The sequence below is a fragment of the Lygodium microphyllum genome, chromosome 26 (genome assembly GCF_053477565.2).
Source record: "Lygodium microphyllum isolate KBCC chromosome 26, Lygodium_microphyllum_v1.1.10, whole genome shotgun sequence".
NCBI lineage: Eukaryota > Viridiplantae > Streptophyta > Polypodiopsida > Schizaeales > Lygodiaceae > Lygodium > Lygodium microphyllum.
Window position 1 is genome coordinate 71,479,134 of NC_141160.1, and position 144,179 is coordinate 71,623,312.

General features: G+C 41.3%; 1 protein-coding gene across 5 annotated transcripts; it reads right to left on the reverse strand.

Annotated features, from left to right (window-relative positions):
* Positions 1 to 9,947: 9,947 nt before the first annotated feature.
* On the reverse strand, positions 9,948 to 106,088 carry LOC148013394 (oxysterol-binding protein-related protein 1A-like). Of its 5 annotated transcripts, none has more exons than XM_087667493.1 (10): positions 105,052 to 106,088; positions 104,595 to 104,951; positions 91,487 to 91,574; positions 62,964 to 63,415; positions 47,740 to 47,895; positions 46,292 to 46,459; positions 46,074 to 46,214; positions 45,759 to 45,989; positions 45,541 to 45,654; positions 9,948 to 10,455 (listed from the first exon to the last, which is right to left on the reverse strand). In XM_087667493.1, exons 1-10 carry the CDS (start codon positions 105,559 to 105,561, stop codon positions 10,291 to 10,293), a joined length of 2,382 nt encoding a protein of 793 aa, XP_087523619.1. In that variant the 5' UTR covers positions 105,562 to 106,088; the 3' UTR covers positions 9,948 to 10,290. The 5 variants fall into 5 exon arrangements, with proteins under 5 accessions (XP_087523619.1, XP_087523622.1, XP_087523620.1 ...); XM_087667496.1 differs by lacking the exon at positions 9,948 to 10,455 and adding an exon at positions 10,479 to 11,421; XM_087667494.1 differs by lacking the exon at positions 9,948 to 10,455 and adding an exon at positions 29,369 to 30,269.
* Between the last annotated feature and the right edge of the window lie 38,091 nt (positions 106,089 to 144,179).

A 144,179-nucleotide genomic window follows, 5' to 3' on the forward strand; every position in this document is an offset into this window, starting at 1 on the left:
TGTGAGAAGATGGAGGAGCAGGGAGAAGAGCTAAACTGAGATCACCATGGCTCTGATATTGAGAAACATGGAACTTGAACACAGTTTAGCTATGGAGGCTTGAACTCATAAGTAAGAAACATGAAGACTGATGACTAGACACAAACTTTCACTCAAGTGAATTAGGTTCCAAGATAGATTAGCTTGGACTCATAAACACAATCTTGAGTGGATAGGAACATAGACTCTAAGTACAAAGTACAATAGCATTTTCATTGAAAAGTGAACCAAGTACATGTCTTTATAGCTTTCTAGCTTCTCCACTCTCCACACTGTGCTTATGGGATACAAGTCTCCTCATCTTGCATCATACATCATTTGATCTATTTTCTAACAAACAACATATGAAAGCATCTTTGTTGTGTGGAAGACCAACATGCCCTTCCTCGAAATGAGTTTGAAAATATTGGCTTGTAGTGAAAAAAATTGAGAGCATTAGATTATTAGGTATGTGTATGTAGGAGATACAAAAAGGAGACTAGAAACCGTAATTTGAGAAGTTGGATCCCAAATTCCATTTGAGAAGAGGACTAGATCTCGGATCTCAGAGAGACCAAGATTTCTACAACTTCAACCGCTTTCTACTGCAATGCTTCCCTCTTTTCTTTTTTGGAAAGGTAGTTTAGCAATGGCTTGATTGCTTGTGAGGTGTCTTTGGGTGATGATCTTGTCCTTAAGTGAGTTAATATGCAAAATGAAAATATTCCTCAACATCATGTGTGCTTCAATAGGTTTATTGCTAAAAATAACAATGTTCATGGTGGATAACCAAACATACCACTAATAAGCACTACTTATTACTATCTACAAGATCAGTTGGAATCTACTTGGTTCACTGATAGTAGTTCTTTCCAATTGTAGGGTTGCAGATGAAAAGGAAACATAGTCATATACAATTCCTTTAGGGGCACTTGATTATCTAGACAAGTAATAAAAGGGTGGACGAGGGATTCGGTGTATCTTTTGCATATTTGGTAGGGACCATTACCTTTGCTAATTTTATATGCCTTTTCATTCATCCATACTACTTTATGTAGGATTCGCCAAAGCAAACAAGAATATTTGGGGGTTAGGGAGCTTGACTAATTTTTTTCAAAATGGTAGAACCGTTGATAATTGTTCTAATTGAGGCCCCATCAATCGTTGGCTAAGTTTCTTGAAAGGCTCCATGTCGCTCCTTTGCAAATTAGGAAGAGGTTGTCGGGTATGGCAGCCAGCCCATCTGAAGTCTTCTAGTCTTACCTGCGAATCAAAGAGTCTAAGATTCAAATCTTTTTGAGATCAGGGTCCAGTCCTAGTTGTTGACCTCGCATTGTGTGGTTACTGTCTCTCTATATTTCTCAATTCTTTTTTTGAAAGTCCCAAAGTTTTTTCGAGTAGTTTGTGCCTCATTTGTGTAGTCTCATTGCTATCTTTAGGTTCTTCTCTGCCGCTGATATAACCACGATTAAACTAGATAAGAGTCCAATGGTGCCCATAACCATTTGCCCTTGTCATTATTGTCTATTTGGAATGTCTCCTTGTAATTGTGTTAAGAGTCCCAGATAGATTTGCAAGTGGATAGTTGCAGCCACATGGAGGCCCTCTAAATGGCTACAGAGGGGTTTCTCATCAACCTATTCGATGATATGTAGCTAGCTGCTATTCATGCAAAATGTGTCACATCCACATATAAAGATATGAACTTTATTATTCGGCTTTGATACGGCAAGGGGACTCCTCCATATGTTATGAGATTAATGACACAAAGTTTTGCCATGAGTACTACAACAACATAATATCTTAGAAAGCCAAAATATTTTGTATACCATGTAACATTGGAATATATATATATATCTCATGTGATGTGTACTCAATTCCATTAAGTAAAGTTGTTTTATTTTGTTTATTGAAACACACGACTCTTATTTTTTATTTAATGCATGCATACAACAAAAGTAATAATAGGTAAATATACAAATTATGTTATTGCCAATGCCTAATCATTAGTATATGTACTACGTGTTGACATAATTAAATCAGATTACATTAACGAATATGAATGTGCCATATTGTGAAGATCGGATCCTTTTTCTGCACACTACTCAAAATCTCTGGAACCTCATGTGAAGTTTCTCTTGCTTATTATTTGTGGATAGCATTAATCTTTATTCGACGTACAATTTTAATAGCAGACTCATGATAACATATCATAATAGTAGTTAAAAAAAATGCAATGCCATTTTTGATAGGTTACATTTTATTAGATGTCCTCATAGTGCTCCATATTGGCAAAAGCTTGAATTGACTAGTCCATTCTTAGGAATTGAACTTGGCTTCCCATAGAAAAGACAACAATAATTACACATTGAGGTTGAAAGAGAAGGGGCCTTTCTCTACCAAGACTCAAAAAAGAGGCAAGACAGAGCAAGAGAGTTGTTGGAGAGGAAGGAATAAATAAAAGAGGGGTTTTAATGTCACCCCCATCGTCTTCACGCAAGTCATCCAGGATGGAAGTAGTATCAAAAGTAAGATGAAATTGCAAATACCAATAGACTTAGAGAGGGATAAAGCAACTACTAAAGTGGTATGAAATAAACAGATAAAGACAAAGCAACTATACCAATTGAAGTCCTATTGGAGACCTTGACTTTGGTCCCCTATAGCAAATGAGAATGTAGAAAGGGCAAACATGCTAATAATCATGCTGATTTGTTCAATGATTTGGTCCATTCCTTAATGCTTCTAACCCTATGATAACACCCTAAAAAATGAGGGTGTTTGTGGGGGCTTACTAGGTTGGGGAGAGCCCACTCCCCTAGGACTTCTTGGCCCTTTGGTGGGTCCAAAAGAATCATCGCCTCATATGTGATCTCCATGCTTCGTGGTGAACCTTAACTATAAGGGGCCTCTCCTTAGTTAGTGTTTATGTAAGAGAGGTAACAAATAACAACTCTTTGACTCAGCTTGGGGGGGGGGGGTTGGGGGGGGAGGGTTTAGTATATACAAATGCCTACCATCACGGGTTTTCAAATCTCAATTGTTTAGAAATTCCTTATCTATGAAATTTTCATGAACAAAACATGTTCTTTTTTAATTCATTCACGAATACCGCTATTAAATGATATCCTCCTATATAAAAAGTATCTTAAAAAACACAAAAAATGTATTCCACATCCTTCTTACTATGAAAGTTCCTCCTTGACTTGTCTCTATCATGAGAGTTTCCCCTAGCATTTGATATTCCTCTCACAATGAGTGCATGAGAGTTCTTTAGACCTACATTATTCCTTCTAATCAACTCCTTAGTGAGAAAAATACTCTAACCATTAGCAATTATAAGACCAACTCTCAGATAACGTGACCAACAATAGACTAGTGAAAGCATCTCAACTCTCAGATAAGGTGACCAATAAGAGACTAGGGATGCCTTCCTAGATTCTTTTCCTCTTGTTGGTTTCTTACTTTGTTTCATCACATCCTCAAGTTTAAGAACTCTCAATAGTGATGATGGTTGTAGTGGTGGTGTTAGTGTTTATTGGTGTTGGTGTTATTGTTTTGTTTGTGTGTGTGTGTGTGTGTGTATGTGTATGTGTATGTGTATGTGTATGTGTATGTATACGTGTGAAGTTATGTTAACATCTCTAAAGAAGCCAAAGTGACCCAATGACACACACACACACACACACACACACACACACGCACGCACGCACGCACGCACGCACGCACAGCTACTCTAATGAAAAGTAATCATTGTACCTATTTTTTTCTAAATTTATCCCTTTCCTAGGAAAACTGAGAGAGAGAGAGAGAGAGAGAGAGAGAGAGAGAGAGAGAGAGAGAGAGAGAGAGAGAGAGAGAGAGAGAGAGAGAGAGAGAGAGAGAGAGAGAGAGAGAGAGAGAGAGAGAGAGAAGGCAACATCACTTAGTATCTAGGTGTGCATGTGCACATGTAACTTCCACCATTTTTTGTATGTTGAGGAAAATTATGAGCTTCCCTCTTCATTATGGCCTTCTAGGTAGGGAGGCCAACAAAGCTTTGTCCTACACAAGATATATGCAATTTACTATTCTCATGGAGTTCCTTTCTCCACACAACATTTTGGAAAGTTTTAGAAAAATTAGGAAAGGATACCTAAAAACTATTTGATTACTCACATGATTTCATTTTTGTGCACTTAGTAATTTCTAGCCCACTTTTGTGCTATGGCTTCTTGGTTAGGGAGGCCAAAAATATCCTATACAACATGTAAGCATCTTGGTCTTTTCATAGAGTTTGTTTCTCTAAATAAGTTATTCAAAAAGTTGAGTAAAATTAGCCGAGAAGTATACCTAAAGTCTATTGATTCTGCAACAACTTTCATGAATTTTCCATTTGCTATGGAAAGGAAAATTATTGGCCCACCTATTTACAAAGGTCTCTCGAGTGGGAAACCCAATAACGTTTTGTCCTATACAACATGTGCATTTTTATATTCTGGTGGAGTTAATTTCTCCACAACTTATTGAGGAAGTTGAGTAAAATTAGTTAAGTAGACCCAATAACTATTTGATAATTCCATTCTTTTTCAGGGCAATCACCCAACCCTTAACTTTTGGCTCCTAAAAATTGTGGCATCATAAACCATACAAATTTCATCCTCTATGTCAAGACTAGCTACACAATTATCATCATCAAACTAGAGTCCCCTAGTTTCCACATTCCCATAAGAGGAAACCTTTTGTATGAGAACACCCCTATATAGGTGTGGGTCAAGCATCCATAGGCATGTCAACCACACTCATCTTACCTTTTTACAATGCCAATACAAATGAAAAACTAGCTCTTCTCCAATATGAATGGGAAAATTGTGGAAACAACTACTTATTTACTTAGCATGTCCCTAATGGGAAGTTTCAACATGGTCACCTTCCAAAGCATATGATTGATAATGTTGAAGGGGTGTGTTTCCACACCTTGGATACCAACACTTGCATTTCCTATTGAAGGGATGTCTTTCCACACTTTGGGATGCCAACATAGTGCATTGATTAGTAAGATATATTGCCACCATATTTCTTCCAACATTCATTGCACTTGCAAATTTAGTTTCAATGCATGTTACATTTGGGGAGCACCTTATAATGTTGACTACTTCCATTTGACAATAATTATAGCTCAAAAAAGAAATAGAAACCTTTGGACACATGTGCACCTTGACTTCTTCCTCAACAAAGCCTTTTGGATCCACTATCCTACATCATCAATTAGCTTATACTGCCCTTGAAACTATCCATGGCCATCTAATCCACTGAAGCTACATCCTAAACATCTGTCCATTCAACAACCCCTTTCTGTTTGCAAGCTAAGAACAATTCAAGATTACCAATTAGTATAGACTTGTTAACAAACAACACAACCAAACTAAGCTAATTGATAGATTCAAGGATGTATCTCCCTTTAAAGGGTTTTTGACCACTCTACTTTGCAAAAACTTCACTTTAAACATTGACAATTAAGTCCATGGATGTTGATTATTTGATTTCAACCTTAGCCAATCATAGGATGAGTCCATCTTGCCATTCACAATTGGGCCATTTGACCCTTGCAACTAGCATTGAGTTGATCTAGTATGTGAATATGAAGCCCAAGGTTGGGTTTCTCTAAATCCTTTAATTCAAATCACATGCTTTATAAAAAAGATTTAGAGATGTCAAGGCTCAATCAACTCTTAGGAAATTTGTTACTACTTACTAAGTGACATCTTGCCTTCCTTCTATCAAATAAAATCTGTGAATAACTTCTCAACTTTAATCAAAGAAGATTTACAAAAAGCAAACATAGAAGCAACAAAGACCAACATGGACTACAAAATGTGCTTATTAATCACCTTGATTTGCTTGAGAAAGGCTAAAGGCATATCCTACCAATTTGCCACCTTGCTTTTCAATCTTCTTGAAGAGGTACATGGATATTTACTTCATGGCAACACCGAATCTATTGGGCACAGTGAAAGACATAGACAATGGGTAGAGAAAAACCCTTAATAGCCTTCAAGACAAGGAATTCAATATTCTTAAGCAAAGGATCCATTTGACCATGCACAACAAACATAGAAGGGCTCCAAAGGGCAACCTTGTCAAATTGATTGCTTTAGCATGAAGGGTCTTGCAAGCACCTATCGATGCATATTCTTGCTAAGGTTTAGTAATTAGGCATTTATCAAGCCAAACAATAAGATAAAATCCCACTTTACTCGATCAAAACCTTTGCCCAACTCTATATCCATTGTAATAAATGTATGATCTAGGAGCAATGCGTGATGTATAGAGAACACTAGATTTAAGATAACCTCAAGAATTCTCCTTAATGAACAAACCCAAATTCCTTGTTATGCATGAACTACCCTAATAGCAACTTGATATGCAATGCTAAGGCTCTAACTAAGATCTTGTAAGAAACATCAAGGAGAGTGATAGGTTTCCAATCCTGCATCTATCTCCTTGCATTCTAAAGAATCAACTTAATCTACTTGTTAAATTTTGCATAAAGCTTCGAAATATTCTTGAAAGAAACCATTGAGCAGCCATCCATGGCTTGAAATTTACTTTCTTCATTCTAGAATCTATTTGCTCTATCTCAATTTCAAAGAGAGGCAAGCTTGCCTTCTCCCTTCGGAGAAAAACAAGCTTATGCTCCAAGAAATGGCATGTCCTATCATAATAGCTATTAGACGTAGAACCTAATATATTTAAAAGAAAACCATTGAAGATATTCCTTGCAACTTTTTCTCACCTCTACGCATGATGCCTATCCACTATCTCCAAAATTTTATTTTCAGGACCACCACAAAGAAGACATTGAAGGGAAATGTTCTATTTTGGACCACTACAGATAGTGTTGTTGCTACCATGAACTCAAGAATCCTCTTGTTTTTCTGAGATCGCTTCAATTTCTTAAATGATGTTAAGCACAGGCTCATCGTTGACGTAAGACACTAAGGTTCTTTTTTCTTAACTCAAGAGAGACAAGAGGACCCAAAAGACACAAGTCTTACATCTCTAACTGGGGCTTAGTAGTGAATCGCATTTCGTACTGATTATGATTCTTCTCCTAGTGAGTTGTTGACACGATCGCAAAGGGCAGGAAGGCATGGGCATGAGAAAAAGATTTGAGTAGTGTGGACCACAGTGTTCATGGCTGCAAGATATCAAGTAAATTCTGATCATGACAGTCCTAGATTGGGCAGGGATGTGCTCTACCGATGCATGGTGTGGTAGTATTCTAGATAATGCACGGCTCAGGTTGTCCAGCTTATACCTTGTACAATCTCATATTTAATTGTTGTAACTATAGGATTTACAGGCATTTGGGTTCTCATCTCTTTCTTGAGTTGTGCAATGGGGACGTAGGAACACTGTGCAAAGCACCGATAGTAGCAACTTGATACGCATATGCATGTAGTAGCAAAATTCTTTGCCGGGCTTGATCACAGCCATATTTTTCACAGGAATGCGTAACTGCCTCAATTTTCCTAGAGCCCAATTTGGTTACCAACCTATTCTGCATTTCTCCACCCATCTGCCAACTTATCTCTTAAAGTATTATGTGCCATTAGTGCCAGATTTAGCTTAAATGGGAGCACTCCCTTACTATAGTTACCAGCAACCATGCAAGTAAAGCCTGACTAAAGTAAAATGAATAGACACACAGAAATAAAGAAGAACATCTACTTCAAAGTAGGGATTCATCACTGTCCACCATTTGAAGTGTAAAATCGATCGAACAACGCAGCTTGCCAAATTGATCAATTTGCTTGTTCCTGCATGCGAATTGTTACAAGTGGTCACCCGTCTGTATAGGACAAGTCCCTGAAAAGAAAGCAATTCTTCAGTTTCTCAAATTTGCTAGTCTTAGCCAAATATTTGTTATTGCTATTCAAGATTTTGGGGCATAGATACTATTTACATCAAATCTTTGATTTTCCTTACGATAGAAATTCCAATGAACTCTCCATGAGTTAATAACAGTTTAGGGTTAAGCCGTTGTTCACATAGAATCAAGACACCCCCACTTCCTTAATGGTCCATACATGAAGCAATTTCTTCGAGAGTTGTTGATTTCCTGTAGTCATAATACATTTGCCATGTATTGCTGAATCAGCATCTTTACAACCTTCTGGTGACTAACTGAAAAGACGCCTTTTAAATTCTGTTTCAAAGAGGGCCAACTCACCATGTATGCATCTCTTGATGGGCTAGCTCAGGACAATTAATTGCTTTTACCTAATGATGCAAAATATTGATATTTGCAGCTAACTTCTCGAAGGAGACTCTGCAAGAGCTTGCTTTTTTCTCTCCCTTGCTCTTTTTCTTTCGCTTTTGAACTAGATGAGTCCCTTCAAGCCACATTCTCCGTGCTATGCCTACTCTCCTTAGAGTCTTGTTACCACCTTTTGGATGCATGAGTTGCCTAGTCAGCTTGTCTGCTTTATCTATCCCTACCCAGGTCTTTATCGTTGTGATTGCCTTGTCAGGTTCAATAGTGACATTTGGATTCTTTTCTATTGAGGCTTAACATAAAATTTGGCCCATTCCTCCTCCTAAGTACCTTTAGTACATTCTCTTGCAAAATGACATGCTTCCCTGCACACATTACATGCATCAGGGAATGGGGGGAAGCTCAAAAAGGGCCTCTAGGTTCATCTATTTCCACCACTTGAAGTGGTTCAACACATTTGTCCCTGAGAATACATGCCCTTTTGTCCCCTCCAGGATTTGTAGGCATATAAGGAACATATAGTACTTACCTATGTTCACTAGCAATCGTCAATCGATCTAATCTTAGCTTCAAAGATTGAATGCAGACCAGGTGATGCACCCATGCTGGGAATTTTGAGTGAAGTATGTCATTTAGTGTGTTGTCCTAGTTTGTATGAACAATATTTCCTGCGAATCCAATAGAGCATGAGAGAATCCAGTCTCTCTCCATCTATAATCCAGCAACCACCAGAAGTAATCCTTTGCAGACAAATTCGCAGTGGGGCAAGGTACATTTGACTTGAAAGGTTGCAGAAAACCACTTGGAGAATTCCTCCACAGTGAGGAACCCTATGATATACATTAAAAAGCCAGCAGTAGCAAAATCGAAATACCTAGAGCACCATGCCTCCATTGGAAGGCTGTGCCACTTTGTGGAATCACTTTGGGGAGGAGACTAGAGCTCTGAAACTCTGCTAAGCATTGAGTTTTTGCACATCAGTCAATAGAACCTGTGAAACAGTTTGAGAATCAAGTTGTATGCCTTTGCCATGTGCTGCATATGCATCAAAATCCCTTACCACATCATCTGTCCGCTTCTGAACTTTGGGGAGGCTCCCGTTTTGCACCACCTTGACACTTCTTTTGCCATGTATTCAAATAGGGCACATGGCCATTGTTGCCTGATGCGACGGGCCAAAGTCAAAGTTCCCTGCTCACCTCTCTCTCTCTCTCTCTGTGCTTAGCATTGCCAGGAAATGTCAAGCAATTTCGTATGCTTACACTTCATGTAAAGAACAGTGGAAGGAGCAGAACAAATAATGCCTCACATTTGCCATTCTTTTCCCATATTTATATTGACCCCAAGAAGGTATGCTAAATTGTTCATTGCACGACTTCATAATTATCAGTTTCATGTGACTAGTAAGAAAATCCTTATGGAATGGTTTTCAAAAGCATGTCAAGCTAGCACAAAAATCGAAGATCTAGATATACATGCAGGCATCTTCCAAGCATACTCCAATTTGGACAAATATTTGCCAACATTATTTACAGTGTAATCTAGGAGAGTTTAATAATGCTTGGGTTAACCTTTAATAGATCATCATGCAATGTCTTACTTTGTGTACTTCAGCTGCTTTCAGAGTTTCACCCTTGCCTAGATGTTTATCAACTAATAAATCAATCTAGAAAGTTCAGTTCGAAATTATGAGCAGTTCATGAGCCTTCCAATGTATTTACTTCTCACTGACTTCCCACAGTTGTCCTTAATCCTTCTTCATTTTGACTAACTAAATGATATTTCAAAAGAACAGTGAATTCCAAGTTTGGGAGCCTATACAACCTTCCAAGTTCCAACTATTTAAGAGTAATGACGTCTCAAAACAACACATGATGTTTGAGACTAAAAGCTTTGCAAACAACTATATCTTATTGATGTTAAACATGTATCATCAATAGAGAGTATACATTCAGAAGCCAAGACCATTCCACAACCCTTGATTTCATTACAACTTCACTTTTACAGGGAGTCTACAGATTGAATTCTTCTGGATCAACTCCAAAAATATCCGGGCAACCTGTCCAATCTGATTTCTCTCGTGCTTCCCAATATCCACCAATATATTCATAACTTTCAGCACCATTGCTTTTGCGAAACCAATGTGGCTGCCAGCCTTTCTCTTGGAGCTTCCTGGCCTGCATTGTTTGTTGTTAGTTTAGCAGCTACTGTACTCCACAAAATAACACCCAGTAATCACATTAACTAAAGCTAAATGCCTCTATTGCATCATGAGTCCAGCAAGTTGAATGGGTTTATCCAGCACATTTGACAAATACTTCAAGCAGGCATACTTATCAATAAGAAGCTGAAGAATACAACAAATAACAGCACTAAATAAATCAAACCTAAGCTTCTAGTAATCAGATTATTCATGGTCCCAAAGGTAAGGCCTAGTGATTAAAACTCAGGTTCATAGTCTTGAGTCTGCCATTTGAAGTCCTGCTAGGTGCATCACTTGGTTGGACATCTATATTCACATTAGGGCCCTCGTGTAAAGTGCGGTGTAAAGTGTGGGCTCTTGCCAACTTGAAGACTTGATTAGGGGATCTTCCTTGGTAGAGCCACTGAAATGGAGGTTCCAGTGCAATCAAGCTTTGTTGTTTGTTCAGATTAGAGGCTGTAATGTCTGCACATATGAAAAATGCCAGTGTGGCTCTTGGAGAGGGGCAGTGCCCCCAGGGTGTTCATGTAAAGTTCAGGCTCTTGCCAACTTGAAAAATCCGTTGACGATCTTCCTTGGTAGTGTCACTGAAATGGAGATTCCCAGTGCAATCAAGCTTCATTATTCATTCAGATTAGAAGCTGTCATATCTGCACATACAAACAATGCCAGTATGGCTCTTGGAGAGGGCATAGTCCACCCTCTCAGCTACTGCTTGGAGGTGAGTTTGTCCACTCAGTTCACAACTTGTCCTATTCGCACATAGGAATGGTGCGTGTGGAGCTTGCTTGCTGCCTTGTCAAATGATTTAGGTGGAGATGGCCCCTCCCCCCTGTGCATGCCTGAAATGGGGGACGCCCACCCTGTTTTCCTTTTCTTTATTCTTGGGTTCAGGTGTGTGTTGGTGTTTGATTTGGTTCTAAGACATAGTAAATTCAACCTGCAGAGAAAAACCCAAAGAGGAAAGTGAAAAAGTAGAGAAGAATTCAAGGAGAAAAATCTGTAAAACACTTGGAGTTTGGATAGATCAGTTAATTTGTAGCACATAAATTCAGCAGTGTTAATGGCTACACTTGTTAAAGCCACTTGAGAGTCACTTGTGATTACATGTATCAATATAGGAAAATTATTGCTGTCATGGATCATCACAGATAGCAACTAAAAGGCACATTTATATGCAAAGATCACCATGGTCATCAGAGCAATAGGAGAGAGACATTGTACACACACAAAAAAAGAAGACTGCCAAGACATAGCAAGAGCTCATTCTGGCAATGCCTAGTCCACACTAGTTAGCCAGAGTCTCCAAGAAAGGTAAAGTGGGATGTCAAGCATGTTAGGTTAGGATTTAGCAGCATGACACTCTCACACACACACACACACACACACACACACACACACACACACACACTGAACAAGTGAACAGCAAGAAAGAAGAGAGTTGCTAGAAGGTCACATCCACTATGTGAGAATGATAATGCAAGTACAATCCCTAAGGTACCAAAGTACCACACCTTTACACTTGGGAAAAATCCTTCTCTAGCTAGAAGGTAAAAAGTGCCCATGCATAAGGGAGTGTTTACACTAGAACTACAAAGGAACATGGTAAGTGTAACAAATTCCCCTTGAGTGAATTATGCGAATGTATATAGGGAATCAATCAATCCCCAAATGGTATTAAGCCTAACACCTTGAGAAAGGCTTTAAACTTCTCTCTAGAGAGAGCTTTTGTAAACACATATGCCAAGTTGTTCTATGTAGGGATGTAAAGTTAACCTCCCCTACATGGAGCCTCTCTTTGACATAATGGTAATGCACCTCAATGTGCTTAGTGCAAGCTTGAAATACTCGATTCCTCGCTACTGTCATGGCATTCTAACATTCAGTACAGATAGAAGTGGATGACTGCTATCCCACACTAAGATCAATAGAAAGGGCTCTAAGCCATACACATTTCAATGTAGTTGTAAATGGTGTCTTGTATTCGGCTTCACAACTAGATGTGGCCACTATAGACTACTTCTTGCTTATCCAAGGGATACAGGAATCACCAAGCATGAAACAATTACCACTCATGGACACCCACATGTCAAAACATCTAGCCTAGTCACATCACCGTTTTTGAATGCATGCAAGCAAAGAGAAGTGCCTTTAGGATAGAAAAGGCCCAATATCTGCATGCCTTTAAGATAGAGAAAGACATGTTTGAGTGCTTGCCAATGCATAGTACCAGGGCTGTGTATAAAGCATGCTAGTTGAGAGATCCTAGATCCAGTTGTGTGTTCCACAAATACAATAGACATCCAATAGCCTACTGATAGAGAGAAGTATCAAATGGATCTTCTGCATCCTCAAGGGTAAACACGTAACCAACCTCAATTGGGGTATAGATAGGCTTGTAGTCTTGCATTTGAAAATGCTCAAGAATCTACCTAATGTACTTAGAGCGCCGCAAAACAATGCCCCTCTCAACTGCGGTTTATTGTATGCCAAGATATTGCAAGTGGCAAAGATATGTGACATCAAAAGCATGTTGCAATTCAGCCTTTAAGGCTACAATCTGTGCCTCATGAGGTCTAATCAAAAGCATATCATCCACATAAAGAATAAGAATCAAGAGATTATCCTTGGACCCCATCTTTGTAGACATAAAGTGTTATTTCAGTGTGTGAATTACTGAAGCCAAGATTAATCAAATATACATGTATCTTTTTATACCATGCCCTGGGTGTCTATTTCTTATGCAATCGGCATACTTTGCTCTCTAAGCCTTTCTGGCCAAAGCTAGGAGGTTGTGTCACTTAAATCTCCTCACGAAGATATCACCATTCAAAAAAGTAGTCTTCACATTCAACTAATATACATGCCAATCAAAATGGGAAGCCAAAGCAACAACACTACGAATGGTAGTCACGCATGAAGTGGGCACAAACATCTCATCATAGTCAATCCCATGTTGTTAAGTATACCCTTTGGTAACAAGACATGCCTTGTAGCAATCAATGCTATCATCAGATCTTCTTTTTAATTTGTAAACCCACTTTGTGCCTATTACATGCTTGCCAACAAGTAAGTCATGTAACTCCCATGTGCCATTTTTATGGATAGAGTCCATCTCTGATTGCATAATTCTCATCCAATGCTTATCCTCTAAAGCACCTTGTAAAGAAACACATTCCTTGTTGCATGTAGTAGCTAGAAGTGCCTGTGTAACCAAGTTACCCCTATCCATGGCGAGTGACTGCTCATAATATATCCAATAGCTAGCTAGGGACTGTTTTAGCTTCCCGAAGAGTAGCCCTCTCATTGGCCACTTCATCATCACCAATGCACTGATCGATGGGCTGAAAATTAGGTGGTTGTTCAGCATTGTTGAGCTAAAAATGCATTAGCTTTACTTAAACAACCCCAAAACTTGCTTAATTAAAGAAGAAATCTAGTTTATTTAAAAGAAATGCGATCCTAGAGAGTTTCTGTGTCCCATAAGCACAAACCCACTTGGGAGGGCCCAAACTTTCTATAAATACGTATGCTGCCCTCCATTCAAGATATAATCCCATTTTTGCAGATTTCATGTGTTTCAGCTTGCTGTCCACACCCCGTTCGTGGAGTGTGGACAGCAAGCTGAAACATCTATAAATATGTATGTTGCCCTCCATTCAAGATATAATCCCATTTTTGCAGATTTCAAGTGTTTCAGCTTGCTGTCCACACCCCGTTCGTGGAGGAAATCTTAGCTGAAGCTGTCCATTGCTGTCTACATCAGTTGGTGCCTGATTTCCAACCCTCTTCATGCAGTTTGGAGCTGATCCCAGCCAGAACTGCTGTTCCTGCGCAGACCTGCTGCTGTATAGCCTACCACATCATCAAAGCCCTGTGTTTGCTTCCTACAGGCTGTTGCCCAGCTGCTGCAGCTGTTGTTTGGCAATTTTCTCTCCTGCACGCTCTCCTGCCTGCGTTTTTAGTCTTTCTCTCTCCTGCAAGTTGTCCTACTTGTGTTTTTAGTTTTTCTCTCCTGCAGTCTGTGTTTTTAGTTTTTCTCTCTCCTCTGCCATTTGCATCACATCCAGCTTCTCACTGTTGGGTTTGTTGGTATTCGACATCCGAAGGCTGCCTTGCTCCGATTAGGGATCCGTTCAAGGTACGACACACTCTCCAACTCATTACCCCTGGCCTAATCCTTAAGATACAGGAGTTCGAGGTTAAGTATTTATTCACTGCATAGTGTGTTTGCTGCATGAGCATTGTATATTCAACAGTTTTATCACTTCAGTTATTTTCTGAGTTCATTGTCTCTGAGTTACCCTAACCCTAATTGTGTTCTTTTATCAGTCTACGCTTTGTCATAGGATTGTTATTTGTGTTTCTGTGTTAGAGTATTTCTTTACATGGTATTACAGCCTAAAACTCTCTGAGAAACCTAGGCCTTTGATTTGAAAGCTCTCTGCAAGAAGCAAGAACAACAGTAGGTTCAAATGACTTCAAACACATCAACACCAATTGAGTATCTAGAACAACCTATGCCAAGAATTGAGCCAGAGTGGGCAGAACATCTTGCTCCATAAAGTTCCGACATGGTGGAAGACACTTTTGACAACACGGAAGAAAGGCTATACAAGCTTTCCACCGAAGAATATAATGTGATCATGGACTTTAGACGAAAGAAAATCGAGGAGCTCGATCGAAGGATTGCCCTTCAGGAGAAGCTACTCAACGAAGGTATGCACGAATTTCTCTCTTCAGATGTTGTACATAAATCTGATGATATTGCAGGGCCATCGAGACCTCCCTCAGGGATGGATCCCCATGTTGGAGAAAGAGATCCAAAGTATGTTCCATTCTTTCATCCTCTTCCGTCCACTCCAGTGCAAGGTACTTTAGATTCGTCTTTTGTTCCTTTGTCTTTTATCTCTTCTGCTTTGCAATATACTGGTAGAAATCATGAGGAAGGAAGAGTACAATCAGTTGACTACGGAAAAGGTTCTCTTGAGGACCAATTCTTGTATATTAACACACGTCGTGGGGATTATAAAAAAAAGTCAAGTACCTCTTCTTCTTACCTTGCTTCTTTTCAGTTTACTTCTCAAAATCAGAATGAATTTGGTGTTTCTATTTCTACGTTGCATGGTGCATCATCATCATTATCATTATCATTATCATCATCATTTCATTTTCAATCATTAAATGATAAAAATGAACAAAATGCATCTGCACCTTTCACACCACAAGTTCAAAACACACCCATCCCACCACATTCTTTTGCCGCTTCTCCACTTCCTTTTACACCATTTACATTCCCCTATCAAACACCTCATGTTGCACATCTCACCGCACCGGAGGGGTTATGGAAACATAGGCACCGCCTTTAGGACCTCATCCTTTTCTCCATCGGGTGGTGTTCCACCTACTTCTCACACACTTTTGGGATCAGAGTATCCCCCCCAGTCTCTCTAGAGTATGGATCAATTAGCACCACAGCTTACCTCTATAGCATTACCTAGTGGACCTCCTGGTCATGCTGCTGTGCCCCAGCCAAGCTTTGGATAGGGCTTTCGTGTCCCAGTGCCTCCACCTCCATCAACATCTTATGGAAACATTCATGTTCCAATGCCTCTGCATCAATTGGCACTCACTGGACACTCCCAGCCTATTTCTGTCTACCCACCTTTTCCCTCTCATTCTTCCTATCAGACACAACCACCACCACCATCTTACCCTCCATCTCCATCCTATCCCACTTTCCTGACACCTCATGGTTCCACCTCATCTTCTGCCAAGCATACTTTCAAAGATAAGACTCATTTTAACGGGTCAAGTATTACCACTTGGTTGAACTTGATGAGACATGTCCTTGACTCCCAAAACAACCTCTGGGATCTGGTGCAGGGGTTGGAATCCCAACCCGATCCTGCACTTGTTCTATACGAGGTTGTCCGGTCATGGAAGGCTAGGAATGCCTCCGCTATTGTCGAGCTGATGCAAGGCTTATTGCCTGAGTTTCATTCTCAGCTTTAGCATTTAGACTTAGAGTCAGAGCAATGGGCACATTTGACTAACCGCTATGTAGCTCGGGATAGGACCTGTCATATAAATCTTGACCATGAGCTCCAACTCTTTAAAATCACTGACCAGGATGACTTGAAGTCAAGTTGGCTGTGTATCGGCGACTTCTTGCCGAATTCTCCACTACAAGGATTCCCAAGTCCTTTGACGATCAAGTCACATTGTTTCTGAACAAACTTCCGAGGAAATACTTCAATTTTGTGGAAGGTATAGTTTCAAAGTCTACCATGCCTACTTTCTATGAATTTGAGTGTCAGCTGTTGCGTTATGCACGGTTGTTTGATCAAATTTATATAAACTCTTCCTTAGAGGGGGCTCTTGTTGCTCATTCTCAGAAGGGGCAACAATGGAAGGGCAAACAAAATCAAACCTCCACTCAAAATCAAAAACAAAATCAATCTAGGAAATCACAAGGCAACTCCAAGTCACAACTCAAACAAGGGTGGCAGAATGTATCTAAAAAGAATAGGTATTGTCAACATTGTCAAAAGGCTGGTCATTTTGATGAGGAGTGTCGCTTAAAGGCCAGAGTCATAGCACCCAAATCTAAGTCTCCGACCCCCGCCCCTTAGACAAACAACCCCCAGCAGGGGAGGTAGGGTGATGACAAGGGGTAGTTTAAAGGTCAGACTCATATTGCCACCACTCAACCATCTCAATCGACAACATTCTCAACTCCAGAGAGATTGTCTGACTGGTTTGCAGAGGCCCACATTGTCTCCATAGAGACATTAGATGCGAGTCTCGTCCACATCTGTGAGTTGCCTTTCGACGAGGTTACCGCAGAGGCCCACTCATCACAGGCGGACATTTCAGCTCCTGTTTGGATTGTGGACAGTGGAGCTACACATCATATGACTCCTATAGAGGACATTTTCCGTATCCGAGCCGGGCGGGTCCGCGTACAAAACAACTCCTCGGTCAAGATTCAGGCTCAAGGTAGCATCAGTTTTGCCACTGACAAGGTTCCGGATTTGGTTTCGCTGGACAATGTATTACTATGTCCCCTAGCTTGCGGTGAACTTGTTATCTGTTCAGCAGCTTTGCCGGTTGGGACGAGTAGTTTTCTTTACAACAACTATATTCGAGATCCTTGACTCTCAGACTGCTTTAGTGATTGCTTGCGGTGAGGCATAACCTAATGGCCTTTACCACAGGGGACACTTTCTGACTGAGCCGACAGCTGAGGGCTCCGTGTTTCATAGCTTCGAGGCATTAGCCACATCTCGGGAGCCTACGAACAATGAGCGTCATTGGCACTTTCACTTAGGGTATCTTGGTTATGACTATTTATGAGTTATCTTGCCGTTAGCTGGTTGAGGGCCTTTCCCATCTAAAACTAGCTCGCGATGTCTGTAAAGCTTGTCAGCTCGGAAAGCAACACCATACCCCATTCCCTCAGTAGTCCACACATCGTGCTGAGGAGCCTCTTAGATTGATTCATGTTGATCTTTGTGGGCTGACATCCACTTTTGCCTTGAATGGCGTGTTGTACTTCTTTTTGATAGTGGATGATCATTCTAGATACACATGGGTGTACTTCCTCAAGCATAAGTCTGATGCTTTTATCTATTTTTCTACTTGGGTATTGCTAGACTAGTCGCCGTGTTGGTTGCATGAGGAGTGATAGTGGTGGTGAGTTATCTTCCACGAGTTTTCCGAGTTTCTACTGAAGCATGGCATCTCTTGCCAACTCATCTCTACACTCCCCCTCTTAGAATGGAGTTGTAGAGCATAGGAACTAGATAGCCATGGAAATGACACGCTCTATGCTGTTTGCACCAGAGCTTCCTGAGCACCTTTGGGTTGAGGCTGTTAACACTTCGGTGTACATCCTCAACCGGTGTCCGACTGTGGCTCTTCTTTAGAAGACCTTGTATGAGGCATTTTTTGGCTCTCGACTTGTCATTTTCCACTTCAGAGTCTTCGGGTGTCGTGCCTACACACATACGCCTGATGATAAGATAGGAAAGCTCACTCCCCGAGCTGATCTCCTTATTTTTGTCAAATATTCCTCTGAAGCGAAAGCCTATGGTTTATTCGATTCTCGGACAAACAAGGTGATCGTTAGGAGGGACGTCGTTTTTGACGAGATGGATATCGTGCAATCCTTTGCACAAGATTCCGATCCTATTTCTCCTTCCACATCATCGGAGATCGTACCTATTGAGCCTGATCTACTTCCCGCTCCTGACATTTCTGCAGATTCTTCATTTGCCAGGCCCTCGCTGCGAGACCTGTTACCTTGCTAGTACCAGCAGACCATGTGGGATTCGGGGATGCTACCACCGGATTCTACTCCAGAGGGACCTAGAAGATATGCCCAATTTGCTCCTCAGGCTTTATTTGCGTCGTTGTTTACAGTCGATTATATAGCGCATTCTGAGCCGGATACATGTTAGGAGGCTCTTCAGCATCCTCATGGCGAGAGGTCATGGAGAAGGAGCTAGAGAGTATTGACCGAAATGAGACTTAGACATTGGTGGATTGTCCAAGCTACAAGAAAGTCAACGAGACAAAGTGGATTTTCGACAAAAGCATGGCATTGATTATGAAGAGACCTTTGCTTCTATTGCGCGGTTGACATCTTTCCGATTACTTTTCGCGCTAGCCACTCACCATGGTTAGCCGATGTATCAGATTGGATGTTAAGAGTGCCTTCCTAAATGGTTATTTGGAGGAGGAAGCCTATATGGAGTAGCCACTGGGGTTTCCTTCGGGGAACCCGAGGGATAAGGTATTTCGCTTGAAGAAAGCTCTTTATGGGTTGAAGCAAGCACCGCAATCTTAGTTCCATAAGATGGATGAGTTCTTACAGACTCATTTATGACCTGAAATTATATGTTCGATCTATTGTAGAGGGGGTCAGCTATATCCTACTATACGTTGACGACTTACTTATCACGCGCTCAGATTCTACTGCCCTAGCAGACGTCAAGGCAAAGCTTAGTGCTACTTTTGAGATGACATACCTTGGCTTGTTGTCTTATTTTTTGGGGATGGAGGTAGTTCGTTTTGGGGGATGCATTTTTGTGTCAATGCAGAAGTACACACTTCAGCTAGTGGAACAACACACTTCAGATAATGCTACATCTATCAAATTCCCAAATTTTAAAAAAAAAAAACAGTCCATAGTTGATTCCATCCGCCTTTGTAGGGCTTGGTTCGATGCCTTGTCCTCTCTGGGGTGATTACTTGGGCTCTCTTGGTAAGATAACCATTGCCTTTGTAGTCATAGTAGGCCATTGGGCAACTGACGCGCACCCTTCGTCCGATGCTCTGGCTGCTTTGGGATGGGACGCCTTGGGGTAAAAGATCTTTCTCGTGGCACACTTGTTGGGCTTGAGAGGGGGTGTTGAGCTAAAAATGCATTAGCTTTACTTAAACAACCCCAAAACTTGCTTAATTAATGAAAAAACCTAGTTTATTTAAAAGAAACACGATCCTAGAGAGTTTATGTGTCCCATAAGCACAAACCACTTGGGAGGGCCCAAACTTTCTATAAATAAGTATGCTGCCCTCCATTCAAGATATAATCCCATTTTTGCAAATTTTAGGTGTTTCAGCTTGCTGCCCACACCCCATTTGCGGAGGTCATCTTAGCCGAAGCTGTCCATTGCTGTCTACATCAGTTGGTGCTTGATTTTCAGCCCTCTTCACCCGGTTTGGAGCTGATCCCAACCACGCAACTACTGTTCCTGCGCAGACCTGCAGCCGTACAGCCTGCCACGTCATCATAACCCTGTGTTTGCTTCTTTAGGCTGTCGCGCAACTGCTGCAGCTGTCATTTGGCAGTTTTTTCTCTCCTGCAAGCTGTCTTGCTTGCATTTTTAGTATTTCTCTCTCCTGCAGGCTGTTTTGCCTACGTTTTTAGTTTCTCTCTCTTGCAGCTTGCATTTTTAGTCTTTCTCGCTCCTACAGGTTGTCATGGCTGCATTTTTTGTTTTTCTCTCTCCTTCAGTTTGTGTTTTTAGTTTTTCTCTCTCCTCACTACCATCTGCATCAGATCCAGCTTCTCACTGCTACGTTTGCTGGTGTTCGACATCTGGAGGCTGCCTTGCTGCGATTTGAGATCCGTTCAGAGTACGACACACTCTCCAGCTCATTACCCGTGCCCTGATCCTTGAGATACAGGAGTTTGAGGTTTAGTATTCATTCACTGCATAGTGTGTTTGTTGCATGAGCATTGTATATTCAGTAGTTTTATCACTTCAGTTATTTTCTGAGTTCATTGTCTCTGAGTTACCCTAATCCTAATTGTGTTCTTTTATTAATTTGTGCTTTGTCGTACGATTGTTATTTGTGTTTCTGTGTCAGAGTATTTCTTTACAGTTTCTGTTACTATAAATCCTCAATAGGTTGCTGAAATTGATCAAAATTGAGTGTGAATGTGTGACAACACTAGCTTTCGGCCATTCCAAGCCTCATAAGGCGTACATTCAGACAATGCTTTAGTGGGACTATGATTCAATACATAAATTGTACAGATAAGAGCATCAAGCCAAAAATTTGGGAATAGCTTATATGTGAAAGCATGCAACATGCTATCTCCATCAAAGTCTAATTCTTTCTTTCAGCCACACCATTCTGTTGAGATGTGCAAAGGTGCTTCGCCCTTTTGAGTTTATTGGCTGCCATGACTTTGTTTCTATGACTGGCTAGAAAATACTTGATTTTCCATACTTATATTGGAGTGATTCACCAATGATTGCTTTTCTTGCAATAACAATGACACCAACGTATCAAATGCATAGGGATCAATATCTCCTTTTGCAAGCAAGCAAAGTATAGTGGTAAAAATCTGATAAGACTTAGATAGGCCAACCAAGTCTATAGAAACAAGAGAAGCATCATGAATAATCTCATCAATATTTGCAAGCTGCTCTATAGTATTCTTTACACATGTAATGCAGGTATCCACTGAATCGCCCTCAATCATGTGATCCATCTCAAGCTATTTGTGCAAATAGGCCACATTGCGCACCTCATACAAAGAAGCACATAACTAGTGATAATGGATCATGTGGAGTTGCCTACAGCTATTCCATCTCAAACTAGTGATAATGGATGAACTCGATAAACCTAAAACATTTTGTGCAATAGAGTTTGCAGGCCTAACATTTGAACCAGATAGATAACCCCAAAGTTGTTTGGCAACCAAAACATGCTTCATCATGTATGGCCACATCGGACAAGTAGTGCTATCCAATTTATTGGAATTCCTAAACAAATTTAACAAATCATTTTGGCTTGCCATTGCTTGCTATGGATAATTGAATTTTCACAATGGTTGACAAATGTATACGTATATGTACAATAATATGAAAAAGCAAGGAAACACTGAAAAAACTTACAAATTTATGTACAATTGATGATGTCGAAGAAAAAATTGTGGTTGAGAAGGCTCCAATGTCCCTAAATGTTGGTATAGAAGATGAAATTGGCCTCAATGTCAATGGATTTAGACAAATTTCATAAAGCCCCAAATTTATTTGATGAAATTTGGTGGAATTTAGGCTCAACTGTGAAAAGGCTCAAAATTTTTATGTGAAATTTGGGCAAGATTGCTTACTGAACACAAAACCCTCATAATTTGGTGAAATTTAGGGGTGTTGGCCAAAAGCCCCAATTTTTTTGAAGAAATTGAGTAGAAATTAATGTTTGGTGCAAAAATCCCCAAAATATATGCTTGTTGAGAGGCCGCATGTGAACAAGGGTTTGTGGGCTCAAAGGTTGATTAAGGTTACTGCAACATTAACTTTAAATAATATATTTGTAAGTGTCGGGTTGTCAAGGGCCGAAACACATTACATATACTAATTTAATGCTGTTGAGCTGTCACTGTGTTTCATGCAGGCTGCTGGTGATGTGATGCACACTGGAGGTCGACTGTCAGGGACTGTGCAAGATGGCCTGCACATGATGGGACAGGTGCAGGCAACGATTTGCAGGCCGTTGATTGGCAGGCTGCGTCAGATTGGGAACAGGTACAGGCAACAATTTGCAGCTGTTGACTGGCAGACTGTGTCTGATTGGAATAGCTGCAGGCAACTTCACTGATAAATAATGTGGCTGCAGCCAGCATTCTAAAAGGAGCAGATATTAGTCAAGTGATGAGCAAACAGAGATGGTTTGTCTGACTGGAGATTCTTCACAGCCAAGCAAGACTGAAGGTGCTGCCCAGATTGAGGGGTGGAACGAAAGCAAATGCACCACCAACAGTGGCCGAGTTCACGACTCAATGGCGGCTCTCGAGCCGAGTGGCAGCTGGAAAGAGGTATGGCAATTGTAGCAGGGGAACACCATTCCACCCTCTTGGGAACGGGGAAATGTGTTCCAACCCCTAAAATAGACTAGGGTGTTGAGCTAAAACATGCATTACTTGAAGATTAGCCTCTTAAACAGCCCCAATACACACTTAAAAAATGCTCCACCCTCTTGGGAACGGGGAAACATGTTCCAACCCCTAAAGAAGACTAGGGTGTTGAGCTAAAACATGCATTACTTGCTGATTAGCCTCTTAAACAGCCCCAAAACACACTAAAAAATGCTATTCTAGAGTAAAAACCGTAAAACGGGGAGCGGTTCAAGAGAGTTCGGTGAAAACCCTAAAACGGGGAGCGGTCCGAGAGAGTTCGGTGGAAACCCTAATTTCTGGGGCGCCCTTCCACATCTATAAATAGATAGGCTGCTCCCATTCAGCCTTATTCCTTCTGTGCAGGTTTCTCACTCCACGTGCAGATTTCAGCCATAAGCCTCCTCCCACGTGGCTATCCAGTCCTCGAGACTACTGCCACTCCATCCGTGTTTGCTCTCGCTGCTGGCGCCTTCATCCATGCTGACGTCAGCTTGCTGGCGACATCATCATCTGCTGTGATCTAATCATCCAGTCATCGCCAGTCACATTAGACACTGTTTCAGCCTGCTTATAGCAAATTGTGTGCAATTTCCAGCTTCTGATTGGCGGTACACTACTGCGTTTACTAGTTTCCAGCCTCCAAACTGCTACATTTTGGTGAGCAGCCTGCTGCCATTCACTATTCAGCACTGCTACACTCCGACTGGTGGTCATAGACTTGGGATCCGTCTCCAGTGGATGTCACACTTCGACATTGCTCTGCCCTTGAGCACACTGTACACTCTTACATTCATTTACAATATTCATTCCCTTCAGAGTTGTGTTCTCTCTCTCCCTTCTTCTGTTTGTGTTTGAGGTTTGTGTTTTGTGTTTAGGGTTTGAGTTTTGAGTTTTGTGTTTAGGGTTTGAGTTTTGCCCTCTATGTCTGTGTCTGTCTCTTTGTGTTTCTGTCATGGTCGTACACTCTGTGTGTCCTCAGTGAAAACCCTAGCACTTTTCTTCACATGGTATCAGAGCTGGTGCTACAATACGACTCGTAACCGAATCACAATGTCCCAGACACCTCCTTCTCTAGTTCTTATGATGTCTTATCAGGCTTCTCCATCATTGGAGACCTTGAGACGGCATTATGGACTTGGTGAGGAGAACGACACTCCACCTTCACCAAATTTCACTAACATGACAGAGGAGGACTTTGAGGAGTACTATTGCAACAAGTACGGTGATGTTTACACCCCTCCTACTAGTTTTGCTACCACATCCGGACCGGTTGGTGAGGCTGGCCACCTCTCCGATCATGGAGGACATATGGTATTTGAAACATCTGGCAATCCATCTTCATCATTTTAGCCAGGTCCAATGTCAGGTTTGTACAATTCTTTTGTGTTGCATAAATCAAAACCCTTGCCTCTTTCTTCTTTTGAGGTACAAGATCCAGATGGCTTTGCGTATATGAACTTCAATAGAGGGGGCTCACGAAGCAGACGGAATTCAGGTACATTTATAGCTTCTATTTCATTTGAGTATATCTCACACACTTCTCACTTCCCTCCCATCCGACCCTCTTCTATATCACACCTTGATCACCTCTCATCATCTTTACAAAACCTTGGATTACACTCCACATCTGCAGCACACCCTAGGGGTTGGATCTTCCATCTCCGCTCCTAGCACCTTTTCCTTTTCCATCCCATTCTCTATCTCTTTGCACCATGGTACTTCGTTAGGGGGAATGCCACCCTTTATCATAGTGCCTCTCAACTTTTAGCAAATGAGCACACCCATAACTCCTGGGTCGATTGTGATGGGCATCCCCCTCACTATCCCCAACTTCACATCTCCCATGACAACTCATACGGAGGGGTTTCCATTCTCAGCTTATGGTGCGTCTTCACACTCTTCTTGCCTTACATCTACGCAGGGATTCCCCTCTTCTGCTTCTCGTGTTCCCGTCCCACCTCCTTGGGTTCCTCATGTGGCTACCATGCCCATGCCTAGTCAACCCATCCCTACCTATGGATCCACCTTGCACACTACCCACATGCCTGATGGGCACTCTGGGGCCCATTTCCAAGTGTACTCCACTCCCCCATCCTACCCCCACTACACTTTTTCACACTATCCATCTCCGAGCACTACCACTCCTGTTGCAACGGTCAAGAATGCTTTCACGGATAAGACACGTTTTAACGGATCGAATTTCACCACTTGGTCTAATTTCATGCAACAAGTGCTTGAGTTTCAAGGTCTTTGGGACCTCGTCATTGGTCTAGAGCCTATGTCGGACCCTCGACTAGCTCACCCTGATTGCATCCATCAATGAAGAGCCCGCAATGCTACAACCAATGTTGAGCTGATGCAGGAATTGCTTCCTGAGTTTCACTCTTAGTTGCAGCACTTCCCGCTCGGGTCAGAGCGTTGGAGTCACCTTCTCGACTGCTATGCGGCTCGTGATCGTACTCGGAGCATCAATCTCAACTTTGAGCTTCAAGAGTTCTCTATTAAGAAAGGGGATGATTTGAAAGTCAAGCTGACTGACTATAGGCGGTTACTTGCTGAGTTCACCACTAATGGCTCTCCAAAGTTAGATGACGATCAGGTTACATTCTTCTTGAATAAGTTGCCCGAAAAGTACTTCAATTTCATTCAACACATCATCTTCCAACCTCCATTGCCCACCTTCTACGAGTTTGAGTGCCAGTTCTTGTGTTACGCAAGGTTGTATGATCAAGTCTACAAGAAATCCTCATCATAGTCTTATTCAGAGTAGAGGGGGTTGGTTGCCTCTTCTTCGGGAGGGAAAACCACCAGTGGCAAGAACTCGCAAGATGCGACGGCAACCCAATCAAAGGGTGACTCCTCTTCCTCAGATGGAATCAAAGAATCTAGATCTATCTAGCTGCAACTTTCTAAGAAAAACTAGTTTTGCACACACTGCCAGAGAGCAGGCCATGTGGACGAGGAGTGTCGCTCCAAAGCCCAAGGTCTTCCATCTAACAAGCCTCAATAGACCACTGTGATTGCACAATCCAATGGGGCTACGCCTTCCTCTCCTGCTTCGTCTGCTCCTTCAGCACCTGTTATTGCTGCTGGACATGTGGTTCAAGTACAGCCTCAGCAGCCCATCTCTTTCACTACCCCTGAGGGACTGGCTGATTGGTCTGTAGGTTCCAATCCCGTTGCACTTCATGTATCTATCTCACCTTCCTCCGCATCTCATCAGGCGTTCCCTTGGTAGATCTGTGCTACTAGACGTATGCAATGGTAGCCGCCTTCTTAGACTCGCATGTCTCTAGGTCCTTTTGGATACCCTAGGTCAGTCTAGTATTCATTTTTCACTCTTAGAGTCAGGCCCATAGGATTCATTGTCCTTCCCTTTTCCATTCTTTTGACTTCTGCTGCATTTACTCACACATATACACATTCATTGCATTTATTTTGAGTTAGATTTCCTTTCTATTATGTTTTGCTTTGGAGAATCTCAACACTAACATCTGTGTTTGCAGATTCTCATCTCTTTTGCAATGTTTTGTCTTTCAGTGTAGGGCTAACTTGCAGATTGCTTTGGTCCTACGTGGGCTAGAGACGTGGGGATGCACACCATTCCTTTCATGGTTTCCTCATCCTAGGAGTTCTTGCTCTTCTTCTAGTATGGCAGTTTTCCCTGCTAAGGTGGATCGTGCAACATCTCTCTCGATGCTATCATGGCGGTGACTTCTACCTTGCTCTTCTAGCGGGGTGCTTCATCCGCTTCATCTTCTTTCATTCCTTATGGTTCTCGACACCATATGAAGACCGACGTCAGGCTCCTCTTTCTTTTTCGGTATCTACATTCAGGTTGAGAGGGGGTTTCTACCCTTCTTAGTATTCTACCGGCTTCAACACTTCGTCTTTGATATCAGCTTTTCCCCCCTGTTGTACCTTACCCTTTGCATTGTATGATTTCATCATCTTTGTACTAGGGCGCTTGGGCAAGTGAACAATTTTCCCATGAGGGACATTGTCCAAGTGGCACCTGCTGCATGAGCATTCTTCAACATGTAGCATACTTTGCATCTCATTGTGCAGAGTACCACTTGAGCGGATCCTAAGCTGTTTCCACCGGCGACTATTGTTACCACACCACCATCCTCCATCACATGGATACCTCATCACCTATTTTTCCTTGTCATCAACATCCTGAGTGGATGGGTTAGCTTGTACTGTTTTGTAATGTGTTGGATATACCCTTCCTACTCCCATCTTTTGGGTCATTATTACTTAATCGATCGCATCCCATAAAATTTACCTCACTTATTTAAAAAAAAAAAAGTTCCATGTGGTTCCATCCGCCTTTGTAGGGCTTGGTAGGCCACTAGGCAGTTGACGTGCACCCTTTGTTTGATGCCCTGTCCTCTCTGGGATGACTACTTGGATTACCTTGGTAAGATAACCATTGCCTCTATAGTCTTGGTAGGCCACTGGGCAGTCGACGTGCACCCTCTGTTCGATGCCCAGGCTACTTTGGGATTGGATGCCTCGGGGTTAATAAACATCACAGTGGTTGGCCTAACCTTTTGGCTCAGTTTTGGGCCTAAGAGGGGGTGTTGAGCTAAAACATGCATTACTTGTTGATTAGTCTCTTAAACAGTCCCAAAACACACTAAAAAATGCTCTTTTAGAGTAAAAACCGTAAAACAGGGAGCGGTTCGAGAGAGTTCAGTGGAAACCCTAATTTTTGGGGCGGCCTTCCACATCTATGCAGGCTGCCTCCATTCAGCCTTATTCCATCTGTGCAAGTTTCTCACTCCATGTGCAGATTTCAGCCACCATCAACCTCCTCCCATGTGGCTATCCAGCCCTCGAGACTGCTGCTACTCCATTCGTGTTTGCTCCTGCTGCCAGCGCCTTTATTCATACTGACATTAGCTGCTGGCAACATCATCATCTGCTGCGATTTGATCATCTAGTCATCGCCAGCCACATCAGACATTGTTTCAGCCTACTGTTTACAACAAACTATGGACAGTTTCCAACCTCTGATTGGCGGTACATTGCTGCGTTTACCAGTTTCCAGCCTCCAGACTGTTGCGTTTTGGTGACCAGCTTGTTGCCATTCACTATTCAGCACACCTACACTCCGACTGGTGGTCACAGACTTGGGATCTGTCTCTGGTGGACGTCGCACTCCGATATTGCTCTGCCCTTGAGCACACTGTACACTCTTACATTCATTTACAACATTCATTCACTTCAGAGTTGTGTTCTCTCTCTCTCCCTTCTTCTGTTTGTGTTTGAGTTTCTGAGCTTTGCGTTTAGGGTTTGAGTTTTGAGTTTTGCATTTAGGGTTTGAGTTTTGCCCTCTATGTTTGTGTCTGTCTCTTTGTGTTTCTGTCGTGGTCGTACACTTTGTGTATCCTCAGTGCAAACCCTATCAGTTTTCTTCACATAGGGAATGGGGGAACTTGCATGGGGAATGTCCAGCTGCCTTTCACCAAAGGAGAATGTGAGACTTCATTGTTGATTGTTGGGAAAGAGGAAAAAATCTCACATGTGTTGGATGTTCGTGCACCGTTGCTATTACTCCCTTCCATAATCATATGTATGGACCAATTGTTGCGCTCAAATAGGTACACACACACACACACCTTGTGCCACTTTCAGCTATCTTGATTTAGGTAGTCAAATGGCCTTGCAACCATTTCCTAGCTTCACCTTGAATACAATATGAAAATATCCTAAACATAAACTGATGAGGAGCTTGCCTGTTCTTTATGAGACAAGTAATTTCTGATTGTTCAATAAACTTATCAGTATCCTCATCAAGGGTTTCATGAAACACAGGGAAATCTTGAGCCATTTTGACAATTTACTACACACAACTTACTGATTACTCCAATTGAAGTGCTGAGCAAGCTCCTTAGTGAGGAAACCGAACCATGATGTGTGTTGGCAGAGCACTTCAATTTTATCCTATATAGCTACTTTCCCTCTTGTACATCCATATCTCCCACAAAAACTGAGACTAAAAACTACAATCCAAAGCATACGATTTTATAAGTAGTAGCCAAGAGTTTTCTTTTGAAAGGTCCATTCTTTTGTATTTCCCAGCATGTACATCACATGTGACTCCTGAGATTGCATTTACAAGGCTTGTTTACAAGTAGGGGACATATACATGTGTGGATCTTTACAAAGCAAACTCCTTAGAGACTATGAAAATGCCATAGACATCTTCGGATAGATCTTGGAAGTACTACGATATCTCAAATATAAGATGGAAACTCTCGAATGACAATCCAATCATTACAGAATTGCCATGAAATGACTTCAATACATGGGCACCCATAAAGTATTATAGAGGAGAGAGTAGGAGACAAAGCCAAGATAAAAAGAGCCATCTTTTCATAACTCTTTGTGAGGAAACTCACAAGAAAATGCTATATTGATATAGCATGCTAAAATGCATCACACATGCATTCCTCCGTAACAAGGTATTATGTCAATAATTCTTCTTGGTAAGGTATTAGGGATCACAAAATGGATACACAATTGCAAGATCTTTATTGTCCCAAAGTGCTCATACAAGGAGTGTGTTTCATATACAAATTCAAAGGCCAACCCCTCAACATGGACGGACCGAACACAAGATTCAAAACAAATGATTGGACATATAGGTTCTTAAAATCTTTTTACAACATTTCTTGAGACAAAAACTCATGAAAAGCCCATAGGATCAGTGTAAAGTAAGGTGCTTTAGTTGACACGTCAAGGAGTCAAAGGACTCAACTTCAATTTCCTTGCAATCTACTCAAGGGAAACGCCCCCAATAACACATTACTTGAGACAAGTGGCCTCCTGTCAACACTCTTTCCAACTAAAAGCAATCCACCTTCTTTGAAAGTGTTAATCAGTGGAGGGATTAGTCCCCCCTTCCTATCTTCTTCTCAGTTTCAAAAGAGAGTTAGCAAAGGATCTTCATGATTGACCAGAAGTAGCAGGAGTAGGAATTTTTTTTTTGTAGACTATTGTCAAATCTTATAACGCATCTTTAAATCAAGGAGAAATCAGGCCAGGAGCTTCCAAAAGCTTGCAAGGTTGATATCTTCAGTTTGAGTTGCCAAAGGCTTCCTTTTGTTGATTTTGACAACAGCTTGAGTCCTTTAAAGTGGATAGTACTCAATTTTTCAACGGCACCACAAGCTCACATGATTTTGAAAGAGTATAAGCAAAGGAAGATGGCTCTCGTAAGGAGGACAGCAGCACCCCATGGTCATGGTCCTCCCCAAAAATCCAAAGCTCAATGCTTATTCATAGTGCTCCCGGAGCTCTTCTTCTTAGTCATCTCAGTCTGCAAATCTATGCTTGAAGCTCCAGCCTGTCCACAACTGCAGTCCACATGACATTGCAAACCTGTTGCTTTGTTATTATGCTATTCAAGGCTCTGTAATCCATACACATGGTGAAGTAACCACCTTTGGTCTGAATTAGAAGTATGGCTGAAGGGAAAGGAGAACAACTGGGTAACTAATTAATCCTTTCTCCAAAAGTTCATTAATCTGTTGCATGATATCAGTCTCATGACTTTCGCTACACATACACTTGCATGCAGAATGGTTTAAGGTGAATTCCTGAGAATCAAATCAATTTTATGAATATCTGGCCTATAGAAAGCAACTGTCCTGGAAGTGCATCTGCAGAAGCAGCTTGAAAGCTATTCAAGAAAGCTTGTCTCTGCGTATCAAGAGGACTTGAACACCTGTTGATTAGTTTCAGATTTTTCTGTTCTTTAATAGAATACCACATCCAAACAAAGATCTTTCTTCATGTCATTTTGAATTCTTAAATGGCTTATAACTGGAATGGAATTCCCATCATGTCCTGCATCAATTGCTGTCTTCCAATCTTTATGAGTAAGAAACAAATTTAATAATTATAACAATCTTTATGAGTAAGAAACAAATTTGATAATTATAACATGACGTAATAAAATTTAAGCCTTCTGAAGCCAAGTCTGCCAGTGATGGAAACAACATACTGACAAACTCCAAGTGATCCAAATACTCTAAATGTATGGTCAAATTTTTCCAATGAGAGACCTATCTGTAAATTCCAGTGGCTCATAGAAAGCATTAGCAACAGTCTCTCGTCTTATAACAGCTCCCATTTTATTAGTGCTGCTGAATCAAAACAGAATCAAAGCTGAATAACATTTTGTCTTTCCCCATCCTTTCAAACCATCTCTGATTTTCCCATTCTATCATCTTGGTCTGAACCTGTACATCTGAAAGTCGAAACAGCACCACTTTATGTTTAATTGTAGTATCATGCTGACATTTAGGATATTCTTGGACCCCAAGTCCACAGGGCAAAAAATAGAACTACATGCAGGCATACTCAATCATACTATGAGAAGAAAAGCTAATACAGTGGAGCCGAAGCTTAGAAGATAACTGCATTGTTCTGTCTGAATCAAGTGGCAACACTTGTGGGGAATCTGCACATTGAAGGGAGCAAAACAAAGTCCTCCGGGCAGTGGACTATTGAAGTAATCATTGGAAGGTGAAGGATAGCTGTCTAGGGAGTGAACCACAATCCTCTGATGCTGTCGGAGATGTGGAAGATGATCGCCAATTGTCGAGGGAGCAAACCACAATCCTTTGATGCTGGGGAGTGACTTGGGCAACAAAATGCAAATCCCAAAGTGTCAGAGCTATCAAACGTAGGGAGAGCCGCCCAAATGTTGACACTAGGTGGATAATGATGATGCTAGATGATGGAGGATGAGTGGGGCTGTACAAACCTAGGTCCGAACAGCTTCTGTGATAGACGAGTGATGCCAAGTGATGGAGGAGAACCTAGGCTGCAAAAACGTAGGTCCCAGTAGCCCCTATGATGGATGAGTGATGAAATCATTGACGATCAATGATGGAGATTGTCGCTAGAGGCTAGGGTGCTGACACCAACTTGGAGACGATGACGCTAGACAAGGAGAAGGCCTCCAGACTGAAAAACGCAGGTGAAGGTGGAGCCTGATGGAGAAGAGTAATGATGCCAAGAAGATGATGGTGATGCTAGATGGAAGATGCTTCAAATGCAAGGCCTGATGCTGGAATAGGGTGCCTGAAGCAAAAGAGAAAGGGTGAAGGCAACCATGAGCCATGAACTGCAATGTCCTCTTGAAGGGGTGTGAGGGTAGTGGAAGGGACTGGTGAGAGAAGGGAAGTGGTGGTGCTGACTGAAGAAGGTGGTGAAGAGCGACTGAAGAGAGTAGGTGAATGAATGAAGTGATTGCCTATTTATAGGCATAAGCTGTCTAGGGTGGTACACACCACTGTGTGGGCTGAAAAAGTGGCCAAAATGTGGACGCCAACCCTTTTTAGGGCTATTAGCGCGAAGCCCTAAATGAAGTGTGCGAATTGAAAAAGTGGTTTCTCAACACCCCCTTTGAGGCCCAAAAAGGGATGAAGAAAGAGGAGCGAAGAGAGATACGATGAAGAAGAAGAGGATCCTGGAGATCCAAGATTTCCACCTTAAAGGTAAACTATAGTGAGGAACAGTAGATGAGATGAACTATAAAACTTGACTCCACCTTGGGAGAGAAGCCACTAGCTCCATAACTCCATGTTGGAAGGAATTCGAAGGCCTCCTCACCAAGTCGCGGTTGAACCTCCAAGGCTTCGATCTAGGCAGTCTCTAAAGATCTTGGGTATTAGGAGGAGAAATGACTACTCGAGGACAACCATCCCAAAAGAGTAAATGGTGGGTGACGAACTTCATGATGTGAGGAGGGGCACCCTCTAAGGGTAGTGGGGGAGGGGCCCCCTCTGAAGCCAAAGAAGTAGGATCCTCCTCGAAGGGCAAAAAAAAAACATCCCCCTTTGAATCCCTCTTAGGGAGAGAGGAAATCGAAAAACTCATGGATCAGGGACTTCAAATCATCTGATAACGAAGGAAGTAATATCATGCATGCCGAATAAGGTACCTAGGGCATCGAACTTCCAACAATGGCCTCTTGAACTTGAGTAGTCGAGGGTGGGGAAAGGTGAGGCTCATGCTGAGCCAAGGGTGGGCAACAACCACTGTCTCTTAGTGGAGCGGACTGTGGAGCTGAAGTAATAGAAGGGGTCGAACAATCACTGTCTCTTGAAGGAGCACATTGCTGAGGGGATAGTGTCCAACAATCACTGTCTCTTGGGGGAGCGGACTGCAGAACCGCGGGTTGTTGAGGTGGCATTCTTGAAACCCTAGAAAAAGTAGAAGCAACCTTTGTAGCACATTGCAGCAATCGTGAAGAGGCCGTGGTACTTGTCGATCCTCCTGTGGCTCAAAAGGGCTTAGTACATATTGGATGTGTCTTATTGCCTTGAGCATAAAAAGTTGAAAGCTGTGTAGAATAAACTCTGTGGCCTAGAAGAAAGAGGTGGCACGAGTACCTGGGGTTAGACACATATACTCCGGTGGGATAGGGAGCAAAGGTCCATGGCGGCAAGCATCGGTGGGGGTTCCGGTGATGCCAGAAGAGTACCCAGTGGTTTGTCCATCTACCTGTGGAGAAGTCATAGCACTGGAGTGTCAGCGGGAGAGGAAGAGAAGGGTATCTCTGTCTCTTGGTGATGCAACTGAAATTAAGGGGAAAATCAGTAGATGATGTCGAATCTCCAACCTATCTTTACCATCTCTTATGGACAGGGTCCCTAGCTCTTTGAGCTTTGGCGCTTTATACCATGTCAAAAATAACATGTATGCTTTGATACCATGTCAAAATAAACGATAGTGCAGAGAGAGAGTAGGGTTTGCGAGGAGTGACACAGTGTATATACGGCAAACACTGAGAAAGACAAGAGAAACTTAGAAACACAAGAACATGTTGATGATGCACTAAATCATGCTATGAGAAGAAAAGTCGATACAACAGATTTAAAGCTTAGAAGATATCTGCATTGTCCTGTCTGAATCAAGTGGCAACACATGTGGGAAATCTGCACAGTGAAGGGAGCAAAACGCAGTCCTCTAGGCAATGGACTATTAAAGTAATCACTGGAAGGTAAAGGATAACTGTCGAGGGAGCGAACCGTAATCCTATGATGTTGTCAAAGATGTGGAAGATGATCGCCAACTATCGAGGGAGTGAACCGCAATCCTCTAATATTCACGAGTGACCTGGGAAATAAAACACGAATCCTAGAGTGTCGGACTGTCAAATGTAGGGAGAGCAGCCCAGATGCTAACGCCAGGTGGATAATAATGATGCTAGATGATGGAGGATGAGTTGGGTTGCAAAAACGTAGGTCCGAGCGACCTCTGTGAGATAGATGAGTGACGCCAGGTGATGGAGGAGAAGCCAAGTTGCAAAAACGCAGGTCCTAGTAGCTCCTATGATGGACGCGTGATAAAATCACTGACGATCGATAATGGAGACTAGTCGCCAGAGGCTAGGATGTTGACGCCAATCTAGAGATGATGATGCTAGGCAAGGAGAAGGCCTCTAGATTGAAAAATGCAAGTGAAGGTGGAGGCTGATGGAGAAGGGTGCTGACGCCAGGTGGAAGATGCTCCAAATGCAAGGCTTGATGCTGGAATAGGGCACCTGAAGCAAAAGAGAAAGGTAAAGGAAGCCATGAGCCATGAACCGCAATGTCCTCTTGAAGGGGTGTGAGGGCAGTGGAAGGGACTGGTGAGAGAAGGGAGGTAGTGGTGGTGACCGAAGAAGGTGGTGAAGAATGACTGAAGAGAGTGGGTGAATGAATGAAGTGATTGTCTATTTATAGGCATAAGCTGTCTAGGGTGGCACACACTATTACTGATGCAAATGGAAGTGCAAGAGAGAGAAATACTAAAAACGTAGGTGAGGAGAGAGAAAACAGTAGCAACGAGCTGAGGAGATGATGGCGATAGTTGGAGGAAAGAGAAAATCTGCAGGGTGGCAGAGCTGTGGTCTGCAAACGCAGCAGTATGTTGACATGGCAGGCTGTTTGACAGCTAGCTAACGGATAGTAGCAGTTGTCTGACTGGAAATAGCAATAAACTGATGACGGAGGGCTGGAAATAGACGCCAGATGAGTGAAGACTGCAATGGACAGCTTGGACTGCGATGTCCTCCACGAACGGGGTGTGGGCAGCAAGCTGAAAACACGTGAAACTTGCAAAAACGAGATTAGGGCTGAATGGAGGATAGCATACCTATTTATAGAAAGTTTAGGCCCTCCCAGCTCGGTTTGTACTTATGGGATTCAAACACTCTCTAGGAATACATTTCTTTTTAAATAAACAAGGTTTCTTTCTTAATTAAGCATGTTTTGGGGCTGTTTAAGTGAAGCTAATGCATTTTTAGCTCAACAAAAAGGGGAATCTTCGTCTGTTGTATTGACTACTGCCATTTCCAAAGTAATGAAAAATCACCTTTTAAAATACTTAATTTTTATGAAGGATAAGGTTATTTTTATCAAGGATAAGGTTGATAATTTTGAAGCTCAACAAGCTATATCTTCACATCCATATGGTAAATGGGCCACCTGTGATGGAGTAGCCAAAACAATGTCCATCCAAATTATAGCCATTTGAGATATCCGCACAAATGTCTTTGTTTTGTCCAACCTAAGCTTCATGCCAAATCCTTGGCAAAAATTTGTGCTCGCATAATGTTTCATGAGCCCTATACTTGGTCTTATATGCCCATTTGACAACACTAACCTTGCTGCTAGGTCACAAAATCAACTCCTAAGAGTGGTTCTGCTCAATGGAATCTAGCTTCTACATAGACTCTTCTTGTGATTTGCAAAGGCTAGAGCTTCATCATCAGAAGTAGGCTCTTTGTCCTCTGTCATGAGGACATGTATTTTTGAACCCTCACTTAACATGTGGATTAATTTTTAATCACATGGTTAAGTAAATGTTGCACATGTGAGGTGTAACTGGGGTTAGAGCGAATTTATGAGCTCGGGACCCGAGGAAATCATGGGATGTCAAAGGCAAAAGTTGCTATAAGTTATGCCGCACAGGTACTTGGTGGTATCTGGTGGCAGTTGTTGGCCTAGGCCATTCATTTGGCCATAAGTGTTAGTTTGGTCACACTAGAGAAGTGGCGTTTAATGGTACCTAACGCCAATCTGATGGTCAAAGATGGTGCAGAGACACTCGAGAATGGAAGTTGCCTAGCCAATTTAATTATTGGCCAGTCAGATTATTTCTCAGGGCATCGAAATAATTATTAGATTAATTTTTAGTATTTAAAGATGAAAAAAATAATATTTAATTATGAATAATACTGGAAAAACCATTTGAGAAGGCTTCCACTTATCAAAAGTGCCTATGCAAGACTGAAAAACGTCTTTAGACGTTGGAGAGAGGCATTTTTAGTGTATTCAACTTGTAAGAGAGAGGGAGGAGATGCTGCTGGTCTGATTTGTAACCATTGGAGGACCTTTTGAGACAACCAGGGGTAGGAGAAGATCAATCAACAGCAGGTGACAACATCTACAAGCTGTTGAGATAGGGCAATAGCAGTAAATGACTGATTTTCTTCAGTTCTTTGCATCTACAAGCTGTTGAGACAGGGCAGTAGTAGTAACTGACAAATTTTCTTCAATTCTTTACGAAGAAAGTATGAATTTTCTCTCCTCAGCATTCTCTCTCATCTCCCAGCCTTTCTACAGCCTTGCTTCAAAGATTGTAGCATTGAGATTACTAGAGGCTGAAAAATTTCAGATTTCTCAGTTGTTAACCCTCATCTGCAACAGAATTAAGAGTTTAGCAGCACCTTGATAAGCGTGTTGAGCTAAAACAAGCATTACTTGCTGATTAGCCTCTTAAACAGCCCCCAAACACACTAAAAAAATGCTCTTTTGAAGTAAAACCCTAAAATGGGGAGCGATTCGCGAGAGTTCAGTGGAAATCCTAATTTTTGGGGTGCTCTTCCACATCTATAAATAGACAGGCTGCCCCCATTCAACCTTATTCCGTTTGTGCAGGTTTCTCACTTCACGTGCAGGTTTCAGCCATCAGCCTCCTCCCACGTGGCTGTCTAGCCCTCAAGACTGCCGCCACACCATGCGTGTTTGCTCCTGCTGTTGGCGCCTTCATCCATGCTGATGTCAGCTGCTGGCGACATCATCATCTGCTACGATATGATCATCTAGTCATCGCCAACCACATCAGATACTGTTTTAGCCTGCTGTTTACAGAAGACTGTGCACAGTTTTCAACCTCTGATCGGTGGTACACTGCTACGTTCACTAGTTTCCAGCTTCCAGACTGCTATGTTTTGGTGACCAGCCTACTACCATTCACTATTCAGCACTCCTACACTCCGGCTGGTGGTCATAGACTTGGGATCCATCTCCGATGGACGTCACACTCCGACGTTGCTCTGCCCTTGAGCACACTCTACACTCTTACATTCACTACAACATTCATTCACTTCAGAGTTGTGTTCTCTCTCTCTCCCTTCTTTTGTTTGTGTTTGAGTTTCTATGTTTGAGTTTTGAGTTTTGTGTTTAGGGTTTGAGTTTTGAGTTTTGCGTTTAGGGTTTGAGTTTTGCCCTCTGTGTCTGTGTGTGTCTCTTTGTGTTTCTGTCGTGGTCGTACACTCTGTGTGTCCTCAGTGCAAACCCTAGCAGTTTTCTTCACATGGTATCAGAGCCGGTGCTCTTGTAAAGAGTATCCTGCGGATATTGTGGAGAGCTAGTCTATGTGTGAGACACACAATACGACTGTAACCGAATCACGATGTCCCAGACACCTTCTTTGCCAGTTTCTATGATGTCTTATCAAGCTTCTCCATCATTGGAGGCCTTGAGACGGCATTATGAACTCGGTGAGGAGGACGACACTCCACCTTCACCAGATTTCACTGACATGATAGAGGACTTTGACGAGTACTATCGCAACAAGTACGGTGATGTTTACACCCCTCCTACCAGTTTTGCTACCACATTCAGACCAGTTGGTGAGGCTGGCCACCTCTCCGATCATGGAGGACATATGGCATTCGGAACGTCTGGCAATCCATCTTCATCATCTCAGCCAGGTCTAATGTCAGGTTTGTAAAATTCTTTTGTGTTGCATGAATCAAAACCCTCGCCTGTTTCTTCTTTTGAGGTATAAAATACGGATGGCTTTGCGTATGTGAACTTCAATAGAGGGGGCTCATGAAGAAGACAAAATTCAGGTACATCTACAGCTTCTATTTCATTTGAGCATATCACACACACTTCTCACTTGCCTCCCATCCCACCCTCTTCTATATCACACCTTGATCACCTCTCATCATCTTTCCAAAACTTTGGATTGCACTCCACATCTACATCACACACCCTAGGGGTTGGATCTTCCATCTCCGCTCCTAGTACCTTTTCATTCTCCACCCCATTCTCTACCTCTTTGCACCATGGTACTTCGTTAGGGGGGAAGCCACCCTTTAACACAGTGCCTCCCACCTTTCAGCAAAGGAGCACACCCATAACTCATGGGCCGACTATGATGGGCATCCCCCTCACTATCCCCAGCTTCACATCTCACATGACTGCTCATACGCAGGGATTTCCATCCTCAACTGATGGTGCATCTTCACACACTCCTTGGGTTACACCTACACAGGGATTCCCATCTTCTGCTCCCCGTGTTCCGATCCCACTTCCTTGGGTTCCTCATGTGGCTACCATGCCCATGCCTAGTCAGCCCATCCCTACCTATGGATCCACCTTGCGCACTATCCATATGCCTAGTGGGCACTCTAGGGCCCATTTCCAAGTGTACTCCACTCCCCCATCCTACCCCCACTATACTTTTTCACACTATCCATCTCTGAGCACTAACACTCCTATTGCAACAACCAAGGATGCCTTCACGGATAAGACACGTTTTAACGTGTCAAATTTCATCACTTGGTCTAATTTCATGCAACAAGTGCTTGAGTCTCAGGGTCTTTGGGACCTCATCATTGGTCTAGAGCCTATGCCGGACACCCTTATTACATCCGTCAATGGAGAGTCCGCAATGCCACAGCCAATGTTGAGCTGATGTAGGGATTGCTTCTTCCTGAGTTTCAGTCTCAATTGCAGCACTTCTCGCTAGCGTCAGAGCGTTGGAGTCACCTTCTCGACTGCTATGCGGCTCGTGATCGTACTCGACGCATCAATCTCAACTTTGATCTTCAAGAGTTCTCTATTAAGGAAGGGGATGATTTGAAATTCAAGCTAGCCGACTATAGACAGTTACTTGGTGAGTTTGCCACTACTGGCTCTCCAAAGTCAGATGACAATTAGGTTACATTCTTCTTGAATAAGTTGCCCGAAAAGTACTTCAATTTCATTCAACACATCGTCTCCCAACCTCAATTGCCCACCTTCTACGAGTTTGAGTGTCAGTTCTTACGTTACACAAGGCTACATGATCAAGTCCACAAGAAATCCTCATCATAGCCTTATTCAAAGCAGAGGGGGTTGGTTGCCTCATCTTCGGGAGAGAAAACCACCGGTGGCAAGAACTCGCAAGATGTGACGGCAACCAAATCAAAGGGTGACTCCTCTTTCTCAGATGGAACCAAAGAATCTAGACCTATCTGATAGCAACTCCCTAAGAAAAACCGGTTCTGCACACACTGCCAGAGAGGAAGCCATGTGGACAAGTAGTGTCGCTCCAAGGCCCAAGGTCTTCCACCTAAAAAGCCTTTGCAGACCGCTGCGACTGTATAGTCCAGTGGGGCTATGCCTTCCGCTCCTGCTTCATTTGCTCCTTTAGCACCCGCTGTTGCTGCTAGACATGTGGCTCGAGTACAGCCTTAGCAGCCCATCTCTTTCACTACCCTTGAGGGACTGGCTAATTGGTCTGCAGGTTCCGATCCATTCTTTCTTTCTTTTTTTAAAATTTTCCTTTATTTATAGGTCTTTAAACAAAAACAAAAACAAAAAAAAAAAACCAAACCAAACCAACCAACAAAAAAAAAACAAAGAAAACCTAAAACACAAACAAAAAACCAAATACCAAAATTAAAAAAAAAAATAAATAAAAACAAACAACCAAACCAAACACAAAAAAAAACAAAAAACAAAAAAACCCCTCACCACTTATTTTTTAAATAAAAAATAACCAAAAAGAAGAGAAGAACCAACCAAGAAAACAAAAAGCAAAACAAAAACACCAAAGAATGCACTTCATGTATCCATCTCACCTTCCTTTCCACCTCGTCAGGCGTTTCCTTGGCAGAGCCCTGCTACTACTGGACGTACGCGATGGTGGCCACCTTCTTAGACAAGCATGTCTTTAGGTCCTTTCGGATGCCCTAGGTCAATCTAGCATTAATTTTTTCGCACTCTTAGAGTCGGGATCCATAGGATTCATTGTCCTTCACTTTTCCATTCTTTTGACTTCTGCTGCATTTACTCACACACATACACATTCATTGCATTTATTTTGAGTTAGATTTTCTTTTTGTTATGTTTTGCTTTGGAGCATCTCATCAGTAACCTCTGTGTTTGTAGATTCTCATCTCTTTTGCAGGGTTTTGTCTTTCAGTCTAGGGCTAACTTGCAGATTGCTTTGGTCATACCTGGGCTAGAGATGTGGGGATGTGCACTATTCCTTTCACGGTTTCATCATCCTAAGAGTGTTTGCTCTTCTTCCAGCATGGCGGTTTCCCCTCCCGAGGTGGATTGGGCAACATCTCTCTCAATGCTATCATGGTGGTGACTTGCATCTTGCTCTTCTAGCGGGGTGCTTCATCCACTTCATCCCCTTCATCTTCTTTCATTCCTTATGGTTCTCAGCACCATATGAAGATCGACATCAGGCTTCTCTTCCTTCTTCGGTATCTACATCTAGGTTGAGGGGGGGTTCCTACCCTTCTTGGTATTCTACAGGCTTCAGCACTTTGTCTTCGACATCGGGTTCTCCCCCCTGTTGTACCTTACCCTTTGCATTGCATGATTTCATCATCTTTATACTAGGGACCTTGGGCAAGTGAACAATTTCCCCATGAGAGACATTGTCCAAGTGGCACCTACTACATGAGCATTCTTGAGCATGTAGCATACGTTGCATCTCATTGTGCAGAGCCCCACTTGAGCGGATCCTAAGCTGTTTCCATCGGCGGTAGATGTCACCACACCACCATCCTCCTTCATCACATGGATACCTCATCACCTATTTTTTGTCGTCATCAACATCTTGAGTGGATGGGTTAGCTTGTTCTGTTTTGGGATGTGTCGGGTGTACCCTCCCTACTCCTGTCTTCTGGGTCACTATTACTCAATTGGCCGCATCCCATAACATTTACCTCACTTATTCAAAAAAAAAAAAAGTTGCATGTGGTTCCATCCGCCTTTCTAGGACTTGGTAGGCCATTGGACAGCCGACATGCACCCTTTGTCTGATGCCATGTCCTCTCTGGGGTGATTACTTGGATTCCCTTGGTATGATAACCATTGCCTCTTTAGTCTTAGTAGGCCACTGGGCAGCTGATGTGCACCCTTTGTTCGATGCCTTGGTGTCTTTGGGGTGGGACGCCTTGGGGTAAATAAACATCACAATGGCTGGCCTAACCTTTCCTCTCAGTTTTGGGTGTGAAAGGGGGTATTGAGCTAAAATATGCATTACTTGGTGATTAGCCTCTTAAACAATCCCAAAATACACTAAAAAAATGTTTTTTTAGAGTAAAACCCTAAAACGGGGAGCGGTTTGAGAGAGTTCAGTGGCAACCCTAATTTTTGGGGTGCCCTTCCACATCTATAAGTAGACAGGCTGCCCCCGTTCAACCTTATTCCGTCTGTGTAAGTTTCTCACTCCACGTGCAAATTTCAGCCACCAGTCTCCTCCCATGTGGCTGTCTAGTCCTTGAGACTGCTGCCACACCATGCGTGTTTGCGACTGCTGCTGGCAACTTTATCCATGCTGACGTCAGCTGCTGGTGACATCATCATCTGCTGTGATCTAATCATCCAGTCATTCCAACCACATCAGACATTGTTTCAACCTGCTATTTACAGGAGACTGTACACAGTTTCCAGCCTTCGATCGGTGGTACACTATTGCGTTCACTAGTTTCCAACCTCCTGACTACTGCGTTTTGGTGACCAGCTTATTGCCATTCACTATATTCAGCACTCCTACACTTCGACTGGTGGTCATAGACTTGGGATCCGTCTTCGGTGGACGTCACACTCCGACATTGCTCTGCCCTTGAGCACACTCTACACTCTTACATTCATTTACAACATTCATTCACTTCAGAGATATGTTCTCTCTCTCCCTTCTTTTGTTTGTTTTCTGTGTTTGAGTTTTGAGTTTTGTGTTTAGGGTTTGAGTTTTGAGTTTTGCGTTTAGGGTTTGAGTTTTGAGTTTTGCGTTTAGGATTTGAGTTTTACCCTCTGTGTCTGTCTCTTTGTGTTTCTGTAGTGGTCGTACACTCTGTGTGTCCTCAGTGCAAACTCTAGTAGTTTTCTTTACAAAGAGTGCCAAAAATTGGAAGCTCCAAGACTTGGATTCAACAGAGCTGAAGCTGTTTTTAGCCTATTCAAGTGGAGGGACTAGCAAATAATTGAATTTGGGGCATTTTCCATCTCTATCAAAGTGGGTGAAGGCCATTTGATTGCCAGAATCAAGGAGCAAATCAGATTGAAGACTTGCTGGTCATTTGGGACAGCAAGGAGAGTTGGAATATTGAAAGGAATTGGGAGAATCCCATTGTACATCAACTTCTTAAATTAAGTTTAAAAAATACCGAAAGGGACACCAACTTTGAGGCCAACAGGGTGTCCAATGCCCAAGATTATATGGTAAAGTGTACTTTTCAGTTATGTGAATTTGTTAATTGCTGTAAATAGTGCTTAATCAGGTTATTTACCACCCTATCCGAGGAGGAAGGCTAGTTATATCCTCCATAATCATGTGCATAAAGACATGGTTCACACTAAGAGAAACATCATGTTGTCCCTTCAAATATTGCAATTCTATGATCTATGAAGAATTATATATGTTGGTCAAAGAATGAGTGCTCAAAATCACCACGAGAGTTAGTTCAGGATTTAAACGTTACTTATGCTTAGAACAATTTACAAGAAAATTATAGCTGTTAAGGAATGTGAAAAAACAATCATCATTTTCACTACTCATGACTTGTTCACTAGTGTGGGGGTCACGAGGACGTAAAATTTTGAGATGCTTTAATCTTGTTGATAACATTTGATTAAGTTACTAATCAAATGTGCACGGTTATTTAGCACATGTGATGCACATAAAAGTTATTTCACGGCAATAGGCCAAGGATCTCGAAGGTGCGGTCGGTGTCAAAGGCAAAAGTTATGATAAGTTATGCCAACTCGGCTTTGTGTGGTTAGTTGGTGTTAGTTTGGACCGTAGGATAGTTGATTGGTCACTAAAAGTGTTAGTGGTACTACTAGGAACTAGGTATTAATTAATTAATTAATGCTACTCTAAGGGTCAGCATAGGTTGGGGATCACTCCAGGTTGCAAATGGCCTAACCAATTTAATTATGGATAGGCACATATAATTTTGGGCAAGGTCAAAAGGGCTGAAATTAATTTTCAAAATTATTTAATTCTGAAAAAAAAATTAATGGCTGGATAATGCTGAAAATTGGGTTTCGAAGACTGTCACTTGGCAAAAATACCCATACAAATTGAGAAAACGTTTTTGGGCCTGGTTTCAACCATTCAGATAAGTTTTCAATCAAAGAAGGAAATAGAGAAGATTGATGGTCCATCTTCTGAGCATGGAATAACAAATTACTATAGGCGACAGCCATCTAGAGCCATCTACAAGTAGGCTACAGTAGGAGAAGGCCCATTAGGAGTTGGTGACAGCATTTGCAAGTGACAACCATTCTGGGCAGCCTTGGCAGTAGACAATTGTATTCTAGGCAATTTCGACAGGCAATTCTCTCACCTTCTCCAACCCATTCTTAGAAGATCTTAGCTATTTGGAGTAAATCTCGGCCAGCTTTGATGGTGGACAATAGAGGGAATTCTGCTGGAAACCCTAAATTTCTGCAAAAATTAGGATTTAGCAGCCACCTTAGGACCTGTGCCATCAGTAGAAGGCATCATAGATTGAAATCAGCACCTGCAATTTATGGTATTGTCAGGGATTTCAGATACTAGCCCATCCATTGTAAATTTGGGGCAGCATTTGGCCATTTTGGGTTCAATTAGAGCAAGTCCTAGGTGAAATTTAAGGGACAATTTGCCCGATTTGAGTGTTGATTGCATCTATGGCAAAGGGCTTTTGAATCAGCCCGGGAGATTGTGGAATCTCTGCTTGTACCCAATCCATTAGTCAATAAAGTTAAAGAAATACTAAAAAGGGTGCCAGTTTTGGGGCCAATAGGGTGTCTACTATCCAAGATTATTAAGGTAAAGTGTGCATTTCAGTTTATGCTTATTCATTGGTTGCTGTAATTAAGTGCTTGGTTTCAGTAGTAGTGTCCATACTAGATATTGAAGCTGCACAATTTAGAGATCCTCAAAATATTGCAGCAGCCAGCTTTTTGATACCACTACTGTTATATTGTCACTTTTTGAAAATATGGCAAAAATCTAAAACCACAAGAAACTAGTGAAACTTCTACTACGCTTTTATGCCAGTATATGATATGGAAAAGATTGCATTTGACCATCTAAAGTATGATATACGGCTTGAAACCCCAATGTACACTGGCCACAATTAAAGCAGCCAGAGCCATGCTCTACTACCTTCCAAAGCCCTGCTGATAGCAATAAAAATGTAATGTAGTTCTCCCCAACTACTAGAAAGCTAAGTGTAGCCAAGAAAATGAATCGGCTAAGAGTATCAAACCACGATTCTAGCATATAGAACTAAGGGACCCAATTGACAAAATTGGAATACCTGCTCAAGAAACAGAGAGCTACCTGATAATCAGCCTTTCAAAGAATGTGCATGTTATAATGAGAATGCACATGCCTAAACATGTGAAAGTGTTCAAGTTCAAGTTTTCTTCCCACTCTTTTGCAAACGAGGAGGTGGTTTAAGTACTCTCCTATCACCTAAGGCTCAGTTAGTGTTGTCACGATAGCATTACAAGAGGAACACCAGCTAGTAGTAAACGGATCAAATTCACATGCAAGGGAGATCTCAGAGACTGGGCAAGAGGAACACCAGCTAGTAGTAAACGGATCAAATTCACATGCAAGGGAGATCTCAGAGACTGGGCTGCAGAATTCTTTTCTGTGTTTTTGAAGTGGGCCTAGAGGAGCTAGAGAACACAGTATGGAAGGATGAGAAAGAGGAGGGGGAAAGGGAGAAGGATGACGAATGAGTGTCTCAGAAGAAAAGATGGTAGAGGAGGGAAACATCAAGATGGTTGTAAGCAGGTTAGAGGAGGAGAGGGGAGAGCAGGAGGTATATACCTAGGAGGCCTGCAGTGTTGGGGGTAAGGACAGGGGAGAGTAGCTGTCAGGTAAGGGAAGGGAGGCAGGGGCCAGGAAGAAGACAGTATGGTGCAGGTGGCAGTAGGACTGCAGGAAGCTGCCATGCATGGCAGAGAGGAGAAAAGTGATGAGTATGAAAACAAATTCAGCTTCCTCAAACATTTGATTTATGGAAACATTCATTATATAAGCATCATGCACAGAATTCTCCACCTTTTGACAAGTTTCTAGTTGAATACAACCAATTAAGCTTACCCGTCTCTGCTTCTGTTCAAGCCTTAACTTCTCTAAGTTTGCTAGTTCATATTCCCCATTTTCTAGATGTCTTTGGTCTGGCCTTAATCGTGAATCAGTTGGAGGCAGTTTTTCCTGCCAAAGAATTACGCAATACATGGACACTTCTTAAACTGAACTGAGACTTACACTTCTGAAAAATCTATAACAACCTACATGAACAGATTTTTTACAGTTACCTTGAGGCCTATGGTAATTTCGTTTAGAGTTATTGCAAATGAAGTCAAGTTGCAGCGCGTTGGAAATTCTGGTGGACCATTGCATCTCCAAAGCAAGGCTGCTTCTGATACAGAGTCAAAATCTTTTGATTTTAATGCAAGATCTCCCTGAACGTAGTATATAGCCTCGTCCCATTTTCCAAATAAAGTGGCTAGTTTATTGCCAAGTTTATCATAGACATAACCTTGTACCTGGTCAATAGTGTATAAGCACATTCTCACATTCAATCAATTGAGAATCTTCATGATGAGGCTATGGTCTACCAAAGCATATACCTGATGTGGATTTCGCTCAATAACAGACTGTTCTTTGAACTTTATTTTGCATAGAAGTTCTCCACTGCCATGGATACGCATGGTTCCATAATGATCTACATAAAGTTTCCCTATGATAAGATTGTATATAGATGTTGTCACCTGCACACTAACTGGTTGAACATCATGCATCATGATATCAAATTAAGGTTCACAACATGGACATATTCAATAATTACCTTGCTCCATTGAAACTTCCGACCATCTGCAAATTGCAATGTGAGTGTTCCGACAGGATCTAATTGAATAGATCTGCCCCAAAATTTGCTTTTCAGATTACTATCACCCCAGAAAACCCATCCTTTGCCTTCACAGTGGCATGCCATAACCATGGGGTGATGACTAACCTGCATGGCAGAATGATGCTATTACTATCTTTCCAAAGCTTGAAAACAACAAGTAATCTACAAATACGCCTATCCACTACTGCAATGTAGATGACTTGATCAAGAACAGCACTTGAACACTCTGATGATCCTTACATTTCTGTAATTTTCTTTTAATGAACTCAGTGCATTTTGCGATACACACTATTTGGCAATTAATCTCCTTACAGTCTGGGTATCATAATGGCCCTATTGATATGCTGTGAGTTTTAAGCACAAAAACAACTGGCTCACTACATACAAACTGCTAATAAGGCATGGTTATTAAAAGCAGTCATAGGGCTATTATTAATGCATAATATTCAATGGTGCTGATGAACCGAACTGAGATGGTGTGAATGATTCTAGCCGCCTCTTTAAGGGATCATTTGATAGAAATGCTTGGTTTGTGCCAATAAATGGCACCTTGTGAGGCATGGTTATTAACAGCAGTCATAGGGCTATTATTAATGCATAATATTCAATGGTGCTGATGAACCGAACTGAGATGGTGTGAATGATTCTAGCCACCTCTTTAAGGGATCATTTGATAGAAATGCTTGGTTTGTGCCAATAAATGGCACCTTGTGAGATTGCTCCTTCCCTTCTCAACCTCCTTAACTAGCCTACTTTTAGCATCTTCTGGTTTTGTGCTTGTAGCTAGCCATATAATATTGTTTTTCCATAGTTGATCCTGAATTTTACATAGTCAATACTTATATGAAATATATAGCACACTGGTATTGGTGATATGGTTTAAGCCACACATGCATGAATAAGAGATACACAGTTAACAGGCTCTATTGATGATTGGCCTATCCTTATGGGAGTTTACAAAACGTACTACACAAACAATGAACAGTCCATAATCTGCACCGAAAGAAGAGCTCATTAAGAAGCTAAGTTCACCACTTTTAAGAACAGACATTTGACAACTGATAAAAGTCAATTGTGAGGCAAGAAATGAGTGGTGAACAGTGAGGCAAGAAGTGAAAAGAAGAAACAAAAGCGTAAAAGGACAAGTGGGGAAGATGTACTAATCCATAACACAGCCTTTATAGGCATGTGGAAGTGTGTGCCAATTCTAAAATGTTAAATACCCCATTGGTCAAATCTGAAATTAATAATATTTGCTCAACATCTTAGCTACTTTTACTACAGATTCTTATAGAATGTTTGAAGTATGCTGACAGTTCATCCTTTTTCAATAAAAACCTGCCTTCTAGATGTTCTTCATATCAACAACCTTTTCACAGGCCTACCTTTTCAGAAATGAAACGAAGACCTTTATCTGGAAAATCTGCTTCATAAGTTTCTCCCAAAAGAGGGTTGAAAGGTTTACATGTGCGACCTTTGGTAGAACAATAACCAGACACAGCAAATGCAGCAACATTCAATATCTGCATCAGATGATCTCCCTGAAGATGACACATGTTACTATGTTAGAATGTAATGAGCCGAATTCATAAAGATTCGTGCAATATACCAATCTCCCTGTTATAGACTAACTGCAGCATCACAGATATTATACAAGAGAAGATCTCCTTTTGGCACAAACTAGAGGATTCAATGAAATCAATTGTGTACTATTTGAAGAAACCTGAGTTTTTTCCAAGTTGCAATAAATCACACAGGAATTGGGGTAGAGCAGAGACACATTCTTCAGGTTGAGCATTGGTGAGATGGTAGGTGTTTACATTGAGACAAACTGGGTTAGCCATCATATTTTATGGAGACAGCATTGGAAGGCAACAGAGTATTTGATGTAGTCGATTTAGGATAACTCTCTCAGGACTCCACTGATTTCTGAAATAAAATGGATTATCATCAGGCAGACTGACTACCACTCCATCTACAAGGCAATGAATTCCTTCCCCTTGTCCAATTGTCAAAGAAGGCTACTGTGGTGAAAATGTCCAAAGGACTTCTCAGCTTGCTCAGACCTACCAACCTAAACTCTAACAATCCCCTTACCCAAGGAGTAACTAATGCTTGATATCAAGCCTCCTGCAATAGCTATTTAGTATCTCTGAGAAGCGTAAGGGGTGGTCTGTCTCAAACCACCCTACATGCCAAAAAGGAACCTCTTAAGGATGAGACCATGTCTCAAAAGAGGAGCCGCACCTTGAGGGAGAACCTCACCCACCCACAGGAATACATCAGCAACATGTAGGTAGGAAGTGCTCTAGAGTCTCCAACTGTGAAATGGGGACTAGATGCATCCTGGCAGGCAGTCCTTTCTCAGCCTACTGTTGATCAGGGCTTGAGTCCTAAAGTGATTCCACTGACATGTGAGAGATAGTTGAAGATTCACACACTGTAGGTATGGATTCCTTGAAAGGTGGGACCTGCAGAGTAACCCAGGCTGTAGGAGGTTATGTGCCGCAGATTATTTGTTGAAAACAAATACCTTGCATGAAGAACAAAGCACTTGAAGATAGAAAAAAAAGCAAGAAGAAGATGCAGAAGGCAAGAATGCAATCTTCCTCCGAGCATGCGTGGTCCATGCTTCCTCATACTTGTAATTATGTATTAATTGGATCTCAAAATAGATGGACCAATAATAGAGTTTGCTTTTTCCTATTTGTGCCATCATTTTAACATTAGGCAAGAATTAACCATAGTCTAGGGTTCAAGAATAATCCAAAGCACGATGTTATCAATGTAATGGTCATAACTTTTTGGGAAAATACAAGCTCCTAATATATTTGTTATGAACAATCTTTGGAAAATACATAATATTCACAACATAAATAACATCCACTCCAAGGAATAATAATACTCAGATCTCACAGTGTGTTTTCTTCAGTAAATTGTCTGAACTCAAACAACTAGAACATTAAATCAATCATTCAATCTATACATATATCACTAAACACAGTAGATGAGTTTGACTAGTAGCAAGTCCAAAGCTAACCACTACTGTCTAATGCTAAGGTATCCAAACCATTGTTATCTAGGGTATAGTTGCTTGGAGTTTCCAAAACAAAGAAACAGAAATGGTTGGGAAAGAATTGAAACAAAGTTTCGGTCCCAATAAGAAACAATATACGTGAATTAGCAAATATAAAAGCATGTATAAATATCTGAAGTATAAAAATCATAGAAACTTGAAAGGCAACACGTAATTTAACAATACTTCATTGCCCATATAGGTAAAACTTAATTATTCATCATTTAAAACTTATTCATTCATCATTCATGTAGTGACTTGGGACTCATGACTTGAACCTTTATAGCTTCAACTCAAAATGGACATGAACACTTGGCTGATCCATGACGATGGAAGCTAAACTAAAAGATCTGTGCAAGGGTGAAGATCCATGAAGTCAAATAGTTGTTTGTTACAAATTGTCCACATTGCAGCATGCTGCTTGAAAGAAACTGCTTAAGAAATCTAAGAGAAAGCTAGATAACTGAGGTAGCGATGGGAGACAAGAGTAAGAAAAGAAACACATAGACTGAAAAAGAAAAATACAATTTTTTATTCACAGCCAGGATTTTAACCCTTGAAGCTGCAAATTTGCATTTCCCGCTTCTTAAAACAATAAAAGACAAAAATGTTTTTCCTTGGGCCAAGAAATAAACTTCTATTAGTCTTCATTAAAGTGGATATGCTAACCGCTATTACACCTAGGGAACCACTTAGTACTCCTAGGGAACCAGTTAAGTAATCAGGGTTTCAATGAAGAGCACAAGTTAAAGATCCCTCCCCAAAAAAAGAATTGCTCTCATAATGGATTTTCATACCAGTATCTTTCGGGTGAATTGTGATCTGAGTACATCTATGTATAATAACTTGAAGTGTGTGACATTTTCATAGTGCTGTTAAGCTTAGGCGATGTGTTATTTACCTTGGTCGAGAAAATAATTGCCCATAATTGTTTTTCATACCAGTATCTCAAGGGTGAATTGTTATCCGAGTATAACTATGTATAATAACTTGAAGTGTGTAACATTTTCATCGTGTTCTTAAGCTTAGGTGATGTGTTGTTTACCTTGGTCAAGAACAGTATTGTGGTCTGTTACAGCCTTGACTAACTCTGGCAACTAACTGTGCATTGTCTCTATAAACCTAAACCTAACATATGGAGGGTGAATATATTATATTTTTTGCAAATAAAATGTGGCTGATTATATTACTCAAAAGAAACTGATTACAACGGAGTGCTCATGCTCAACAGACTAGCTGGAGCTGATGCAGAAACACAAATACATCATGTATACAAGCCTCTCAAGGCAATCTGGGGGGATGGGGGCAAGAAGCCATGGAGGGGGGGTGTATCGCCATCTGGGGCTGCCTGCCTGCATCACGAAAAACAGGTCCTGGCCACCCCAGGTATGCATGAAATGACAACGGAGCTCCTGACGAGCCCTGGACTTGCCCTGCACCTGATCCCAATAGCCGCAGAGGGAGTGAATGATAGAGGTCTAGAGCTCTGCTAAGGTCGCCTGTACGGAAAGTCTCTCTCCGCCGAAAGTCTCCTGACACCGCACCTTCCAGATATGCCATCCAGTAAGACTCTCTATGATCTCCCATACCTCAGAGCAGTTTGCTGTGGGCTCCAGTACTTGGCGGATGGGTAGAGCCTCCAAACCGACCACTACGCACGACCCTGCCTCGATGATGAATATTGTGTCCTGCATCCCGGCCTCATACAGAAGGTGACGGCCCTGGCTAACTGCCTGCCAGCAGAAAGTTCCCCATGAGATACATCCAAGGCTGGGTGCTGTACGGCGAAGGATGCGGCATGCTCCTCTCCACACGAGATGCGCCTCCTCACATGACCAAAGGTAGTGCTTTGGGGTTTCCAAAGGCTGCTGTGGGCAACACTTACAACCTGCCTCCTCCTGCATCTGGACAAGCCAACTTCCCACCGCCAAGCGCCCATGCGCCACCAGCCATAAGAAATACGATACCCTCCTCGGCCTCCAGCTATCCCATAAGCGGCGCCAGAAGGTCCGTCGGAATGGCTCCATGATGCTGTGCTCCGCCCAGTGCCTACTACGTGACGATGCCCAATCCATATCCTGGCAGTGTACTCTAGGAACCTCGATGGCTTCTTGGAAACTGCAGTGGTTGGCCATAGCCACTCTCCTCAAAGGCACCAATCCCTCAGCTCCTTCCAGAAAACATAGGGGTCAGTCACCATGTCTTCCCCTGAAGACCCACCACCCAGATCCTCCTCCACGAAAGGGCAGCTATCCCCTCATCCTGTTGCCCTCTTTCAAGGGCCAGACGCCCCTCCTTCTGAAAGGTGAAGAAAGTCCCTTGCAGGGCACCACCCACTCTATCTGCTACCTGTAGAGGGATGCCTGCTAGTGAAAACCTGGCGGCCCATACCTCCCCGAGCTCTATCGGCACTCGTATCGGGGGAGCAAGCCACTCCGAAGGTATTGCTGCATCTATCTCCCTTCACCTAAACTCCACTCCTCTCTGGTAGCCTGATACTTGCTGCAGCACCTCCTCATCCGCCATCCTGTACACCTTCCGCCATGTCCTGATGGTACGAGTCGGGCTAGCCTCCGAACCAGCCCACTGGATGTGGGGGCGCTCGCCAATCTGTGCCTCATCCCGATCTTTGACCTGGGAGCAGAGTAAGCTGCGTAGGAAAGGTGATCTGGGGGGGATGATTTGGGCTAACGTGAAGATCCATCTCACGGATGGTCTCCACTCACCGCCAAGTCTCGGTCTACAATCCTGAAGACCCTCCTGCAATAGGACCTTCTAGGTTTGCCCTCCCAGTGTGAGGCCACAGACAACTATCTTGCCCAAGAGGGCCATACTCTGAAACTCTGGGTCTATGATCCCAAGCCCTCCCTCTGACCGATGCCGTATGATGGTTGCCCACACCATCTTGGCCCGGGAATACCTGGAGACGTCTGACCCGGACCAAAGGAAGTTCCGCACTAGGCGGCGAAGCTGCAGTACGCAGGATGAGAAGCACTAACATGAGGCGATGTACCAGGCCATCGCTAGGAGGACTTGATTAACCACTAGGGCTCGGCCGGCTAGTGAGAGGCGAGCCATGCTCCAGTAGGTCAGCTTCCTCCGAATAGAATCGAGGACTGGAAGAAACTGCTGGGCGGGAGTGATGTCGAGTCCCACCTGGAACCCTAGGTACCGGACGGTCTGCTCTCTGCTCACCCATCTAAATCCTAGGTGGACGCCCCACTCCGTGCTAGAGTCCGGGTTTGTGAGGAAACCAACCGACTTTTGCCAGTTGATTTTCGCTCCTGCTGCAGAACAGAACACCTCAAGAGCCAGCCTCACTCTCTCCAGCATCAATTGATCGTCCTCTATGTAGAGTGTTGTATCATCTGCATACTCTGAGTCTAGCAACTCAGTCTCCTCTCTCATGGGAAGTCAGAGGCCGCGTAATCCGCTCATATGGGACCTGAGGAAGTGGGACATCGCCTTTGCAAAGAGTAGGAATAGGTAGTATGGAGCCAGGGGGCAGCCCTGCCGGACCGATGTCTCCAGCCGAAACTCTTCCCCTCGCCTACCACCTATGAGAACCATGCTGGTGGCCGATCTGTAAAGTGCGGCGACCCCGCGAATCCACGCCTGGGGGAAACCCAACCTCACCATGGTGCCCTCTAGGAAATCCCAATCCACCCTGTCATAAGCTTTCTCGAAATCCAAGAGTAGTACGGCCAGTCTCTACCCACTGTGCTGAGCCCACTCTGTCGCCTCAAAGAAGGTGAATACATTGTCTAGGATACTCCTATCCTGGACAAAGTCGGCCTGTGTGTCATGGATGATGTCTAGCAGCACAGGGGGTGTAGTCGCCTACCAACCATCTTTGCCACTGCCTCCCCCTTTGGGGAGAAGACTGATAAAGCCTGCCAAAAGGCTCCCTGGCATCTGTCTCCTGAAGTGAAAATCTCCTGGAAGGCTATCAGTAGGAGGTCCTTCACCACTTCCCAGTAGGTAGTAAAGAATGCCTTAGAGAGACCATCCTCTCCCGGGCATTTCTGGCCGTCCTGTGTATGGAAAGCCTCCTCTAGTTCCTTCTCTATGAAGGGGGCTAGGAGGGAGCGTCCCATCTCCTCTGTGACAAGGGACGGGATGTGACCCCAAACCTGCTGCCTACATCGTTGTCCTCTAGCTGAGGCTGTCTCTTGTTGGAAAAGGCGTCTGTAGTAATCAGTGGCAATCTCCATCACCTCGTCTGGGCTAGAACAAGTCCTCCGATACTGATCTCCAAGGCTACGTATCTGCTATCTTGAGGTGCGAGGCTGGTGCACCTGGAAAAACTCCCTGCACATCGTGTCTCCCTTCCGTGCTCAAAAAGATGCTAAGATACGGAAAGAGAACTCAGAGTGCTTGTCCTCTAGGCTAGCAATGACTGCTTGCGCTTGCACCTGTGCGTGGAGGGTGGGATTCCCTGGTGTCTCCTGTAGTAATCTCTGCATGGCTGCAAGGTCCCGTCGGAGCGCTCTCTCCTCCTCCCAGCTCTACTGCCTGGCCTGTATGGCTGCCTCTTGGCAAATTCTACTCGACTCAGCTAGGACCTCTACAACTTCCTTTGCAATTCGGTCCTTCCTACCCCACTCCCTAGTCTAGACCTGCTCTATCTGTCTCATCACCTCCTCCCTCCTATAGATCGAGTCAAGGATCCTACAGGATCGAGTGTCTAGGGCAGATGTTGGGGGATATAGTGTCAGGAGAACCGGGCAATGATAGGACAACATGGTACCCGCCAACTGCCCAATCTGGCCTCCACGAGAGCCTCCCCACTCTCCCACATAAAACCTGTCCAACCGCTCCAGTAGGACTCCACCTAGCCGCCTGTATCCCCAAGAGAAGTCCAACGACCTCTCCCTCCTATGGAAGGCAGAGTCTCTCCAGCCATCACGTGCACCTATTGTCGATAGAAATACCTTCCATGCCTCCTGCTCCTCCCCGGCCATGCCCTGATAGTTTTTGTCTCTGCCTTGTTGGTCCTCCAAAGCCTCTAGGTTGTTGAAATCTCCTCCAACGATCTAGGAGGCCAGCTCTGGGAGTCCATCCACAATCTCCACCCAAAACCTACTGCGTGCCCTAACCTCCGTAGGGGCATAGACATTGAGGACTCCAAGGCACGAGTCTCCAATATCCAACTTGATCCATAGAACCCTCCCTGCCACTATCGTCTTGTGGTCTCGTACACAGGTGGTGAGACTCGGGCCAATAGAGGTGCATTCGTCTCCACTCCTGCCGTGGGCATCTATGGCGTGCTCCCAGTAAGTGTGCGAGCTGCCCGGGAGTATTCCCTATCCGCTGGGCCAGGGAGGGAGCGAGCTTGTGCTCTTGTAGAAATAAAATGTTGATCCGTTCGGCAAGGGCAGGTTGCAGCTCCTGCCGAACAATCAACTTCCTGGAACCACGTGCCCCACTGTAGTGGAGACTATTCACATTCCAAGATGCAAGGTGTAAGCTCATGGGGAAACCTACAACTAACCGAACAGACATCTATTCGGTGTGGAGGCTGCTGATGAGGATGAGAAACTATGGGGCATGCAAGTACGATTTGCCACAGGTCTGGACAGCGAACTCCAGTCCCCCATGGTGGCCCTCGGCCGGACCATAGGGGTGATAGATGCTCTAGATGGTACTATCAATGCATCTATCAGCCATACTGAGAGTCGTGACTCCGTACATTGGTAGAAACGGGCCGCCTGTGCCAGGGGCCACTCGATCACATCCCTCGGAGCCCTCCACTGTGGGGGGGCTCGAAAGATAATGCTCAAGTGTGGGACCTCGGCCCCAGCCCACCAATTAATGTCCATCATGCAACCAGGCCACTGCTGTGCAAACAATGCTAGTCCTCCTTCTCCCATTCACTGGGAAATGTGGTCCGCCACCTGACTCTTCAACTCCTCCTCTGTTTGTGTCGTCGTCCAATCCCCTGAGTGAGAGGACTGAAAGAAAAAAAAAGTAGTTTGGTGGTGCTAGTAGATGGACCTTGCCCCTCCTTGACTTGTGAACCACGAAGATCCCCACCTCTAGAGGTAGTGGGAACACTCCGCGCTCCGCAACTCTCAGGTAGGACCATGGGCCATTGCGGAAGAACTCCTGTGGCAACAATTGTGCATGTCTTGGAAAGGTGTGAAGGGCAGCAGGGGTAGATGAGCTAGTGGCTGTGTGGGAGGGGGAAGATTGCTGGTGCGAGGAGAATGTAGGCGTGTGGCTCATCACCTCCCATGGGAGAAGCGGGAGTGGGACTGGGGGGGGGATCACCTGACACGAGTGTGGATCAAGGGGGGTGCTCGGCAGGGGAGATGTTGGGGGGGAAGAGGGTCGAGGGATGGTCGAAGGCATGCGGCGGGTATGTGTTTTGGGGGAGGGAGACTGGTGGCCCTGGAAGGGGGGGGCTGTGGGCTAGGGTCAGCGGGGGGGGGGGGGGGGGGCACCTGGGAGGTGAGGGAGGGTGGGTGTGGGGGCTATGGGATCTCAGGTGGGGTAGTCTGTGATGCGAGTGGTAGCTGTGGGGGGGACTGCGGTCTTGCTGGGTGGAAAGGACAAGGGGGGCTGTGGAGTGCTCTACCGAGGAGGCGTCGCTCGCCCTCATGCACCCTACTGTCGAGGATGCGACTGCGGCGCTGGCTGCAGGCCCCCCTGCCATCTCCCTCTCTGTCGAGTCTGGACCCGTGTGAAGCCGTTAGCGTCCACCTGCGGGCCTGTCGGCGGAGCTGCCTTGGCTCCGAAACGCGTGCAATCTGTTGCCTGGTGTCCAAAGTCGTGGCATCGCAGGCACTGCCCTGATTGCCCAGCCACAATGACCTGATGCCTAAAGGAGTGACCCCCTATCTCAATCTCCAGGAACTTGGATATACTCTTTGTGTCTTTCATAGCCACTCTTACCTTCCGGACTCCTGTAGCTGTCACTGCATCTGCGAAGGAGGCAGGAAGAACTGTACCGAAGAGCCGTCCAAAGTCCTCCACTAATTGGCGGTACTCTACCGCCAGTTCGGGGAAAAGTAGAGTGACTGGGTGTCTGAGAAATTTGTTGTGGAGGGCGAATGTCTCCACCGCAAAGCCACTATACCAGGGAACCATGTAGATGATCCCCTTCGTGGAAGCATAGGGCGAGCTCTCCAATAACTCACGAGCTGCATCCGCAGAGGTGAGTCGAACCATGAAAATCCCTCAGCCCATGAGGATTGCCTCCATGATCTGCACTGTGCCAATGTGCAGCGTGGAGTGAAGCCAATCCCGCAGCTAAGCCCTCGATGGGGAGTGTCCAACGACCTGACCGAAGAATGTTGTTTCTTTCAACTCCAACTCTGTGGCACAGACGGTTGAGACCTGTTCCTCAGAGAGGATGATGCGCAAGGTGTTTGATTGGGGGGCACTCGTAGAATGCGCCGGCGTCTGACCAAAGGTTTCCATTGTGCGTCCTTGCCGGGAACCTACCTAATACGCTACTGCACTACCGGGGGGGGGAGTTGCTGCAAGGGGAGGGAGCAACTGGAGGTTGGGGGGAGGGAGGGGGGGAGGGGGGGGGGGGGGGGTAAGGAGAAATTTGCTATTTTCAAAGCGGTGATGTGACTGCCTAGCCGGGCCTCCACGCAAGAGAGCACGCGTGCGGGGGCGAAGGGGCGGGACCGGGGGGGGGGGGGGAGGAGAGGACTATTATTGCGATGGCGGGAGTTGTCGGTGGCTCAAAGAACGCGATGGCGGCTGGCAGGTGAGAGAGACAGGGGACGTGTCGCGTCAACGGGGGGGTTCAACGGGTTGCGATAGCGGAGGCGGGAGCAATGACGTGTCAGTCGGGAGTCTAAACTGCCCAATTTGTGCTTAGAAGGGGGCTTGTGTAGAAACTGTTTATTAAAAGACTGGAGGGTGAATATATGGACGGTTTTAAAGGATTGTACGGTAAACAATGGATGGATTATAATGGCAGTTTTCAGTGGAGATGCAATTCATGGATATAATTTTGAGACAATCAATTTGCTTGTAAATACATCATCATCATAGATTGCTGATGTGGCATCATACTTTTCAAAATTCAATTTAAAATTTTAGCTATTTTTCAAAGAAAAGAAAGATTCTATAGATAAATCCCCTTGGGACAAAGTATCCCAAGGCAAAGTACTAAAGTACATAACAGCTCAGCTCTAGCATTTCGCAAGGCTGTAAGATCAAGTTCAAAAATAGATCTCTCCCACATTTTTTGTGCCAGAGGGGGTTTTGGGTATCCTCTTCTTCTAAGGGGAAGTCTAGAGGTGGCCAAAGCTCTCAAGAAGGGAAGAAAAGTCCAAAAAAGGATGACACTCCTTCAAATAGAACAAAAGAAATAAAACCTGTTTGGCTACACTTGGCTAAACGGAATAGATATTGTACTCACTGCTAGCACCCTGATCAGGTAGACAAGGGGTGTAGTATCAAGGTCCACAATCTTCCACGATCTAGTCCACACCAAGCCACAACTACACACATGGGTGGTACTCCTCCTAGGCAATCAAGAGGGGTCTGAAACATCCACCTAGAGTCAACCAACCTGCTTGTGTCACATCTCATGTGCAGGTTGGATCCTAGGTGGACATTTTGGGGTCCTCCAGCACCTACATCTATTGTTCCTATTCCTCCTAGTACCCACCCATTGCAATGGCACACTACTGGCTAGTGTCACACTGTTGGTTAATGGCATTCAGACAGCCCCCTCAGTTAGGACATTTCAATGCAGTTGAAGGTATGGTTGATTGGTCTTGCACACTAGGCACATGTACTTCTCACTACAGGCTCATGTCACGAGGACGTGAAAATTTGATGCTTTGCTTATGTTTAATTGACATTTGATTAAAGGATTAATCAAATGTGCAATTAAAAGATGTACATGTGTTACATATGTGAGGTGCAAGATACTTTCTCATAGTTGAAGGCTAAAGGACCCTGTGAAAAAGATGGGTGTCAAAGGCAAAAGTTGTAACAAGTTACACTTGTTAAATTCTAGGTGAATTTTGGTGTCAGTTTGCCCCTAGGACCATTAATTGGCCATTAAGTGTCAGTGGTGACACTAGGGACTAGGCATTAATTAATGGATTTAATGCTTGTCCAAGGGTCAATTAATGCATGGGACCACTTTGGGTTGCAAATGGCCTAGTCAATTAATTTTTCGATGGGCAAGGTCAATTTTCTGGGCATGGATTAAGGGCTGAATTAATTTTCAGAATTAATTAATTCTGAAAATTAATTAAATTGCTGAAAATTGCTGAAAATGGATCAAGAAAGCTGCCACTTGGCAAAACTTTCCCATCCAAGTGGGGGAAAGGCTAAATAGGGCTGAAGGGAGAGGAAAATCTCGTTTTTTCATTTTGGAGCTGTTGGAAAGAGGTGTTGGATTGTTGCTGCCAGCTTTTGGGGCCATTTCCCAGCCATTGGAGACCATTTTGGTGATGGAGATTGCATATTCTTGACCTTGGGAAGCTGGCAATTGCTGCTAATGCACTTTCTTCTGAAGATCACAGTCTCTGATGCTCCTATTGTTGTTGGTGCATCCGTTCAGGGCTGGTATAGCAGGGCAGCTGCTGGTTTTGATCAGTTCTTCGCGACAAATCTCGGAATTTTCTCTCTCTACAGCATTCTCTCATCTCCTTCAGCCTATGCTCACCCATTCTCAGCAATTCTCAGCCATTTGGAGGAGATTTCAGCCATTTTTGGTGGGCTGATCTGTAATTTCTGCAATAAACCCTAATTTACAGCAGAAATTAGGATTTAGCAGTCACCTTGGGATCTGTGCCAGAGATTGAAGGCTCAAGGGACTGAAATCAACAACTGATAATTGAAGATTATCAAGGGATTTCAAAAGCCAGCCCATCCCAAATTGATTTTAGGGCAGCATTTGGCCAGCCAAGGGTCAAATTGAAGAAGAAGTCCTGGGTGAATCAAGGGGCAAATGACCCAAAAGGCTTGCTGGTCATTTATGACAGTAAGAGCAATTGGTTAGCAGGAGGAGATTAAAGAATCTCGAGTTGTACTCCTTCCAATTGAATGAAAGCTAAAGAAATACCGCAAGGGGCGCCAATTTTGGGGCCAACAAGGTGTCTACTGTCCAAGAATGTTATGGTAAAGTGTGTATTTCGGTTTATGTGCATTTATTTATTGCTGTAATTAACTCTTAAATCAGGTAAGTTGTCACACTTAGACCAAATTTTGGTTTGCGGAAGTAGAGGTATCCTTGAAGTTCTTGGGGTAACGTCCATATATGTGGTGCTTGGTGTGTCACGAATCCATAGGATCGGGATGACAACTCCTTGCACTGCTTGCGGCGTGAATGCTGAGATCTCAATCTTTGTCACCATTGAGTATGGTCCCAATAAGTTCCCTAGTCCAAAGACATTTACCTTAAGAGTGAGTTGGAGAGTTCTCCGAGGCTCAACTAGCAAGGTTTCCTTTCATGGCACTAAGTTACCTTGATTGGACCATATTGCGAGCACTCCCTCATGCTCTCCCTTCATTGAGGCTTTGTCCTCTGACTCATTTTGTCCAAGCTCATAAGGGTTTGTCTCTTTGGGCTCAAAGGTGTAGCCAATGACTCCAATCTTGAAGTGCACTCGGTTCCTTCTTTGATTCGAGTTGGTTGGGATGGGATGTGGCATTGGATCAAAAGCTTGGGTTGCTTTGTCCTTAGCTAGGAAGAAGCTAGAAGAAAAAGAGAAGCTAGACCATGATAGGAGAAAACAAGAAGAATAAAGTTAGGAAAAAGATTGAGCAAGTAGGGAAAAAGGAAGAAAGCAAGTTGAAAGAACAAGTATGGAGAGCCAGGAAGCCAAAGAAAGACACACATCCATTTTCTATCCTTCTCCCTTCACATAATATTCCATCATTTCTTCTTCTTCTTGAACTCCTTTGGGTTGGCATTCTTCGAGATAGGGGTAGTCGTTGTAGAGGAATTCTCCTTCTGGGTGGTAGTCGATGGGCACGTCTTCAAGGTACTTGTATCCATCTCCTTCAAGAGGGCATTCGTTGTAGAGGTATTGATCTTCAGGGTAGCTTTCTAAGTAGTAATCTTCCAAGTAGTAGTCGAGGTAGTAGCCGTCGACTTCTTCTTGTTGGGGACGAGGTGTTCCAAGATCCAGATTGAGCTCATCCTTCCCCTTGTCTTCATCTTTATCTTCATCCGACCATGATTCTTCGTCTTCTTTAACCTGTTTCTGCTTCTCTTGGCTCCTTGGTTCTTCTTTGGTTGGCTTCACTTCATTCTTCAGTTCTTGGACTCTTTCGGCCCACATCTACTTCAGGTATGGTTCGATCCTCTTTTTGGCTTCTTCAGCTCCAGAGGCGGTCTCCCAGTCACACCTCAGCATGATTTTCTCTTGTAACTCCATGTCAAGGTCTCGGGCCATCTTCACTTGCCACAGTTTGGCTCTCTCTTGCACCATGATCAACTGGTAGTCAACCTTCTCCAGGTCTTCATCCAGCTCTTTAGCCCTCTCTTCAAGATTGCGCAACACATCTATTTCTTGTTGGTCTTCTTTAGCATCTTGATGGTCTTCTTCGTCTACTCGATCATTTTGAGCCGCAACTCTTTCTTCTTGTATGTGATTTTGAGCCAGTGACATAGCTCGTCTTCCTCTTCAAAGAAAGTGTCCTCCCATAGCCTCAGCTCTCTCCAAGACATTTTTGAATGGTATGCCGCGCATCCCTATCATACCACGGCTCCCTCTCAACTTTGTTGGCACATCAGGTTCTCTTTCAATTTTCAGTAGGTAACACACCTGGCAGGGCGTCACACTGTGTCGTGTCGTGTCAAGGTCGTCGCGTTGCATTGCACAACGTGTTATGGTAGGACCTCCTCCGCATTCGTGAGCCTGCTCGCCTCTCGAGCTAGTATGCTCTGCGCTAGAGTTGCTTTGATACCAAGTGTTACGGACCTTCAAGGCACTTCAAGTAATAACCTGTCATGAGGCACAAAAAGGCATAGTGGAATGGCACACAAGATATATCAATAAGGAATCTTTGTGTTCGTGATATCGAAAGATACAACATTCAGGCACATCTCAAGACTACACCCTAGTGACACCGCACATGTGAGGGTTCACCATTGAGTATAGGGAATCACACGTAGAGTGGAAACCAAGCTGAGCTCAGAGTCACTACTACTCCCTATATAGGTGTTTCTGGCTCCAACGCCATGGTATAGCTACAAAGTGCATACCCTTACCAGGGGGGGGGGGGGGGGGCGCGCGCGGGGAAAGGGGGGTGTCATTTGGACTCCAAAGCGGTTAGCCAACTCTCACAAGAGCCATCAGCTGTTTGGACAACTCTGTACATTGGCACACCTCAAGTGGCATCCTATCATCACCAATTTGTATAACTCATTTGTACCTTATACACGTGTCCCTGAGTGTAAGCAGATCTTTCTGGTGATCGTGTGGTGCATCACCTCATACAGGTTCTGGTGATGCAAGCTGGCAGAAAAAAGAGACAGGGTAAAGATCCAGCTATGGATTCCCAAGATTATCCTACGAAGGTAAGGTTTTTCATTGGCAAGTTCTCAACAATGGAATCCCAACAGATGGTACGATGTGGCCTCACAAGATTGTCATGTGTTTCTTTGCTGCTTATGGAAACTACTCATTCTTTCGTCTCATGCCTATATTAGCAAGCAAAAACAAGGCTTTACTTCCAATGTATAGAGGTCTCTAAGACTTGAGAGGACTACTGGTGAAAGATGGAGAGTGCCTCAAGTGGCAATTTGCACTCAAAATATTCCCACAGGTTTCAATTTCTAAGATGAATTGGTTTGGCCCATCAGCCACACTAGAAACTGCTTTAACTTTGATTTAGCACTGGCATTCATAGTCATACTGGTAAGAAAGGGGTTGATGCTGTGATTAGTAGCTTGATGGCTTATCCAGATGTTCATCCATGAGACTGCTGCTTCATGGCGAGAGATTATTCAGAACACTCCATTCAGTATTCATCCGTAACTGTTCATGGCCTTTTGTAGTATACGGCTGGTGAAGGGTACATGGAGATGTGTGGTAGCAACATGGCTCCCTTAGCTAGTTTATGCCGAGTCATGTGGCTTCTGTAATATAGATTTAGATGTTAGCCAAAAGGCCACTTATACAGCTGATTCTTTTATCCATATACAGTAAGTCCATGTCACAAGTATCATCCAATCTAGTCAAATGTGTAGTCCCTGTCTAGCATGCAATAAGAGTACAATCATGTTGAGTAACAAGAAATCTACCACCAAGTCCATCCCTGAGTACGGCAAGGAAGGCTCTCATATCTATTCTGGCCTGTCATAGGCTCTCTGATCTTCCCCCCACACCTCTATCACGTCCTGCCTGTAGGAGCCTTCTAACCATATATTAACCTCTCGTTGAGGCTTAATAATGTCATTTACACAGGACTTGCATGCAACACATTCATTGGGTACACCTCTCTCTCTCTGTCTCTTTGTAATCAGACTTGCAACACTCACAGTCTTCCAAGAATTAGACCCCCAGAGTTACAGAAAATTACTCAATAAACAAAAGATTTTACCTTCTTTCCCCATGCATATGCACGGTCAAGTAAATATGAATACTCCAAGTCCTCAAAACACTTTTGGAGAGAAGAAATTGGCTCATTGAAATATACTGGAAGACATATTTTTGTTAGATCTTTGCCAATGTTATCTTTGATCATAGACCACAAGCTGACAGTTTTTTCCTTTTCCTTTGGTTCAGGGAGTCTTTTACGCCTTTCAACACGTGGATAGTCAAAACCAATCTTTTCTATACAGACATTAGGAGGGTCAGGAATAGTCATATTGGAATCTGAGAAGGCTTCCAAAGATCTTTCTGAATCCTGACGAGATAAGCTGGTTGGTGTGCAAAAGAATTCTGATCCAGAAAACTCATCAGCATCAAAGAAAGCACCATCTTCTTCATCAGAATCTGCTTCAAGCCCAGTCTGAACTTCTCTGTCATCATCTGTCTCAGCTTCACTCTCTCCTGAGAAAAGAGATGTTTTTATGTTATTGTATTTATATACACTTCAGTAAAAAAGATGGGAAAAGAGAAGAAAGGGAAAAGGAAAAAAAGGGGGATGGGGATCCTTCTTAATGGTTAGCAAAATAACTCAAAAATGCATAGAAGACAATGAATGGTGCTCAACAGATGGGGAAGATAAATGATCGATGGATGCAATCATGTTCTAAACAAGCAAACCTGGCATTTGCATGCACAAGATAGAGGAAAAGAGTTCACTGGTTCACTAAGCAATGGCTGTAAGAGAGGAGATGTTGGCCTTTTTTAGGCCCTTGTCCAACCAGACAGGACTCCTTGTTGGTCTTCTGGCCAGCTAGATGTTCAAAATGGGAGCCATGTGCCTTTGCCACACCATTATCCCTGCCCTTCTTCACACATCCTGACCATTGCCTGCTGTCTGGAACTGCAACGTGGCACTGTTTCTGTAAACAATGTCACAAAATGGCTGCAGCTGACTGAATGCACTCTTCTTCCATGACAGGCTGAAGATAACTGTGCTCTTGCTCTGGCTCGTCTGGCAGCACAAGTGGATTGGGTCAAGTATACTAGCTGAAAACTCCCACATAAGGTATCTATCTCTCAATGACTCAGTAACTGTAATTACAGACTGTACTTTATGGCACTAGGCTTGTCAATAGTCTTAAAAGGATCTAACTTGTTAAGCTTTCTGAATACACCCATTCAACCACCTTGAAGAGAGTGCTGACAACATTATCAACCTGGATCATTTTCTTTTGCTAGACCTTAGCAAATCCTTCCTTGACTTGTTTGATGATCTAGTCTGTATTCTAAATGCCTTAATGAGCCACATATGGATAAAGTTTAGTCTCCTAGGCCTTAATGAGATAATGCCAATATACACTTCAACCAAGTCCAACAAAGGCCCCCTATGTCCAGTCTATGTACTATAACTGCTGGTATGTTATATCCAATCTGGACATGTGAGATTGACAGAGTGGGTGAGATGTACCTAAGGGTGCATGCAGCACAAGAAGCCAATACAAGAGAGAGCCACTCCATGAAAGCAATATGATGGGCAGCCTAGAAGAGCACATGATACATGCAGAGATCAAACGACACAAGCTAAGCAAAAACAACATAAAGGCGACTCATGTGTGAGGACACTTGTCAACCAAATAGGCTTTCAAAAATAAAAATAAAAGAACAGTTATAAAGGCACTACTGAAATTGCAAGTCTAGGAAGACAGTCCTGCAAACAGTCCATGGTTTAAGGAAGAGCCTTGAGGCACTTTTTAGAGCAGTGACTTATTCTTACACAAGTTACAGGAGCTCCCACACCAAAGATATCCCAGACTGGCATTGACTTCCTCTAGACAGCTTTGTCTCCCATGGTATGAAGGCTGCTACTGGATAGATGCACACTTCTTCCCATTGACTAAGGACAGAGACAGGTAGATGGACAAGAAATTCTACCAAACAACGCCGAGAGCCCGAGACGGAGGACCACTACATATGCGCATGTACAATGTACTATGACATTTGGGAAGGTATCATTCTCTCTTGCGTGAGGACTTTGGACCTCTCCACCATGTTATAAAGTATAAGGATCAGAGCTGTCTAAGGTTTTTCCTCCTAGAGCTCTAGCAGCACCACACTAGCACTGCTACAAGACAAGAGAGCAATTCTCCTAGAGAGATCCAGACAGAGAACCATAGTTGCACTAGTACTACGTATGAGAGAGTTCATACTATACCGTACCTTACGTATTAGTACCATAAGGTACCAACTTAATGGATACTTCTTTTCCCGTTTGAACCGTACTTTGGAATGAGCTAAATGCTCCTTATACTAATATGATTCTCCCATGAGATTAGATTATTTGAGATTCAAAGAATTTCTCTACCTTATTTTGCCAAAAAGAACTAGGTTTTAAGTTGCTTTTAGGATAGAGTTACGTATTTTTATCGTACTATTCCTTAAAAAATCTTAAAGTACCATTTAGTACTATATTTTATTGTACCATACTTTTTGTACCTCACAACAATGCAGAGAACAATGACAGATTTGCTCAACAAACCAGATTCCCCATGCCATGGAGTCACACTAGACAAGGCCATTGCACTTTTCCAAGCACAATGGCCTCGACCACCTAGTCCATGACTAAGGGTCCCATACCATAGTCAGATAAGAGACATCATTGTGAGGCATAGGAGACTCAGGCCTCAACACATCAATAGAGCAACCTTGGACCACAAGGTTAGGATCATGTGCTAAACTTGAGATTCAACGAGGAGCTACTATATCTAGATAACTTATACATATTGTAACCAGCCTTCCTCCTCAGATAGGGTGGTAAATAACCTAATTAAGCATTATTTACAGCAATTAACAAATTCACAAAATTGAAATCTTTGGATACCCTGTTGGCCCCAAAACTGATTAACCATATAATCTTAGACATTGGACACCCTATTGGCCCCAAAACTGGCGCCCCTTTCAATATTTATTTAACTTAATAAAAGAAGTAGTTGATGTACAATAGGATTCTCCCAATCCCTTTCAGTATTCCAACTTCCCTTCCTCTCCAAAATCACCAGCAAGTCTTCAATTTGATTAGCCCCTTGATTGGGCAGTCAATCGGCCTTCACCTCCTTTGATGGAGATGGACAATGCCCCAAATTCATTGATTTGTTGTTCCCTCCACTTGAATTTGACTGAAAACAGCTTCAGCCCTATTAAATCTAGATCTTGGAGCTTCCAATTTTTTGCATGCTTCCCGAGGTTGTTTGCTAAACCCTAATTTCTGCTACAGATTAGGGTTTACAGTAGAGAAATCTGAAATTTCTCAGCCTCTTGTAATCTCAATGCTGTAATCTTCGGAGCAAGGCTATAGAAAGGCTGGGAGATGAGAGACAATTCTGAGGAGAGAGAAAATTCAGACTTTCTTCGTGAAGAACTGAAGAAAATCTGTCATTCACTGTTGCTGCCCTGTCTCAACAACTTGTAGATGCAAAGATTTGAAGAAAATCAATCATTTACTGCTACTGTCCAGTCTCAACAGCCTATACATGCTGTCACCTACTCTTGATTGGTCTTCTCCTACCCCTAGCTGCCTCAGAAGGTCCTCCAATGGCGACAAATTAAACCAGCAGCATCTCCTCCCTCTCTCTTGCAGGCTGAATACACTAAAATGCCTCTCTCCAGCCTCAATAGACGTTTTTAAATCTTGCATGGGCATTTTTTTACTCCTTCCTAAATGGTTTTTCCAACATTATCCATAACATAATTTTCAATCTTCAAATATTGAAAATTAATCTGATAATTATTTTGGTGCCTTGAAAAATAATATGACTAGCCAATAATTAAATTGGTTGGGCAACTTCCATTCCCAAGTGTCTCTGCACCATCTTTGACCATTAGATTGGCGTTAAGTACCATTAAACGCCACTTCTCTAGTGTCACGAACTAACACTTATGGCCAAATGAATGACCTAGGCCAACAACTAGCACCAGATACCACCAAGTACCTGTACGGCATAACTTTAGCAACTTTTGCCTTTGACATCCTGTGATTTCCTCGGATCCTGGACTCGTAAATTTACTCTAATCCCAGTTACACCTCACATGTGCAGCATTCACTTAACCATGTGATTATAAATTAATCCATATGTTAAGTGAGGTTTCAAAAATACATGTCCTCATGACATATATAGTTTTGGATATTTTGATATTAGCCTTATACTAAGAAGCATCGTTTTTTCACTTTCATGATGAGATCACATTAGATACCGATGTACTTTTATTTTGTTTGATAGGCCATGGTAGCCTCTCTCCAGATTGAGAGAGATAGATACAGCAAAGACTCCCTCCCCCCAAAGGACAAGGTTTGCCAGCTTTGTTAGCTCGAGCCAAAGACAATGAAGCACTACTTATGCAAATGCTTGGTGTACTACGAGATCCAAGGGCGCTTCTATTGGTTGTTTAGAGAGGAATTTGGGTCACTATCCTGGGTTATGGGTTTCCCGAATCACAAATATCTTGGGCTCTTTTTGCTAGAGCTATGCCACTACAAAGAGTATCTCTTAAAAACCCAACAGCAAAGATATAGAACCAACACCAACGTGCACTCATGGAGTTCTATAGAGCCCGCCACCCACATCCAACTCGTCCACACCCTTACAGGAGACACCATCTGCAAATATAGAGAATACTACACCATCACAGGGGGACCCTACCTCACCACTTCAGCCTTTCTATGCTAGACAGACCCATGAGAGATATCCTGAGATGAGAGTGCTTCTTGAGTAGCTCCACACTGTATTTGGCTTAGACATCATTTTCTACTCATCAACTATGTATTGTTCACTGTTTATTTTCCATTTAGATAGTCATAGCATTAGATGTTAGCTATTTTGAGACATGGAAAGTTTCCCTCAATTTTTAGATGTAACCTTCTAGTCTCATAGGCCAATTTGGCCTTTGGTAGACGTTAATATAACTCTCTCTCTCTCTCTCTCTCTCTCTCTCTCTCTCTCTCTCTCGTGATGTCAGACGTGTTGTGAGGACCTGACGCAACGTACCTGTCATGGTGTCAAACCTGTCGGGAAGGACCTGTCGTGATGCCAAACCTGTCGTGAGGCAGCTGTCGTGAAGCAGACCTATCGTGAGCAAGAATGTACCTGGTGTGAGGCAGACCTATCGTTAGCACTATAGTGATGCAGAGATGTACTGAATGCATTGACGCAAGCGTACTGTATGCAGTAATGTACTGGCACGGCAATGTACTAACACAGACCCAAATGCCAATGTACTGAGATTGCAGACGTAATCACATTGATATGACACGAATGTACTCAGAATGACATGAATGCAAACCTACGTGAATGTATTGATGCACTGGCTTGTGGACTAGGCAATGATGCATTGACTTTGATTTTGATCATGTCCTAGAGTATGCAGTAATGCACTGACTCGGGCTGCAATTCGTATTTCTGCAGTGACTGTAAACAGTGTGAAGGCACTTGGGCTCGTAAAAGATTACTAGGCTTGCAAAAATTTAGTGAGAGGTTAGGAAAACCCTGGAAATTTACAGGAATCGCAGAAATTGCTTTGATTTGACAATACAAAGTACAAGCTGAGTGGCTTTGCACACACTGTGTGAGAGATGGATAATGTAGACAAATGCAAGCATCAAACCATGGAAAATGAATATCTAGGAGACGAATCTGATCAAGAACTAACACAACCGTCCATGGAAGCAATGCTCAACACCCCTTCTAAGAACACACGGTGCAAGACGTATGGCCGTAGGGTCATTGGACTGTCTCCCCAACATCTAACAGGCATGGAAAGACCTCACACACCATGAATGAAAAGAAATACGAAGAAATTCATCTCATGATTTGCTTTCAACTACGAATTATAAGACAAGAATTGAAGAACGAAATACAGGAGCAGGTCAAAGCCAAACTGATAGTGAATCAAAGGGCAAAAATGCAAGACATGCAGATAAAGATTAAGAATGACTTACAGGCACAAATGCTGTCCGAAATGCACACATTGAAAACTCAAATGCTGAAAGTGGTCGCTGCTAGATGCCTACAAATCTGAAATCTTAGAACTGGGGGAAGAATTGAATACATTTAAGAAAAAAGAAATGAATGTGCAAGAAGAATTACAAAAAGAAAAAGAGGTTTTGAAGGCATGTGAAAGGGAGGTTCACTCATGGGTAAAAGTGGCAAAGACAACACAGAAGCAAATAGAATAAGCTAGCCCATGGATTGAGGTAGTAAAAAAGAATAAGGAAACATCAGTGAACAAGACTGAAGTAATGAATGCTACCTTGGAAGAAGAGGCTAGGAGACGGGCTAGGGTTTTACATGTACGGGTAATAGGATGGGAGGAGAAGAGCAGCCCACAGGAAGTTGCTAAGACACTTGCTGACAAAATTGGGCCTTTAGACGTACCTATCGTCAATGCTTGGAGAGTGGGGAAAGAGGACTCTAAGTCCAAGGCTCTAATATTTCGCTTTGGGGACATAGAGAAAAAAAAGGCCTTCCTCTCCAAGAGGAGAGCCCTCAAGGGTGAGAAGATTTATTTGGATGAGGACCTTACCCCAGCATAAATAGCGCATCGCAGAGAACATATGTGCAAGGTATTGGAGGCTCGCAAAGAGGGAAAGTGGGCTGTTTATAGGGATGGACAAGTAGATATAGCAATGTATACAGAAACACACCAATGTAAAGGTATCCGACTACCAGACGTGCGGGGATACAGGTGGGAAAGTGCATTTCGTCTAGCAGCTAGAAAACCAGGAAGCACTAGGGGTTCTGGAGGTGTGGCCATGCTATACCGAGAAGACCTCAAAGCGATAGTGCAAGTAATGAAAACAGATGATGATGCACGATATTTATGGATTAGGACACATGCAGGAAGACCACGGGATATATTCATCGCAATATGCTACTTTCATCCTATAAATTCTACCTATGCCACATGAGATGGATCTCCCTTTGATGTACTTTATGAGGATATCATGAGATATGCTAGCATTGGGGACATATTATTAGTAGGAGATTTCAATGCACGCACTGGAGATAGACAGAGTGACTTTTATATGCATGATAATGCCATGTTCAAAGAGATCGACATAGATGAAATAGGCCTACGCAGCAGGAGAGCCCACGATAAAGAAGTGAGTACCCATGAGACACACCTATTGACTTTGGGAAGTGCACATAGACTAGCCATCTTTAATGGTCTGCCACAATGGCCAAAATCTGACAATTTGACATGTTGGAATCACAAAGGAGGGGCAAGTACTATGGACTACTTGATAGGCTCACCAACATTGATACCAGACATCCAAAACTTTAATATATCTAAGAGACCAATCGGCATAGCAGCAAATCATGCTATTTTGATATTCATGCTCTCTTGTGTACATATGAAACATGAAACACCATGCCTCCCTAAACATCCCAAATACTACTTTACAGAAGACACCTCACATATCTACAGTGGTTCCCTACAGACCAATTTACATACATTGGACTTGAGTAGATCGTTGGAAGAATGTACAAGGGATTAAGCAAAGGCCATACATGGATCAACCATATATGCATTCCCACACACCTTGCCCAGATGTACACCCACACGATCTGCTGCTCCCCAAAATAGCTGGTATGATGATGAGTGTAGAGTCATCCAAGCTCGCTTACAGAGAAAAGTGGAGCTAGGCACTCAGACACATTGCCAAGCAAAGGCGTTCTTCAAATGCCTTGTGGGAAAAAGAAACGAGACTACTTAGTGAAAGCAGAAGCAGAGATATATCAGCTATTTTTGGGGCGGGATAGCAAGAGCGCATGGAAGATGTTTCACGAAAGACAGCCCCTCATACAGATTACATCACCAGATGCTTGGCTTGACTATGGGAGACAGCTGTATGACCTGCCAAGACAGCCACCTATGCAGCCCCCACAAGCTTGTAGGCCAACACAATGGTCTTTCTTCACATGGAAAATGGTTAGGGATGCAATTTATAGATTACAAAATGGGATGGCACAGGATGAGGATGGACTCGTAGCAGAACATTTCTCACATGCTTGTGACATATTAGCACCCATATTAGCACATATGTTCAATAGAGCAGTATGTGAAGGTTTCCCTATGAGTTGGTCAGACAATATTATAATTCCGCTATTTAAAAGTGGTGATCCCCTAATTCCTAGCAACTACAGGATTATCATGATCGTTCATACTTTGGCCAAGATATATGGATCTATATTAGAGCATGAACTCAATAAGTGGGCTGAAACGCAAGGCAAGAGAGCACAAGGACAGGTAGGTTTCAGACGAGGATATACCACACTAGACCATATTCTCACACTTAGAGCCATTATTGAGGAGGGTCGAGCCCGAGACAAGAGGATCTATTGTTACTTTTGCAAAGCTTTTGATTCACCGGAGGGATTGCAGTGCCATCTAGATGCTTTGCACATCTTCTGTAGAGATAAAGATCTCACAGTGAACATTGGGAAGACCAAAAACATGGTTTTCAATACTTCGGCAGCATGGGTGACTAGATCTATGTACCAATTCGCATTTGGAGGAGACATACTGGAGCATGTGAGGGAATATGTCTATTTGGGAGTCACCTTCTCTAGCCCACGTTTTTCGTTGAGAAGGGCATCAGAGGCACGTCTGGCACGTGGATACACAACACCAGGGGCACTCGAGAGTCAATGTGCTCACATACAATTCCAAGAGCCCCGCACCAAACTCTGGTTGTTTGACACCCTAGTGACACCTACATTACTATATGGAGCAGAGATATGGGGTTGCAGCTTGTACCACAGATGTCTTAGCCCACTCACTGATCAAATTGGAGTAGAGAGGGATTATTATGATGGTTGGGATAGCATGGAAAGGCCATTGATCATGATGATAGCACGCATCACTAGGAGTAAGCCCTCCACACCACATCCCATTGTTAGAGCAGAGCTAGGGCCAACACCTATAATTACGGAGGCACTCTTCAGGGTAGTGACCTTTTGGCACAGACTATGGAAACTTCCACGCCATAGATACTCTAGATTGGCACTAACCTCATCTAGACAACTAGCAGCAGGAGGTGAGAAGAACTATTGGTTTTCACAAATGGCTATTTGGATGAGCCTACATGGTTTGGATATTGACCGTCTTCCACCTTTGGATTATAGCCTTGACTGCCCTACACTTTCTCTCAGCCAATCAAAGTTGAACCAGGTGATCAGAGCTGATATCTTGAGGATTGAGATAGCAAGGACATGGATCCATCCACCACTCCCTCTAGGATCGAGGATGGAGTTCTACAGGAGTCATTTCTTGTGTCTCTCTGATGATGGTTTCACTATTCAGCAAGCATATATGGACACCCATCTCTACCATAGAGTACGGGTTGCTATCGGACAGACTCGCACATCCTCACATAGGCTTCAGATGGAGACAGGCAGATGGACAAATATCCTAGCAGAGGATAGGACTCGCCAACTTTGTGGTTGAGAGCCTGAGATGGAGGAGTATTGCATATGCAGATGCACAGTATACTATGACATACGAGGACGGCACCACTGTCTCTTCCGTGATGGATTTGGACCCCTTCGTCGCGTCATGGAGTACGATGACCAGAGATGCCTAGGTCTTTTCCTCCTGGAGCTCGAGAGGCGTCGAACTGCACTACTGCGAGATAGGAGGCCAGCTCACCCAAAGGGACGCACAGAGAGCAATGACAAACTTCTTCTACAAAGCCGACCCTACTGACACTACCAGCCTAGCAGAGACAGAGCCCCCCCACCAAACACCTTACAGGCCACACCGTGGAGTCACATTGGATAGAGCCATTTCCCTTTGTTGAGCACGATGACCCCGTCTACCAGGACCATGTTCAAGGAGGCCACACCACAATCGGATTAGAGCCATTATCACGAGACACCGAAGAATCACCACCAGGCATATCAATGAAGCAGCTAGGGACCCCATCATAACTGAGATCGTGTGCAAATCTTGAGATCAAGCTACAACCCATAGTCTCCACCGCACTTTTGTACATGGTTCTATCAAATCTAGTTCTCCTTTCCTTTCCTTTTCTTTTCTATCAATGGAACAACACTACACATGGTTCAACCCTAGTATAGTCCCATCGTATAGTTATTTTGAGTATTGTTTCATAGGCCACCCACTTATTTGTAATGTTATCTTTACCTTACGGATGAGATGACATTAGACATGGATGTACTCTGGATTTTGTCTCATAGGCCACATTGGCCTTATGTAGACGTTAATCTCTCTCTCTCTCTCTCTCTCTCTCTCTCTCTCTCTCTCTCTCTCTCTCTCTCTCTCTCATGCAAAGATTGCAAGAGATTGGAGTGCCAAAAGGTATGCAATGGGACATTTATACATTGTATGAGAAAGTGACAGGCCGTATGCGCACACCTAGGGGGATGTTTGTGGAGGATCGATAGCACCATAGGAGTAAAACAAGGATTCCCATTTTCACACTTGCTATTTGGACTATACACAGATGAGGTATCTAACTACATTGATAGAGGAGGTGGAGTTCGAGCTAGCCTAGCTAGAGTGTTAATACCGATACTATTATATGCCGATGATATTGTACTCATTTCAGACTCACCAGAGGGCTTTCAGTGTCACTTGGATGCACTATATACCTTTTGCAGAGATGGAGATCTCATAGTGAATCTTGGAAAAACCAAAGTCATGGTATTCAACACCTCAGAAACATGGGTGATTCGATCTATGTATCAGTTCACACTTGGAGGAAATGTAGTGGAGCATGTGAGAGAATATGTATACCTGGGAGTCACTTTCTTTGGACTGAGATTTTCATTGAGGGAGGCAGCTGAGGCTCAGTTAGCGTGAGGCTATGCAGCACTACAGGCTCTTGAGAGCCGGTGTGCCCATATGCAGTTTTAGGAACCTTGCACCAAACTATGGTTATTTGACACACTAGTCGCGCCTCTTCTATATGGAGCGGAGGTTTGGGGTTGCAGCCTATCTCACAAACATTAAGCCCACTCGTTGACTAGACTAGCCCAAAGAGAGACTATTATTATGGTTGGGACTGCATAGAGAGACCATTGGTGATGATCATATCACACATGATCAGGAGTAAGCCCTCCACCCCCCTCCCTATCATCAGAGTAGAGTTAGGTACAACACCTATGGTTGTGGAGGTACTCTTTAGAGCAGTAACTTCCTTACACAAGATATGGGAGCTCCCATGCCACAAATATAACAGATTGGCATTGACTTTCTCTAGACAGCTAGCAGAGGCAAGTGAGAGGGACTATTGGTACTCACAGATGGCCTCTTGCTACATGGGCTGAGACATTAACCAACTCTCCCCCTTTGACTATAGCTAAGAGTGTCCTGCACTCCCTCTCAGTCGATCCGAGCTAAATTCAGCCATTAAGGTCGATGTCCTAAGAATTGAGACAGGGAGGACTTGGATCTTGCTGCAACTTCCTCTGGGACCGAAGATGGAGTTTTACCGGAGCCACTTCCCACCCCTCTCTGAGGATGGATTTATTGTCCAACCACAGAATATGGACACACCTCTCCCATAGTATGTGGGCACTTATTGAACAGGTGCGTCTCCGTCCACCATCAGTTGAGGATAGAGACACGCAAATGGATAGATATTCTAATGGCGGATAGGATATGCAGCTCTGTGTTGATAGAGAGCCTAAGATGGAGGAGCACTACATATGCAGATGTATAATGTACTGCGAGATACGAAGAAGGTATCACTGCCCTTTTTGTGACAGCTTTGAACATCTTCGTCGTGTGATAAATTATGAGGACCAAAGATGTCTCAGGCTTTTCCTCCTCGAGCTCCAAAGATGTCGTATAGTACTACTACAAGACAAGAGACCAAGTCACCCAAAGGGACCCAAGTAGAGAGCAATGACAAATTTCTTTCATAGATCAAACCCCATAGGCACTACTAGCTCAGTAGACATAGATCCATCTTGCTAGAATACCCCTACTCCATGCCACGGAGTCACACTAGACAAGGCTATTGCACTTTGTCAAGCACAGTGACATCAAGTATGCATCCGACAACTTAGGGGTCCATACTATAGTCAAAACAGAGCGATCATTATGAGACACAAGAGACTCACCCCTCAATACATTAGTAGGGGGGCCCATCATGGTTGGGATCATTTGTTAATTTTGACGTTTAGAGAGGAGCTATAAAGAAGAAGAGCCTAACCCGGTGGAAAGCAAGGATAAAGTGCCATTGCATATGACATTATTGCAACAGCCAAACCTACTATCGCTAGACATTTTATACATTCAGTTTCATAGACATAGAGATCTTTAGATGTTAGCCTTATGCTAGGATGCATTTTCTCAATTTCATGAGATGAGATGACATTGGACAGAGATGTAGTTTGGTTTTGTCTCATAGGCCACATTGTCCTTTTGTAGACGTTAATCTCTCTCTCTCTCAATGAGTAGTGGTATTATATTAAGTCACATAATATTATAGAATTATATTTATCATAGTATTTTACCCGTATATATGATTTTTATTGTGGATTTTGTTTATTTGCCGCATGATCTATGACTTATCGCATGAGTGCACATGTGATATTGGTCACATCTGCTCAAGGTCATGGTCATCCTCTGATTTCACAAGGTTGCAAGCTACCTCCTTTGACCTTTGAGTGGGTTCCAACAAATGACTCACTGATTTCCAATGTCGAGTAAATCATTAAGCCACTTGTAAGCCACCCCCTCAAGTGTCGAAAAGACAAGCCAAGTACTAGACTAGGTCTAGACTGCCCTATCTCAACATCAGTCCATGTCATCCACATTGATGAGCATTGAATGCTCATGGCTAGTCTAAAAACCAACAATTTTAGTGAAAAACCTACAATTCCCAAGTTCAATGGATATGCAAGTGGAAGAACACAAATCAAGGCAAAATTATAAATTTATGAGCTTCATAGAGTGGAAATTATACGCTTCACAACGTGGAAGAATATTACTGGAAGCATTATATTTTACATGTGCCTATTAGCGCAAGGACTTGCATGCACGTATGCGCAATAGATTTAATTTGATATACGTATTAGAGAACACAAAATATTGTTTTTGTAGAGCTATTAGAATAGAGTGTATTTTGATTTATTTGCACAAAAGCAAGTCATGGAAGGTAAGGAAAAGCAAGAACACAAAAAAGATGCTTTCAATGTATTTTGAGCACAAAAGCTTAGTTGAATATTATATATGCATGCATGGGGGAGGAGCTCACCCATCCATTGGGTGAGATTGTACCCAATCTTGTGTCGTGCATGCTTTCTCTATTACTTTACTCTCATGTTTCTATTTTCTTCCTTCTTCAATTTGTGCTTCTTTCAATTTTAATTGAGAATTGTTTATTCTATGGTAAAGGTCCTCAACATTGATAAAGATATCAAAGCGTGGGATTGGTCAGCTTGTCCACATCAAGAAAGAAGGCATACATCCATCTTGGGGGCTTTACAAATTACCATCTCCATCATCACCATAATCAAGAAGCATGCTCATGTATACTTGTCAAGAGCTATACACACTAATTCATTAATGAAGACTCTTTTCTCCATCAAATCTACTTAGGGAAGGTACCACATGTGATGCCAACTATAAACCCATGAGGCTTTATCCAAAAGCCTTACAAGGATACTTATAAGAAGCTTGTCGCCATCAACATACAATTGTTTGCTTCCATGGCCAAACACTAAAGTTGACGACTATCACACAAAAACCATCTCCCTCATTCCTAAAACCACCTTTCTTATTCCTCCTTGTCTCAGAATCATCAACTTGACAACGGCAAGATGAATCGACTATCAAAGAATACTACACCAATTTTTAGCCATTTTGTTTTGAAACAAAGCTTTAAAGCCTTAAGCTTTCAAAGTTTAATCTAAAGCTTTTTTTTTCTTCATATACAAGTAGTTGTTTATTCAATTACTCTCTTTCCTCCACTTCTTTCTACCCATCATTGCCTTCTCCTTTGTCTCATGTAGCAGTGCTCTCCATCACAGCCAACAAACAATCCACCAACCACTTTCATCTTCTTCAATGTAAAAACTTTCTCGATTTCATCCATGTTATCCATGTTTCCCTACTCATCGTTGTTCTTCTAGCCGTCGAATTCCCTTGAAAAACTTTAGTAAAGCTTATAAGCTTTAGTATAAATCCTACAAGCCTTAGACTATATAAGCTTATTTGATTTTTGCAAGGTGGTTCTTGTTTTAAAGTGGGGGGTACCTTTAAAAGAGTCCCCTTACGCACACAAACAGTTTATTGACAAGAGGAACTTCAACAAAATTCCACAATTGTGTGGAGATGTAACATTTTTTTTTTCGAGATCTTCATCTATGATAAACAAAGCAGCTCAAGCCACTCCTGAAAGCAATGCAAAGGAATTCCAGGTTTGAGCTTTATTATAGCAATTAAAGTTAAAAATCTTCTTCAAGTTATAAAATATTATATGAGTACTTCTTTGAGGAATTTTGTTATTAATTAAACCTTACTAGGATAGATTTTATTCCATTTTTTAAAGAACTATGTTTATTTTAAAAATTATTTATTATGTATCACATTGAGCTTAGTTGTGCTTTATGAGAAATTAACTCAAACACATTAGCCTGATTTAAAAAGGGAGATTATTTATTATCATAAAAACCTTAAGATACTATTCATAAACTTGTAGTTGAAAAAAAAAATTTGACCCTAAGTGGTTCTCTTTATTTTAGCATATATTCTTTGTTTTGTTTGCTTGTTATGTTTTGTGAAAAAGACCCAAAAAAAAGTGGCATTATATAGTTTATTGTTGCATCAAATGTCTTTCTCCATGTTTGTGCTACATTAGCAAGCATGCATTTCTTTTGTGTTTGCTAGTAAATTGCTCTTATCCATTAAAACATTATTAGAAGCATTCATAGATTATCTTTGTTCAAAGAATCGTGTTTTTGGAGCAATGATTATTTGCTACTAAGAGGATAGTCTCCTATTTATTTAAGGTATTTACATTGTTAAGAGTATAGATGTCTAAGTAACTAGGATTCTAGTTGTCATTAAGTGCCTATTTAGATACTAAGCAAAGCACCTTTTTCAAAAAAAGATCATGGTGACAAATATTCCGTATCCCCATGCTTACTATTGTTACCCAACCATTGTTATTTTAGATTTCTCTAATTGATAAACCAATATGTTCCCCAAAACTTTTTATCTTAGACAACTTCATTGAATGTAGACCATTTGTGTCACTTAACCAACCTCTAGAATATCGTTATTCCAATCAAGTATTTATCCATAGGTTTTAGACGATTTACTAGAAATTTTTATTAAAAAGAGGAGGCTAAACTATTGAACAAATTCAAGAATTAAGTTAGCACCCACGTATTATGGCCCATTCCATATTTCATTCACGAGATTAACGAGAATGCATCTAGATTGGGCATTCCTTCTCACTAGTAAATACATAATTCTTTTCACATTAGTCTACTAAAACCATTCAAGGATTACACTTATTCTACTAACCTATGACAAAGTCCAGATTTGAGATTTAGTATACAATTTATTTTTGTTAATAGTAAGATATTATAAGTGACTCTTATGGTATTTTTTTTAATATTCAAAAGTCTTTATTAGGCAAAAATGCTTAAGAATTACACATGTATACTAACAAAATCATTATTATTTTTAAAAAGTAAGTAAAAAATATTAACATTCAATATGAAAATTGAGTTTTACATTCAAGAGTCTAAATGGTACAGTGGCTTCAATGTGGAGGCATTTGCACTCCACAACAGGTTTCTTCGGCACCCGGTAACCCTTCTCTTTCCCGGCCTAGCGATAGAGTATCGCCAGTTGGTGGAAGACTTTGGACGGCTCTTCGGCACGGTCCTTCCCACGTCCTTCGCGGACACAGTGACAACCATAGGAGTCCCAAAGATATAGGTGGCAATGAAAGAGGTTAAAAATATCACACAGTTCCTAGAGATTGAGGCAGGCGGACACTCCTTTAGGCAGCAAGTCATTGTGACTAGGCAACCAGGGCAGTGTCTGCACTGCCATGACTTTGAGCATCAAGCAGCAGAGTGCACGCTTCGGTGCTAGGGTGGCTCCGCCGATAGGCCACAAGTGGATGCTGACAGTTTTACACGAGTATAGAGACGACAGAGAGGGAGACGGCAAGGGGGAGCGACGCAGGGAGCAGGTGGGCGAGCAACGCCCCCTCGCCAGAGCACTCCACAACCCCCTGCCCCTGCCCGTCCCACCCAGTAGGCTTTGGACACATACTCCCCACCGTTGTCAGAGCAAAGACACTTAAGTGTCTTATCAGTTTGATTCTCAACCAATGTCAAGAATTTTTGAAACTTGTCAAGCACTTTGTCCTTGCTACGAATAGGATAAAACCATACCTTCCGAATAGCATCATCGACAAATGTGACAAAGTATTTCTTTCCTCCTAGAGATAACCCTGGCATCTGACATATATCAGAATTGTGCTAACTCTAGAGACAAAGATTTCAGTGAAAGAAACTTTTTATGAGATGTCTGCGCATGCTTACCTGGTGGTGGCTTGCACACCCACTACTTGGGTATCCATGGTTCTACTCTGGTGGACATTGTTGTGTGTACTATGATGCGACATTATCATTGTATATTGTATTGTATCAGATCACCCATGATCTGAGAGAGGGTGTTAGCAGATTAGTCAACTCATAGTTGAGTCTGGACTTGTGGTACAGCAGGCTGGGCACAGAGACATTTTAGGCATTTTATTTGCCATTGTTTATTATGGTTTAGGCATTATTTGCAGCCAGTCGACCTGCATTTAATGTTGGCCGACCAGTCATATTTTAGGCATTTATTTGTCCTATATATTGTCTGGCTCCCTCATTTATTCATTCATCACTGGACGTTCTTAGAGAGAGGGAGCAAGTGCCAGTGTCTCCACAGCCAGTGACTCACATTGTATCTGTACTATCTTATGTTTGGTATATGGATTCCATTTCCCGAGCATACATCTGAGTTCTCATCTGTATTGTGTTATCTCTTTCTTTTCTTTTGTCTTGTGTTCAGCAATTTATTTCAGCACATGTTTATGCTTCCACTGCCGCACCACTTCTGACAAGTTTTCATACCACCTTTGGTGATTGGAAAATGGAAGATCTGTAAGGGATATAGGATTATTGCCAGAGGTTGCAAGAGTGATACTTTGTATCCACTTCATGTATCTAGTATGCATGACCATGTTGTCACCGTGACGAAGCAGCCAAGTGTTTCCTTGTGGCATTGTGACAGCAAGGGGATAAAGAGGGAGCTCACTGCCCCTCATAATCCACCCCAAAATGGAGTTGCAAAGCGCATGAATCAGACCATACAGGATAAGGTCCATACGATGCTGTCTCATGCTACATTACCCCATGGCTTTTGGGCAAAGCTGTTATGACAACCGTTCATCTGATTAACACGTCACCGAACAGGTCTTTGGGGGGGAGTCCCTCGGGAAGAGTGGTCGGGCAAGCCACCTTCTTATGCTCATTTGCAAGTGTTTAGTTGCAAGGCTTTTGTGCACACACGAAAAGAAGAACACAGCAAACTAGAACCAAAGTCCTGTAAATGCATATTCCTAGGATACGGTGACAAGGGTGAGATGGGGTATAGACTTTGGGATCCCGAGAAAAGAAAGATAGTATACAGTAATGACGTCATCTTTCGTGAAGATTGCATGCATAGGCAACCCGAGAAGATTGAGTAAGCTAGAAGGGTTGTTTTCAAGGAGGATATACCTTTTAGACAATCATTTGTGCCAGTGGACAGCAGCATATACCTGCGCTGTAAATACTCCTGAAAATGCAGGAAATGGTGCTGGAAATGACCAGTAGGGTATTGCCCATGATACACCACAGTTTCAGCCTGAAAACATGCAGTTAGGACAGCCTGAACTGTCAGGACAGCATGCTGGAATTTCAGGTCAGCAACTTGTATATGCAGAATTACAGGCCCGTATTTCAGGACAGTAACATATAAATGCAGATTTGCAGGCCCAACAGCCATCAAATGCAAATGCTGAGCCTTCACTCCGTAGGTAGACTCTACCATTGAGACCATCTGACTAGTTTGTTCCTAATGCACAGTATGCTACAGATTATGTCATGTTGACAAATTGTGGTGAGCCATCATGCTTCAAGGAAGCAATGACTACACCGGACAGGAAGAAATGGTCAAGGCCATGCTGTTGGAAATGGAATCACCTGATAAGAATGGTACTTGGGACTTGGTGCAGCTGCCTAAAGGGCACAAAACTCTTCCGTGCAAGTGGGCTTACAAGATGAAGGTCACTTCCGGTTCTTCACCAAAGTACAAAGCACGGTTGGTTGCAAAGGGGTACAAGCAAGAACATGGAATTGACTTTGATGAGATCTTCTCTCTTATAGTCAAGATGACTACCTTGAGAACCATTTTGGGCTTGGTTGCAGCTGAGGATATGGAGCTCATACAAATGGATGTAAAGACTGCATTTTTACATGGTGATCTGCATGAGGACATATATATGCAATAGCCTAAGGGTTTTGTTGCTAAAGGCAAAGAGAAGATGGTCTGTAAACTAAAACGGAGTTTGTATGGGCAAGTTGATCATTGCTTGTACACCAAGAAGGCAACAGATGGCAACCTGATTATCTTGGTTCTGTATGTTGATGACATGCTGATTGCTGGCAAGGATACTTATGCCTTGGATTCATTGAAGCAAAGTCTTCATGGTAGCTTTGACATGAAGGATCTTGGTGATGTCAATCATATTCTTGGGATGCATATACTCAGAGATAGATCGAAGGGGTTACTCTATCTATCTCAGCAGGAGTATGTATCCAAGATTTTGCAGTGTTTCAATATGGAGGGGGGGAAAGCAATCGGAGTTCCATTGCCTCCATATGTGAAACGCAGTGCAGAGGACAGCCCTACATCTGATGATAAAAAAGGCTGAAATGGCCAAGATTTCGTATGCTTCAGCTATTGGCAGTTTGATGTATACTATGGTTGCTACACGTCCTAACATTGCCTTTGCAATGGGAGTGGTTAGCAGGTACATGGCAAACCCTGGAAAAGAAGCATTGAGAAGCAGTGAAAGGTATTATGAGATACCTCGAGGGCACAAAGGATTTGTGCATCTGCTTTGGTAAGCGAAAGGCATCTGTCCATTGGCTTTATGGATGCGGACTATACTAGACATGCAGACTGCAGGAAGTCCACTACATGGTATGTGTTTAACTTCACAGGGGGATCTGTCTCTTGGATATCCATGCTGCAGACGTGTGTTGCACTGTCTACTACAGAGGCAAAGTATGTGGCCGCCACTGAGGCATGCAAAGAGGCCTTATGACTGTCACGTTTGGTTGCTAAGCTTGGGATTACTGAGGTTCATGTCCTCCACTATGATAGTCAGAGTGATATCATGTTAGCATGGAACCCTGTCTTTCATCCAAAGACAAAACACATACAAGTGAAGTATCATTTCATCAGAGAGGTACTTGACAGCAAGAGCATTGAGCTAGTCAAGGTGCACAATGATGATAACCCTGCAGACCTTCTCACGAAGGGTCTTCCAACAAAGAGGTTTGCCCATTGCCGGCAGATGATGGGTATTGGATAGGTATAGTCTCTTCAACTTTGTACATACTTAGACTTAGCTGATTCTTTTCCTCTACCTTTGGGCACATTGCCTTTAGGGGGGGAGGTTGTTGGAATAAAGGGCAATGCCTGTGTCCGCCCGTAAGGGCCAAGTTGTACATAGTACATATACCTATCTAAAACATTATTAAGGTACACTCTTCAGTACCACAAATCGTGTGTCTCTATCTCTTCTCTCTCTTTCAACCTGCATCTCTACACAGAAGCTCCATTGCAGCTACCTCAACACTTTCATGCCAAATTTCTCATAGACAATATGGACAAAAGGGCATTGCCATAGATGGGAACTCACAACTAGCATTACTACTTGGTACATATGGATAGCCAAATGTAGCGATTTTTTGGACATAACTACTACAAAGACTCTCTCCAAGATTTGGACAAAGATTGCCTATACTCTTTATGGGAGATGGGAGAGAATACACGGTAGTTCAGAGACTATGAGAAAGAGCAAGATGCTTTTCTCAAGACATGGGACTCTGGCAGATGTTACCTCTTCCAGACCCACACGGTCTAGCATTATAGACCTCCTGGTTGGCTATTCACTTAAAGCTTTGTAATAGATTCCCCTTGTTATATAATTTTTGATATGGAAGTCCCTTATAGGGCAGCTTTGTACTTGGATTTTTTGCCTTGGAACATTTTGTTCTAAGGTTTGTTAATAGACTTTTTACTTTTCTCTGGAAGAAAAAACATTGCCACGGGGTATTATCACCCCCTGCCATCCCAAGAACTAAAGATTAGATTCAGTACAGCTGACAAGGAAGGATTTCAGAGCATTGACATGGAGGCCAAAGGCATGGCTAAAGAGATTCCAAACATCCAATTTCTAATGGAAATTATCCCTTTCTGCATTGAGGATCATGAACGTGTCGTCTACTAACAATTGGGCAACAAAATGCTGTCCAAAAGGAAGGGACAAACCAAATAGCCACCCAGTGGCTACCATGTGGGATAACATGGTAAGCACTAGATGAGTTGCTAGAGCAAAGAACAAAGGACTCAAAGGGAAGCCCTGTCTGATTGAGCGTGCGAGGGGAATGGGATCAGTGACACCACCATTTGACATGACCCGGGAGAATGCATCAGCACTAATCGTGTATATCAACTGAGATATACATGGTCCGAAACCCATGATGTGCATAAGCTCTGCAAGAAAGGACCAGTCCAAATAATCAAATGCATTTTCCAAATCTAGATGTACTAATACCACCCCTTGGTTAGAATGCTTGGCATAGTCAATCCCCATCTACACATTCAGTACATTATGCAAAATGTTTTTGCCCTTCATGAATCCATATTGATTGGGGTGCACAATGTCAAGGAGACACTTGTGGAGGCAATTGGCCAAAACTTTCGAGAAATTTTTATACATTCACCCCATTAGGGAGATGGGTCTCCAATGTTTCAACAATGAAGGACAAGGCATTTTTGCAATCAATTTAATAACTCCCTCCTTCCATGATGCTGGTATAACTCCCGTTTCCCAAACTTGTTGGCATGTGGCAGTTAAGGGTTTCAGCAAATGAGTGGCGTAAGTGTCAAAAAACTAATTATTGAGGCCATCCCAACCAAGACTTTTATTGATGGGTAAATGCAATAATACATCCATAACCTTATTCTCATAAATGTCACTTTCCAAGGCAATATGGATGTCTCGTAAAACCTAGACATTGAGCAAAGGATAAAAAGCCACATGTGCAACAGAGATTTGTGCATAGAGGGTCTGAGTTGAGCCAAGAAGATCCAAAAAATAACTTTGGTACATTCGCACAAGAGTTTGCGGATTCGTAACTGTGTATTCCTTTGGATATTGGAGTCTAACCATATTTTCCCAAGTGGGGGAAGGGTGCAAACCCTGAAAGAATTTATGAGTTTGACAGGAGGTATCTTGCAAGTTTTCAGTAAAAGATTTATGTTAGCCTACTGGTAAGATCTCAACTGAAACTGCTGAATATGGTTGATAAGACTCATAGCCAACAGAAGCAAAAACCTATCATCCTGTAACTCAAGAAGCAAGGAGCAACCAAATCTAGTAATTCTTATGCCATCTGTTGATGTTGTCTGCAAAGGGAGGCATGGTGAATGCCATATTGCTCAGCAATCCTTTGCATATTACTAATCAATAGCTCAAGGAGCAACTACCTCCCAATGGAAAATTTCACAAGCAATCGAGCAATCGTCCCATGTAACCATTAAAAACAAGGTGTTTCAAGTAGAATGAATCGAAGTGCAAAGAAAGCCTACACAAGAATTGCACAAAAGCACAACAATCTGTGCAAACATCTCAAACTGCAAGGGAAAATGATCCAATAAGGCATATTGTTGCAGGACTCACATGTCTAGGACCTCCGGCAAAAAGACATTATCATGCATCACACACACACACACACACACACACACACACACACACACACACACACACACACACATATATATGATCTAGTTTATCATGTAGTTGTATGCTGTGCCGAATGAAAAGTAAATCTTGGATCCGATGGGCACAACCAGGACCAAAGGTCTTGTTTAAGAACATTCAACGCAAGCTCTTGCCAAACCCGATTCTCAAGAGCATCTATCACTAATTGCTCAAAATTAGACTACGATGAGTCAACACACGTGTTAAAATCTCCCATCAGCAAACATGATCTACGAAGTGTTAAAGAGGCTATCAATCAACCCCATAGATCACATCTACATAAGGGATCATTCAAAGCATAGAGACTGACCAACCATAGGACCTCCCTATCAAGCAAAATTTCAACCATCAAAAAATGGCCATGTACATCATTCTTGACAAGGACCAGCTGAAATCACACATGGATCACCATGAGTGCACCGGAGTAATGTCATGAAGAGCCCCTAGCATAAAACAAACAAAAACCATAACACCATGACTCATGTTCAAGGGTGCACAAGACATCCCATTAATTATCATGCAAGATGCACCACATGTCATGCTCCTTACTGTGTGAGCGAATTCCACACACATTTCAAGTAGTAATTCTCATATGCAACCAAGGAAAAGATCAGGGCCAATGTTGATTATGCCTTGATTTAACTTTTTCTGCTAATAGCTTAAGAGTTTCCTCATCAAAGAAATCAGCCAACACTGCAAATGAGTTCAAAAGCTAACTTCCTGATTTGGAGGTAGAGGAATCATTTCCCTTCTTTGGAATGGACCGTGGATAAGGACGATCCCATGGAGTGATCACCTTATCTGGTGTATCAAAGGCAAGTGCAGCCGGAGGGTCTTTAAAATGGTCCATAGGGTTTTTCACAGCAGAAGGATTCCACAGGCCAAAAGAGACTATGCCATTAGATAAACGCACCATGGGCGGCTTATCTGTTCTACACACAAAGGTGCACAAGGAATCTTGAGCAAGACTAGACTCAGCAATCAAAATGTCCACATTAATCTTTTTTCTTCTTTTAGAGTGAACATCCACCCCAACCTTGTTCTAGTTCATCCGAAGTCTACATAGGCTTTTCCCCCTTGTCTACATTTACCAATGCTAGAGTATCATCATCCTTAAGGCTTTTAGTCATGAGATCCTCCTCAACAACCAGGGTGGTCCCAACCTTTGGAGATGCATGCTTTCTGAGCACTCAACCATGAAATGTCCCACCTTCCCACAAGGGAAACAATGACCAGAGAAAATGCCCCATTTCAAACGAAAATGCAAAGATGACATTCCACGACAATTCAGCCTTAACCAATTAGGTCTCTTTCGAGTAGTATCCCACAGCATACACACACAGTTACAATTCATGGCCCTCAAGTTGGGAGACACCAAGATCATACAAATAGCTGCCATAGCTTCCTTTAGTAAAGGCCAATACACAATAGGACATGCCTTCACCTCCACCCAAACAGGGCATTCCTGTTGGGGTAAGTGCTAGAGTAAGTGCTAGAAGTCAGCCATTAGTCTCCATGGTACAACATGAGCAAGACGTTGATTAAAGAATAAAGACACCTTTGCCAAAGAGGTTATCATGGAGCGTCGATGATTTGAACATTACTTCTTGAAATCCCCATGGTCCCACAAAAATTTCCCCACAGAGTTGCCCAAGACCATTGAATGCAACCATTGGTGGATCCTTGAAAGCACCAGGACTTTGCCCGTGAAGAAAAAGATGACCCCTCTTTTGTAAAAGGCTGAAATAGAATGCAACATTCTCTTTGTATCAATCATGGGATTTAAAACCTCATACTCATCCTGATTAGAGAATTCTTCATGATTGTGCTGAATGTAATCACCCAAAAAAGTATTGGCAAACTCCAATAAGTGCTCCCGAGTCCCAATCTAGGTCTTGAGATTCCTTAGTAGCAGATGTGACCTGCGCATAGGACAGCACCTGATGGTCAAGCGGTGGAACTTCTTCCATCAAAGCATCAGAAGCTTATTTGTTGTGCTTGACTGGTGGCTGCACATTAGTTAGGACCAGGCAGAACCTCAGAGCACAGGACCACCATCTCAGTATAGGGAACCATTTCTTCCCCTTCCTCAGCATCCGAATCAGGACCCAAAGCTTCCACCACTTGGTCAATAAAAGCAATTCAACTCTGGCATGTCTGCTGCAGCAAAGATTGACAGCACTATATGCCCCTTTCTGTGTCCACCTAAGGCCACACAACCACAAAATTGGGTCCCCATAAAACAGTACCGGTCCACAGGTGTGACCGGTGAAACACAAAGGATGAAGAATCCTTGTAGCAGGCGATTCCTGCTGTATCTTGCTGCCTGTCTCTCGCACTCTCATTGCTGTTTCCTGTTCTGCATAGCAGAGTATGGGCCTGACATAGGACCAGCAGGTGGCCGAAATAGGCCTGTACAGCCTGCAGACAGCCGCACAGAGCTGTGTAGACCACACAATCTGGGTCAGAGAATTGCCTGCTCATGACCTGAATAGAGTCATGCAGGTTGCAGACACAATTTTGATTCCTATGAAGTCTTGCACATTGTTGAAGGTTCCACTGCAAAGCAATGCGATGATAGATCTAGCTGGCCTCAGGCAGGGTGCAGGGTCGTAGGTCCTGCAGGCATCTCCATCTCCGAACACTCTCCTCCCTCACTCTTTTTTTCCCGTAATCCTCTCTCTCTCTCTCTCTCTCTCTCTCTCTCTCTCTCTCTCTCTCTGTGCCCCAAGCATTAAGATTCAAGCTCTCACGTCACAGAGACGAATATCATGCTTTGAGAGTGAGGATCCTATATATATAGAGCTAGTATTGAAGGAGATGGGACTCGATAGGATGTTACAACACACACACACACACACACACACACACACACACACATACTCACTTTTTTCCCCCAAAATGGGTAATTTATATTATAGCAAATCACAAAAGGCTTACAAAATTCAGATGACATGAAAGATATAAAAAGTCATGGCAAAGAAGCAGAAGATATTGCCGTATGCCAATGAGCCAAATGCTTCCTAGGGAGAATATCAGCATGCTGCACAAGATCTAACTGCCAATGTAGAAGACCCTTACGTTTGGCTATGTGTCCCTAGATGCCTATGGAAAAATCAAAGATGAAAGCATTCCAAGTGATCCAATTATGCCAACAGCCCCAAAATCTGAAAAAATGGAACAAGACCTTCATATCTGGCTGCATCAGGGTGGGATATTTGACCTTGGCAAAAGCCATCAAAAGGGCACAGCGATAGAACAACAATTGCTTGTAAATATCTATCGAAAGAGCCCAAATTTTCCTAGCCAAAGGGTGGGAAATAAATTGAGGATGCAAAGATTCCAATGTCCATGCTGGTTGTACAGAAAAAGCAATTGTCATTTGAGATTTGGCACTTAGAAAGGGGCCAAAGCGAGGGGAAGCCCACCAATGATCAATCTCCAAAGAAAGACCTTGCATTTGAACGCGGTCTTGTTCAACCATCCTTCCATCACTGTCATTTTCCACCAAGCCTTGGATTTATGCATGCCCCAAATTGCATTGGCTTTAGTAACCAACCAATGCTTATCCTTAATCAAGAGATGATATACCTAGTTAGCTAAAGCCTTTTGAAGACAAAGGCCGCTAGCAAGATCCCAATCTTGCCAAGGGCAATCCAAGCCAAGTGTGGGAAAAGGCTATATAGGCTACAACAATCTTTCAATCTGACCCCATAAGTATCCAGGAGGAATCCAGAAAGTCTGCTGGTCGTATGGAAAGCCATTAGGCCCCTACAACTCATCAAAGTGGCATCCGCAACAACAAAAGACAAACCCAAGCATGCCATATGATTAAACTTGGTAGTGTCCTCTTGTTTCCCGTCCCAAGAGAGCAGCCATGACACCATCAACAATTCCAACCAAAAGGACTTTGCCTCCAAATAATCCTCTACAGGATGCCAAAGGGCCTTCTAAAGAAGGAGCCTCCAAGAAGAATGGAGGAGGATGTGGAAAAGTGAGCATCAAAACTAAGAATGTGCCACCATGATGCTTGTATGTGTTCCAGAACTCTGCGGAGCATTCTTCACTTGGCTGCCTTTGCCCTTCTGTCTAGCCATAAAAGCCTGCTCAGAGGCTATAGCATCCACACCACTATTCCTCCATGTTTGCTCCTCCTCTAGAAGCAAACTGACTAACTGAAGAAAAGTGATTGGCTATGCGGCAATCCTCATTGTGAGGTTTAAGGCCGTATGAAAAGCCAAGTAAGAAGGAGGTAATGAGTTCAAAGTGGTGGATATCATCTGTGCATCCGAATAGTACTCATCAACATTCATGAGTTGCTCTCGCAAGTCCTGAATTTTGTTCAAGTGATCCTGAATAGAATCACCTTCATCCATTTTCAATGTTTCTAGCTCTTTCTTTAAGAAAGAGATGCGAGTCCCATTCTTGCCTACAAACATCTGCTCCAAAGTTAGCCAAGCTTCTCGTGAAGAAGCTGCTGAACGAATGTGGAGGATGATTGACCGCTGAACTGCCAATGCAATCAGCGACAAAGCCTGTGCATCCCATGTATCCCATGCTTTTTTAGTTGTTGTTCTTTGGGAAAGTGGGTGAAGTAGAGCAGGCTGAGGTGCCTGTGGTCCACGTCCTCCTGGAGGAGGAGTAGCTGGAGCCACAACTCCAGGTCGAGCTTCTTCTCCACTGACATAATCCCAAAGTTTTTGGCCACAAGTACATTCTTCATCATGAAGGACCAAAGTGAATAGTTATTTCCATCCAATCTGTCCTCCTTGGATACATAGGTAAAAACATCTCCTCCCTGATTTGCCATGATTTTTCAATTACCAAAAATGCAAAAGAGCAATGTTGAAGCTGAACTTCACTAGAAATCTGAAAATTTCCAGAAATTGCAGGAAATAACTTTCTGCAATTAGTATACAGAGGTGCACTCTGTCAAAATTGTCTGTTATGCACACAGTCCAACGTGCAATCAGTGTTCAGCAACACTGTACCAGCAAAATCCCCAAAATTTCTTGCCTCAAATGAGTTCAAAACAGTCTTTCTGTGACTGTAGCTGCAGTTCATATGCCAATGTCCTCAAAAAACATAAAAGCCCCAAAATGTCTGATAAATTTGGCCAGAAATTTTCATTCAATGTGTCCCAGACACGTTAGTGAATGCTGTGCCTGCTGCTGCGTGGGAATCTCCTCTTCCAAAAATTTACTAGAATGAAAGGATTAAGAAAAAAAAATTATAAAAAAAAACCTGACGGGCTGTTGTTGACGTGGCGCAGCAGCACACAGCGGACAGGAGGCGAGCTGGTGTGGCGTGACAAACAGCACAGAAGCACAGTCGACGGGCGGCTGTCTGGCGGCGCTTCAGACGCAAAGTAGCTAACGGCTGTCTGGCGGCAGTTCAGACAACTGACTGGTTGACGTGCTGTCTGGCCCTGACAACTGACGGCTGATGGGCTGTCTGGCGGCACGCCCTGACGAACTGACGGGCTGTCTGGCGGGACAGTTTGGACTGACCAGAGACGCAGGTAACTGAAGACTGGCCGGGCACGCGTGACGAGCAGGGTACTGACGATGCAGGCAAAAGAGCAGGGTACTCCTGAAGGTTGAGGCTGGACCTGAGCAGAGAGTCCCGAATGCTGAACGGAGCTGAGCTAAACAGAGCCAATGCTGCTCTGATACCAAATGTGAGAGTGGAGGTAGGATCGAAGCTCAGCACAGAAAACAGTAGACAGTAGAGAGTGAAGCACGACACCCAATGCAATAGACTGAAAGAGTGTTAACTGAAAGTACAAGGTACAACCCTTAAACCTTAGGGTTGTAGGGGGTTGTTCACACCCGAACACGATAAGTGCCCGTAAGTGTGTGTCATAAGCACATACGAAATAATACCATAAGTCTGGGGGAAAAAACCTCTCCTACCGAGAGTAAAAAGTGCCCCAGTGTCCTATCCTATTGATCACCGACACTCCGATGTGAGCATAGGCGTAAGTGAGGCGTGAGTGAAATACCCAACATGTTCCTGGAGATACACTCCTTGCCCAACTTCTTCCAATGGCCATCATGATTGTAAGACTTCCCATCAAAATTTTCAGACCTGTTTCTAGCATTAATGTGTAAACAATAGGCCATCCACTCTTATGTTGCAAAAAAGCAAGCAGATTAATTATTTAAACCAGTCTGCCCTTGAATATCAAATACTTCTTTCAGTTATTGAAGCATTAGGAGAAAAAGTGTAACTTCAGCATGAAGCAACAGTAGGAAGCAAGGAGGGGAATCTGAACATTTCAAAAAATTAGGATGCAACACTTAGCCTACTTGAAATCCATTGCATCTCATGGTAACCAACTGCATAAACATACAAACTTCTCATGTGGTAAATTCCTTACAGTATATGTACTGTACCTTGTCCATGCAAACCAAGGACATAATCAGCACTACCTTTGCTTTGCCTTTCATCAATAACAGTAGTCTCCAGCTCCAATTTTTCACCCTACAGAGGGTAAAGTTAAAGATTCGCAATGAAGAAGCAACAGTAAACAACTGAAAAAGCTCAAGTTGCCTTGTTCCAACAATCTCACTGTACAAAAAACAGATTAATGAAACTCTATTCACAACATCTTTAATCTCCACATCACCTACAAGTAGCCTATATGCATGGACATGTATATAAACATAGAGGGCCACACCTTTACATCCAGAAAAACTTTGTGGCATGTTACCACAAGTAGGTGCACACAAGGTATACAAATTAGAATGGCATATTTTCGAAGATGAAACCTCACTAAACATGTAGCTGTGTTGTAGATATATGCATGTGTCTATTTTCAACCTTTTATGCATATGTGCATGCCATACATGTATAGGTATTCACCAATAGAGGCTTAAGTGTATGTCTCTTCTTATCTAGGTTGATAGGAAGGCTTCTAGTGAATATTTTCAATCATAAGATTACTTCCATTGTGCATCAACTACTAGTGTAAGACACTAGGTCCATCACACCAGTCAAGAAGATATGACAACCCAAAAGGCAGAAGAGATCCTCAAATCTTATTACACAAGATATGAGTCACACAAGGTGTAGGGTTCAACACCCCAGCTCAAACCAACACTCTTCACTTCAAATCCTCAAAAGCCAGCTTAATATCCTATCCAGGACAGGTCTTCTATGCCAACCATGATGTGCCACAAACCAGCCTTGAACTATCTTCAACCGTGATCAAGCCACAAACACTCCAGTCTGCCTCAATCTACAAACAATCTGACTTGTTGGCAAGACTTTTCCATGCTCAATTACAAGGCATGCTCCAACACCTCAAGCTCAAACCAGCACTCTTCACTTCAAATCCTCAAAGCTGGCTAACTATCCTATCCGGAACAGGTCTTCTATGCCAGCGACAATCTGCCACAGACAAGCATTGAACCATGATCAAGCCACAAACACTCCAGTCTGCCTCAATCTACGGGCAATCTGACTTGTTGGTAAGGCTCTTCCATGCTCATTGTAAGGCATGAACACTTATGAAGATGATGTTGTAGGCATCCCTTCAAATGAAAATCCCATCATTATATAGCATGATTGCTTTTTACCTCATCAAGTCAATTGCTCACCCAGGATCCCAAGCAACTACTACACTTCTTGCCACAAATTCACCTATCTATTTATCATACTTCTACATCAGCACCCTTGTCACATGACTATCCTTTATGGAGATCCTGCCATCAATAATTTATTCCCACCAAAAAAAAGCACTAAGACCCATTCACCTGGGCTACCAGAGATAAGATATCCATTGCCTCTATGATCCTTGTAAGCCCTTGGGCAATCCAAAAGTGACACCCTTGGTCCAAGTAGGACCTTTTGGGTAAATGAGAGCAGAGTTATACTCTCTCTCTCCCCCCTTTTTTGGGCCCAAAAACCCATGCCAAGAAATCGGATGCTAACAAGGAAAGAAAAGAACCCACCAAAAGATTGATAACCACTACCTTAGTGCACTACCACAATTACGTATGAGACCTCTTAGCCCAAGTCCACTTCAATCAATCCAAGGATCCAAGTAGATAGTTGTTCTTAACTACTAAATCCACCATATCAATAGCTACTACTATTTGGCCCCCTCCCCCTCAGTCAATATCATCATCATCCACTTGCAGATTCTCAATGCAAGTCTTGCTAGAGAGAGGGAGCCAGTGCCAGTGCCCACACAACCAGTGACTCACTCTTGTATGTGACTATCTCATGTTTGGTATATGACTTCCATTTCGAGATTATCTCTCTGAGTCCTTCCTTTGCGGTGTTCTTTTGTTTTCTCTTTTCTCGTGTTGTGCAGTCTATTAAAGCAATCTTCTACACTTCCATCACTGCATCCCTCGAAATGGTATCAGATGACTGCATTTAATGCCTTATCTGTTTTGCCGTTTGATCTGCAGCTGCTGTGTTTTCTGCATTTAATGCTTGTGCAGCTTGTGCAGACTAGGTGATACGTTTTTCAGCCTTCATACACTGACTATCTCAGATCTTGCAGCTGTTTTCTCATTAGCCCCCTTGAACTCGTCATCCATGCAATTTGTGTTGTCTTGGGCTGTTCTCTCTCTATTCTTTATTTTCTCTTCCTATCCTCTCCAAAAGGCGCCTCTCTGTTGTTCTACTGATGACAAATTCATGGCCCTAATTACTTAACATGGAGTGCTATTACTGAAAGCATGGTTTGTGCAAAAGCAGTTATGGTACTTGTTTTCTCGAGTTATTGAGTGTCCTCAGCCTCACACTCCTCTTCCGGATGATTGGGACTACGACCACCATGAGGAAGTTGTGGTTACATGCAAATTCAATGATGCCCGTGCTTATTTTTCTCTTCTCTGATGTATCTCTAAAGAGGTTCTACCGGCGATCACCTCCTGCAATACAGCTTCAACGGTATGGGGGAAGCTTCAAACGTTGTATGAGGCTCCCTTGACCATGCGTACAGTTACCCTCTATGGCCAACTCCAACAAATGAAGCTCAAACCAAAGGCTACTATCCAATCATTCTTACTTCATGTTACATAGATATAGGATTAGCTTCCACATGCAATTTGCACTTCTAGAGGCTCATCTTGTTGAAACTATACTCTATAAGCTCCCTCCGAAGTTTGATGGAGTCGCCACTGCTTTGCAGGCCCAAACATCATCAATGCTAGTGAGCTTTACCCATATGTCATCGATGTTGCTTGAGCATGAGTCGTCTTTGCAGTTACAAGGGAGGCTTCCATCTCAATATGGTGGCTCCAATAAGGCATTTGCAACTTTAGAGCAAGGTGATAGGAAGAAATCGAAGGCATAATGCTATCATTGTGGTAAGAAGGAACATTTGGGCAAGGATTGTAAGAAGTTAGTAGTTTCAAGGAAGAAGAAGGAGAAAAAGAAGACGCAAGATACGGACTCCTCTGCCAAGTCATCCTCCTCCTCCAACTCCAACTCGGATCTTCCAGCCAAGGCGAAGGCCAAGGTGCAGAAGGGCTCATCTTCTTCAAATTGAGGGAAGGGCCTAGCTGCCCCTCCTAGCAGCTTTCAAGTATAGGTGATGCAATCATCCCTCACAACTCTCCAATGGTAGAGAGAGTGTGTGAGAAGGGCTTACCTATATAGGTGTACATTTGCACATGATCCAAAGAGGGGCTTCTCTAATACATCAACTGAAGTTTGGCAGTTTTTCCCAATCCTCAAGCTGGGATTGACTTCCAAGTTCATGATGGGTTATTCCTTGACAGAGAGCGAGATTGGCTCCTTATCCGAGCTCACGTGAGAGGACACTTTGGCAATTTGGCCAAAGGTGAGGAATCCATGGTCACGTATACTTAAAAGCATTTTGGGCAAGTTGATCATGTAAAATACTACAAGGCATTGTTGAGAGACACAGAGAATTGCTATGATTCTCCTCTCTTTTCAAGTTCTAATAAGATTGATATCGACATCAAGTTCTCTCCAAGGCACCTTGGTCGAAGATTCAGATGTTGTACGAGGCACCTTCCACCATGCATGGAGTGACCCTTTATGGATAGCTTCAATAGATAAAATTTGAGTCTAAGGATACCATTCAATCATTTTTGCTCCGTATTACATAGGTATAAGACCAGCTTCGACGCATGCAGTCTACCCTTTGAGAGGCACATCTCATGGAAACTATACTCTAGAAGCTTCCCCCAGAGTTTGATGGAGTGGCAAATGCTTTGAGGGCATAAACACCATCTACACCTGTGAGCTTTACACGTATGTCCTCAATGTTGCTTGAGCATGAGGCATCTTTGCATTTACAAGGGAGGCTTCCATCTCATTATGGAGATTCCAACGAGGCCTTTACAGCTTCTCAGAGAGGTGACAAGAAGAAGTCGAAGACCCAATGTTATCACTCTGGTAAGAAGGGGCACTTGTGGAAGGACTACAAGGAGTTAGCAGCCTCACACAAGAACAAGGAGAAGAAGAAAAAGCGGAATGAGGACCCCTACGACAAGTCATCCTCTTCCTCACACTCAACTCTGATCCTCCGGCCAAGAAGAAGTCTAAGGCATGTAAGAGGTCCACTTCTTCAAACCAAGGGAAGGGCTTGACTGTCCCTTCCTCTACTACTTTCCAGTCCAATTGATGTGGTCATCCCTCGCAACTCTCTAGCACCAAAGAGGGAGTATGAGAGGGTGGTGAGATGGGGCTATTGAGCCTCATCTATATAGGTATACAAGTGCACAAGTTTCATAGAGGAAGATCCCTAACACATCGACCAAAGTCTGGAAGGTTCAAATCCTAAGCTAGGATTGACATCCAGGTTCATGATGGGCTATTATTTGACAAAGAGCGAGATTGGCTCTTAGTTTGAGCTCACATGAGGAGACACTTTGGCAATCTTGACCAAAGGCGAGGAATTCATGGTCACATATGTTCAGAGGCATTTTTAACAAGATAGTCTTGTATGCCACTACAAGACATTGTCGATGGACACAAAGATCTGTTATGAATCCCCTCTATTTTTAGGAGCCAGTATAATCGACATCAATATCAAGTTCTCTCTGAGACACCTTGGTGGTGGCTTGATCATCCACTGCTTGGGTATCCATGATTCTACTCTAGTGGTTCTTTGTTGTATGGACTAGATTAGCCTTTATCATTGTATCATTGTATTGTATCAGATCACCCATGATCTAAGAGAGAGTGTTAGCAGTCCAAAAAACTCATGTGTGGGTCTAATCTATGTCGGGCATGGCTAGGCTATTTAGGTATTTTATTATTGTTATTATGATGCTTATTTTGGACATTTTATGCTGGCCGACCTGCCCCTATTTTGCCATTATTTTCTTCTTTATATACACGGCTCCCTCCTCATTTAGTTACATCATCACCTACTACAAGTTCTATGGAGAGAGGGAGCCGGTATCAATGCCTTGGAGCAAGAGACCCACTATTGTACGCATCTTTCTCATGTTTGGTATATGCATTCCATTTCCCAAGCATATCTCTGAGTTCTCTTCCTTTGCAATGTTCTTCTATTTTCTTCCTTTTATGTCTTGTGTTCAGCAATTTATTTCAGTGCTTGTCTATGCTTCTATTGCTACACCACTTCTGATAATTTGGACTATACATAGATGAGATATCTAACTACATTGATAAAGGATGTGGAGCTGGATCTAGCCTTGTTGGAGTGTTAATACCAATACTATAATACCAATGATATTGTACACATTTCAAACTCACCAAAGGGCTTACAACATCACTTGGATGCACTATATACCTTTTGCAAAGATAGAGATCTCATAGTGAATCTTGGAAACCAAAGTCATGGCATTCAACACCTCAGTAGTATGGATGATCCAATCTATATATCAATTCACACTTGGGCAAAATATAGTGGAGCATGTGAGAGAATATGTATACCTGGGAGCCACTTTATCTCACCCAAGATTTTCACTAAGGGGGGCAATTGAGGCCCAGTTGGCGCGAGGATATGCAACACTAGGAGCCCTTGAGAGCCAATGTACCCATATACAATTTTAGGAACCTCGCACCAAACTATGGTTGTTTGACACACTAGTCACACCTACTCTTCTGTATGGAGCGAATGTTTGGGGTTGCAACTTATATCACAAATGATTGAGCCCACTCACTAACCTGATTGGCCTAGAGAGAGACCATTATGATGGTTGAGCCCGCATAGAGAGACCATTGGTGATGATGATATCATGCATGATCAGGAGTAAGTCCCTCCACCCCACTCCCTATCATCAAAGCAAAGTTAGGGGTAGCATCTACGGTTGTGGAGGCACTCTTTAGCGCATTGACTTTCTTACACAAGATATGGGAGCTCTTGTGCCACAAATATCCCAGATTGGCATTGACTTCCTCTGAACAGCTAGCAAAGGCAAGTGAGAGGGACTATTAGTACTCACAAACGGCCACTTGGATGAGCTTACATGGGCTAGACATCAACCAACTCCCGCCCTTGACCATAGTTGGACTGTCCTCCACTTCCTCTCAATCGATCTAAGCTAAATTTAGTCATTAGGGCCAATGTCCTAAGGGTTGAGAAAGGGAGGGTTGGGACAGGGAGAACTTGGATCCAGCTATCACTCCCTCTAGGACTAAAGATGGAATTTTACTGAAGCCACTTCCTACACCTCTTTGAGGATGGATTTATTATCCTACCACAGTATATGGACACGCAACTCTCCCATAGTATGCAGGCTATTATTGGACAAATGCGCATCTCCTCCCATTAGTTGAGGATAGAGACACACAAATGGATAGATATTCCAACAGAGAATAAGATATGCCAACTTTGTGACTAAGAGCCTAAGACGGAGGAGCACTACATATGCAGATGTACAGTGTACTATGACATGCAGGGAAGGTATCACTACCTTTTCCGTGAGGGCTTTGGACCTCTTCATTGTGTTATGGAGTATGAGGACCAATGATGTTTAGGGCTTTTCTTCCTAGGGTTCCAAAGATGCCACATAGCACTACTACAAGACAAGAGACCACATGCACTACTAGCTCAACAAACACACATGCATCTCGCTAGACTACCCCTACTCCACGCCATGGAGTCACACTAGAAAGGGCCATTGCACTTTGTCGAGCACGATGACCTTGACCACACAGCCAACGATTGAGAAGCCCATACTATAGTCAAATCAAATCCATCATTACAAGACACAGGAGACTCACCCCTCGATACATTAGCAAGGCAGCCCTAGATTACATCATGGTTGGGATGATGGGATCATGTGTTGATCTTGACATTTAGAGAGGAGCTACTATAGCTAGACACTTTAGATATTTAGTTTTTTAGACATAGAGATCTTTAGATATTAGCCTTATACTAGGATGCATTTTTCTTTCACTTTCATGATGAGATGACATTGGACAAAGATATACTTTGGTTTTGTCTCATAGGCCACATTGGCCTTTTTTAAACATTAATATATATTTTCTCCTCCCTCCCCCCCCCCCTCTCTCTCTCTCTCTCTACACATACATACATACATACATATATCCTCTTCTCACATTATCCCTTTGTGTGTGTGCGTGTACGCGTGCTTAGCAACATATGGAAGACAAAAACTTGAATTTTCAAATTACAATGGACCTCATAGCTAAGCTTTATATAGCCTTCGATCATCTCTTCGTTCAACGAGCTTTGTGGTACCTTGTGCAAGCTTTGCTCAGTTCATCTTCATGATTGATTCAATGCAAGATTTAGGGATTAAAATCATGGCTTTGCGGCTTGTGCTTTGGGTATGAGGATGCTCGTGTTGAGTAGCTTTCAAATGAAAATAATGGCATCATTGGTGACAGAGGTGACAACTCCCTAGATGACGTGCACAACCGGTAGCAATTTTGCCTTTAACTTTTGTTTTAAAAAATTATTAAGGTTGTTACTGTTTTTTTTTTAAGAAAATATTCATTAAGCTTTACACCTATATAGAGCTTACACTTACGTCTAGGTCCAGTAAAAGTCTACACCCAGCATGACCTACTTCTACATCTAGCCTAGCCTATATCTACGTCTAGCCTAACCTATGCTTAGCCTACTTCTACGTCTAACCTGGACTACATCTAGTGTAGTCCACATGGCCTACTTCTACATCTAGCCTAGCCTATATCTACATCTAGCCTAACCTATACCTAGCCTATGTCTAGTGTAGTCTACATCTAAACCTAGCCTAGACTACACCTAAGGCTAGCCTAGACCTATATCTGTCTCCTACATCTATTTCTACCCTAGCCTATGCATAGCCTAGCCTAGCCTATATCTATGTTCATGGTGCATGCTAAATCCCTATCCAAAAGTTATCCATGAAATTCTTTGAGAACCCTAGGATGAGTTTCACCAATCAATAAAGAAAGAGTTGGAATATGCTTTAGTAGGTAGCGAGTGTGTAAAGACCAATGTACGCAATCTGCATGCCTACCATTTTGACATCAAAAAGTTGTAAAGGATAGTGAAGAAAATGGCTGCCTGCTACACAAATATGTGTGCCCATAAAAAAGGCATCCCTTTGAGGACCAATGACAGTGTGTAACTTTCAGTTTGTGTATGGTTTCTAGATTGATATTTTGTTGCCATGCATGGGATCTTTAAACAATATTGCATGAGGAGGCTTCATTTGTTGTTCTCTAATCATACAATTAAGGAAAGAAATAAAAACTGTTTGTAACGTGTCCACTAGAATTATCTAGGACACGTCTTGGCAGTCCATCGGAAAGGATGTCTAGAAAACTCCGCCCGGCACTCCCATGGAATGTTACGGCTTTTGCAATCTAGGTCTTCCCGCGTCTGCCACGTAGCGGAAGTATCCTGGCCGTTTCCCACTTAGGATCGACCGGAATTAGGGTTTTCCTGTTTGGTCATTAGCTAACAACAACTAGCGTCAGACCCGATCGAACTACTTTACGCAGAAACGCCAGGTCTGAAGCGGATTCACGCTGCACTTGGTTCAAGGAGAATGGGAAACGAGAGGGATGCAAGGCTCAACCTCTCTGCCATAAGGCATAGTCCCATTCTGTTCCCCTAAAACAGCGTAAATCGGGTAAGACGTAACTCTAGGTTATCGCTCTCATTATTCGCTTTGATAATGATGATCATCCCGCTGTTCTTCGAGATTTTTGAGAAAAGTCCCCGGCTAACCGGGACCACCCAACCGTAGGACGGACCCATGGCCCATCCTCCGCACTTTCCTCAGTTTGTTTTAGTTATGTAATTATCTAACACATTTAATTTGACATATAGCAATCAGCTTCTTTAATTAATCCTGTTAAGCACTGGTTCCTTCACGTAATCTTATCACGTGACATAGAAAAACAATATCAGACAAATTCTTTATTATCATTTCATCATTTTATCTTTGAAATACAAGGAGTTCCGCCCGTAGGCTTGTCCATAATCTGCCCGAAGGCTATCCAGTAATCCGCCAGGGATCACTATTCCAAGCTTCTGCCCGTAGACTAGTATGCAGGCCTCGAGATCCAATCCCGAGTCACGTTAGCCTCTTGTGCAGGACCCGGAAGGCAAGGGATTTACGGCCAGAGCCCCCCCTGGCACCCAAGCGTCCTCCTGCTCCAAGTAGAGCTCAACGGAAAGACCTCTCGCGGCGGGTTTGGTCCACGTTCCCGGCGCGGTCAACAACCCCCTTGGTTAGGGTCAAGCAGACAGTCGGGGGTAACTGAAGCTGCCTCTCCCTTTAGGCTTTCAACCTGAAGCATTAGATATCATTTCATCCTTTAGTTCTTTGAGCAAACAATGCAAACAGTGCTTCCTAAACTGTTACAAGCACAATCAATTCCAGTGGTCGTTTAATTTGCCAACTGTTAAGGAGTGAATCCTTCTCTCCGAATGCATCCAGCATTCGATTTGGGATCAATTTGACTTCGCAAGATTCCCAAGGGTTTGTTTATTCACCCTTTTGTCCTTGGGTTAGGGATATACCCTGTTAACCCAACTTAACCAATACCTTAGGTTCTATTAATAGTAAATCCTGGCGACCATGTCGCTCCAATTTATTGATTAATCATTTGCTTCCAAGCAAATACCTAACTTTCCTTTACTTGGCAATTTTTCCCCATGATTACTCATTCTCTTGCAAGTTAAACTTGCACAAGAGCTTGCCAACCCCATTTCAAGAAATGGCAAAACTCTCTTGTGAACAAATCACAAGTCTATGCGACGTTGCAACTTTTTGCACAAGTGTCGCATCTATTCCATGGGATCGTTTCACCCATTGAATGGCGTTTTCTGGTCACGGAATTATCTCCAGACGAGAAGCAGGGTTTAGGGTGTCTTCTTACCCAACCTATTACTAATTACACTAGGCCGACAACGTTTGGTCCTAGGAATTCCAACTCAATCCGAGTTTCCTCATTTGAACGAGTGATCCTTAGGGTAGAAACCTTAGATCGTTTTATGCATGAGCGTCCAATTGTCCCTACATTCCGTGAATGTGGGTAGGACCTTTGGTTTAAGGGTTCGTCTTGGTAACAAGTGCGTGAAACTAGGTCAAGTCCTTAATGTGCTAAACTCTAGCTAGCACTTGGAGCATATTGTATCGATTTAACCATCTAAATGAGTCCTTTGCGGTTTAGGTGTTTTGGGTAAATCAATTTACTTGTCTTACGACAAGGACGAGCCATTCCTAAAGATATTGTCTTGATCTAAGAGGGGAAAGACTAGTTGCATTACGTCATAACTTACGTAAGCACGCGATTCATTTTCTCTAGATTTGCAATCCCTAATTTTTCTTGTTAAGACCAAGCACATGATAAATTCGCATAACTTCCATTGGTCCTACTAGGGCATGTATTCACGACTCATGCTACTAAGCTTTAAAGTTTTTATGTTTAAACAAACCATGCAGCCTTTCCCTAACTTCATTTTTTTTTAATGAAATATTCGAACGCACTGATTGAGCATTACGCAATCTCGACTTTGTAATGATAGTCATTAGTTGTTCTAGATTCGTTACTTTGCAATGCACTGAAGCAACTTGCTATAGACATCTTTCATTCCTTCCATTGAAACATACAAATGACCGATCTTCGATCATGTGTTACTTCCTTTAAAATAGCCAAAGTATTTCAATCGCAAAAGTGCATCCTAGTTCCATAAATTAACCATGCATAATTGCAATACTTTGACGTGAATCAAAAATAGGAAGAAAACCTGGACTTGTGGGTTCGGTAAAATATCCACATGAATATTCGGAGATGATCCTCCTGCGGATGCACCTTGTACCTTTTTAGGGGCCATCGTGAATTCGACCTCTGGTTTTTTTGCCTTCGGGAATCGAACTTCTTGCCTTGGCTCGCAATCTTATGATTCTTTGGCCTTCTCCCTTGTACGTGCAAGTCCCTTTGAGGTATGGCTCCTTGACTTGTGGAATTTGGATTTGGAAGGTCTTATGGTTCGGAGCTTGGGCCTTCTTTCTTTCGGAAAAGAGGGATTCGTAAGAGGGTTCTTGCGAAAGCCTTGCGGAAACAGAGGCTTGAGAGATTCTTCTCCTTGAAATTCCGGCTAGGAATGGTTTTATGTGCTTTGTGGAAATGGGGACTTATGAACTTCTCCTTCCTTTCATAGAAGTTCCGGGGATAAAGATCTTTGTGGAGAGGGAGTGTGGGGGGAAAATTTAGAGATGGGTTTATGGGGGAAATCGAGTGGGAAGGGTTTAGAGAAACCCCTCTTCTTCTTACAAGAATCGGGGCTAGGGCTTTAGTAGCTTCCTTTGCTTCAAAACCGGGATGGATTATTGGGAATCTAAAGGGGAAGGCCTTTAAAACAGGGGGTAAAGATTTTACTTGTGGTGGATGCTATGGAAAGGGGACTTGAAAATTTTTGGGATTGGAATGAACTTACGGAGATCAATATGAAGGCTTTAAATTCCGGGAATAAAATGGCCTTCACAGAAAGGGGGCTTAAGAACAACCCGGGGTAAAATGCCTTGTGGGAGTTACAATGGAAAGGAGGGCTTTAAATTCGGAGGGTAGAGTGGACTTTAAAGGAGATTCAATGGGAAAAGGGCTTACTTCCCGGGGAATGCAAGGGAAAAGGGCTTTAAATCCCGGGGGTGGTAAAAACTGCTTGTGAAGGATCCAACGTGGGGAAGGGGCTTATGGAAGCCCCCTTAAAAGCTTCCTAGAGAAGCTTCTAAGAAGCTTCAGCACGTGGCGTGACGACGTGGAGACCTGCAGGCGGTGGCCAAATGAGCCAAGTGGCGGCGATTCTGTCAGCTGGCGGCTCCACGGATTGTAGCGGCTTCTGGCGATGGCAGTGGCGGCCTCAGTTTTCAGGCGGCGGCTCCTCCCGTACGGCGGCATCTGGCACAGCACAGCACGTCGTTCTATTCCCTTCCTCCACTCAAGCATAGTCTGGCACAGTATTCTTTCCTCACGCTCTCCTCCTCCGCGGCAGCCTCCTCGCGGCCCCTCCTTCATCGGCAGCTCCCTCACGGCCCTCCTTCACTGGCAGCCTCCTCACGTCGCCTCCTTCACCGTCGCCTCCTTCACCGGCAGCCTCCTCACATCCCCCCCCTTCATCGGCAGCTCCCTCACGGCCCTCCTTCACCGGCAGCCTCCTCACGTCGCCTCCTTCACGGTCGCCTCCTTCACGCGGCATCATGCATGCCTACATTCCCTTACGAGCTCCAGTTCGATGCTAAGTCATAGCAGCTCCCCTCTCTCTCCTCCAGCACGATCGTTGGCTGGATTTGTTTTTATAACCATAAATCAAAAATTTCATTTTGATTTCTTTCCAAGAGGGGGTTCACACAAGCATAAGCGGGTTTCCTTGACTTTGGTCTTGTTCATGCCAATGGAGAATGTATAATTTCACTGTCCAAATATTCAATGCCGTCATTCCCTTGCATGAGTATCATACGGGTTGGAAATATTTACAACGGAAATATTACACTGTTCTCGATTGATGTCCCTTGAGTGGAAGTCAAAACTCAGTCATGCCACTAATTGTAGTGCATCTAATGACATGGTGTTGCCACAAGACATGCAAAGGTGTAACTATAATCCACATGTTGTACTTAACATGGGCATTTATGCAAGGCAGCTCTAAGAGGATAAGGAAGATAAGAGAGGCTTTCTTGCAGACATGGAATGCAGGCACTTTCTTCCATATTGCCCCTCATATGGTTTGGAATTATAGCCCACCAAATTAGTTGTTCACACAACCATTGTATTTGTGATGTACTTAGTTACTATTCACAAAGTTCCTTGTACTTTGTATTTTACCTTAGGCTTTTTGGTAAGGCGTTATTATTTAATAGAAATTTATTTTCTTGAAAAAAAAACATGCGCATTAAAAAAAACCTTTCCATTCTTGGGGCAAAGAAGCCAAGAACCGACATTTTGGAGAGTTGCACTCCTAAAACAGTTTGATGAAGCAAGCATAATATAACAATACTCAAAGGTTACTGAACATGCATACCATCCAGCCAGTGCATTGAAGTGTGTTAGAAGGTAGCAAATAGTAAAGCGAGTAACCTCTAGCTGCTTGAGCCTCTCCAAAAGATTGAGATGATTCTCTTCAAGAGCCCTGAGGTATTTTAGCAACAAATCAAATTCCATTTTCATGATTGCTTCACAATCTGCAATTACGTGTTCTGGCGTTCCCTCCAGAAGCAACCGTTCTCTGAGCTTCTCAGTATTCATCCCCAGTTGGAAAGGTGATACTGAAACTTCTATGGGGCAGGTCCTTTGAAATTTATTCTTGGCTGAAATCAAAGCATCCAGCCAGGCACTTCTGTCCTCCTTGCTCTCAGCACGAAGATGCAAAGTCTTTGTTCCTGTGAATATGTAAAACTTTCTAGAATCTGAGCTGCTTTTGTGTATTGATGATACCTGAAAAAGTAATTTCCCTTACTGAAAACACATAATGAAAATGAAAACAAAGGCAATCCTAGACATCCTATGGACGAAAAAGACTGAAACAACAGTACACCTGCAGATGCACCTCTCCAAAGGCCTTGCAAATCCGATGAGCACTCCTCCGTTTCTTTATCAACTTTTGGGATTCCTCTCCAATAATTCTTGAGTTTTGATGCTTTGTGTCATTGAAAATTATCTTGTTTGGCCCATGGACTTTGTAGTATGACAGCACTCCATTGTTTAGAATAAACCATCGAGGCCTCCATCCTTTCCCAAAGTTCACCCACTTATATAGAATTCCAGCAATGTTAGCATGATCAGATTCAAAGACTTCTCCAACATTCACAATGCTTGATGTGGATGCCTCGCTTCCTCCACACGTACTAGTCAACATACCATGTTGATCACTGCTTGAGCCACCAACAGCTCCTGCAGGCAAGGCTAAGGGTCTCGCTGTACCTACAATGCGATCACAGCTAGACCAACAGCTGGATAATGCATGTAAACTTGAGCTTTTGGCCTCTTCCTCCGTATGCATATCTTTCCCAGTCTTAACAGGTGAAAGACACGAAAAGGCATGCATAAGCTGTAAGAAGATGGATGCGATACAATGTAGAATCTTAAATGGAGGTGAGGAAGCAATTCCTTTCAATCTCTGAGAAAACAATATCCTTTCAACAACTGACGGTGCAGAACCCGTGCGCGATTTTTATGTATTCTTTGCACTGTTAATGTGGGCTCGCTTTCTCTTCTTCCTGCGTTGCGTCCATCGATTCTGCTATCAAGGCGTCATCCATTTCATAAAGCCCCATCGATTCTGCGTATCAAGGCGTCGTCCCTCCCGAAAGTTCTTGACAGACAGCCGTGATGCAAGTCAGACGTTCTTGCGGAGCACGATCGAAGGATTTGCCAATACAAACCCTAGGAATAGCCGGGAAACCTCGGATGATCAGCCAAGGAGCGAGATGGAGAGGGAGGGCGCACTGCACAAGCAAAGAAGCGATCCTCCAAAGAACGGCGACAGGCGGATGCCGTGACGGTGTTTGAAGTCGTAGGTAGTAGACGGAGAAAAAGAGAGAAGAAAGCGAGGCACAGCGTGAGTTGGGTGGCGAACCGATGAAAAAGGTGACACGTTGCGGCTTCTCAAGGGAACATTTTCATGGCTTGGTAGTAGGCGAAAGGAAGCTCCATCCATTGAATTCTAATTTCTCTCTTATTATTATTTCTTAAAGCCCAAAATGTTTCAAGCCTTTGGATTGATCCCATCGCATCTTTATGATGCTCTAAATATTACATCGTATTGATGGACTTACCTTTTCGTGACATTTTGTAATTAGTGGATTTACTTTTTGTCTTAAAAGATCTACTAAGGGGAGGTGGCACTATGATGTGGTTACATAGGTGTAGCATGGTTTCCATGATCCTTGAAGCGCCGCATTTCTAGGAAAGATGGCCAATCTATATCAAGACTAGGTGCCCCCCCCCCCCCCCCCCTTGCTTCTTCCCTAGTGTTGTGAGAGGGTGTTTCACTTACAAGTGAAATAGCAGCAAACTTCTAATGTGGCAACATCTTTGCTCAACGACCTTCGAACCTCTATCCTTCGCACATGCTAGAAGCCATTGCTCTCTCCAACAAAGCTATTCATGCAACAAAGATCCCCTTCCACAATCTCATTCCATTATTCTTTGTGTGGATGTGACTGCCATTCATCCAAGAACTTCTTTCTCTTGTAATTATGCTTGCCTTAATATTTATTTCCTCCATGTTGCATATGGCCTACACCTACAAGTATTCTTTTAGGATTTTTTTTAAATGTCTTACATCAGAGATTCTCCCTTTTTATTACTCATTTATAATTATGTCCATATTGTCCTCCAAACAACCTACATTCAACATGAATTTCTTCACAAAATTTGAATGTAAATTCAAATGCATGTATAAGGTTGCTCTTTCTTCTCATGACTTGGACTACGTGTGGCTTTTCAATTGGTTCCCTTATTATTTTCTAACTATTTGCCTAATGCATTTAGCACCATCTGATTTTCCTCTCTTTTTCCTTTGGGATACATGCAAGCTGGTCCCCAAGTGCCTTGGTCACTACACATGAGGATTTGGCAAACTTAAATGCATGCAACATTTTGAAAGCTTCATAAAATTCAATCTTCGTGCATCTATTATACACTACAAGTTTTTGACTAAAGTAGCTAATTGTTTGATTAATGTATGTTGACACTATATTTCACTATTGTGCTCCATCTCAGGTTCCTTCATTTTCCAAATTGCAGCTCTAACATTCATTTTCTACGTGAATGGTTCTATTGATAAAATTCAACTTCAAAGTTTTCTACACTACCATTGATTAAACAATGTGCTATCTATAATCCCTTATTTAGATTATGTTTGGCATTTTTTAATTCAATTGATAGGTTATCAATTGCTTCGGTTAACGCCAATGCATTACTATTAAATGTCCCATTAAAAATATATGAAGTTTGATTAGGATCTTTGACTTGGTAAATGGTCTTTGGATATGAAGTTTATATAACAGCTTCCAAGATTTTCATTTCTTCATAATGGGTAGCAATAGGTTAAAATCCTTCCATGTAATAAGCTCTTTTGCCAATAGTTGTACTATGCATTAATATTATAGATGTAATAGGGGTAGGGAATAATAAGGTTTCGATTGGATTTGATTGATTTACTTGGAATAACAAGAAGAGTTGTAATGAGTAATGTGTTAATAAGATCTAAAATTAATGCAATCATTGCTATTAAGAAGTTGGGCTATTGATCACAAGGCCTTGCATAAGAGAGATGGATACAAATACTAGTCTAAAGTTGTGGTTTAGTTTGTAATATAGCTCTTGGAATTTCAAATTAAAAAATGCAATGATAGAATGAATGGAGTTGTGGTTGGGTTTCATATGTTTGCTAGTTGTACTGTTAGACAAGCATAATGAAGTACAAGTTTAATCTTCTTAGAAAGCCTGATTGGCAATTAAAGATGGAGATATGTTTCCTACATTGAATCATTTTTAAAATTGATATATAAATCTATGATATTATAGTTACGAGATTGAAATGAATAAATTGATTAATAGATGATTCTTCCTACTTGAGAATTTTGCTAAGTGCAAGGAGTAGTTTAGTGCGTTTAACATATTGTTTTTTACATTAGACATGTTTTCCTAAAATTACATATAGATTTTAATGTTTTTTTTTTTTAATAGTCATTTAGGTTGCCCTTTGAAACCAAATATTTAAGGTAATTGCAATTTTTGAGATAGTAGTTCCTACTTTATAGCAATGTTTATGTATAATAGATAGCAAGTAAGATCTCAAGGGAAGTGATATAACTAATGAGAGGCCTATATTTTAGCTAAACAGGATTATAAAGTGAATCATTTTCTTAAATATCTCTTTTTCCATCCACTTTTATAGTTACTCTAGTGTAGAGGAAAACTTGTAAGGATTGTCAATGGTAGGAAACTTGTTAAGTGATTGGTTTTGTCTTATTCGTATGGCACACTAAAGGGGCTAATGGTTAAGGTTTATGAGTGCATGCCAAGGTGAAGTGCTCCTTGAAAGAAGATCCATCCCAACATATCCCATCGAATGATTATACTCCTAGTCCTTAATCATCCCCTTCTAATAATGCATAAGAAGAAACACATCCTAAACCTAATCCCCTACACAAGGTCATGGTTGAAGGACATGAAAAGCAACCAAGGCTAACATAAATCAAGAGAAAAAGGGAAGTTGGGAATGCTTCCATTGGGACATGCATAGCATACTGACTTTATTGCATTGCAAGAAATGATATGATGAGAAACAAATGTTAGGGAATCTATACCAAAGGATTAAGATGATCCACGAGAGCAATGAATTGATATTGCAACAATATGTATCAAAAAAGGTCTTATGGTCAATGGTAAGGAGGCATACAAAAAATTCAAATGCTTGTCCTTATGCTATAGGGCGATTGTTGGATGGGAGCGAAACATACCTTCCAACAAGGATGTTTATTAGACCATGACCATGGATGAATGAAATAAGGAACACAAGTTCAATCACAATAATTTCGATAAAGACATATATGACCTAATGGATGAGCTCTTTAGACAAGATTGGATAGTTAATCATATAGCCTTGATTCTCAACACAAGTAATGGTGTAAGAAAAAATTAAATGCTTATTATTGTTTGTTTTTTACCTCACACTTTAAATTATCAATCATTTTTTGTTGCAAGCTTCCCATAAGACCAACATCCTCCACATCCATGCAACAATTTGGAGAGGCATCTGAGGCAAGGCTAGGATTGGACAAGGCAAGTAGAGAGAAAGGGGAGAAAGCATACCCACACATATGATGTGGGGTTGAGTGAGGCCACGTCGAGGAACCTCACACGATCCATGGAGATTGCAAAGGCATCCAAGAAGAAGCACCATGACACCATGATGGATGTGCAAGGGCAACAACATTAGGAGACCAAGGACTTGGAGTCAAAGAAACTAGAGATTTTTGTAAGGTTTGCTAAGGTTGTATAAGGCATGGTTGCAGCTTTGCAAATGATGGCAAAGAAAATGCAGTCTTCAAGGATATGTGCTTCTTGTATTGCTAATGAAAAGCAAAGGTTTATGAATCTATGATGCTATGCTATATAACGAACTTTACAATCTCATTTATATATCCACTATGGTTAGATTTGACACACTATTTATCCAAAGTTGGTGCAATAATTAAAATGTGGCCAAGAAAATACTTTTTTTGGTAATGAAAATATTTGAAAAGAAAAGGAATCATTAATATATTTTTAAAATATTGATTAAATAATATTAATAGAATTTACGATATTGTTGTTGCAAATTTCTAAGACTTTGTATAAAGAAGAATAGATGAATTGTTTCCACCAAAATAAAGAGTTGAAAATGATGAGGTTATCAATCGAAGATCTCACAAATGTTTGAACTTTGGCAACATCATTATGATGATTTCCTTAATTATGAAAGCATCCAAGGAATCATCTATCCTATGACACGCAAAGGGTTCTCAACAAGCGGATCATTGAGGTCAATAGGGTTATCATCTACTAGCAAGGGCTTGTCCAATACATCAATTAGAAAATTGTGTAGTATATGACAAACAATGATTAAAGGTGAAATCAAATCTTCATGAGGAGAAGTGAGTCTCCCCTCCAATATTTTCTATGTGCCCTTTAGTTGTCCTAGAGTTTACTTAGCGATGATATGAGTGGATAATTGTAGGAAGTTGTAATGAACTATGTGGGTACCAACATTGCCCTAGGGAATGGGATCATCAACCATGCAAGAAGCAAAATGCCATCATCGACAGCTCTGCATTCTGGAATAACAAGTTGCAAGTAGTCAAGTGGCTCCGCAGACATGCACTAGTACCATTAACAAAGACAATATAATCTAGAATTCTTGAGCGTGCACTTGTCATTTGTAGAGCCTAGCAATTCGACATTGATGTGTGTTGTCAAACAAGCACTGAAATATGAGAGCACCTAACACAACCCAAAGATGAGATGAAAAGGAGTGTCAATGATGGGGAATGACTTTGACAGACATACTATCTCAATGGGGAAAGTCTAACTAGATACAATTAAAGCAAGGAATCAACCACAAACTTCTACCTCTTTTACCTTAAGAGTAAAGTATGAAGAAAAGAATGCTTTCTTTCTTTTCCAAAAACAGTGAAGTCACATGTATCATGAATCTCAATAACTTAATCTATTGCAACATGGATACGATGTCGTTCTCATACTCAATCCAAATTCATAAGAATCAAAATGAATATGGAGCGCTCAAAGCACCAAATAATGTAAACATGGGATAAATATAACATCTCATAAGCATGATGCCTAAACCTCATAGCTATATGAACAATTTGATGCATGATGCATCATCTCTAGAAAATCTTCCAATGTGGGCACAACAACATCCAATACCTCTCTCAAGTCTTTAAGCTGGTCTTTAATAGTACCTATTTTGGATTTAATGCAATACCACCCTGTACAAAATCCATGCTTTGAAAGATGTTTTTCATGCACAGTCATGCATGATAGTTGAATATGTGCAAATTGAAAATTGCTACATAGCTCAAGACACTTGATTCTCCACACAAAAATAATGTATGGACTTGGAAAAATGATGTCTAGCCTAGACTAGTGTGCGGTGTTCAATGCACGATGTTTTAAGTAGAAGATGAGCTAGTGAAAAAGGGTTGAAAAATCAACTATGATTATTACCCACTTAGAGCCCTATCATGCCTAGGGAGAATGGGGTTAGTTAGGGTTTCCCAAGAAAAATAGCAAGGTTTCTCTTCATTTCTAATCACACCAAGTGGCATTAGGGAGTGCTTAGCAAAGAAGACAACAAAAGGAGCATTTATGTTGTTAGATAACAATCGTGTGATTCGTTGGCAAATATTGGCACTTTTCTGCTAATACATGCAAGTCCTTTAGGTAATCACTTTGCCAAAACACCATTCTTTGTAAGAGTCTTTTGTGTTTCTGTGGGGGGTAGTGGGGTAACAAAACACCACTCCCCCTAAAGTTGATGGGGGTGACCAAGTGGATAGTGGGGAGAGTAGGGTTTCACTCCCCCCACTAACATCAAGCACAACCAAACCCTTGCTTATTTCTAAAAAGTGTCTAAAAACCACTCTCATGTGACTCATAACTACTTGTGGAAACCTCCAAAACAAAATAGCTAGTTTTGGGCTCATGAAAATAACTCGAAAATAACTCCTTAAAGAGAAAGTTGCCACAATTTTCATTTTCAAGAAATTGTTTTGAGGTGACTAGAGTTTGCTTCTTGTCTAAGTGTCTTGTGAATCTAATTTTATTAAGGAAAATTCACAAAAATTCTCATGGATGCTCCATCCCTAGACTTTTCAATGTTTGTTACATTGAGGAACTACTCCTTAGTGGTGGCTTAAATATAAATCACCATCCCATGGGCTCAAGAATAGTGGCACTTTGTTTCCACATTTCATGAACTATTTCATGTCATCAATGTACAACACCATTGAAATCCTCCATGGTTGAATGTGTAATGGATGCTTTAGCATCAAATAGTACCCTAAAGATTATTTGAGTATTATTAAGTCTTGATTTAGAATTTTAATGGTAGCACATATGTGAGGGCCCTTCGAAATTTATCCTTAAGGTACATTATTACTCAATAGTATGAATGACCAAATGGGGCATAATCTCATCAACTAGATGTGTGTGTATCCATGTACATGTTAAGTAGGCAAGGTGTGTGTATATAAAGGAATGCCCTAGATACTAATAGTTTCTAAGTACGTATCCAATTATATGTACATGTGTGTGCACGTGGATGTGGATGTGCATGCACATGAGTGAGTGAGTGTAATCATCCACACATGCAATGTTGTATAGATATGTGTGTACATATATTTGAAACCTTTGGCACTTGTGGATCTATGTAAGTAGTTATATGTAACCAACCAACCAATGCAACATGCCTACATGTGTGTGTATGTACATATGTATCTATACATGGCTATACATATACATATGTGTATGTGTGTGTGTATACATGTGTGTATAAACATATTTATGTATGTATGCATGTGTGTGTGTGTGTGTGCGCGCGCGCGTGCGTGCGCGTGTGTGTGAATTAAATAAGTTGATAACGTTATACAAGAAAGTTAAATATTGCATGACTTATGAGTCAAAAATTAGACATGATGTGAAAGTGTGTGTGCATGTGCATGCATGCGCACATGCGCGCGCACACACAAAGCGTTTTCATATAGAGAGATTCAAACAAAAGTAGAGAGCAATGGGCATGGAAAGAGACAAGAGGAAGTAAATTGCTAAAAGGGTAAATAGAAAAGATAAATTATACATACATAAGGTCATTGTCACTCTACCTTAAATGTTTTGGACATTCAACCCATAAGCTTTCAAAAATGTTTTAACTCTTTATTTATATCTACATAGGTGAATACCTCTTAATAAGAAAAATTAGACACCTGACCAAATGCTAAGATCTTATCTTAGGCATGCCAAAAGCCAAGCACAAATTATACCATGGCCGGCCATACATGTATACCAAATTTAGTTAAGATTGTGGTTATGGTGTTCACCAAAGCATTATATCATGGTGAATTTGTGTAGCAAACATAAAGTCCTCCCAAACTTCTTTGCTTTTTGTTTTTTCTAGCTCTTTTTCCTCAAGTTACTCTATGTTATAGCTCTTTCTCCATCATGATCCAAACCAAGTCACACACACACACACACACACACACACACACACACACACACACACACACACACACACACACACACACACACACACACACACACACACACACACACACACACACACACACACACACACACACACACACACACACACACACACACACACACACACACACACACACACACACACACACACACACACACACACACACACACACACACACACACACACACACCAAGGATATTGGATAAAAGAAAATGAATATTCACAAATGAAATTTTGGTAAACTAGTTAGATAAGCGTTATACGGAGTGCAAATAATACTTTTGACATTTTTGAGTTTTATATTACATATACCTCTATTTTATAGTCCTAAGGTTGTGTGTATTTATTTTAGCCCAAAGATATTGTTTAGAATTTAGATCTTATTTAGATATTAAGAAAAGAGGATTCATGGAAAGGAGTAAAAAGTGTGGATGTATCATCATATTCTTGGGCATAAGATCATTCAAATCAATAAATACATGCATCAAGAAGCGCCCTTTAAATGCTTGGAGCGAGACCCTTGAGGGAGATTATACCCAATTGGTGTCATATTCTCTATTCTTGTATTTCTCTCTATCTTTTGTGTCCAATTCGCTCTTTTGTGTCCAAATCACTCTTGTGCCATCAAATTGTATAATATGTGCATACCACTCATAAGCACATTAAATTCTATATCAAACATAGATCCACCGTATTCTCATCAAAACTAATCGACATGCCATAAATATACTCATACAACTTGATCAAATTAGGGGGATGCCCAAAAAAACCTCTATCTCTACACATTTCTTTGAAGATATCTTTTAGGCCATTGTAAAATTATACATGTATTTGACTAATAATCTTTAATTATCCAACCAATGTTAAACATTGAAAGTGATTAAATGGTTACTTGTTGAAATGGCAAAAGAAATGGCCAAATAACAAATTAAACCCTTCATGTCTTGCCTCTCAAGGAAATCAAAATCACTTTGCTCATGATTGCACATCTCTTTGAGAGATTTGATATTGAGTGTTAAGAAGCAAAAGATCTTTGCTAAATTTCTAGCAATGGATCCATATTTCCAATATTTCTTTAATATACATCACTATAGCAAAGATTGAAGCTCTATAGTTTGTTTCTAATGTTTATGGATATTCTTTTTATAATTTAAGGAATACATTAAATAATTTATCAAATAAAAGAAAGAATTGATGTTATTGAAAATAAAATATTAAAATCCATCATGTCTTACACACACTCTCTCTCAATGTCGAGGTCAGGATTTTGAGATGACAATCATGTCTACACAGACCAACATATACATCTACAAAAACACAATAGATCAAGACTAGTGGCATGACATGACATACACATATGCATAGTCTACACATACACATAGAGACATGCACATAGGCTATGTATATGCACATACACATACACATACACACATCCACATCCACATATTTATTGAGCCAATCTCTAATTTCTGACCGACACATTAAATGGGCTTCTTTCATTTAAAAAAAATGCACTAAATAAATTTATATTATAAAAAGATAATATGTACAAAGCCTCTCAAAAAAAGTGAGGCTGGTTGCAAGCAATCATTTACTTCACACCTTAGCAAGGCTCTTAAAAAACACTTTAAAGGCCCTATTTGCTTCTTTCACTCCCTTGAGTGAAATCAAAATTTCACCTTTAAGTCTAGACCATCAAAATGTTCATCCAATAGGTCATGTTAATGTGGTTGCATTACGGATTAATAATAGGCCAACGGAAAATGTATTGCTTATAATCCATGGTCATGTATTTTGATAGTTATTGTAACGATTTGCTACATGGGGCAGCATAGGCATGCATTGTCATTTGCATTTATCGATTTAAATTTATCTCTTTGTTGCTTCTTAGTTGACTTAGTATAGATCTGTTATATGAGGTAGCACTAGCATGTAGGCAATCACATGTGTTGTTTATTTGTCTTGTCAAGTGAGGGAAATTGTTTTTCTACCCCTAGCAATGTTATGATTATTGATTTAGTTGACTTAGATATGTGATACGATTATTATATTTTATGTGGAGTTGTGTTTGTGGTCATTCGCTATATGATCATAACTTGTTGCATATGCAAAACATATATCATTGGTCACATTATGCTAGGTGGATGATCATAGAATTAATGTGTTTTGGTTTTTGATAGATAGATTATTAGATTGGAGAATTGGAGGAAATTATGATATTTATATTTCACCAACAAGGAAGTGTTATATGGAGCTCAAATAATACTTTTGACATTTTTAAGATATATTATTTGTGTACTTAATGTGCAAGCTATTTCATATTTTGTATGTCTCTATTTATAGTCCTAAGGTTGGATATATTTATTTAGGCCCAGATATATTATCTAGAATTTAGATCTTGTTTATATAGTAGGAAAAGTGGAGACATTCATGAAAAGGAGAAAAAAGTGTGGATGTATCATCTTATTCTTACATAGAAGATCAATAAATTCAATAAATACATGCATTGAGAAAGCCCTCTTAATGCAAGGGGGGAGATTATACCTCATTGGTATAGTATTATCTCTTCTTTCATTTTCCTCTCATGATATATAGTATAAGAGATGTATCTACTATGGGAGATCTTGTAGCATCACAACATATCCCAAATAGGGAAACCCCCTAGAAGAAGCCTCTACATCAAGATTTTCTCCTACTAAGGAAAGTTAGACCTCCACCATTGAAGTATTTGATCATTCCACTTTAATTTACTATCTTTGGAAGACCAAACTTTATTTGGGTTCTCATTCACCCATCTCTTATCCTCAACCATCTTATGATAAACCAAATTATTTGATGGTTGCAATGTAATGTAGGCAAAGGGAGATGCCACTAAAGTTATTCCTCTAAATTGATCATAAGCAACTAGAAACCCCAATGTACACACACACACACACACACACACACACACACACACACACACACACTCTCTCTCTCTCTCTCTCTCTCTCTCTCTCTCTCTCTCTCTCTCTCTCTCTCTCTCTCTCTCTCTCTCTCTCTCTCTCTCTCTCTCTCTCTCTCTCTCTCTCTCTCTCGTAAAGTGAACTTGGTGGGTAATCGTACCACTCCAATGGTCTCTATAGTCTCTAAGAGTCATGGAAAATATGCATCTTAATGAAATTTGATGGTAACAATAGATGTGGCTAGAACAAAAATGTCAATGAGGATTTGGCGATGTGATGCCCTAAACAAAATAAACCTAAGAACATATTGTTGAAAGAAATGAGCAACTTGTAAACTTTCAAAACTATTGTTCTCCAACCATAAAAGAAGTGCAATAATTCTTATAAAAAGCTATGCTTGAATTGGTGATATTTATATACATCTCTTGCTTTTTCCATTAATGAAAAATGAATATTTTATTCAAATGATGAAGCTTGGCAACAATTCTTGGTATTCTAAGCCATGTTTACCTCAACAATGCATTCCTTAGGCTTTGATTGGAGGGATCAACTCATCTGGATCCTCAATTAGATCTACAAGCCACCACCATTATGTCATAAATGGCATTGGATGCAAAACAACATTTATTGCTCGATCAACGTCGATCATTATGTCTACATTGGGAGAAATCTAAAATGAATCCAATGGATGGAAAATCTCAAAATAATTAAATTTTTTATCTTTACATAATTAATATTAAATCCCACTCTTCACATGGGAGGACAATGAATTTGCTAGCATAATATTTATAGAAGGTAATCCAATAATTTCACTTGAGAGAGCCGCTATTCTAGGCTATTCTCATCACCATTGATATTATAAAGAAGGATCCAAACCTTTCATTCCAATATAAAACTTTAGATATCTTTACCCAACCCCTTGAATATAAACTGATCAATGTAAGTAAATTCCATGGCTAGACCTTGGAAATCTCTATCATGATCTATTAACATTTGACAGTTGAGATTTAAATAAAAGATGTCTCCTCTTTATTTCCCATCATGCAAACAATAAGTATATCATTGATCTTGTAATAAAATGTGAGAAGAAAACTCTATTGAATCTAGTAACGCACTTTGAATTATCTCCTTGAATGTAATTAGGGTGCTCCACTTGCCATTAGTACCATCAAAACGTAAGAGAAGAAATCCCTTTTCAGCAATCAAGTACAATCACTTGAATTTAATGGCAAGGGCAAAGTTATATGATATAGATGCTAAAGTATGAATAGACTCCATGCATGACTATTTTTGTGCCATAAGAATTAGCATCTCCAACTCATCCATACTAGCTAAATTGAAGCTAACATAGGAGGTGCACCTTTAATGGAACACTGATTCCAAGATAATGGGGTCTTGAAAAACATTATGACATGGAATCAAATGAAAGAAGCAATGCAAGGGAGGTACCTTTCCCAATTCTACCAAACAATGGTCTTCGTCAACTAGGGCTATGCTAAGTTTGTGAGTCTCATGAAGTACACCCTAGTAATGGATATTGCTCAAGAGGTGGCTAAGTTTTACTATGCATTAAAACCCCCGTTAGACACCTACTTGGAGGCTATGAGACCCTTGGATCTTTCAGATACCCTTTCTTAAGAAAAATCTCTTTATCAAGGCATCCAATCTAAGTTCACGAGTGAGAGATATTGGGGACAAGGTAAACCAAACAAAGGAGCTTGTGCATTTATTAAAGGGATCCAAATCAAACAACAGAATGGCATGAAGAAGAAAGCGCATAAGATCAACCAACTAGTACCTTCATCCCAACAAACCAGAATAATGATGGCCAAAGATACTACCATTGCAATGACTTGGGACACTTTAAGAGATAGTTTTGTGGGGAAAATAGAGGTATAGCAAAAGGAAGAGTTATTACAGTTAATACCTATAAATAAGAAGATAATAAAGGGCTCACAATGGAAAATGGAAAGAGGGACGATTCATATAGACCTCAACAAGAAGGGACCAAATCATCAATTCTTAGTGATCCAAATACATCCAAATCATCAAGATAACCCTTTCAAAGTTTTGATTGATTGTAGAAGCATATACTCTTTCATTTCCCCAAAATGTGCAAGAAGATTAGGCTTAGAAGTTAGATCAATATATAGATTGATACTTCTTTCACAAACCCTTATGAGCAAAACTTGATGATAGTAGTTATATGAATATAGACTCTGTAGGAGAGGGGCTTCCATAAGGATTGGTTCTCTCATTTGATGGAGCCTAGTCTACAATAGTATAGTTCAATAGATTACAATGAGTGCATAGACTATTGGTTGATCTAGAGTCTGTGCTCATTATTCATAGAATAACAATACAAAAGCTAGAATTTCACTCAATAAGTTATGCAAAGAAGAGAGTTAGTTTATATTATGAGGCTTTTCATATGTGTATCCTCTAATTGAATCTCTTAAGAGAATGACTAAGAACCTTGAAGTGTAACTTACCAAGTTAAGGTCACCTCAAAGGACTACGATGGATGATATTTCTTCGTTTAGGATATTAACCCTACTAATAGGTAGAATTCACCTTCTTTATGAAACCTAAGCGAACTTTAATTAGGAATCCAAGAAGTATAAAGCTATGAAATAAGGGGACTTTTTCTAGATAAAGAACCTCACAAATGGAATTAAGGATCCTTGGGTGGGTCCTGTAGATGGATCCTAGCCCAAATTGGGTTAGAACTTGTTAGAACTTTAGTATAGAAAACCATAGATTTAGGACAAAAACCCTAAGTACTAAACCCCTAGGGAGGTCATTCAATATATGTGTGTATCACATGGGCTCAACATAAGGGATTTTTAAAATACCATTTGTATACATTTTTTACATACAGAAGGGTCCCATATAAAGGGCTTACTTACAGATTGAATAGAAAAGGGTTATGTTTTATTAAGGGAAAATTCATAGATAAGGATATTTATAAATAGGCATTGAACGCATGTGATATAGAGGCTATACATATAATGAATTACCCAGGACTAAACCTATCAAAAAATAGGAATGCGTCCAACCCCCACGTCTTTGGCAATCAGGCTTCTCTCTAGATTGGCACTGATCAATCCACTAGTAGGTGTATAGTTATTGATTGCAATTCTGAAAGTATCCCAATCTTCAAGCAAGGTAATAAGAAAAACCATTGCCTTCATTGAGTCCTTGAATACAATCTTTTATGTTGATAACTAACTAAAGATAGTGGTAAACTCATTCAAATGATTAGACATAAAAGTCCCTTCCTCCATTCAAATGTTACTAAGTTTCATTAACTAATAAACATGTCATCCTACACTTTGCTTCTCATAGAGGTTGTTACTTCTTCCACACTCCAAATCCACCACACTTAGTACCATCTACATTGAAATAAACTAATTTAGAGAGAGTGACTATAATGGTAGAGCATGGAACCTCATCCATCTTATCCCTTGAATCTATTTTCATGCCCTTAGACCTTTCCCCTTTGCATTTGATAGCCTTAACTTGCTTCTTTTATACTATCTTATTTCTAATATGAGGAATTTGTCCCATCCAATTTCTCAACATTAGACAATGCATTTTCAAAAGTAGAAGAAGAAGCCATAACCATGGCAATACATATCAAACAACAAGCAACCAAGATACTATCAAATGCACAACCAAGAAGACCAACAAATTGCAAAATCAAGTGCTCACCACAATGGCCAACCAATAGTAAAAGCAATACCATTATAGCATGAGCACTCTTCAATGCATACCAATATTTTTATGATTTTTAAAACAATTTTGGCTATTTATCTCAAGAAAAGTAACCTCCAAAACACATGTATATTCTTCTTGTAGTGTTTAAATGGTTTTAGCTTAGTTATCCTTAATCCAAAAGGTACACATTAGAAGTTTTTTTTTACAAAAATTAATGCTTTATAGCTCCCAAAACATAAAAAATGTGAGAGAAATGGAGTGAATATCCCAACCCTTGAAAATGCATCAAGATGTGTGGTTTTTATTAGAATAGTCTCCTAGACTCGGAAAATAGTAGAGCCCATAGACATCACAATATCAGTAGAGCATCAACTGTGTTTCTCTTTTTCTTATCTATTAACAAATGCAAGTAGGCATTAAGAGTGTTAAATTCTTAGTTGAATAAATTATAAGTTGAGCTCTCCCTTATATACCAAATCCTCTAGTTTATGGTCAATAAAAGACCCTTTCCATTGAGCTACAAGGGGCTTGCTTATTGTTGTAGTAGTTTTGTGCTTACATGATCACACCTATTGCCTCTTACATATCTTGTTGAGGTGCTTCTGTTGTCTTGCATAGTCTATTACAAATAATGCTATGATACCAAGTGTAATGTGCCTATCTAGTGCAACCTTGATGGAATACTCCACTTTTGACACTTACTCTAACGTGCCTACCTAACGCAACTTTGATGGAACATTTTAGTAGTCCATCAAAAGAAATGTCTAGATAGCACCATCCAAAACTCCAATGGAATAATTGAACTTTACCTAGTGTTGCTTGAATCTATCTTGCAAAAGAACCTTTGCAAAACATAGGGATTGACCTATGGGTCCTAATTGACTTGTAAGCCTACCTTGCAAAAGAAGATTTGCCTTATTCCCACAAGGAAATGAGAATCAAGCCTTAGTGTCTTACGTAAGCCATTTATATGGTCTCCCTAAAGCTATCTACTTGCCTTTCCTTCTTGTCCTTATCCTACTTTTGATAGTTTATGAAGTAAAAATCCCCTTCTTCTCATGTTCTTTCATGGCATTGTGATTGACTCTTTTTCTCTTTGTGTTCATGGTAGCCATTAATTTGGGCAATGACATCTTGTGGAAGGGGCTTGGGACATCACACACTCTCAATCTCTCTCACACACACACACACACACACACACACACACACACACACACACACACACACTCTCTCTCTCTCTCTCTCTCTCTCTCTCTCTCTCTCTCTCTCTCTCTCTCTCTCTCTCTCTCTCTCTCTCTCTCTCTCTCTCTCTCTCTCTCTCTCTCTCTCTCTCTCTCTCTCACCCCATGCATGATTGTGTTTGATGAAAGTGAGGGTCTTTGGCTAAAGAACAAGATGGAGAGATATCATGGCCTAAGAAGAAGATAGGGATCTAGTAGTTGGGTTGATGACATGTTATCCTTTCATTTATGAGAGGAAGGAAGGGAGTTTAGAAAAAAGGGGGTAGTTAGCATATAATAAGACTAGGATCCATGGTTTTGAATTTATCAAAATTTAGCCTCTAGAATGCTTCTTGTAATTAGTTACAATTGTGTAATGGTTTGATGTAAGCAACAAAGTCCTAGTTTGATTGAGGCATCGAGAAGTGAAGGTGGACTAGTCTAACAGAATGTCCCACCTTTTTAGGGACTTATTCACATCCTTATAGGGGTTTCCCTTTTGGATATTCAAAGCCTAATACTCACTCTACCTCCATCTAATCCATGATCTCATCTCAAACCTAAACCCTAACTGATCTACCATACCTAGGTTTCCATGATATACTCTTCTTCTTCTTCTTGTAATAAGTATTTGCAAACACATATAGTTATTAGGCCATCTTTCTCATTTTGTAGCTCACTTGAATAACTTCTATTTATTTGTTGACATCTTGTATTAATTTAGTGATTTGATCCATTATATTGGGCCTCCAAACTTATCCTACAAATTTGTTGCTATAGCTAGGCATGTTGGTTCTCAAAATGTTGCTTCCATAATGAACCATTTTATGATTAGTAATCAAAAGAAAGAGCACTCGAAGATGTACCAAAGCACTCAATAATATTTCATAAATTTTGCATGTGGAGATGACGCTGACTATGCAAACATAGTGGTTTAAGGCATTTGGGATGGTATGTATAGCTATTCATTGGCTACAATGATAATTTACTAAAACCATTATGGTAATTGTTGTATGCCATAGCAAGTAGATCTTTAACTAGAGGAGGGTAGCATAAAAAAAGATATGTGGCAATATACTCTTGTGCTAATAGGGGATATAGTTTGGCACAAGAAGCCATGTCCAAGCTTGTGAAGTTTTAAGGTTACATTACGATTTAGAGGCAATTGAAACTTGTTAATGTGACTTATTGTTATTGAACGATTGCTTCTAGTGAAGAGTGGAGAAAGCTACACAATGCAATGATTTTTGCTTCATGTCATATGATTTGATTCCAATGACTATTGTTATCGAACATTAGTGGAGGATTCTACACAACGCAATAGTTTTTGTTTCATGCCATCACATCTAATTGCATGCAATGGTGGGCTTTCCCAATACTCCCTCAATTAGTTCATTCAAATATACTCATGTTCAACACATATCATCTTTTCCATATTGTAACCCTTGAGGAGGTCACTCATGAATATATCTATGCATCACATGGGTTCAAAATAAAGTATTTTTAAAATACCATGTTTTACATACAAAAGGGTCCCATATAAAGGGGTTACTTACAGATTGAATAGAAAAGGGTTATGTTTTATTCAAGGAAAATTCACAAATAGAGATATTTATAAATGGGCCTTAAACACACATGACGTAGAGGATATACATATAGTGGCCTCCTCGAACTGTAACCGAACTTTGGTCTATGAATTCTGTTGAGAGGAAGAGTAGGGTTGGACCAATAGCCTATGCATACCAATGCCATGCCATCTTGCCTTAGAAGGAAAAAGCTGCAAGGATTCAAAGGAGATGTACATGCTCTCTCTCTCTCTCTCTCTCTCTCTCTCTCTCTCTCTCTCTCTCTCTCTCTCTCTCTCTCTCTCTCTCTCTCTCTCTCTCTCTCTCAGAGCAGAAGAAGAGCACTTAAAGGGTGAGTCTAGTGCCCGGGTAATTCACTATATGTATACCCTCTATATCTCATGTGTTCAATGCCTATTTGTAAATACCCTTATCTATGAAATTTTCCTTAATAAAACATAAACATTTTCTATTCAATCTATAAGTAACCCCTTTATATGAGACCCTTCTATATGTAAAAAATATATAAAAATTGCATTTTAAAAATCCCTTATGTTGAACCCACGTGATACATGCATATATTTATGACAGACTTCTATAGGGTCTAGTGGCGTGGGTGATAGTACATGCCATCACCCTTCGCTAGCTTGCCAAATCATCACCCCTACCGATTCTAATGCTGCAACAATGATAGGCTTGATGACATGTGTGCACTCTATCATTGTTATGATGAAGTCCAACGTTTCTTTCTCAAGTGATACATGGATAATCCACTATACACTGATGTTGTCCTCTGTAAAGTTTGATTGGTATTTCATATAAATATGCTCAGAAACATTATAACCAACATTTAAAATTAAGATTCCTTTGTTGGGAAATATAAATATGCTTTTATACTTTATGATTTGCTTCTATAATGGATTCCATTTTTAATGTGCAAGAGATATGTTCTATGCACTAGCATGTTTTATTTTGTTTGTATGACATATTTTCCATAATAAATTGTAAGCTTAAAGTGCATTCACTTGCATTGTTTCTTTTACATGCATGCATTATTAAGTACAATATCCCATTTACATTCATTACAAATGAAATCTTTCTTGAAATAAAATAGTATCAATTTTATGGGCTAAGCACTTGAGATACCTATGCTTCGGGAATGCAATTGAGCATATGTATATATGCGTACGTACCTAGATTTATACATGACCTCCTCTGCAAGCAAAGCATTGATTATGTGAGCTTGTCACTTCACAAAAATGGCATATCTACATCCTTTATAGTACCCATTATGCAAATGGATGCATTTTATTTGGAATGTTCTATGCTAATTGTGACATCTTTGTCTCTGTCACACACACACACACACACACACACACACACACACACACACACACACACACACACACACACACACACACACACACACACACACACACACACACACACACACACACACACACACACACACACACACACACACACACACACACACACACACACACACACACACACACACACACACACACACACACACACACACACACACACACACACACACACACACACACGTTACATTATATGATGAATTGGCTACTAAATAGGCTAAGCATGAAATCTCTTTAGTTGCCAATTCATTGTTTAATGATAAGAGCTCATTCATAAATGATCCACTTGAAATATAACCTTTCATAGTACACAATTGCAAAAGTTCTAGCAACACAATGATATGAAGCTAATATAATAGATATGCACATATCACCAAATGTCATCAAGGTTATTATCTTGAGGACTTCATCAAGAATGGAGGAGTGAAGAAAAATGACATAGAAACTATATTATGGTTAATGTTAGCCTCTATGAAAAATTTACTTTTGTTACACTATACATGTATTATGTTCATTTGCAAATGCATAGAGCGAAGTTTGTAATTTAAAATCTTAACATGCATGCAATTTAAAATCTTAACATGCATGCAATTTAGACACATGTAGTAGATATTCAATAATAATTGTTGATGGATGTGTTTCACTTTGAAGAAAATTACTTTATAAGGGAGAGAGAGATGATTTATTTACAATTGTAAAATCCCAAAATGACTTATGAAACCAAGAGTTACAATTGATACTAGGGTAAAGGGGCTAATAAAGTAGCGCCCTCCAAAAGGAAAACACACCCCACCCCAATTGAGTGACAATTTTACAAGAAAGATGTGGTTTTTTTAACCACTTAACAATATAATATGATTTTTTAAAAAGTACAAATGAGCTTAACTTAAGTCAAACAATTGAGACATGTAAAATTTTTTATATTTTAGATTTTGTAAAACCCTAAAGCAATGCATCCTCGAGTGTCACTCTATTGGCCCCTCACTGTACCTCTTTTATGAACCTTTCATTTATAACTAAGGCTACTTGATAAAAATATCAAAATGTCCTAATATTTTTTCTTTAAGCATCTCTCCACCATAGAGTATTTAGATGGCCACATTTGCAGAGCAACGACGGGCCCCATTCATCTCTCTCTCTCTCTCTCTCTCTCTCTCCCTCGCTAATTCGTGAGGCAGTGGTGGGGAGGTCGATTTTTTATTGTCTTTGCATGACGTGTGCTAGGAGCTCTCTCCTGCCCTGTCTCTGCACCCAGGCGGCTCTTGCTTGCCTCCAACTGCCCTTGGGAGGGTGCACCATGTATTGCCAGGAGCCCTCGCCTCGTGACCGAGAGCGAGCGAGAGAGAGAGAGAGAGAGAGAGAGAGAGAGAGAGAGAGAGAGAGAGAGAGAGAGAGAGAGAGAGAGAGAGCTAAAGTCAAGGAACATAAGGTAAATTCATTTTTAAAATAAGTATTTTCAGAGTCAAGGAATAAGTGCTTAGGATATCTATGCTATTCTCTCTCTCTCTCTCTCTCTCTCTCTCTAGGAGAGATATAGAATTTCCATTTAATATATGTTTTGATTTAGCATATGTTTTATAGCGGCTATGTTGTGCTGATTGTAGGTCGCAATTTGTCAATTGTTGTTGTGGTTTGACCAATCAGGGTGGTGTGCTCTGTCGATCAACTAGGTTGGATTAGCTATTTGAAATAGTTTGAGATAAAGTTTAATAGTGTAGGCATGGTGAAGTTTTAATCTTATGTGTTATATGATTGGTGTGCTTATTGTTAAGCTTGATAATAGTTTCAGTATGTTAAAATTTTAATTTTTACATGTTACATGTTTAATGTATACTCTGTTTCTCTTATGAATTTGCATTCATGAATATTTGCCTTAGGGCTTTCCTCAAAATAGTTGCTTTATGTTAAGATTGTTTTACAATTATATCTTTAAATAAGAAAAACGTGTGTAAGGAAGGCATACTTTTGTTCTAATAAAACTTTTAAGTGAGGTTTAGTTGTGAATCACTATCCTCTCCTTAGTCTCTTTCTCTCACACATGCGCACATGCACACATACAAACACATTGCAAATATATATAGATAGGGAAAGGAAAAGTGATGCACTACACACACATGAAGCAAAGTAACATATTGCACATTTGTGAGACGTGTATGAAGCTATAAATGCACATTTGTACTTGGTTGTTGAAAAAATTTGATGAAGATAAGGAAATGTAAAATGTAATGTGCTACATTGCATTAGAACCATAAACCCTAAGCTCTAATGCTTAATAACAAAAGATTTTATGTTTATTATATTCTCTATTTCTATTAGGAGCATTCATACATATTCACCTTAGGACATTCCCCAAAATGCACATAAGGAACGTATCATAAGTATTCACATTATGTTTGATATATTCTCTCTCTCTCTCTCTCTCATATTGGGAAATAAATGTAAATAGAAAAGAGCAAAGTAACACATTCTACTTGTGTGAAACACACGTGAAACTCTAAATGTGCAAGCGTACTTAGACCCCACATAAAACAAAGAGGATAAGGAAATATAAAGTGGTACAATATAAGACCCTTACCCCTCTCTTATGTGCAATATGTAAGAAACCCTAAGCCATAATGTGATCTAGCACTAGAGTTTGTGTGATATAAAATAGTAACCCTTGAATTCTCACCTCCCAATTAGACTCGATAGAAAAAAACTTTTCCTTTTTGAGAAAAAAATGAAACATTTTCATATTTAACTCCTAATCAAATTTAATTTATAACCAAGCAAATGACTTTTTCATGATAACTTTAATAATAATATATTATTCTCTTTGGGTTGAGAGAGAGAGAGAGAGAGAGAGAGAGAGAGAGAGAGAGAGAGAGAGAGAGAGAGAGAGAGAGAGAGAGAGAGAGAGAGAGAGAGAGAGAGAGAGAGAGAGAGAGAGAGAGAGAGAGAGAGAGAGAGAGAGAGAGAGAGCCCTTTGGCTTTCTAGAAATCTTATTGTTATATTTTTAGGTTTTTGATTTTTTGGATAAAGTAACAGATTGCCATGTGTGAGACATGGATAACCAAGTGCCTATGCCTCTAAGATTTTGTATTAACCTCTTTTCATCTCTTGCTTGAAAGGTGTCAATTTCTTAGGTATGTGCAATTGCTTTGCTAGCCTCCTTTTGGTATATATGTCATTGGATTAACTTAGGCCATATAACCTTATAAATACCATATGGCCTCTCTCTCAAACCCTAAAACCTAAGAGTTTAGAGTCCCAATTCTCTACCTTCTTGGCTCCATATGGTATGTTAAATAATTCTATAAAAAGTAAGGGAATCCTAGGCTCCTCTTACCCTGATAATTTGAAAGTAGATCTTATCTTTCTTATCCCTATAACTTAAACCTTGTGTAGCTCTTACACTATGAATGTCCTATAACTATAATGTTAGGCCCTGTTTTTTTTCACCTCATCGAGAGGTGAAGGTAGAAGATGAGTTCCTACCATTCGCAGTCGGGTTTTATCCCCTTTGGTAGCGTTGGCATTATTTTCCAAGTGATTTCTAGGGCCTCTTTTACTATTCACAAGAATGAATGATATGTATAGTCAATTTTCTAGGCTTATTTTGGTCTACATATCATATTATTATCTTAGCCTATATAACCTTGCGAGTATCATATGCAAGGAATGTTAGACTCCTTTTGCTCTACATTTCTTATAATTATCTTAGCCTATGCAACCTTATGGGTATCACTAACTTCTTTGTATATTATTTATATAGTTGATGAAGTTTTCTCTTTTAATATAGAAGCTTATATATGAATGGAGCGTGTTGAAGCCAGTACTACAAATTCTATGATAGACCTTCTAGAAGTAATACTTTCCACTTCTCCTAGCAGTTTAAAATTTATGGAGATGGCATCCCTTGCCTAATTGGTGTCAATTGTGTGGATATGAAATACACCTTATTCTCCCTTTCCACATTCCTATCATAATTCACTATAGGTGATTAAGCTAAAATTTTTCTTTGTTTTATGTAATCCTAATGTAGGCTCCAAGAAAGTGAATGTACATAAAATAAAAGGACTAGCAAGGAGACAAGAGATATTTCTTGGGAAACATGCAAGAATGATAAAAATGGGAGGAAAGTTAATCGAAGTCTAAGTTCTATAGATTTTAAATTCCTTAAAAGCAAGATGAAAGAGTTGTTTGAGATATAGACAAGTTTGTGTGTATGTGTTGATGGTGCATTTGGAATGTTTTTAGTAGAGTTGAATGAATAAGTTAAAGGTTTGGATGAAGTTGTATGTAAAACAATGCATACAAAAAACCTACTTCATTAAGTCTCAACTGAATCAAGGACTGAAGTAAAAACTCTTTCAAGAGTTATTCGTGAGATAAGTAGGCTAAGCAATGTGCTCAGGGGACTCACTATATATACATCCTCTATATCACGAACGTTCAAGGCCTATTTATAAATATCTTTATCTATAATTTTTTCTTGAATAAAACACCCCTTTTTTATTCAATCTGTAAGTAATCTATTTATAAGACACCTTTTTGTATTTAAAAAATGGTATTTTATAAACCCTTTATTTTGAACTCACGTGACACACACACACACACACACACACACACACACACACACACACACACACACACACACACACACACACACACACACACACACACACACACACACACACACACACACACACACACACACACACACACACACACACATTCATCGGTGACTCCCTCAAGCTAATGTGCTAGTGAATGATATGTGAATTGTGTTTTGGGGTATAGAGATGACCAACAACCTGTGATTTACAAAAAAGGTTGTTGATTGCCTTTCTAGTAAATACAAGGTTTGCCTACTACAATAAGAAGTGCACTCTTTGAAAATGAGTATTAGCAAGTTTCATGTGTTGAGATGGTAAGCTCAATACATGTAGATATTGATAATGGACCACTTGGTTAGATGGGTCTATACATTTACACTTAGCATGTCAGTGGTCATTATGATCTTTATATGGTTATGTACTTATCACTTATTATATTTAGTTTGTTGGTCTACCTACAATTGGCACAATTACAGTGCCGATCCATTAGTATAGTCAATTAAGCACTTTTTGACTTAGTAGGCCGCTTTTCTTTATGTTGCATATTATCTATACTTTGTGTACATTGATTGTATTGTGTGAGGAAGAAAAATAAGAAACCAACAAGAAAATATTTTGGCCTCCATCTCTTTTCTCATGTTCTTGAATGAGCTTCCTTTTGTGTGTATGGTCTGTGTTTGGCACAACAACTCGAGCAAGTCCCCCTACCATATGATTCTTGATATAGTATTAGAGTGATACCATTAAGAGAGATTGGTTTTGAAGGCTAAAGTGAGGGAGAAGAAGCAAGGATTTGAGCAAGCAAGCAACATGTAAGAATCTCTCCTATTCTTCTACTCTTTCTCTTGGATAATACCTATGGAGGCATTGGAAGTATGTCAGAGTGGAAATCTTAGATTGCTATGAGATTTGGTGTGCAAGTAGAGTACTATATATTTTATAAATACGCCCTTTAAGGCAATTTTGTAGGTTTTTTGACTATTTAAGGCTATTTTTGGACTCTTTCAGAGCTGCAAGGTTATGGACAACACTTTCAAGGTATATTGCAATTTTGATTATGTTAATTGATAATGGATACATAGGTTATAGATTTCAAATCTATAAATTCTGAGGTGTTTGCTAGAAAGAAGACATAAGTTTTATTTACAAACAGGTTGCAAATTTTATATACTTTGAGCAATAAGTTAAAAAAGCTGCTTGGTGTATTATTATGCACTTATTGTAAAAGGTTATAGAAAACTTGCTTACTATTTTGTATCATTTTTGTGATAATGGCAGAGAATAGTGGAAACCCCATCATTGAGAAGCTAAACAAGAACAACTACCCATCAAGGAAGTTTCATGTGGCGAACTTCCTTATTGGAAAATGCCTTTATGAGTTCATTTTAGGTGAAGAAAAGGAGCCAGAGCTAAGTAACCCTGAATTTGTCGACGAATTAAAGTCATGGAAAGAATGGAATGCAAATGATAAAAATATGATGTATATCTACAATCATTGATAGTACTATATTAGGACATATAAAAAATGTAGAAACTTCACATGGAGTTTGGACAAATTTTAAGAATATGTTTTCAGCAAATACAAAGGTACGGAAGATTCAACCCAAGCAAGAATTAAATACTTTGAAGAAAGGAAAACTGTATATCAATGAGTATGTTTTGAAGGTGAGAAGCATTGTAGATGCTTTGACAGCGATTGATGCAATGCCTAATGATGATGATTTGGTTTCATCTACCTTGGATAGCCTTAATAATGAGAAGATTTGAAAATCATTTATCACTTTTTTAAATGTATAGAAGCCATTTTCAAAATTTGATGAGTTAGTCTCTCTCATGATTACCAAAGAGATCAATATGCAAGGTGATTTATCTGAAAGAAATGGTGAACAGGTCCAAGCATTTTACTCAAGTTCAAGAAGGAGACATGGCAAATCCTCTTCGAGAGGCACGGTATGGGATATGTCGGTGATAATTAGCAAAACAAATTAAATTAGCAATTTGGTGAAATGTAGGTGTTAAGAGGCCACGAAAATTTTAGAGATAGGGGGAGCTCTAGAGGAAGAGGTGGACGGCAGAATAGAGTTTTACAAATTTTGGTATTGTTTATTATTATTATGGTAAAACATGTAATATTGTAACCGATTGTTATACTAAGAAGGACGATATCTTTAGATGATAAATTGTAGCAAGGAAACTATGCATCAACTTTATAACAGAATGAAGACAAAATTGAGTGTTTGTTTATTATGCAATATATGATAAATGTCGTTACAAGAAAGAAGACACATGATGATGTATGGTATGCTAATTTAGGTACATCTAGCCATATGACCAATCATGTTGAATGGTTTGGAGAGATGCAAGATTTATAAAATCAAGGTTATGTGAAGATGGGTGATGATTCATGCTACCCAATTTCACACATTGGAAATGTTTCATTGTCGTTGCATGATGGCTAGACAAAGAGTCTACTAGATATATTACATATGCTATAAATCACAAAGAATTTAGTGTCTATTGGCCAAATAATAGAGCAAAGGTTACATGTTCAATTCAATGTAAAATGTTATTTTGTAGAAGACTTTAATGATAAGTATAGGTTGGTGACACTACAAGGATATATGGATATAGCGACAGGCAATTGCGACACATATTAGCGGCATCACTATTCATGTCACTAATGCGATTCAAATAGCAACACAAATAGTGACGGTACTTAGAGAAAAAAAAAGCAGATGAAACCCGAGCACGGCATTTTGCCACAAAGAGCAAAAGAGATCGTGCCTTTGGGAGGGAGAGGGAGAGGAAGAGAGAAAGAGAGAGAAGGAGAGATTCTCACCGCCATCGCTGTTATTGCCATCACGGTTCGCGAAGAAGAGGAGGAAGTACACGAAGGAAGAAGAGGGGCTGTTGTGAAGAGGAGACGAAAAATCTATCCTTGGGCATTTACAATGAGTACATTGCTCCCTCTTGGTTTGTTCTTGTTCTTTTTTATTTTCTTTTGTTTATTTTTGTCGAGAATGAGGTGGATTGAGGGAGAAAAAGAGGAAATGAGAGAGGGAGAAAAAGAAAGGAAAAGAGAGAGAGAGAGAGAGAGAGAGAGAGAGAGAGAGAGAGAGAGAGAGAGAGAGAGAGAGAATAAACATGAACGATAACAAAGAAAGAGAAAGAGAGAGAGAGAGAGGGAGGGAGAGAGGAGAATGAGTGAGAAAACACAAGGAGGTGGAGAGAAACAAAGAGAGGGTTTGTTGCGACGAGGAGACAAACAAACCATATTCCTCTTGGTTTGTTCTTGTTCTTTTTTTTTGTTTGTTTTTCTTGAGAATGAGGTGCATTGAGGAAGAAAGAGAGGAAATGAGAGAGGGAGAAGAAGAAAGGAAAAGGAAGAGAGAACGAGAGAGAGAGAGAAAAAACATGAAAGATAACAAAGAAAGAGAGAGAGAGAGATAGGGAGGAAGAGAGGAGAATGAGTGAGAATACATGAGGGGGTGGAGAGAAAAAAAAAGAGGGTTTGTCTCGAAGAGAGAGAATAAATATGAAAGATAACCAAGAAATGGGAAAAGAGAGAGGGAGAGAGGGAGAGAGGAGAATGAGTGAGAAAACATGAGGGGGTGGAGAGAAACAAAGAGAGGGGCAACAAAGAAAGAGAGAGAGAGAAAGAAAGAGAAGGTAGAGAGAATATAAAACTAAGAGTGCAAATAAAAGTGCAAAGAAAGGGGGAGAAAACCAAGACTTTAGTTAACGTTGATTTTGTTGAGTTACAAGAGAAGAAATCCATTCTCAAACAAATTAAGAAAGAAAAAGAGAATGTGAACAAAAACCAATTGTTTGTCGTAACGTAGAAAAAATGGAAAGCGATAATGGTTGTGATGTTCAAGATCGCGAGGTGTATCTTAATTAGCGTATCCCATATCCTTGCTCTCAATGCAAGTTGGTAATCAGACGAAAGTGTCACTTGTCTATAAAACACGTAAGATGCTTCAGCGAGTTTCAATTGGAGATCATTGATCAGGTGATCTCGACTTTGAGCAAACAATAAGAAAAATGTGTATCAATCATGCCTTATATTCGCAAACTAATTGAATATCATATATACAAACATTAAACCATGGCCGTAAAATTTATACAGGAAGGTGACGTCTCATCCCAAGGAGGAATGCACCTATTGCGGCTAGTTAGAAGAGTTTGTGGGCATGCGATGGATAGAGTGCCTGAGCTAATCCACCATTGGAAGGCACGACCCAGTCTATACCATCAATACCAGAGAAGACACGTAGCCTTTTAGACATTCCTACAACCTTGGAGTCTAAGATGGAGGCAATGATCTATGCATTGATACCCATGGATGTCGAGACATTTGATCTGCTAAGAGAGGAAGCATCCATACCATTATATGATGGGTGTTGAGTATCTTGCCTGAAGACACTATTTGTACTCCTAAGTGTACAAGCAAAATACAGGTGGAGTGATGCAAGTGTGATCGAGTTGCTCAGGTACCTTCTATGTACACTTCGTTGATTTCTTTTCAGCACCATTATAAAAAATAATTGTGCTTTTTCAAGGTGTTTTATGATTTCTTTTCAGGTTGCTAAAGTATCATATATTACCACTTAAAAATACCATGCATGAGTCTCGTGATGATGCACAATATGTTTTGCGAAATCTTGGCATGTACTACCATAGCATCCATGCATGTGTCAATGATTGTGTGCTGTTTTGAGAAGAGTACGAGACTATGGAGACATATTCAAAGTGTGGTGCTCATAGGTATCGATAGGACTTGCAAGGAAAAACCATCCCTCAGAAAGTTCTTAGACACTTTTCACTTATCCCCCCCGTATACATCACATGTTTCGTACGTCAGACATGGCGAGCTTGACAACGCGGCATGCACATAATAGATCCATAGATAAGTCTAATGAATATCAACGGATTTACGCGCATGGAGCCACATTGGCTCTACCTTTCCAAGCTTTGCACAAGAGCTGAGGAATCTTCGGCTCGGTCTTGATATGGATGGTGTGAACCCATTTGGTCTTTGCTCAACTTTTTACAGTGTGTAGCATGTAGTCCTTGTTAACTACAACATCACACCGTGGCTTTCTAAGAAGAATGGACACCTGATCCTTAGCTTGCTCATTCCTGGCCACTACAAAGTCAAGAATATGGACATCTATCTCCGTCCATTAGTCGAGAAGCTTAAGATTTTGTGAGAGGAGAGGGTCCTCGTGGAAGATATGAGTAAGCACGATGGCCGACGGTCCGCCAATGTACGAGCCATTCTCATGTGGACTATGCATGACTTTCTAGGATTCGGGGAGTGCTCAGGTAAGTAGGCTTCCATTCTTATTGGTCATATCTATCATAGCTCGTTCAAGTTTGTGATCAGTAAATAGAGGTGTTGGGATAGGTTTGGTTACCTCAAGTTATAATGCATGTCCATTGTGTGGGCCATAGTTGGACTCTCGAAGGTCACAAACTATGAAGAAGATGGTATATCAAAGATATGCCTCTTTCTTGGCGGAGGATCATGAACTGAGGGAAGGTTTTCATGGACGACCTCCAGTATGAATGAACACCCAAAGCTGGTACGAGTTAAAAATGGTCCACACGGAGTCACATCCAAACAAAATGCAACGGTTCTCAATTTTCTATGAGTTGTCGTATTGGACCCACTTACAAATCATCCACTTGTTGAATCCCATGTATATTTTTAAGAATGTAGGCAGCTTACTATGGGACCGCATCACAGGAAAGAGAGACATTGCAGGGGCACGAATGGATTTGAAGGAGGTAGGCAAGATGGAGGTGCTTTGGCTACAGTCGAATGCTGATGGTCACTCGCAATTACCTTGTGCTCCTTGGGTTTTTTCCACTAAAGAAGAGCGCATTGTGAAGACAATTATTAGATCTATCCGCACTCGACACGTATGATGCGTTCTCTCAGATCCGGTTTTTCTAAAGAGGACTAACTATCAAGGCTAAAATCCCATGATTGGCATAAGATATGTCAAGTTTTTACTATGAATGGATTGTAAGTGCCCTGCGTATTTAATTTGCTATTTGGAGTCTAGTTGATGTTCATAATGCTTCTTTATTTGTGGCAATTTATACTACCGATCGCAATCGCAGGATGCCTTACTCTAGAAATACACAAGGTGATTTACAGGTTGTCAAATTTAGTGCAATGGATCTCACAGATGGAGATCAAGACATCCTATATTGAATCCGCAAGGCGGGGGGTAGTGGAGATGGTGTGTCTCTTTGGGAAGTATCTTTCCACCAGCATGCTTACGATACAAACCTACCTCCTAGTGCATCTTGTAGATGAAGTGGAGATTGCAAGACCTGTCCATATGCGATGAATGTTCTTCTTGGAGCACTTCATAAAAACTCTGAAAGGCTTTGTGCGACAACGAGCTTGGCCAGAAGGTAGTATGGCTGAAGGTTGGTTGGTGTCTGAGGCGTTAATGCATATTTCAGAGTGGCTACCAACGGTGGATTTAGACAACAATATGCTATGGTTGCTAAAGGATGATGATAGACTGACCAAAGATGTGGTGGTTGGAAATGGTGTAGAAAAAAGGATGGATGTTGCAATGGAGGAGAAAGTGAATCATTTTTGTATGTTGTACCATGCATCCAATGGAGATGTGGCTTGTTAGGTACGAGTAAGCCAAGAAATATCGGGAAGAAGCGTGATCGAAATTTTGACACAGTTCGAGCCATCGATAGATTCAATATCCTAAGGGCATGGAGGAGATGTTGCGGTTTATGTCTATGCGATGGTTACATGGAGCTTTGATTGCAACCTCTCGCGAAGGGGTGAAGGTCTCTATTGTGAGGAGTTGGAATTCTTGAGGCGATGTAGTCCAAAGGTGACCACATATTTTATAAGCTGTCGTATTTAGATTTTATATGTAGCAACTAATCTAATCGTTTCAATGTACAGTACAAAATATACAACACGGCATGGTCGCACGTGTGACATTTTTGCATCGAGCTCATCGACAAAATGAGCTTTACAACGGATTGTGGTGTCATGGCAAAGTTCGAGCAAGAGAGCCAATGGCAAGCCATGGATCCAAACACCATTATAGATGAGATGGAGTATTTTGGGAACTTGCAAAGTGTTATCACGGTGGATTGTCGTAGCTTCTTCATAATCATATTCGATGTGCAGTGGTATTGGAAGGAGGTGGGGCGACCGTTCGATGAGGTCCATTTGGATTTCTCGAAATAGATTCCGAAAAAAGATAGACGGATCTGTGTGACACATTTGTCTTGCCAGTCGATTGTGAATAGGCACATGAATTATTTTTTAAAATTTTATTATGACATGGTATATGTCACAAATGTTGAATCTCTCCGTATATGATTTTGAACAGGTAATTTTCTATCTAAACCCTCGACAACCTTGATGGTGGTATGTTGTGCCTTCAGGTCCCCGAAGTACGAGAGTGTATGATGAAAGCAATGTTCCCAATGTAGATGAGGATAGTATGTAGATGGAGGGGTCGATATTGCAAGGGATGGAGGTCGGAGATGGCTTGGAGAATGTAGAGAAGGCATAATCGGGTAATGATGACGAAAAGACATGAGGCCAATAATTCTTTAAGAACAAGGTGGACTCATCCTTTTGCGGTGACTTATCTATCGACCTTCCAGTGTATGCAGAGTTGTGCCAGGAGATTGATATGGGACCATAGGCTACATCATACTTGCAGCATTTGCCTACACAATTCATTGATAAATCGCTTATAAGGGTACTCTAGAATATGCATTTTAAGTAACATCATTTTTTTCAGAGTTATATTATTGTTCTTTGCTTGAATCTTTATATTGATTATGTTAACATCACTTTTTGTCTGTGCAGGTAACCTTTGATGATATTTTGGAGAGCACGATGAGTCAAGGGATGAGCGATGAGGAGTTGTAGAATATATTCACATGTATATCTCCAAATCAAATGGCTCAATTCAGAGATATGGCGAGTTTCTCAGACACCATCAGGACATTCCATTAGATCTACATCATCACGCTCTGATGCTTCAATTTCTAGTAGACGAGGTTGACGCTCCAGACTTGGACCGGATGGAGGGATTGGTTCTGGGGGATGTTGCAGAGACGTGGATGTGGTGAGTCCGTCTACGGTCGTCTCGAGATACATGTGCTACTCCTTGCTCTCGTGCAAGTTCGAGAGAGGGCAACTCAGGTAGTTGTTGTGGAGGCACCGATGAAGTGTCTCCGTCTCATCATTCTGGTGGAGTTGTGTCACCCATAAGATTTGTCATACATGTGGGGACTCCGTTTGTGTTACTATTTTTACTAAAATGCATTATGTATGGTGGAATGATATGTAGTTGTTTTTTTCTTGCAGACTCTTTTTGATGCTCCTTTGCGTCGGGATGAGCTTTTGGATGCCAAGGATTTATAGCTCGCACTTGGATTCGTAGAGCATACATCCTCTTCCTTTTTAGTCCTGTGATTTATGCAAGTATATTCTATGTACTATGTTATTATCATCCTTTGTATCTTGCCATGATTCCATGAGTTTTCATCAGCGATATTGTATTTATTCTATGTTTCAGTCTTGTGGGTTCTAGTATATTTTGCGCTCATTTTAACGACCTATGTACACTTAACATGCAATCCATTTGTAAAATGTAAATATATCCACAATTTTTTTTCTCTGTAATCATCGCTATTAGCATCGCAAATTTACTGCACGCATCGCTATTGGCATTGCAATATACGTTTCAAACCGTCGCTATTGGCATCCGTATTTATGATGCAAATATCGACACAAATATCGACAACGATTAGCAACACCAATAGCGATGGTTCCATGGAGACACTAATATTGATGCATTTAACAACGATGGGGGTAATTTTTTTAATGAACAATTTCGTCGCTTTGAATGTCGGTATGAGGCCTGTATCTTGTAGTGTGATAAAAGGAAGTAGAGTTGGCTATATGTTCACTTTAGATGTTGGAATTCCTACTATAAATATTTCTATGTATGCTAAAGAAAAAAGAGTGGTTGTAGGCATTGAAATATAGCATAAATGTATTAGATATGCAAATTTACAAAGGTTGAAATTAATGCAGTCCAATGGATTGGTTAAAGGGTTGCTTGCTTTCAGAGTTATAGACTTTAGATGTTGGAATTCCTACTATGAATATTTCTATGTATGCTAAAGAAAAAAGAGTGGTTGTAGGCATTGAAATATAGCATAAATGTATTAGATATGCAAATTTACAAAGGTTGAAATTAATGCAGTCCAATGGATTGGTTATAGGGTTGCTTGCTTTCAGAGTTATAGAATTTCATAAAGTATGTGAAGCATGTCAGTTTTGGTAAGCAAATAAGACAACCTTTTTCGCATGACATAATTGTAAGCAAAAACATACTTTGCTGTTTTGCATAAAAATATTTAGGGGCCTACACAAAACATATCTCTTAGTGGCAATAAATACTTTGTTATGTTTAATGATGATTATTTAAAAACGCTATGGGTATATTTCATGAAAAAAAAAGAGTGATGTATTTGAGCAGTTCAAAAATTTCAAGGCTGCTATTGAAATAGAAACATGCTTGAAATTTAAATACTTGAGATTAGATGGAGGTGGGAGTATCTCTCTAATGAGTTTAGTGTCTTTCTGAGGTCTCATAGGATAAAAAATCAATTTACTTGTAGGTCTACTCCACAGCAAAATGGAATTGTAGAAATGAAAAATATACACATTACAAAAGTTGCACGGGCATTAACAGCTAAAAAGAATATGTTGAAATACTTTTGGTATGAAGTTGTTCATACTTCTAATTATATTATGAACATAACTCCCACAGCTCATGGGATGATCCTTGAGGAATGCTTTATAAGCAAGAAACTCGATATATCACACTTGAAAGTGTTTGGATGTACTACATATATTCATGTATCAAATGAGCTACAAAAGAAGCTTGACCCAAAGGTTGAAAAATATATCTTCATTGGATACTCTTTAGAGGAGAAAGGGTATTGTTGTTATAATCTTGTCATAGGTGAGTTCAAAGTGAGTAGAGATGTTATTTTTTATGAGATAAGCAGTTCGTGTGCATTTAGTGGTAATGCATTGGATGATGATGATGATCAAGATAGTCATGTGCAAAAAGAAAAGCAAGAATCAGAAAGCCTTAGTGGACCAAAAACATCATTTGGTATTGCATCTACAATTGACCATTGGTTTGGGACTCTAAGCAATAGCCTCACATCTTTAGGTGCATCTACAAGTATTGCAGGTAAAGACAAAGGAAAGAAGAAATGATTGGATAGTAATGATGCATCTACTAGTCATTTGAGATTTGATCAAAATTCTAGTGGTTTAGAGAGTTTGGATGATGAGCTTGGTATTCCTTTAGCCAAGGACATCAAGTGTACATAGAGCACATGGTAATATAAAGGCTCTAGTGAGTGATCTAGTGGTACATAGGTCTAGCAAGGTCAAATAACTTGTTAAAAGATTTGGTTTTGAAGGTTATGTAGCTTACCATTATGCTTATATAGTAGAGGTGGTTGAGGATGTTGATCCCACTTGTTTTGAGGATGCCATTGGCTATGCTCATTGGGATGCAGTAATGGATGAGGAGATGGCTGCATTAGAAGCTAATAAGACTTGGGATCTAGTATCATTGCTTGAGGGCAAAAAATCTATTGGTGCCTGTAAGTGGATTTACAAAATCAAGCATAATATAGATGGTTTTGTTAGTAGGTATAAGGTTACATTGGTTGCAAAAGGCTATGCTTAAACATATAGTATGGATTATGAAGAGACATTCAGTCCAATTGCTAGAATGAAAACTATTAGATGTGTGATTGTTTTAAACAACAGCCAAAGATTGGAGTTTGGAGCAAGTGGATGTCAAGAATGCCTTCTTGCATGGTGAATTACAAGAAGAAGTGCATATGAAGTACCCAACATGTTATGAGTATTTAGAGCATCCCACTTAAGTATATAGGTTAAAGAAAGCACTCTATGGACTAAAGCAAGCACCTAGAGCATGATTTGACAAGATCTAAGAGTATCTTGTTAACATTGGCTTTTATGTTTCTAATATTGGCCACTCAATTTTATGTAAGAAAGGGAGATGCAAGTTTGGTCATCATAGTCATCTATGTGGATGACTTGATTATTATTGGTAATAGTAATGATGGGATTGTTGAAGTTGACTTCTTAAACAAGAAGTTTGAGATGAAGGATTTGAGTGAACTAAGGTAATTTCTGTTGAGATATCGAGCTCCACTCATGATACGCCAGGGTGACCGTTGTATATTTATGTCACCGACTTGTCAGTTGCAGACGCGGTTGGTACACCGCCCATGAATAATAGCTACATGATAGCTATCCTTATCTACTCTAGTTCGTGGCTCAGTTAGTATGCCACCTTAGTTAGTTGAGTTTGGTTTGAGACCCATATATAGGGTTCTTCTATTTCTTTGTACTTGAGTTCTTTTGGCTTACACAACTAAGAAGAGGAAAACTGTTTTCAGCCTCCACCCTTGTGTGTCTTCCCCCATTGTGCAAGCAAGAAAGCTTCAAGCGAGACTCCTTCCTTCTCTCCCACAATCTTGACATGGTATCAGAGCCTTGTTCGTGGTAAGGAGCTCAAGAAAGCAAGCCAAGCTCGCGGTGGTCTGGTAAGAGGAGCAGTGTTGCTTTCATTTCCTGTTTTGGGAGCAGATCTCTGCAGGTAGCACAGCCGGAAATTGCAGGAGTGCATTGTCTCAGGTTGAGACGCCCTTCGCGGTGAAGCAAGAGGGCAGTATATGCTGCGGGAAAAGGGCTTTAGCCCTTGGCGACCTTGTTTTTTTGATTTGAGGCCATTTCGGGGCCTGTTTTGCAGACGGAAGTTTTCTGCACGCACTCAAGAAAAGGCTCAGTTTTATGCTGTGCGACCACTGTTCTACAGGTCGGTGAAAAGTTACTGTAGAAATTGCACCGTATGCTTGTGCGCAGAGACATTGGGAGTTTCAGAATCATCCTTGGTTCCTGTTTATGCAAAATCGTCACTAGGAAGTGACTGTGTGGTCAAATATCACTTTCACCAGTTTTGCAGATTTGCCCTTGTGAGGGTGAAGCTGTGTTTTTTGCAGTGACAGAATTTCTTGCAGTATTCTGTAATGGCGTCTGATTCTCTTTCACAGATTGTCACTGAAAAGCTTGACAAGAACAACTTCCAGGCATGGAAGTTTAGAACCCGGGGGGTCCACCTTATAGGCCCGTAGGTGTAGCACGTGCACTCAACAGGAGGGGGTTTAATATCAGTTTCACCTACAGATTTAAAATGAAAGAAGGGGGTTAAATATTGTATACTGAGAAATTAAAATAAGGGGCATTTTTATCCATAAATCTTCAGAACTAGGTTGTTAGTACACACACACACACACACACACACACACACACACACACACACACACACACACACACACACACACACACACACTACAAGGTATTATGGATATACCGACACGGCCTATCGACGCAAAAATCGGTATATGCCTCGGTATAAGTCTTTCTATACGTCTCGGTATGTGCGTCGGTATACAAAAATACTGAGGCGTATAGAGAGAGAGAGAGAGAGAGAGAGAGAGAGAGAGAGAGAGAGAGAGAGAGAGAGAGAGAGAGAGAGAGAGAGAGAGAGAGAGAGAGAGAGAGAACCTCTCTTGACTTTCACATCCATGCACGAGACGATATATATATAAATTAAAATAATATATATTAATAATATTCACCATCTCTTTATGTGTGTCTGTGTGTATGTATGTGTACACACACACACACACACACACACACACACACACACACACACACACACATTTATATATTCATATATATAGTCACAGGGGGAGGGGTATATTAATATTAATATATATTGCACATACGCAAAAGTTGGGGGGTATATTAATATTCATTTATATTATATTGCATGAATGCAAAAGTCAAGGGGCATGCTCAAGAAAGTTAGTAGAAGAGTCGGTCAAGGGTGTATATTAATATTAATATATATTATATTACATAAACACAAAAGTTAGGGGATATATTAATATTAATTTATATTATATTGCACAGATGCAAAAGTCAAGGGGCGCACCGTGCACCATGTGGTGACTTGGATGGGTAGTGTGGGAAGGGCTCCGCGTGCGGCACGTGCCTCCCCTAGGTTAATATTAGTATAGATGCATTATTAATATCTATACATGTCAAGTTTGCTATCTCAAAAAAGTTTCTTAGACTTGAATATATAATTTCAAATTTCTAGTAGACTTTTAAATCTTCAAAGCTTTATTATATTCGATATCTATATAACGGATATCATATTTACTATTAATATCTATCTTTTCTTCATAATATGTTTTTGAGATTCGATGCTTTGCATTATAACATGTTGTGACATTCAAGACTTTGCAACACAAACTATCATTACAAACCATGAAAAATACACATGAATTTCTAAGATTGAATATCAAAAGATTGGTTTGATATACATATCATTATTCTAGATAGCGAAAGTTTTCAAGAATACACTTGCAAAAACTTAGTAAAAATAGTAGCGCAAAGTATTTTATTTTTTTGATTGTTGTAAAGAAAATAATTTTATCTACAAAAATCCTAAAAACGCAATGGCAGGGACCATATTCATCAGAAGATGAACTTGTTATAAACCAGGAAATGTTCTTTACCTTCGAATCGGGGGCCTGCAGCTTATCATGGCTCACCATGCGTGGCTGGACGGTGGCAACACTTCCGTGCAAGAGCAGGTAAGAAATCTGCGCGCGGTTCTCTCTTTTATCAAGCCAGACCTGCAACAGTCTTGGCTTACCTTTGTTGCTTGCCACACAGGTGAGAAGAGATGCAGTGCTCGCTAGGACCTTGCAAGATGAAGAACAAATCATCTCGATGATGACTTCTCGGGACTCTAAGGGTCAGATATGATGTTGGTGCTTGTAGATTCTATGCGATGGCATAATCGAAATTCTAAGCGGGATTTTCACCATTGAATTCTGCAGCGGCGGAGGAGCACCAGGGAGGAAGCAGCTCTAGACTGGTATGTGGTAGAATGCTTCCAGATATTTACATACTTGGGGGGGGAATCGAAAGCGTAACCTCTCATTGATTGATGTAGTAACCGAAGCTTAAGCATGCACCTGTTTTCACAGAAGGTCACACCCTCATCTTAAAGATTGATAGACTTGCCTTTATTAGTCGAACCTTGATTCTCCTGAGGCATGGCTGCTAACAGCTGATTTATTGTGCGTTCAAACTCTCTAAGAGTTGCTTTTTATTTCGATTCTTCTTAGCCATGGCTGCTTAGGAGCCGATTTATTGTATGTTGAATTTACCTAAGTGTTGCTTTCCGTGGTGCGTTCTTCACTCTGCAATTCTATGTGATATGAAACACACGCTACGATTCATTTCCACCCGGCCTGTGAGTAAATTCCTGTCTAGCCTGTGGCATATGAATCTTATGTACCAATATGGCAATTTTATCCACGTTACATCTGTATGGAGTCTACCGTGGTATGCTTGTGACATAGGTAGCATGGGGATGCGACACAGTCCATGGGACCTGAAGACTAGTAGAAAATCCCTGAGTTCAATGGTGCATATAGAATAGGGTGATTTGCAAGTTATTGCCATGCTTTCCTCTCCAAGGTTTTGCTCTTGGATGCAGGCTTGATGTGAGGGCTTTGAACATCCTTGCCTCTAGGGCCAGGGTGGAGGTGGCTGAAGGATTGGGTGTTGAAGTCTGTCAGACTCAAATGGATCCTGAAATGCAGCAACAATATGAATTTGTTTGATGAAGAAGGTGGCAGTAGTGTAGTCCACCCAGAAGGCTGAAAATGCAAATTAGGCTGGAGGGATGGTGATGTCAGATGTTTGCCAGCTTTGAAGGACTGTGCGGCACCAAGGTGGCCTGCCTGGCAGCAAAACACATGTATGGAGATAGTTGAAGACCTCCAATCGGGAAAACACAGGCTGGAACAGGTCACAAAGTGAGATGATCATGTGGGCAGCTGAGTAGAGTCCTAAACCGGTAGGATGGTAGCTGAAAACTGAAAACACGAATGCTGTTCACCATGGAGTGGTACCACTTGAGCGATGCCCTCGTGGGGGATTTACTCACTTGCCCAAATGTCCTTTTCTAAGAATGATCGTTAAGATGCAAATGCATGATGATACAAAGGTATGAGTAAGTCAACAAAATGACCAAGATCTTGTAAGTAGTAAGAGAATGATACCAACCCCTCTCACCATTAGATGATGGAAAGGAGAAGTAAGCACCTCCTCTTGCTCGGACATATTGATGCTTGGTTTGGGGGGGGGAGGGGGGGGGGGGGGGAGGGGAAGGGGGAGAAGCACCTAAAGAAGATTAAAGGAGTTGTCATGGGGATGTAAAACTTTGATGTTTTGCT

What these genes read in the sequence shown, in the direction of transcription:
- LOC148013394 (XM_087667493.1), bottom strand. Translation starts at nt 105,561, where the DNA reads ATGCATGCCTTTTCGTGTCTTTCACCTGTTAAGACTGGGAAAGATATG. An exon ending in AGAGGCTCAAGCAGCTAGAG is followed by an intron (nt 91,575 to 104,594) that starts GTTACTCGCTTT and finishes TACCCTCTGTAG; the next exon opens with GGTGAAAAATTGGAGCTGGA. An exon ending in TTGAGCGAAATCCACATCAG is followed by an intron (nt 45,990 to 46,073) that starts GTATATGCTTTG and finishes ACTATTGACCAG; the next exon opens with GTACAAGGTTATGTCTATGA.